This window comes from Liolophura sinensis, chromosome 1 (assembly GCF_032854445.1).
Source record: "Liolophura sinensis isolate JHLJ2023 chromosome 1, CUHK_Ljap_v2, whole genome shotgun sequence".
Classification (NCBI taxonomy): domain Eukaryota; kingdom Metazoa; phylum Mollusca; class Polyplacophora; order Chitonida; family Chitonidae; genus Liolophura; species Liolophura sinensis.
In genome coordinates this window covers 12,846,001-12,990,179 of record NC_088295.1, presented here as the reverse complement: position 1 = coordinate 12,990,179, position 144,179 = coordinate 12,846,001, and the positions used below count along the sequence as shown (strand labels likewise).

Below are 144,179 nucleotides of genomic sequence, written 5' to 3'. Positions count from 1 at the left end.
CGGCTGGTTCCATAGCTGTATTCGCGAAATTCCTATTCATACAGTTCCAGCCACATTTATGTTAATGGAATATAGCATATCTGTGTTCAAAGTATCACTAGAACCTCGCTTAAGCAAAACTCTGCATTTTCCCGTGTGTAGCAGAAATATTGATGGAATTGTCACTTGTATAATTATATTCAGAAAGCTAAAAGACTTATGATTGAAAGAATATTTTACTTAAGTTATCTTACTTTTGTATTAGTGAACGTCTCACAGTGAAAAGCAGTTTAAGTTCAGGGAAGGATTGTCTCCTCTTGACTAGTGTAATTTTTTCTCTCGGCAACTAGGTTAATCACAGAGATAAAACAGTAAACTGATATATAAGAATATATGGAAAGGTTAAGTTGTTACAGGGGTATGCACCCTTACAGAACAAAGAGGTGAAAATAAGCATCTCTGTTTATGGACACATGAGCAGACGACAGGCCTGGAGGCTATGACCGAAATCTCGAATCAACGGAATCCATCGAGAGTTATGTCCCATGTCAGTGCTATTTGTAATTCGGGTTCATCTTTTAAGCATTTACACTGGCCGGGCCCACAAATGCCTGACTGATATTCGCCAATACTATCTCATTAAATCGTTATAAAATGTGTGACAATATCTTACTGAACAAAGAAAATAAATGTTAAGAAGCACTGTGTGTATGAGAATACAGACATCCTTTTAAATATCATCTCAATGCCTTGACAACAGCATACATGTTTAACTTTGATGAAGTAACACGTCCCCAGAAAATATATCATAGGTGTGACATCAGTATGAAGAAGTGAGCAGAAGAGTGACGTTCCAGTCAAACAGGCAGCCAAGTCGCAAGATCTAAGACTAAAATTTGTAAAAGATATTTTCATTCTCTTCTGAGAAAAACAGACCTAAGCCAAAGAAACGATCGTGAATAAAGTGTAGACTGTGATAATAAGTGGGATTATTTCATGGTCTTTTGAATTGCATGGGCTTCGAGAACATGAGAGTTATCTACCCTTGAAAAAGTCCATCCCAAGCATTTATTTACCAATTTAGCATATAAAACGTAGGTCATCTGTAATCATAGTGATGTCTTTCGGATGTCGTGTAGTCACGCGATTGTGGAAAACCATCTTCTAAAGCTTGTAAACGTGCATTCAACCAGGCCCATCTGAATAAAGCTGTCAGGCCATTAGCAGAGTTCTAGGGTCAATGCCTATGGGGTTGCTCCTACCCACTGCTAATATCCTTTACACTTGCGGTAAGCAAGTTTGCATTGAGCTGCTTCTCCCCACTCCATTAAGTTCAGTTTCTGACTTTTTCCACGTATTTTGCTAAAAGAAAAAGAAACATGTTTTTTCCTCGTGTGTCTGTCGCGCAACGCCATAATTTGTAACCAAACACTCCAATAGCTTCGGATCGAAGGACCAGTTTGAAGTATTTCCTTAAATTATGACCACTCAGAACAAATATCACTAATGTTTTTTTTATAGCTGTCATTAAGGCCTTTCAATCAGAACATTGAACTAAAATGCGTAATAATACCATGAAGCGGCACGTACACATATCAGAAAGAACGTTGGCGATTTCCTGTTTCTGGCACATGAGGTGAGGATTGAATCCCGGCTGTAGACACGGAATTTTAAGATGGACATTCCTTCTTGCGCCTTGATGGCAGTAAGCAATGCACGTGGGACCATTAGTGCACTCTTTCGTTCGTTTATTTGTCATGAAATTGACGCTCTCTTACAAGTGAAGGTTTCTAGAATTTGCGGTTAAAAAAAAAAGGTTGTTTGAAATTTGAAATAATACATTTAGAGCCAATATTAAATCAAAAGTTTCGTTTCCGATTAAACATGTTTGATACTTTACCAAACTTGTGCCTGTTTCATTGGCTGGTATCACTAATACACGCCTTTACGTTTCAGGACAATGTGCTTTACGTTTAAAAACACAGAATAATCATTGACTGGTTATTTAATATGTACATACACTAATTTTATGGATTGTGTACAACGTTTCCTTCAAATTATGTAACTGTAGAAACAATTTTCTTGTGATAGCCGAGAGAAGAATTATTACAGGTACCAACCCATAAGTATTTTTTATTCGAGAAGGTTACACTAGAGACATTCACGTATAATACGTGTATTTGTCGGAGGAAATTGTGATGTAGTTCCCGGGAACATTGTTGTACGACTACAATAGTGATAAAGTTCACCAGTTCGAGGAGAAGAAATTTTTTACAATGAACAACACATGGTATTACTGTCGTTGTGCTGACACAAACCTTATTCGATTTTAACACATCCTTTGTGGCGTCGAGGGTATATGACACAAATTTCCCAGTTTTGTTGATAAATTAAACTCTTTCTATTAAATGAAAGTGAACGATATGTCAGGTTATAATAGTTTGATATTTTCGTTCTTATACTAGTTATAGTAAATGCTGATTAAGGTATGACGTCAATATGCTGTATGTCTTGCGGATGCTTTTGGCTGTAAATTAACAGACAAAAACTACCCGCAGTATATTCTTTAATACGCTTCACAAGTAGGTCTTTTTGATGCATCTGCTATAGTCTAAATAAGATACACTTAATTAGGCATCATACAGATCGGTGATCAATGGCTTGCAAATTTAGCCAACACAGTATGGCCTAGGTGAATTGGTATGGGCTAACTGTGAATTCTGGAAGACATTTATAAAGAAAGTCAACCTTTTTTTCTTAGACGATGGTTTGCTTGACATTACAAAGGGACAAAATGGGAAGAGCAGATGACGGTAAATCCCGCGTTTCTGACTGGGTCAACACGTCAGCCTCATCGATATAGGTTCCGGGAGTTGCCCTCAGCATTGCCCTAGGGGATCTAGCGTAGTTATGGATATTCGCCACATTCATGGTCCGGAGCAATCCGACGTTCCGAAGACGGCCAACCCATTACCGAGGTTCCCAAAAGAATCGATCAGGTCAACATCAAAGAATGCCGCCAATTTTAACGTGATTGCTCGCTAAATTGTGATCATATTTCCTTTTCTGACCCTGAGGAGCTTAAACAAACTGTATTAGACCTAAGAATCTCGGCCTCAAACGGATAACAATTTGACAGTGGAATTTCAATTTAGTGAACTCCAATAAGGGTAAGGAGGTCCTTGTTAACACAACCTATGGCCCAGTACTAATACAACCCCAAACCCTCGGCTTTCTCTCCGCCCACAATAACTGCGACACAAACATATTTATCTAGAAAATCATTTCATTTTGTTCAAAAATCTCTGTTCAAAATAAACCTTGTACATGTAGGATCCTAATCATGAACTGGGCAACAGAAACAAATCTACAAAAAATTCTTTTTTATATATATAAGACGTGATATACTGTAAATACAGGCTGTAAATGATTACCAGTATCGAAATTGCCGGTAGGCTTAATTGAAATGTTTGTCGCACGTTATGCGTGGTTGTCTCCCCTCTGTGTTGTTTTATGTGTATCTCGAAGCGAAATATACCACTTGTAGATGATGACATATAGGGAACATTGTCCTCTGTAGAACTCCACCACTGTGTTGAATTTCTTTACAGGGCTATTTGACAATTTAGGTATTTACGTATCCGTCGACCCCTGTCTTCTCACTGACCTGTAACTTGTGAGAGCCCACAAAATTTCATGGCCAGAGTCGCGCACACCAAATGAATATTATTTTTCACACAGGCTTTACTGAACCTTTCTTCTCCTTATACAAGAAAATAAATTAAAAACTATTTAGAATGACAAAGTAAATTTCGCCTTGAATGTACTTGATCGAGAAAACGAGCTACGATCGTCATCTTTTGATGATACGTACGAAACAGGAAATTGTAATTAAAGATCATAGTGTTTCTTGGAGGCCATAACATGTGAATGTATATTAATTAGGTCAGTTTTATCATATCTGATGATAATATATTACACCCAAGACGGAGACGTTGCTGTTGAATGAATATCTTTTGTTTTTGAATAATAAAGACGTTCAGTCTGTCTTTGGCCATACCCTTGTCCTTATTGACGAGCTGTTTCTGCGGCTACACTTTGGATATTGATTTATGACAACACTGGCTCTGCGCTCTTTCGATTTGTTTAATAGATCCGAAATTACAAAATCTGTATTATTCTTGAAGGACCTAGCCATGCTCGCCATTGTATAAAATTTAGACGAAGTTTCTTCCCTGTGGAGGCCAAATTCCGGCGAGAAGAGAACGTGAGGGGAGAGCGGGGAGGGAGGTAACCGATGAGTAGTGATTAATAGCAGATAGCCTGTAGGAGAAGATCTAATCTTTTCTCACGTCTATAACTGATAGTGACCTGCTACAACTCGGCCGCTCCCTTGGGGTAGTGCTTAGCTGGGGATCGATGACTCTTGTGAATAAACGGGGGCTGCTGCCCAGAGTTTCTGCACATTACCAGGTGACTTAGGGCAGATGCCCTGCCTTCCATTCAGTCCAGCACGTCTCCATGGGCTAATGACGAGATGAACACAGAAGGGCTCCAAAGCGCCAATATTGCATCTCCCATCCCACTTCAGGTACAAGCTTTATACGTTTTCTTACATGACGCTATCTCCAAAATCACCATCCTGTGTGTAGCACAAATATTTTGGCGGAAACTATGTTCTGTGTTAATTTCACAGACAATCATGTTTGAGTTTGCACAAGGATACAGTTTCTGCAATTCCAATACACACGAAAGTGCAAATCTTAGATACTCACAATGATCCCACGACGCTGCTTTATCTCCCTGAGGCTCGAATCCCAGTCCCAAGGTAATTCCCTGCGTCACGGAGGTACCGTTATTAGGGATTCCGCTCTAGACTCTTGTATGGCATCTTTCATCTTGCCCGCAGTGCCATCTTTAAAGTACCCACCGACCCCGTCAGTAATTCTGCAAACAATGCATGTCCTAATGTAGAAGGGTCTTGATATAATGTTATAAGATCCGTCTTGTTCGGAACAATGTACCAGAGAGTGCCTTCATGCCGATATCACTAAGCAGTACAAACACACCACCTTGAACACCATTTCTGAGAACTCCATATAGGAGTAAAATTGTGTATCATTTCTACTGTGTAATTCTGACGTATCCTTGCCGTGATTACTCAAATCGGCTATATTATTCACCAGTGTCAATAGTACCTACGTACTATTGAGGCTATATTCTCTATATTTTCTGCCGATAGAATTCAGCAATGATAACTGCTGTCCTATTTTTGCTGTCTATTTGAATTTACCATCGAGTGCCATTCAACTGCGTCCAGCTGCCCTGTAAGTCACTCAGTATGCCTGTCGGTCAGTTGTTCGTTCGGTCCGTCTGTCAATCAAATTTTTGACATCTTGTATTCAGACATGGACATCCTACATTTTGAAGAACATCTTCAGTCTACATATTGTATGGATACTGGTGCACCAGAATTTTTTCTGTAAATATGGACGACGTTTGTTGGCAATAAAATATATTATTATTATTATTATTATTATTATTATTATTATTATTATTATTATTCTTATTCTTATTATTATTATTATTCTTAATATTATTATTATTTGGCATAGGCACTTTGCTTATCGTGTGGCCTGAGTGAATGACAAGCATTATGTATACCTGCAAATAAATGCACTATAAAAGCAATTATAGTGTAAAGGGAAACAAACTATTACAACACGCGAAAAGGGTGCATTCCTGATGTGTACCAAGCATTACACTGAATCATTTAAAGATTTCCTTCAATATTTTACCCTTTTTGTGTAGTCAATGCGGGTTGTCTTCGATATTTCACCCAGTTTCCTCAAGCCCTGGTATACCGCTGGTACACTGCATGGCATCTCTCAATACTGTAATGAGCCTTGTATAATTCTATCTGGTTCCCTGGTACTGAGGCCTAGATGTGACATCTTTGCTTTCCACGAAACACTCAGCAGCTAGTACTTCCTGGTTCGGTTTAATTCCTAGAAGGCATTGTGAACCTTTTCGATTGTTCTTGAAGTAGATAACGGTGTTATATAGTGCTATCAGCCCATGTTATAAATGTAGAGTATTACGATTGTGCATATGTCGGTGAGCATACAACTGGTACTATAATACATCTTATACACAAAACCCATTATTGATTTATCATCAAATTTGTTTGTATAACTATACAGGAAAAATTACATTTTTTAGTTTGGCAACAAACATATGTTTCTTCTTTTTCTTTTAGTCAGCTGTACACCCAGACTTCGAATGTGTTGATCGTCATGGTGCGCAGTGGACTTCTGACCGGATTCACCAGTGGCACAATCTGACGACATAAGTATGTCCAGATTTCGGCAACATAGTTTTGACTGATCACACAGTGCATACGTACGTTAGACATGGTCGTCTACAGCCTACCTTTCAAAACCAATGAAAACGAGTGTCTGATCACATGCTTATCTTTCAAAGCCAGTGAAAATTACACGGTTGCTAACAGCTAGTAGACTACGTACACAGGCCAAATCATTAAAATCCCATGATGAGTCTAGACAAGTGATTTGTCTAAAATTCTGGTTAATGTTTCTTTTTACAAAGTGTGACATATTTGTCATGGTTACTTCAGTAACAACAAATCGTGTAGAAATCTTGCAGAAGGCTTAGTACATTTCAGAGAACACAATGGTCAGGATAAATAGTCTGGGCATCAAATATGGCAGTGTTGTTCGCATCCTGATAGTATTTCTCTTCACTTTACTTCTGTTATTTATTGAATTATTTCATATAAAAGATGACATTACAAGGACTAGGATAAAATGTAAGTATTATTTTATTAAATTACAATATATGAATACAATTACGATTACATGGTATGTGGTTGTGCCTCAAGATCGCGTATGTACTGTATGGCTCATGGCATTATCCCGGCTATCCCATCTGTGTCTCGCGATCGACGTTAATCTCGGTCTGTACATGTGATATGTTTTATAATCTTAGTGCTGGTTTTGTTTGCCACGCGCTGGGTGTTGATCCTGGTCCTGGTGATATCATCGATCATTTTTCTCCAGCTTTGCCACTGGTTGAGAAGTGCACATTACAACCCTTCTTCGCCTTTAAAGGCTGCATTACAGGGATTTGTTAGCACTGATAAAAACTGAACGAACTTGATGGCCACGGTCCATCATTTGTCGACTGGGAGAAGAGCTGTTGAATTGTGTTGAATGAGGAAAGCGGCGATTGCTGGTGGAGGGTAGCCGAGAAGGTCATCTGAAGGATGATGCAGGACAGGCTTTGCTGGCAGTCCTGCCGACTTGATCGGCCATCCTGATGGATGACACCACTCAACATCAGCGTTCAAACCACTATCAAGACGATTGTAGCATTTTTAACGTTGATAATTATGGCTATTGCCGCTCGCTCCATCTTAAAAAATAATCACCGACTCCATGTTTTGGAAAACAGACTATCTGAAAATAGAGTTTGTTAACCACTGGTTTTACAGTGGCGCTGCTTTTTACTTACGCTCTGAAAAGTTTCCGATTACCCTTGATCATTGGCAAACAAAAGCTCTTTAGACATTTAACAATCATGTGCTTCTTTGTAATCTCCGCCGCGCGGGGTCGGCCAGTTGACAGCTGTAATAGTATTCACCTAATAATCTTGGCTAATATCACAATGTGAAAGGAAAGGTTACCTTTGATGAGAGTCCAGTAAAACCATCAAAAGGCCTGTCAACAACACTGACAAGGATGACTTTTCTTTGACGGCTGATAGCGCATTGGAGTTCAGAATGCTGCCCGCTCATTCTATGCACGTCCTTTCCTGGACAGTGGTTAATTATGCTCTATATCGCGATGTCCAGGGGCATCGACTATAATATAAACGAAATATAAGTGAAGCAGCCAAATCATATGATGTCATTTAAAACTAATGTTTTGCTTACGAAGCGTGTTTTTTTGGGGAGGGTGGGGGGGTATGCGATCGATTACTTGATTGGGTCTTAATCTTATTAACACAGATGATTGCGTGTCTAATTTACAGAGATTTATGTGGAATACAGGGGATCGTACGATTAATTTTTTTTGTGTAGCCTGAAAGATAAATGAATAAGAGATTAGGTCTCAGAAACGATTTAATTATGATGTGATCAATACGAATTGGTTGCTTGTAGCCTGACTGATTGAATTATTGAGTGATAGATAAGGGTATTAAACATCCAGAATACTTCTATCCTCGATTTGGTCAAATATTCCAAAGATGTAGTTCTGGTAATGCAGCCACATCCTGAGAAACACATCAGCTACGTTGTCTCAAGGTGAAATGTTTTACCGGAATCCCAGAGGAGTGGAAATCCACTAACCAGTCATGCACACTGTTGTGAAAGTAGCGCACAAAATCAGAAAGGGCCTCTCCGCTGTTTAGTTGTAGCTAATGCATAATGAATGAGTATGTTTACAGGACTAACCTTTGTATTTAGCTCTCAAAAAAAAGGAATTATTTTTTTTAAAGATTTTTGAATTATTCTTTCATTAGAGGTCAGATTCACGACGCCCTCTTAATGTTACGAGAGCGCAACTGCTATGGCGAGATAATGGTGGCTCTGCTAGTTGCCATGGTAGTTACGTGCTCGTAAACGGATACTGAACAAAGTAGAATTACTTTAAAACACTGTTCAGGTGAGATGTGATTTCTTAGATGCACACATAGTTTTGGTAAACTATAGGTGTTTGCCTAGTGTATGCGCGACGTTTCTCGAATCCAACCCAACTCCACAGTGTATTAATTAGTTCAACGAAACACCCCTAAAACAAAGACTCTATTGACTATGATTGCATAGTGATATAATTCTCACGTTTGAGTGACTTGTTTCAAAGACTGATTGTGTTGAGGACAACAGACCGATCGTTTTGTCAACTTATGGTTTGATTGCATGACTGATTGTCTCACTGATGTTAGATGACAGCTTACTTCAGAGTATTTGACTCAGTGTGGTGAATACCAAGAGACAATTGACCGACCTTCTGAGCCCAATGAGAGTCCCAACAAGCATTCTCCTAGACATATCCAATAACGCCAGACAATGGTGTCGTCCACCGGAGATGCTTGTGCTGACAAAAAGAGAGTACGTGCTGTGGTAATAGGACTAAGTCCCTAACACTAGCAGGCCCGCTGGTAAGTAACCCGCCAGTTTAACGGCCATCGCTGTAATGACGAAGCATATTAAACTGAGCCCACCAAGTCTCTCCACAAACCAGCGGTGAATTATACATAACGTGGGCCAGTTAGCTGCAGCTCACCGTAATCAAGCGCTCCTCAACCGACAGAATTTTCGCGTGAGAACACACACGGTAATTTGATAACTGTCAAGGGAAAGGGATCCTGTTCTCGGATTGGCACTGCCTATCCAACTTCACAAAAGAGATACATTTTGGCAAAAAAAAGTCAGAGATGTCTCGCTTGCTGAGTCTGTTGTAGGACGCCTGTCCTCGATGAATCCCCAATGTTTCTACAGAATGCCGACAATGGGGAAGAAACAGGGAAACTTGGACAAACCTTCAGTAACAAAGCGAGTCGATTTACCACAGACATTCTCCTTTGCTGGCACCATGCCAGACAGTTTTGTGTACTACATTAATGAAGGCTTGATTGGAGAGTCACAAAACCTACGTACCATTAAACAAATGCACAAGCGCTCATGTTTGCCACACTACCCCACACGCAATATATTTGTTATCGATGATTGTAATTCTGCTTTTTATCCATTTCTAAAGATGAACAGAGCAGCCCATGAAGACCTGTTTACGTTTATAAATGCATCTCTGTGTGCACAAAAACAACTCTTCCTTTAAACCTTTCTAGTCTCTTATAATCAAAGGAATTATCACAGGTTACTGGAGTATAAAGTCCACAGGCGTATGGATATTGTTAAACATCCCAATCAAACTTATATACACCCACAATTTTTATTTGTACGTCACTTCGTATTTGGCAGACATTCATTCGCAAACAGCATTTACAGAGATAGCATCACGTTATCAGCGCTATATTGTGTACACCTTGCCACCAACGTATCGATCTAACGGGACAGCAACTTCAAGCTAGCGGGCGCCAGCACCGCATTAAACACTCTTTCATTTTATGACGAGTAAGGGTTAAAATTAATGGAAACCAGGTAAAACTATGAAAACTTTTGACAGTTAGCAACCTGCTGACTCCAATCTCCAGCAGTACCTTCCATCGTTAAAGTAGTGTCAGATTATCATAATGGTTTTGAAGACACTGTTTAGTTGCTTAACTAATAACATGTTAGTGGAAATTAAATAGTAAATTGTTATCGCAATTTAAAAGCCTTGATAATGAATTACTCAGATTTTCTTTGCCGTTTTATTAGGTTGCCAACCAGTCCTCGACAGTTAGATATTATAAACTGGACTCGTTTGTGAAAGAGTTAGTCATGATCAGCAGCTCCGGCATTTAGGTATAAAACAATGAAACGTCACAGCAAATCCCTGCAGATGTTTTCCTAGATGAGCCCGATGTGACATACATACTATATAAAATATCTGTTCTGCAGATATCTCCTCTATGAACAAACACCTTTCTCATACCTGTACACGCATGCTCGTCTGGCCACTGCTTTCCGGATATTCAGCGTCATTGTTTCACGTTTAAAACATAAATAAAGCCACGTTGTGCAGCTTGGCCATTCCATGAGCCCAGTCCGGTTGCGTGGACATTGGCAAACTCGAGATATTTTGGCATGCTGCGAGTTGCTTTACGTTCTAGAGTGATCTACTTGACGTTATGAGACAACTCTGTAAATTCGTGTATACCCTCTGGCTCACCCATGTCCAGAACTTTGGATCGCAATTCACAGTATTTCACATTTTCCCGGTACGTCCACTCACATTTTACTGAATAGGGTATCATATCTCACGTAACAGCGGTTCGGGTCCAATAACCATATTTAACGGAATTCCACAAATCCTCGGCAAGTTAAGCTCATACCCAACCGCATTTTACTGAATTCCGCATTCCGAATTCCTCTGGTCGCCAGCCTTACCACGCTTCACCGAGTCTTTTCCCATGTAATCGCCACATTTGACTAGATTGACTGTTATTCAGTTATGGGTGTACTGCGTTAGCTCACAGACCGTCATCGTAATAAACGATACAGGTTAAGCACAAATTGCTTTAGGCAGAAAAGGTATCCAGTTTGGCATATTCGCTCGATAAGCTCACCAAACATTTCACTCTCTTCTGTAACCTCTGGATAAAGTCCACCCAACCACATTTCATTCCCTTCTGTGTAACCTCTGGATAAATCCCACCCAACCACATTTCACTCTCCTTTATGTAACCGCTAGATAAGCCCACTCAACCACATTTCACTCTCTTCTTTGAAACCAAACATTTCCGTCTCTTGTATGGGTGCTTTGAAAGATTTAAAAGAGTGAACTATTAAACAAACAATTTGTTGTGTAGATACGTATGACTTAAAAGATATCAACTGCATTCTACGATCATCATGTGGATCAATGGTATTGGGCTTTGCGTGCTGGTTGCCATAGTGAAAGAACTGTCTTGATAACTGAGAATGAAACATGTAGTGTGTAAGTGGACGTAAGTGATGGTACTCGTTCATGTCCATGAGCAAATATACAATGTACGTGTCAGCCGTTAGATTATTTCATTGCTTAGGTGTAACTTCTAGCATACAAATATATGTTCATATACCAGTACATTATATAGAGAAAATTTCATATACTTACACTTTTCTGTTAAACGCAAAGAAAACACGAGCTTGAAGTATAAGTCGGATTAACTACAACTAAAACGCTGCCTATAAAAAATTACAATTTATATTTTTAGAATCTTTTTTTTAAGAATCATTGAATTCTACTGTGACCTTTTCAGGCCATATTTGGAAAGTGGTGTAATCATGCTGGTATTTGCTTCTTAACACACAATGACCGGTAGATTCCATCATTCAAAGTGCATATACCTATACATGAATGCATTTGCCGAAATGAACTATTTGATTCAAAAATAGCTGTGGCGTCACTGAAACCATCTGGGTCACTATCGACAACAGCGGGATCTAACGTTTTAAAACCATTTTACTCTATTGGTGAAATTCTAAGAAAATAATCGAACGTGAACAGTGTTTAAGGGTGTTTCAACCGATACATACTTCATTTAGTGTCTTTTTTGTCTTTAAAATAAAATACCGTTTTCGTACTTGTCTCCTATGGTTATTTGCTTGATTTAATAGACTAGATGGTTTCAATAAAGCAATTCTCCAACAACTGGTAGATTGTATATTCCTATCATAGAATATTCCCTTAAATCAAAGATTCCAGTATAATAAAACAGCTCTGTGAGAATACAGCCTGTACTGTAATCTGGCCTGGTTTTTCCCGCTTTACCTAAAGGTGGGCACACAAACCTTTTAGATTGCAGTATAACTTGCGTTTGTAAATCTCAAACACACTTTCACTATTGTGATCGCGATTTGCTACACACAGGCTAGCTTACTACCATTCCATGTGCAAAGGCGGACCTCATCAACTCCAACCCCCACCAACCAGCTAGAACTCTACATCAAGTACAACCATGTCTAGTTTTCAACAAATCATTATATTCATTTCTAAAAACTGGTATTACGGCACAGAGAATCAGTTTCCTATTTATTTACTTATCTAATTGGTGTTTTATGCCGTACTCAAGAATATTTCACTTACACGACGGCGGCCAGCATTATGGTGGGAGAAAACCGTGCAGAGCCTGGGGGAAATCCACTACCATCCGTAGGTTGCTGACAGACCTTCTCACGTACCGCCGGAGAGGAAGCCAACATATCAGTGTTTTATGTGGTGGTCTACGAATTGAGTGTTTGTCAGTGTGATTGATTTCGCCAAAAAGTATCGTGCATTATAAATATACGCGAGGTTACATTGTCTTGTTTCAAAGAAGCGTTTAGATGCTGGTGTTTGATGGAAGGAAACAGGATCACTGGTATATATTTAAGTGTATTTCATTCATAAGAAAAGAGCTGAAATCTATGTGAAGTGAGTATGTGAGAGAGTAAACCTACTACGGTTCTGATCATGTGTATAAGAATAAGACCAACTCGTTGATACTTTCGTTCCGGACACTTGGGGATTGTGTATCAGACGAGCAATATCAGAACACAATTCTGTTTCTTGACTGACACACAGTTCGGATGTTATCATGACTATTGACGAAGTAAATGACGCTTTGACTTATGTTGAGTTGAAAATAATGGTGGGTATGTTAAGACGATGAGGTAATAATTTTACATATACATACTTTCAAGGGATGCATTTTGAAAACCTATATATCAGATGATGGAAGCCTGAAACACTTACCTTATACTAATGTAGTAAGAACTGCGTGAAACAAGAAGCAATCACCCCACAGATGGAGTCAGAATATATTCTTGTTCATCGAATCTTAATATCAAATGGTTATTTCTCAAACAGACTATGATTTCTATTTAATTTCATCATTTCTACCCGGCTTAAGCCTGATAACAGTGAAGCCTGCTAAACGGAGTCATGTTCCAATTCTGAACACTCCAGAGATCTCCAGCTCTGAAAGTAAATTAGGTATCTTAAATTCGTCATAATCTCCAGTAAATCACATCGGGCCAAAGTATGGGTAACCAGGGATATAACTTGGACTGGGGCTTCAGTTCTTGCCCCAAGTCTGCTATCTTCTCCTCTCTTTTGACACCCCGTCCCTACAGAGTTGTATTAGGACGGAAAATCAAACAGAAATTGGGCTATTCCCAGTTGACACTCGACCCTAAGCACCAGCAGCAGATCTATTAATTTGATGGTTGGTCAAAGTAATGAGAAAGGCCTACTCAAGTCGGATGGCGTATCTGCTCTGTTATCGAGCTCTGTCCAAAGGGACGGAATGGTTTATACCAAGCTAACTGATCAACATACATATACTCTCCCATGTGATAGGCCTTCTTACAATCGGTTGCCCAAAAGGAAAGAAGTTAACCCAGACATCTTGTGGGATGCCAAGGCCAATGACGTTGTCTTTGTATAGTTATTATATAGTCTATATTTGTCCACCTTATATATACAATATATATACTAAAATTCTTCAATGGTCAAACCATTATTATAATGTGTTATGACGAACCCGATTTGTAACAACTGGTCAAAGAAAATTACAATATCACTAAATGGGGAAATTATTCCGATACAGCCACCTAATTGGTTTTAGGGGCACATGAATAAAACAAAACAACACAGGGATTTATCTAACAATAACACAATGAAGTGGGTACAAATATATTTATACATACAATCTCCCAGCACGCATCAATTTGTATGTGTACTGACCCAAAAGCCTCTCACCAATGCGGTTGGTGTGTTCAAGTCCAGCTCATGCTGGCTTCCTCTCCGGCCGTACGTGGGAAGGTCTGACAGCAACCTGCGGATGGTCGTGGATTTCTCCCGTGCTCTGCCCGGTTTCCTCCCACATTAATACTGGTCGCCGAAATATTGTGAAATATTCTTGAGTTCGGCGTAAAACACCAATCAAATTAATAAATAAATAAATCAAGTAGTATGGACACCCTATAGTGTGATGTCAACTTCCATCTCAGACGGTAGAGTTATTTTCAGTCTTCCTGAAGGTATTATCACATGGTAAATACTCTTTTACACGGTGTAAAACACCTACCAAATAAATAAACAAATAGCACCTGATAAATCCGTCACGTAACTCCGCTTAAGTCACACATCTGTCCTACATGCAGAATCTGCAGTACTTTGGCCGTCACTGCACAACAGGACTGTTCTAACATTGGCCTGGAAAAGCTGGAATTCGCACTTCTGCTCACTTCTGAAACTGGAATTCGCACTTCTGTTCACTTCTGAAGCTGGAATTCGCACTTCTGTTCACTTCTGAAGCTGGAATTCGCACTTCTGTTCACTTCTGAAGTTGGAATCTCAGGAAGGATATACAGTTATCGTCACAATATGCAAATTCGCCTCATGTATGCTGTTACATGTGACAAATTAAACACGCATGTTTTGACAAAATTACAAAACATGTAAAAACTCAACAAGCATGAATTTGGTAATATGACACAAATAGACCTGACGCACTAAAATTTAAAGTATCACATGTGACAATATCCGACAAATTCACATTAGATGTTTGTACTGCATGGATTATTTTGAAATACAAATGTATGTATGCTTGGCTTCATGTCATACTTAACATTTTTATGTGATATGAAGACGAGGAGCCATTCACAGTGGGTGATACATGTATATGCTGTGTCTTCTTGTAGTAGGTCGAGAGTAAGATGCCAAAGCGCTGCCGACACTGGACCCGAAGACACCGGACATGACACCCCACCCAGGCACTTTACATTGACACAGGACAAACCGGTCCCGTTTCCTTGATCAAACCTCTCTGTACTGAGCACTTTTTAAAGTTTTCGGTATGACCCGATCCAGGTTTGATCCCAGTTCTCGTGGCGGGCGCTCTAATCACTAAGCCATTGCGTGTATTGTGTCGTCAGCTCATAAAGGCCAAGATTCGCAGTGGACATCTGCACCGGTATACAAGGTTGTGCACTCTCCAGATTCAAACAATACTTCATCAAAATGTTAAAGGAATAAAATTTTCTTTCAGTAAAACAATCTTGAGGTATAAAACTTTTCACTACTAATCACTGGCAATAAAATCTACTTTCTTTGAATGTTAAACTTGCAGTTTATTTTTAGAGATAACCTTGGGATAAAGAACTTTTCGCAGTTAATCCTCAGCAAAAAGCTCTCCTTTTTACTGGTTTTAACATAGAGATGTAGCAAACCTGCAATGAAGAGCTTTTCACTGTTAATGCTCGGTAATAAACTTCACTTCTTCAGAAGGTTGAACGTTGAAATTTACTTATAGGAAGCAAACTAAGGCTGAAAAATTGTTCACTGCCAATCCCAGGCAGTAAACTCTACATCACCAGAGGGTTAAATAGAATTTTACTTGCAGGAAAGCAAACCGGGATTGTAAATCTATTCGTTACTGATCCTCATGAGTAAACGTTTCGTAACCACAACAATATAAAGATGTTCTACAAGGCAAGCAAACCTGGATGACTACAGTTATAGCATACAGAGAAAATGAGAGTGACAACAATAATACAGTATCAGCTTGGATGTATTGGCTGGGTTGGGGCTGTGTCTGGTATTCCTTAGACACCTGTTTTTCAGCCCCCGGCAATACCATGTAAAAGGGCGACACCGCATCGGGATAAGGACTAAAGCAAAATGCATTAGCGAATAAATCGATAGGCTGTAACATCTCCTCGGTAGAGAGAAAAAACACAACAGTCGCTTCCCTAACCTCAAAAATTGCCAAGGATAATGATTGCTTTTCTTCACGATAAAACATTTGTGTCCCATCGTTTTTTCTTGGTTGAGATAATCACAGCGGTGTACAAACTACTTCTGTAAAGGTCAAACTGCATTTTTGTGAGAGAAGCGAATTAAAACTAGAATACTCTGTAATGCTGATGGGTACAGCTTGCATTATTCATGCGACGTTTCGCTCTGAATATGTAGTTGATTTATTATTATTAATAATATATTCAGGTAATAAGATCACTTCCAATGTGTTATTCGGTTTATGTCAGTCTATCAGTTTGACATTTACCAAGGACATTTATTTCAGTTGTTTGGTACATAGGTTATACATGTGTGTTAGAACTATACATGTTTCCTGCATTTGCCGTGTGTTAACAAAGCGAGGTTAACGGAAAGGCGTGTTCCCCGGTAGTCCTTATATATTACTAAGCCACACAAGTAGCATCGAAAAAGATCTGAACATCTAACTAGTTGGTTGTAAAACAAAAGTATATAGAGTGTGTTCTGTTGACTGGCATTAAGGCTGGATGTTTTCTCAGAGATAGTGATAATGGGTTACTTCAATTACACAAATTTGGAAATTTTACCACTTGCCATCTCGATTAACAAAAGTTTCTCGCTATAGAGAGCAGGCGGATGCGGTTCCCAGAAAAGTACGGAAAAAGCCGGACTGCCGAATAAAGTGGCCACACAGTAGTCTTTAAGGTCCATCTGTCTTTATTGTGGACGAAGAATGAAGACATGACAGAGGCTTAGACTGACGATTATATTCGCCCATTTTAGTGCTTGTACAGCTTGTCAGTCTTATTTAGCCGATTTTAGGATTGCTTTGATAGAGGTGATCGCTGTAGTGATTATATAGCTAATCGATGTTGGGTGATATTGAATTATTTTTTACAAAGTTAGGGGCCGGAGCCCGGGGGAGTTGAGTAAAGTGACCACTGTCAATCGCCAACACAAACTAGATTTGGGAGTCGAGGAGTGTCAAACACAGAGAGTGCTCATTACAACATCTTTTAAACTGACGTCCCTCGGGGATGCTTCAACACAACTCCTATAACTTATTTATCACTGCCGAAAATCACTTTCTCATCCAAGCTGTGTCAGAATTACTCAAATATTTTATCGTTACTCGGCTTCTTGTGTCAGCCAGCTCTTTTTAATGATTTATCGCGGAAACCATTGGCTGTAGCTATGCCGGCCTAACTTCGACTGGCGGTTAGGGACGTCTGCACAGTAGTGAGTAACCGACGGGGTTTCCTCTGGGGAAGGCTGGTCACTGATGACAATGGGGTGAGCACATTCCCACTGACGGCCAGTCATTATTGATGTCACTGACCCAGATAATTGATCAGGTGTCTAGCGTCATACACGCACTGCTCCACAACAACGTAGACGGCGCCGTGGGAATGACGCCAGGCCGCTATTTTCCTAACGGGTTCTCTTTTCTTATCATGAGAATTTTTGCAGAATCCATTCTCTGGTTTCTAACAGTAAGCTGTTTGGATGGGTTTTTTTTAGAGTAGAATGTGTTCCTCGTGACAATTTATTTGTTTTGCGACCTTTCTAGAGACACTTAATGATTACCAGAGAACTTAGCGTGGTCAAGTGGTTAAGGCACTTGCCTTTCAATCACACGCGACATAGGTTCAGTTCCATCCTAGAAAGGCAATTCTCTCAAGTCCCTTCTATAATAGTTGTTTTCGGGACATTTATGTCCTTTCGTGGTCGACGGCACTCCCTTGTGTGGTCGACGGCACTTGCCTGTGTGGTCGACGTTACTCCCTTGTGTGGTCGACGTCACCCGTTTGTGTGGTCGACGGCACCCGCTTGTGTGGCCTTACATGAACTTCGCTGGAGATTACTTGTCCACAAATATCATATGTCACATGTGTGTGAAGTAACTCCTAAATGGAAGGTGGATGATCCAGGGCTCTCCGGTTTTCTCCACCCACAAAACTGTTGTCCATCGTATAGGTGACAGTTATTGAGTAAGCATCAATCAAGTATATAAACGAATGAATGATAATTTCCATACAAATATAGCTTATTCTCAAGTCTAATGAGTTTGGAGTTAAACACCAATCCTTTGCCAAACAATGTTTTTGCCAAACCTAACGTGAGAGCGACTAACCAACCAAATAAGTAGATAAATAAATGCTGGTTTTTATAAGAATATAACACATGCCCATCACTGTTAGTGTAATGGTATTTTTCGCAACGTGCTATGCAAAGAAAGACACAAATAAACAATTCAGTAAGTAATGAATTTTTTTGAAGCCATCTGAATATGTTGTAACGTCACCACACATGAGTGACTACCGCTAAAATCCAATGTTTTTCCAATGGAATCACCTTGGATTCATCTCCACCGAGCTATTTTTGACCTCTTCGAACTTTCACTTTATATCCCAGTCGACGGACTGTAGTGCTCCAACTGTGATAAGTGTGTCACAACATAACACTGAGATGTTGTTCACATGTCCACGTCCTAAAACACAACAGTAGACATTTATTTTACCAATTACATTTCAAATTTAGACATGAATCAAAATGGTCTCCTGGATTTGTGGGAAGAGAGGCGTTTTTCTCTCGAAATGTCGCCAGTTAAGTGACCTCAAAGTCGTTATGATTGTGGTTGTGATTTTCCTGTCCGGTCTGAATCTTCTGATATGAATACATCATTATAAGTTATCTACGTTACGCAATGACAGTAATACAGTGATTGACGATGCTGAAGTCAGATGAGCGTCAATGGTTAGTCAGATGGCCCATTTCAACCCTGCGAGACGGATTCAACAGGGGGAATGCAGAAAATGCGGGGGGAGGGGATAAATCAAGGCTTTATTAAGAAACATGGGCTTACAGGGAATCGCAATCGGCTTGCAGACGGAAGGTCAGTTGATGAGGAAAGCTGGACAGAGATCGACCAAACACTTCTACAAGATTTAGAGGAGTCTCAATCGAACGGCAGTGAACTTTGCCTGTCGAAGCCTCACTCACCCGTTAATGACTGTGTTTTTATTACTTTCACGGCCACGGAATGGAACAGTGTCTCAGGCTGGGCAAGGAGGTTCTGGGTGGTCCCGCCAAGACGCAGTCTCCGTCCACCTCATTTGTAACAATCAGTTTCTCCAATAAAAATCGCATTTGCAGTGCGTGGTTACAATCCGGCCGGTGGATAGAATAGATTGCTGGCGTGTGCCGGGGTCGGTCCTTTGTCCAATTGCTGACAACGAAAAGCCTAGCTGATTGTCAGCTAAACCTGCTTGTTATGGGCAAGCAGTCGCAGAAGGCCAAACATACCACTAATCCCAAATTAGTCACGGCCGAATTGCAGTTTACAGAGTATATCCACACCACGTTTGGCTATGGGAACTCTTTATAATTAAATCATTACAATTGTCAGATCTCAGACAAAGTTGTGTTTTGGTCATCCATTACATCATTTTACTGTAGTCTGGTTTATAACTAAAACCATCAATTAGGCGCGTTTTGAGTTATACAGCCAGCAGTCATTTTCTCATATACAATATACCAGATGCATTATTCATGCAAAGACAGGAAACATCAGATGGATTGCAAACAACAGCCTTTTAAGCAGTGAATTCTAATTTTACCGATATTTTGTGAAATTGACTGCCTATCCAATGAACTCGACATGCGATTTAAGGTCTTGCCAGAAACGTAGTTATATGTAGGCTGGATGTTGGAGCTTTCAAAGTCTGTAAGGCTGTAAGTTTAGTATAAACACTTCCCATGCTAAGTAGGGCGGCAGTATTAGTGGGACGTTACATAGATTTTCTTTCGGTAAACAAATAATTTTCTAATGGCTCCTTTCCGAATACCAGTCTGGTGGGCGTGGAATGGGCAGTGGTAAATCAGAAACTCCCCCTCATGTCAGATAAATTGGAAGGTGATCTGGTGTTTGTGGTCGCCCTAGACCTGGGAAGCCATATTCATTTACCGAAATATAACACTTGCATAACCAAACTGTCTCCGGAAATTTCGGACATGAATATATCTTAAAAACATTAATTTTGGATCAGACCGTGGATCGCAAGGATGCGATTCTATCCACGGAGGAGGACTGATGTAAAATGTCGGCTGGTGTTACAGAAAATACAGATTAATACAAGACGACTGGTAAATTCAACTTGACATTTCATCGATGTTTTCACGATCGTCCTGGCTCCTTTATCAGCCTGTGTCCTTTTATGTCATCTCAAGAGTTGGTATTTCATAGCGTTAATGGTGGCCGGGGCTGGGGGCCATAGAAGCCAGCGTGTTCATCACTCAGTGCATTACTGCGTCCCTGCTGAGTCTGATGTACTGCCACTGCACGTAATTGGGGATTAGTCAACAATCTAGACAGTATTGTGAGACGGTGTATCGACTGTCACACAAACAGACGCACGGCTCACCCTCTTTCCAAATCTAATTATCTTCGTTTTGCTGATGATCACGGTATGAAAGCCGGCAGTGCGATAGACTTCAGGCACTGTTCTGCCCTATACTGGGCCCTGGCTGTCACAGTGTAAACTGACAATGCACGAGAAAAGTGCCAGATCGCATAATGGGGTACAAACACTATATTGTAATTTTGTACGAATTCTACATGGCGAGTAACAGTCTGACTTTGCGCCAATCGGGTTATTCCGTTCTGGCCTCATATGCCGTGTTCTTCCTCTACCACCTGGCTTTAGAGTGTTACTACAGTATACTACTACTCCTCCTATTTCGATTCATAGACGCAAAAATCACATGTTATGCACACGGAACATGGCTACTTTGTAACATATAATGAAGACACCAAGCTTTACATACAACCTGGATCCTGTCTAAATATCCAAATGTTTAATGCTAGTTTTTCTTGCTGTATCTATTCAATGCTTCAGGATTCTACATTTTTATCATGAGGTAAACGTAATGATTGAATATAATTCACACAGGTCAGCTATCCAATGCTGCTTCTTACATACATCTACTCCCAATATGACTGTGCTCTGTGAGTTAACATGATTGACTAACTGGACTGGAATTCAGCTTGCGATCAAGTGGTGCTCATCTGCCAGTATACTGAGGCATCATTTACAAGTTTGACAGGACCGAAATCCCGCCAGATATTAGATTGGGATTCCATTGTGAGTGAAATGCCTCCTATCTAACAGTACTACACGAGAGTGTATAACATCACTGGATTACAGTCCTGTCTGAAATGACCACTACCAGGCACTACACCACTGTAAGAGTACCTGAATGTTGGACATCTGTTGGAATTGCGCCTTGTTTGACTTGACCCAAACGTGTAAGCTGGTCTGCACCGAACTTTCAGGAAATACTCTGTAAGAGTACCTGAATTGTCGACAGCGCTGGAATTCCGCCTTGCATGACATGACACCCACCCCTGTCCCATCAGAAGGTACTTGAACAGCGCTGGAATTCCGCCTTGCAGGCCATGACCCCCACCCCTGTCCCATCAGAAGGTACTTGAACAGCGCTGGAATTCCGCCTTGCATGACATGACCCCACCCCTGTCCCATCAGAAGGTACTTGAACAGCGCTGGAATTCCGCCTTGCATGACATGACACCCACCCCTGTCCCATCAGAAGGTACTTGAACAGCACTGGAATTCCGCCTTGCATGACATGACTCCACCCCTGTCCCATCAGAAGGTACTTGAACAGCGCTAGAATTCCGCCTTGCATGACATGACCCCACCCCTGTCCCATCAGAAGGTACTTGAACAGCGCTGGAATTCCGCCTTGCATGACATGACACCCACCCCTGTCCCATCAGAAGGTACTTGAACAGCGCTGGAATTCCGCCTTGCATGACATGACACCCACCCCTGTCCCATCAGAAGGTACTTGAACAGCGCTGGAATTCCGCCTTGCATGACATGACACCCACCCCTGTCCCATCAGAAGGTACTTGAACAGCGCTGGAATTCCGCCTTGCATGACATGACTCCACCCCTGTCCCATCAGAAGGTACTTGAACAGCACTGGAATTCCGCCTTCCATGACATGACACCCACCCCTCTCCTGTCAGAAGGTACTTGAACAGCGCTGGAATTCCGTTCCGCCTTGCATGCCATGACCCCCACCCCTCTCCCATCAGAAAGTACTTGGACAGCACTGGAATTCCGCCTTGCATGACATGACCCCACCCCTGTCCCATCAGAAAGTACATGGGCAGCGCTGGAATTTCGCCTTGTGCGACACAGACCCAATCAGACAGACTTGGTAAGCGAACGTGTAAGCTGGACTGCACCGGACTTCAAGGTAGTACTCTATAAGAGTACATGTACCTCAATGTTGAACACTTGTTGGAATTGCGCCTTGTGTGGCATGATCCCAACCAAACACTACTCGGTCAGCGAAAGTGTAAGCTGGACTGCACCGGACTTCAAGGTAGTACTCTATAAGAGTACATGTACCTCAATGTTGAACACTTGTTGGAATTGCGCCTTGTGTGGCATGATCCCAACCAAACACTACTCGGTCAGCGAAAGTGTAAGCTGAACTGTACTGGACTTCAAGGCAGTACTCTATAACAGTACATGTACCTCAATGATGAACACTTGTTAGAATTGCGCCTTGTGTGGCATCATCCCAACTACTCGGTCAGCGAACGTGTAAGCTGAACTGCACTGGACTTCAAGGCAGTACTCTATAAGAGTACACGTACCTCAATGTTGAACACTTGTTGGAATTGCGCCTTGTGTGGCGATGTGAATTTCTACACGTGTTCTGAAAGGGCCCCATCAAGTAGTACGTACATTGTAAACGAACTACATCTTGTGTAAGATGACCCCTAGGAAGCAATACTTTGTGAGCGCTGAATGTTGGACTGCTTTAGAACTACATCGTATCTCGCTGTGGTCTTCAAATTAATTGGAATCGACCATAATAGTAGCATATATATCAGACACTATTTCCAGTTGTGAAAAAGAATCGAACGCGTATGCCATACAGTAAGCAAGCATTCTGTTCACTTACATCACTTATATAGGCCACGCTTGATTGTTTACGATGTAAAATTCTGACATAATTATAGAATTTGATGGTATCATCATAAACACAGGGTTGGACCTTCTCTATAATACTGACCAAATATGTTTCTAAATAATAATTGTTAAAAATTTTCATAGGAAAAAAATAGTACTTTTGCCCACAACAAGCACTAATAGGTCCAACATGCTTAGAAAAATTCAGTTATCGTCGAGACAGTAATTAATACCTTTAATCCAAATTAATAAGAAAAATACTGCGTTGAAAGAAGGCGGCCAAATGATGTTTACATCACTAGATGGCTTCGCATGCTATATACCAATATTAAGCTTTGCTCAGTTGTATTTTCCGGCTTATTGGTAATATGGACACGTGGTTTTCCGCTGAACGTAAGTAATCAGTGCTGATAATCACTGGAAGAGCTGGACTGGCCAGGGCTATTCAGGCTAGGTTACAAGCCATCCCTCTAATCTGGAGGACAGGGCTGTTTTATTACCAAGTCAACGCATGCGTGCATACGAGGAACGCTTTGGCTAGCTGGCAAGCATGTGAATTTGACAAGGACGGTAAAGGCGAACCCATGTTGGATGGCTGCCTATGGTTCGGGAGTTGAGAAAGGTAGTGACGAGATGGCTGACCAGTCTGGGCAGGATGTGGCGTTGTAGCTTCAAATATATGTGTGTTTGTCCATGTAAGACGGCCAGCAATTAACTCGCCTATTCGCTTAACTCGATGGGGTTGTACAGACGTGATAAGAGTACGTATGAGTGCGACAGTTGTTAACGGCCAGCAATATGATTCCCGACTGCTTTGAGGGTTATTGCCCCTGCTCTTGTACAGTGGAAAGCCCAAGCCTGTTTGCTTGTCAAGCTCCCCAATATTGATTTTAGCAGATAGGAGGAGAGAGTTTAAACTACAAACCATTCATGTATGGTCAGCCATTCCCCATCTAAGAAGATACAGGATATTCAGCTTGTATAGAATAAGAGCCCCGCTTAGATTGGGGACCCGTGCTTACCAGCGACCGGAGAAGCCGGCCATGAAGATGGGCGGCTAATGGAATCTTTGCTTTGGCCGTGCTGTGATCATTCGTGACGGAATTCTACCTACCGCCAATATCTCGGGCGATGGTTTAGGGGCTAAACATCTAGCCTATTTCACCTTCTCTGATACACCTTCTTAATTTCCCTTGTGTGTATGTGTGAGGATTTTACCAGTCGAGGAGACGGTGTGGCGGGTTTGAGGCACGTGGCTAGTCTTGGGCTATCAGGGACTAATGTCCCGGTGTTTCTTTAGGGAGCTCTCATGCTGCGGACTCCCGGCGGAAGCCCGTATCCCAGCCCCAGGCCTATGTCGCTGCTGAGGTGTGTACAATGGACTGTTGTGGCAAGAAACGAATCCTGATGGTGATGACCAGTGCCTGTTCCTGTGCCGCCTTTGGACTTCTATGTATCGCCGTGGCCACAGATTACTGGCTGTATACAAAGGAAAAGGTATCGGAGCGGACATACAACAGATCTGCGGAGTATCTGCGAATGTATTCGGGACTGTGGAGAACATGCGTGGAGGCGGGTAAGTGGTATTTTGTGTAATTATCACCTCTTACACTGATTAACTCTCGTCTTCATTCACTGCTATTGATTACCATAAGGGTTCACATTTGTCCACAGCTTTGATCAATGACAATTATACACAAAGACTTAGGATGGAAAAAGAAGGGATGTACCGGTGAAGCATAAGGGTCCTGGCCTGGGGATGCAGACCTAACCCTCGTTCTGACCCACAGACACCCTGCAGCCGGCATGGCGGCTTACATTTTTTACAGGTTTATTACAAAACTACGCAACGAATGGTTATTAATTGCTGCTCAAGCTTACGACTCTTGAGCCAATGAAATCTTCCTATTTGTGTAAGCAGTCTCCCTAATGACTCATCGTTTCCTTGACTCTTTAGCTACTGGATTTAACGGGTGGCTGTAGCCATGGAAACCAACCCAATGTTCCCGTTCTCTGAAAACCAGTGGATACCGTTCACTGGCTCATTCATTCCACTCAATAGCCAGCTCCGCCCAGTCACCTATTGTAATGCCTGTTTTCTCAAATTCCTGTAAAAGGGATTCTTAACCTTGATCATGGGAAGCTGGCCAGTGTCAGGTCTGGAATCGACTAGCCTTTAATCAGCAGATCCAATCACGAAGCATGGAAGAGAAAGCTTTCACCACAAACCTGTTTATTCTTGTAAATTTATCATTATCTCATCGCTGCGATATGAAGTTTCTCTCTCACTCATTCCACAGGCTTATGGATTCATTTCGTTCTATACTTCCGAAAGGTTTCATTCCAGCGCAAGGGAAAGAGATTACCTCTGCAGATGGGTCAAGAGAAAAATCGAAGGCTGGTTTAGCTGCGGCACGGCGACAGGCTTATTTAGGGGAAATACTGTCCTTATTACATAAACATTGGCATATAGCGGTAATAGCCATGCCTAATGTATGTAGTGATAGCCTGGCGACTGTATTGTCCGCTTCAAATGGCCAGCATTCTAATACATAATGATCGCTTTTAATCTGATGAATGCAGCTCGGAATTAACCACTGACCTCATACAGCGCGGCAATAATGTGTAAATAGTCCTACCACTTAATAAAGTCCCCATAATTAACTTGACAATATCAAAAGTCAAAAGCATCGTTCGTTTCTTCGTCTGCCTACTCTGGATATCTCATGACCTGCAGGAATATGCTGATGACTGCACAGAGTGCTACAATGTTCAAAAATAAATATACCGTGACGAGAATACATGGACACATGTAATTTTGTGTGTGCGGACGCTTACGGTCCAATTGCCAATGTGAAACGTGTAATTTTATATATGGAGAGAGTTAAGGCAGTGGTCGACTCATATACATGCGTGTCTTTGGATTTCTGAAAGTCCCCAACAACGTTCAAAGAGTTTATACAGCAAACGTAAAACGAGTACTACAACTTGCGTCAATTAAGCATCCAGTGTGCCTTTACCTTCCGTTCGAATTTCCAGGTATCACATGTCAAGGACCTGTCTGGAGGTCACATACGATAGAAAGGATTATAAAACGGCATGGGTCTACCCTAAATATCGTGAAAGTGAGTCTTACATATGTAGTTGTCCGTAGAACTAACTGTAAACTGAACAATTTGCTAAATCGGTTATATAAGAAATAGTGCCTGTATCAAGCCGTGGCACTGATACCCTGCAGTGTGGTATGTGTTAGAACACGGTTCTCAGGTGTGTATAATAAAATAAATGACTTTCAGCTTCAGTAGGTTGCTAATGCATAAATATATTGGTGTTAAGTGAAAGTGTCGATCGTTTTTCAAGTTCACGATTCCCTATTTTAAAACACATTGCACTGCACACAATTTTCTATAGCAAAGTATAGGAGAGTCAGCATTTTAACCAACCGAGGGCCATCAGCACAATAGGTAACTGTACAGATTAACTGCTGATTAAATGATGTCCTGCTATATTTAAGACATGCACTCCAACAGGTTGAATCTGTGATACAGATCCATAGACTTATCTGATGTGTAGCACTAAGTCAGCTTTGAATTTTATACCCCACCTGCCTGAACGTGATCCCCAGACCCCACTTCCATGAACCCATATCCCACACTCCACCTGATTTCACTCTGAACTGCATATACCTCACTTATTTGAACGTGAGTCCCAGACCCCACTTCCATGAACCTATATCCCACACCCCAACTGATTTCACACTGAACTGCATATACCCCACCTGCTTAAACGTGAGCCTCAGACCCCAATTCTATAAACCTATACCCCACGTTCCACCTGATTTCACTGGGAACTGCTTGCTTTACCTGTCTGAACGTGAGTCCCAGGCTCCCACTTCTATGAACTTATACCCCATGGTCCACCCGATTTCGCCCTGAACTGCATACCTCACCTGCCTCAAAGAAAGCCTCTGTTTATTGTTGAAAAGAATAGTCTCAGTTTAGTTTCCACAGTCCGTATGGAGTGTGGACAAGTGTGATATCTTTCAACCGAGCGTATATATACAATAGTGTTGCCGATGTCATTTTACCTGATAGCAGTCATTGCCATTTCGGTTGGTGAAGGCTTTTTTTCAAATAGCGGGCTGTCCAGACCTTCAAGCATTTTTTTCTAAAAATATCTTTTGTTCCATGTTATTCTCATCATCATTCATTTAAATCCAGCCACATCTCTAGGGCAGAATGACCACAACAGCTTTCCTATAATTGGAATTTGTTGAGTACTTCATAGATAGACGCACTTAACAGGTGAGCCCCGACTTTCCGAGTAAAGGTTTCATCTGTCTGGTTTAGAGTAAGCTCCACTGATAGTCGCCTATTGTTTTTTTTACTAGGACGGTCACGACAAAATGCTTTCAATCTGCTTAGTTTTTGCCAATGCATGTAGAATGGCAGCAAGAAAGCTAGCTTAATTTAGCCATGCTTAGACTTTCCGTCCCAGTCGGTAACGCAAACAACCGATCATGAGATGTACAGGAAATGACGCTGCTCTGTGAGGATCTTCACTAAAGAGGTCTTCACCAAAGGACTTCCAGTTAAGTCTAGACCACTTGATCAATGACGAGTTATGTCCAGTGATGTAACATATCGAGTGGTCCGTGTTATATGTTATTAGGTAAGTGAATGCCTAAAACCAGCTAGAGAGCATCACCTGCCATAGTTTGCTGAACATATTTACCTCCAGTTAACATATATATATATGGAACAGTTTTTCGGCTTAGAGGACATACCCACTGTTCGAACCAATATATTTGCTCTGCATGGTGAATTTTATGTTCCTTGCGATTCAATAAAATCTGTGTGTCCCTGATCGAGTTGATATTTCGCCGACTGTATCGACACACCAGCCTCTCCGTTGTTATAAATAATATTCCCACTACTATTAACTTTGTTGGCTGATTCCATCTTGAGCAAAGCTACAAAAGACTATTAAGGAAAAGAATGGTTTATATGTAAGGCTTTGACAAGTTAAGTGCTGGCTGGTAGAGTGCGTCCCGTCTATTTGTGTTGATAGGCAGCCACGGTCGTCACTAGAAAATGAAACTGCCAATCTAAGCCGTCAATGTAGGCAAGAATTGGAGGATTTCTAGATATGGACTTTCTTCGTTGATATATACAATTGAATTAAAAGGTCATTGGTATACAGATATGTCTGCAAATATATTGCAGTACTAAGGAACTCCATTGACCCCCTCATACCTTGATGGTTGAGACACTTTCCCTGAGACTGAGCAAAAACAGAACAGTAAATAATCATGAAACAATAACGCCTGGCCCGAGAACCTAAATGGTCATCTAAGTATATACAACCTACTAGTGGCCAAAGCAGCATTTAGTTGGGATTCAGTCAAAATGAAATGAGTGGTCAAGTGGACTTACAAAGTGATGTGCCCTCTTAACTATATACCGTAAGACAATGTTTTATCAAGAATTTTGGGTTAAATAACTACAGCTTATACCTCTTGGGGTTTGCTTTGAAAGAAATTGTTCCCAACGTCAAAATTTTCCGTTCTGTTCTAGTAACAATGGTAAGGAAGACAGTCTTCAACCGACATCTGGATAAGGATTTGTCTGAACAATAGATTTGCACCCTGCAATTCAGTTTCATTAATCGTGTTTTCTTGATTGTCTTGGACCATAATGTACATTTGCTTCACTGAAAAGATCTCACATGATGTACGCGGATTGAGATGATTAACTCATCTTCAACATGTGTATTATTCAAGTCGGATTTATAAATTAGAAGATATCGATGCAATTATAGTCATCACATCATCATCATTGTGTATATCAGTTTATTTTTTTTGTTTTTTTTAAAGGTCAGTCTCAAGAACTTGTCACCTATAAGACGGTGGTCAAATTTATGGGTAGAGTCCGACCTTCGGCAAGTTAGTGTAGAACTTTATCACTCATTACGTACAGATATGCAGTGCACATTGGATGAAAAAAGTAGTCTTCTTCAACTGTTTTCTAGGGCCCACAAACAGTGAGAGCTGGGAATCTAAATATCCCCTGAACAACATTGACGTTCCGTTAGCAACATCAAAGTTCAGTATGTAAATGCTTCTTTGTTAAATGCGTTACATTGTACACTGAAAACCCCTGAACACTGACCGTTTTAAGCAGTTAATGGATGATACTTCTTCATGCTTTATATATCCTCAGTATGCCTTAAGATTTCTTCCGATAGGGATGAAACATCCAAAAAGATTTTATATGGAGAATCCATCTCTTCCTACAGAACATTCCTAAAGCCTGGCTTCTGAATATATTATCGTGTGTTACATACCATATTTAAACCATTAGATTTGCTCTTTGATATGTTTAAATGGTTTAGTGGAATAAACTGGTGGATGTAAATGTGACAGTTTGACTATGGTGAGCCTTCTGTGCATCATGAAAGAAGCGTTGACCTTGCTTTATTGGTCTTCCACCTACCCTTCCTCACCTCTGGTATACAAGCTCCCGTGTACTCCCGTCAGTACAGTGTTCAATAGTCATGTTTTGACATTCATATCAATCACTTAAATGTTGTCTAAAATATTTTGGCTATTAGAAACACAATCAAGAAAATTGGTTACTATATCACGACCTTTTTGTCATTTCAGTATATTACTTTGCTCATCTTCTTCGAAAGCAATCACCCAGTTTTGGCGTATTAATACATTATGTACCAAGAAAGGACATCCTCAAACACCGGAGCCTTATGTGTTACTTGATATAAAAATAAAATTAGCCCCCACCAGTATCGTTGATACTTCACCAGTTAAGGAAAGGGAATTTGCAACGATTACGTGTTCTTACGTAATCGTTGTCCTTCATTACGTGTATGACCTTCAGACCTACATTCGTAACTAATGTGCTATTTAATGTACCGGTGCTTATTACGTTAAAAGTGACCTATCGAAGGTAATTGTAAAGTTCTTGACGCGTTGCTTAAATATTGCTCTCGTCTTCTCTGCTTCAGGGCTAATACTCCCTATCCTTGCATCTCATTTGGAACTGGTTGGGTCTATACTGACAGTGATATGTATATGTTTGCTCTACAGGCACCTGTTCTACTGGCCTGTTGACACAGATCAAACACCAGTTACATGCTGATGGGTTTTGTGGTATTCCCCATTTCACTGTCAGTGAACTATGTAATAAGAGATAAAGCACTGTGTCAGCTTGTACATCACAAAAGATTAGTGTGTGTAAACATCGGGAGATGTAACTTACAATGATCTGTTCTCATCGCACATTCATTAGCACGAACGTGTTGTGTGTTGTCAACAATGAGCGTGTCATACGGATGTGGAATTCTGTATGGCGTGATTTGTAAATGAAATTAGGATCAGTTCCACGCATTGTTTTTGGATGTTGTACAATGCGTGGTGGTACAGAACGTGTATGTTACTACTATCTGAACATTTACGTGAATAGTGAGAATAAAGTACTAACTGAGACAAGAGCCGTTTTTCACCGGATACGTGTGACCATTTGGCAACAGTCACAATGTCGTCGCTGCTCTGGTTTTACTATCTGCACTGTATTATTTTGTCTTTTATTATGGAGTATGAAAACGAGTTATCTATAACACAAATGACATCAAGCCTTGTTTGCTGCCTGACTAAATTGGCGGTAGTCTCTGCTCACATTGTAATGACTAGTGGAACTATATAATTTTTATCTCCAAGAAATGTCTTGTCAAAAATACCGGACATTTCAGAAGCTTTGTGAGAATAATTGAGTAATACCAAAAACAGTGGTGACAGTTTAGTACCACTATAGTTATAAGATCTGGCCCACCTTAGTTACATTAACCCGATACTATGTTGTCCGCTCTGCGCATAAGTTTCCTGTTGCGCATAAGTGTTCGGCAAAATAGACTTTTAACAAAAGACTTTTAAGATTATCCCACTTTACGTCTTCAGACCTCGTTTCACGCGCTCCACAATTTGCTAGTAAAATGATAGAGTCATGCTCACTAAAATGTTTAAATACTGCAGATTTCTGCCCAATTATGGAAGAACTCCCACACAGAGACATGGCTAAACCCCTATAATCAGCACAGTCGGCTATATTAAGCTCCAGTTTTTCAAGTATTGTCTATAGTTAGCTTATTTCTGTGTCTATAAATATCATTCAGTGACGTAGTCCGTACGTCAGAGAGAATACAGCCCAATTTAAATAAGGTTTATCTCATTAGTACCCTGGCGCAGAGTCCGCCTGAGTCTCACAGGAAAGATAAAAGCTGAATAATTGATAAGGGCGGTAGGAATTGACCAGGAGTCAACATTGCGGGCACGATGAGGGATAACGGTGGCTGGTTATGATGTGGACCAGGTGGTATCGCTAGAACCGACTAAGTCTCTGCTACATCCTATGGCCCCGCGTTCTACTACTCACAGATTTCACACCAGTTTATAGTAAGCCGCGTCTTCACAGGGTTATCTACCTTTGAAATGGCTCCTCTGACATTTGTCGCGTGTCAAAACGGCCGATAAATGAAAGTGGTGATGTAACTACATAGATGTTAGATACATTAACACCTTTTCCTACAATGCGTTCAACAGACAAAAAATCTAAGAAGGGGAGAAAACTTACCACTGATTAATTTCCTACCTTACGCAATACATGATTAATTATCAAGCTCGAGCTGGGAAAGTATAGAATTTTCCTCTCTTTATCACAATTTGCACATGTGAAGTATGACACTAGTCAGAGCATAACTAATCATATTTTATTTTGGAAAGAGGAAGAAAAGAATATTTTCGAGTCTAATGTCTAACCACATACATTACAGCAGAACTGTATAATAGATATATGGAGAGGATAAACTTATGAAGGCAACTACCAATTAAACCCTCCCTCTTCAGAGGTACATGTGGTGAGGTTTGGTGTCACATTCACAGGGCGTTAGACCGTTGTTCTGTTAGCTCGGTCAGTCAGCACTGGTCCCATACACGAGTCGTCATTAGCAGATGGCCAATCTGTGATGAAGTAAGACATGTAATACATGCTCGTGACTAAATTGCCCTTCATTATTCACGTTCTATTCCCAATCAATTCGTCTGGGTCACGGGTTCCATGAACGTCTGGGGTTGTTCATTTATGTCTGCTTCCCATGAAGATAGTTTTCTGTGAATGGCGATCGCTTTTCCCCGAACTCTTGTAGCCCTACCTTAAAGACATTCACCCAGAAGCACGGACGAACTCTAAACAGTCCAGACGTGCCTCTTATCGCCTTCCTGCTTCTAAAAACATGAACTAGCTAAACCCTCTTGTCCAGTAACAAAAGCGCTATGAGCCAATGACTTGTACAGCTCTCAGCTACCATATTTGTGTGGAAATCTTCCAGGGGCCCTTTCTGTGTCATCGACCCAATCTGAGATAATCTTTCCTAATTATTCCGATTCCGGCGTTTGCCAACAGCGGCGTATCCGGGACTTGACGATTACACCAGAACACCAATAGTCAGTCTTTGTAAGACTACTTTGTAGAGTGGCTCTCACCTCGGTCTATGATATGAATTGCTCACTCGGTTATAAGTGAGAGTTTTAAGCTCGGAAGTAAGCTCTGATTTAGATTAGCACTTCCAAATACCCAAAACTAAATAAACATTCATCAAGATGCATTCGAAGCATATTCAGGATACACAGCATGTAGTCTGTGGTCAGTTAAGCCACATTCATAAACTCAGTGTCTCATGGGACACAATAACTGGAGTGTGATCCGTAAGCGGAAATTTAGGGTGACTTCGGATACCAATCGCTTATTTATTTGACTCATGATTAAATCTGAACTCTTTTTTATGCGATAGCGATCAGTTTTATGTGTGGAGAAAACCGGAATGTACGAGGTAAACCGCCGACCTAGCATCCATTCCCACCTGTGACATACAGAATGCACTCCGCGAACGATGAAAGCAAGGGAATCTAGAAATTCCCGGTTAAAGGCTGGTATTGAATGCGCACATTGAATGCCAGTGGGTCGGAGTTGAGCACCACACGACAGAGCTGCCCCTTCAAACAGTATACGGTGTTTTCAGTAACTGCGTAGTCAGTACTAGGCTTAATATCTATCAAACCGCATCTTGTTAACACAAATTGCATATATCGCATGTAAGATGTGACGATTCGCACACTGTTTCTTCACATGATGGGCCACCACTTTTGTATTTCTTACCGGATATCTGATTCCACCGAAAGGTCAAATAGGAACAAAACGCTCAAATGATATCCTCGCTAGTCGCCATTTGACCACGGACACAGTATAGCGCGGATACGTTGAACGGTTGCCTAATCGATAGCCAGACCTGTGATTGGTTCTTCTAAGATTGGCTGAACGACTGTTGACTATAATGGACGACATCCGTCAACAACCAGCCGACGGCTGGGGGTATGGCACACAGTTAATACCACACACCACCATCCTAATAGTCCTCGCTTACTCTTTTTTTGTCACCCAACGGCCACTTGTTGCCAGGTTCTATGTGAGTTGATTTAAACAGAGCTATGTCCTTTGTCTGATATTGCCGCAGAGACTTCTCCAAAATGTCCCCAAGTTCTCGCAGTTCTGAATCATAACCAGAGTTAAGGGGCATGCCGCCCGCATTGACAGCGTATGGATGGTTTTGACAGGTAATTTCGATTAACATCATATATAGACAGTATCCTTTTCGGGACATCTGGGCAGATCTTGAAGCGCCTAATCAAGCCGTTGGGTTAATTCTGTAGTGTTTTTGGTGTGTAACTCTTGGTTGTGAGGGCAAAGTAATTGTTCAGCGGACCAGAGGCCAAGGATGCGTTTGCGCACAATCAACCAGGGGTAATTGGAAATAACATTGTCTTGCCTGTCTCCCTATGACATCGATGCACACATGTCGATGGCATTTTCATTAGTCACTACCAGGACAGCTCAAAATGAGATAGTGACTGTGTGATCCGAGTTTCTAGCCATGATATCACGGGTTAATGAGCGGATAACATGATGCATCGCCGACGTTTTATTAGTTTTAATAGCTGGTGACGTCGTGACAAAACCGTCTCATACTACAGTTGCGACATTAGCATGCATGCCCACATAACTCGTGAAGAAACTATACTTGTATGGATTTACGGATATCAAATTTATGCTTGCTTCGTTTAAATGAAATAATTCTGAGCACACCATTAAACACCATTCACTAAAACGCTCTGTAAAAACGAGTGTGCATCGTGCACAAAGTGCAAAGCACTGGTACACTTGTCACTGTGGATTCACTACATATAAAATCTGAATATTGCTTGCACACAAACTTATGTTGACGCACATTTTTGTCACAATAATGTGTACCTCTGTGCTGTGAGTATTTATTTTTTGATTTGATCGGCTTACACTGGGAGTATAATTCTTGTGATTAAATATTGACTGAGTAGCCAGAAGGTTGGCCAAGTGATACTGGTACATGTAGGTACAAAATTGGCGCTTTGGACATATGAAGAGTTGCAGTCAGTGATGCACGTTTTTGACTAAGGATAACTGAAAAGAAACATGGTGCACATTCTGGACATAGAGTAAATTTATGCGCCAAGAACAGTCCTTGCATCTTTTCTGCATTATTTCATACAGAAGATAACAACATTGATAGTAAAACTACAGCAGAGACGACAACGTGCATGACAAGTGCTGAACCGATGAAATTTGATGAAATCCTGCATCTTGTCAAATTACCTCAATTAAGGATTTTTCCTAACTGTTCATGTAAATGATTAAATAGTGGTAACCTACAAGGAAAATAGAACTATGGCTTTTGTTAACTACAATTTATTAGACGCCATTGCATGATCTAGAATGACTCAAAAACTGCGTTGTCATCACGTTTAATAACAGTAACATGAAAACACTGCACCAGAATACATGCAGCTCCAACATGCAGTGGGAGCCTGTTCATTGCTTCCCTTTGTATCCCGTCTCAATTTCTTACTTTATATACGATTGGTATAAGAGCCTGTTACGACACCAAGATTCAGTTAATTATACCTTTCAGAAAGCTGGTGTTGAATTCCCACATAAATACTACCGACAATACACCTTTTTAATCTGTAGTGACCAGTAATATTTTATGCAAAGCCATCGTCTTTTAAAAATACTGTAAGTTTTCAATAGTTTATTTAAGTAGCCAGTATACTTCTTTTTATATAATTATTTTGTTTTCAATTCTGTATCCAAGAATATGTTACTTTGAAGAATTGGGTAGAAAAGACCGAAGTAATTACCACTCCTCACCCGGCAGACCTGTTATACTTAAAATTGAGTCAAGTTAGTATGACTGTGATTAGGAAGAGTCGAATAAGTAAGAGTCTGATTAGTAAAGGTCTGATTAGTTAGAGTTGAAGTAATAATAGTCCGATTTGCGAGAAGCGAATCAGTAAGACTATATTTAGTAATAATCGGTTTTAGTTTTAGATTTAGTAATACTCTAATTACTTAGAGTCGGATTAGTAATAGTCGCATTGATAAGAGTCAAATTAGTAAGAGTATGACTGGTAAGAATCAAATTAGTAAAGATCGAATTAGTAAGAGTCTGATAAGTAGGAGTCTCATAAGTAAGTGTCTGAGAAATAGTAAGGGTGGGATTAGTAAAAGTCGAATTAATTTAGTAATAGCCGCATTTTTAACAGTCGAATTAGTAAGAGTGACTAGTAAGAGTTTGAATAGTAATAGTCTGATTGATTAGAGTCGAATTATTAAGATTCGAAATCTGGCCCATAATCCCGCTACAACGGACCACTCGGCTGTTGTCAATCGGCACTAAGCAAAGCACACATTACAAGTGGAAGCCATACTGAGATGCAGAAGTATTTCAATATTTGTTCATTTCGTTACAAATTTCTTTGAACTTAAAGGTTTATTCGTTTCTAATAGATAAATGTATTGTAGAAACACTGATCTTTTATCACATGAGCAATTGTACCATTCTGATAACGTAACTGATGTTACACACCCACACAATGAAGTGCATATTGTCCAGATTATTTCGTTCTCAGGGTAAACGTTACCAACCACAGTAATTTAAATTCCTGGGATTTCTCAAAAATTTAACCCTAAGCCCTTTACATAACGTATCAATAACGGTTATCTGGTACATTGTCTAATATGTCAAATTTGAAGCTGCAGAGCATTCTAGTTGGACTGAGCTAACCAAAAAATCCAATACCTGCATTTCCTGGAACCGTCAAATTACCATAAGAAATTGAGAGAAGATTGGAAAGTGCCGGCGTTGATAAAGCTCAAATAAACTGGCCGATACATGTTTGATTGACTCTAGACTGTGTTCGTGGCGGATGGAAGATGGGGAGTGCCCCTAGTTGTCTCTCTGGCATCGCCATTCATCAACCACTGGCCTTTTAGTGATGGACACTGCTAGGGTTATAGCCACACTCTAATCTCATTTTGCATACAGCAAGAACACTTTTGCCTTCTAGGAAGTTTTGGTCGACTTTGGCCCTCAGCGTGGTTCCGTTCATGAGGAAACGGGGTCGTTCCTATACGAGTACTTTTACCTTTCTTCTTGTCTCATGGCCAAAACTGTCGAACAGTTCTTTGTTTACCCTGACACTAGTGAATAGAGAGGATTCCACGGCTAGCTTTGAACAGATAGTGGATATTTGTTGTTAATGATTCTTTAGGAAATTTACCTTAAGCGGAGTATTAGAACGCTGGCAGACCATGTAATATTATGGGCACCGCAAGGTATGCAACTGTGAAATAATGCAGTGTAGTTTATGTTCAATTTATGATATCCGTTCTATCCATTCCATAACAGATGAAAAATATGTGATTTGGAAACACCATCTTGGTAAGGCCTATGCCTATTATCTATTACTGAGTGAACAGAGCGGCTGGCATTACATTTCGATAAGACTTAATCCCTGGGCTGCAGATCCCGTTAAACAAGTCTCATACCAACACTGTTGTAAAATATGATGATTCATGTACAAGCAGCATAAGAATAAGCGGTTTTGTTGTATTTCAGGCGTCAGTTGCTCCATATATAAACGTGACGTACAGCTCAATTTTTTATTTTATTTTATCAAGTACACAACTCTGAGATAATATCATTTTGTAAGATTATCTTATGCTCTTACTAGAGGCAATCTATTGGCAACTTCTCGCGAACAGCTAATATCAATGACAGCCTTTTAGCGTGTCATCTGGAAAGTGTGTGATGTTATTATGACTATATTTAACACACATTCTTTTTTTTTTCAACCCGAGACTTCAAGGAATACATTACCAAATTCGCAGCACGTATTGATGCCTGACTCTTGTAGTAGTTGGTTCTAAAGCCAGATTGGTTGCATCTTATGTTCAGTGCTAGATTAACCAATAACCAATAGACTGAAGCGATAAAAAATATTCCGCCGTTTTCTGTTGTATTTCCACACAACATTTGCTAAGTGATAACACAAAATGATCTTGGGTCAGCATATTGTAGACAAGGTCATATCGACTCTGCTACTTGGTTCGAAATAAGGTGCACGATATGTAACCTGGTCCCAAATATTACATAAATGTTACTCTGCAGGTAGCTATCCTCGTTAAACATTTACTACGTTAATTATTTAATGACGGCTTGTGTAAACCCTCTTTAAACGGTGATATTTATAGTGCCAGTATTAACTTATATATTTATTTATTTACTGGAGTTTTACACCATTCTCAAGAATATTTCAATTCTACGACACCGGGAGGAAAATGGACAGAGCCCTGAGAAAAACCATGATCACCCGCAGGTGGCTGACAGACCTTCTCACGTGCCACAGGAGAGGAAGCCAACATACTTGTATAAGCTGGTCTTGGACTCGCAGCACGATCAATCTGGTGAGAAACTCCTGGGTCGTTGTGTTGTTATAGAAGGTTAAGTACTAGACCAAGGGTGTCCCCTGATATCATTTAGTATTCGGCCAAAATGCAAAATCATTACCCATTAACCATTAAGACTATGGTTGAATGTTGTAAATTTTGTGAGTTCTTTTGTCATTTGAATAGGGGCACGCCACTGGCAAGAATATATAGACCTTTAAACACCAAAATTTATGAAAGCATCTCCCTCCCTCCTTTGTCACCATATTTTTGTATATCACCAGCTATTTGATACTTTGCTAAATGAGTTCCAGTAGATTTTATGGTGTTTAAATGTTCTCGTACGTCCCTGACATTGGCAACTTGATTACTACATGTATGTACAATGTAGACATCCCAAGAATTTGTGATATTTCCATAGACTTTGCCTGGTGACTTCCAAAACGAAAAAAGGAAAATAACTGAGCATCATGTTTGAGGAAAGCATCTTGCCTCAGTGGGAACAGCCTTCCAGAATTCCATGGTAATAGTGTGATATGGACGTCTTAATGACAAGAGATAAACAAGACATCAGTAATATAATTTGATGTGGCATAATTTACCCCTTTCTCGTATTGAAATCACCATATTGCGGCGCCTTAGTCAGTAAATCCCACACAAAACTGACCAACACCAAACTAATTCGTGTGCTAAACAAAGGCTCCTATAGGGCGGACCTGTTACTTCATGAATTCTCTGAATTCTGTTCAATCGATAGATTGCTAAGCTCGGCTGTATCAGATGCTTAAATGCTAATACGTAAAACAAAAGTCTGTGCCTTACCCTTTACGTAGTGACACAATGCTGAGCTATTCTCTGGCGGAATTTACATTTTTCGGGGATGTGAATGTTGCGCTGCTCTGCGCTGTAGACTGAAATGATACCACCCCGTGTCCAACATTTGGTCCTGTTAATCGATAAAGGCGGACCATTACCACACTGGCTAACCGGGCTCACAATGGTGGCAGAGACCCTGCCAAACCGCGCTATACAAATTGCACTGACCCTTAGATATTTGCCAGTCTGTTTGCACTCCACAGCTTGTCCGCAAAACACCGTTATAATGGTCAGCCATGTCTTTGCACTTCCTGTAGACGTATCAGCCAATCCCGGCAGTTTCCAGTCAAATGGCGTGACCCACTCTAAATCCAGTTCTCCTTCTTCCAAACCATTCCAACGTTGACCACGAATATCATATCATAGCGTGTCTTGACGCAATGCATTTTCAAAAAAATGTGTCAATTCATTGGTGTTTTGGGTTTTTTAACTACTTCGGTATAAATAGAAACCTTTAAATATCAATCTCAAATAAATTACCTTCTACTGAGTTTTTGTTTGTTGGTCAGCTCAGTATTATGTTTGGCTGAATTCAGTTTTGGGTACTTAGGAAATTGCGAAAATGACGTTTTGTTATATTTGCCCGCTTTAGCAATTGTCCATGCCAAGAATGTGGAGAAATACGAAGGTTTGCGAAAAGGTTCCCAAGACGCTGGTAAAGCCGTCAGCCCTGGGGTAGCCCGGCAAGACAATGATAGTTAAGGTGACCGAAATGTGCCAGCAGCTGTTGTTTATCGATGTTCGGTCACATTCCCGGCTCTGTACAGTTTCCCTGCAGACATGCTGACAGATGCAGCAATCAGTTGATCTCAGTCAAAGACATCTTCTTTCAAAACTCTTTCGCTGTTGATGGTCCTGCTTTATTTAAATGTGGCATGCACGGTCGATTACGGAGCGCGGAAACAGCGTCTTGTTTAAGCTGAGGTTACGTTGTAAGCTGTAATGTTTCTTCTCTATTTCTCTCCACTACATTTGGCGAGTAAGCTTTCCAGCCGAATTGTATTAAAGCGGCACCGTTAAAATGATCGACCGTTGTCCGAGAGCAGATATATTAAGAACCTAATTTGATTTTGCTGGCTGTGTATGAGTTTATGTGTGTGAGTCTCTCTCTGTGTGCTTGTCTTCACGAGCAGTTGTTTGATAGGAGAAGAGGTCGCCGGCAGCTATCGATCGGAGCGTCATCAAGTTTTGTGGTTACCATTCTACTGGGAACTATCGGCCACATTTACCGGCTTCTTTGTATCATTTGTGTGCCGGATGAGTTGTGGACGAGTGTTGTGCAAAGTTATTACTAGTCGTTTGACTTTCATCGCCTGGACACTACACAGATTACTTGAGTTCGCCATAAACAAACCTAATAAAAACTAGGGGGCACAGAATGTGAGTCATGATAATTATTGGATGTCTGTGACAATATCTGTTTTAAATGATGAAAAAATAGAAGTTTATAGCTGTGAGGGGATAATGGCGGTAAATCCAAGTTTGTTTTGAACCACACTGCGACCTGTATGAATCATGGTCAAACGAACCTACATTCGGACGGACTGTTCGCTACAGAATCAAGTGAAATGCAGTCATGTGTTAATTTACGGAAATATACGGCTTAACGATTGTAAGCGTTAGGTATTTTGCATGGAAGACTAACAGTGAATATGGCATGTGGCAAGTAATGTAAGGGAGGGAAAAAGTACACCGGATTCTGATGACAAGTTTATTTTCATGAAGGTCTATTTCAGCGTCTGACCGTCACAGAAATCAACCGAACAACCCTTAATGGAATAACAGAATGACTGCAATGGTTACGTTCACCACAACACAGCTGCATGGCTACGAGTGGTTTACACACTACAACTACATTGATTTTTACATCCATACATATGTTATGATATCTAGGATAGAGTTTCGGCTTTGAGTGTTCTGAATGTGACAGGATGACAGTGCTTTTACCATCCCACCTAAATCACCATATTGCAACTGTATGTAACGAACAACTGAAATTATAGAAGCAATGATGTCAAAAGGAGAAATAATACCTTCGAAGTCAAACAATGCTTGAAAACACAACACAATTAACTACTTCAAGCTAATTGCCAACACCTCAACACGTCAGATGCCCAAATGTTCTACTATAAACAAAACACATGGACTTAACTGACTGTACTTGGATTAGTCCCTATAAACCAAGAAATCAACGCTCACCAAACATTTCACCTTTACTTTGCAGTAATGATATTTCCACAAATAAACAGAAATATCACTGCATGTGACTGCATAACAAACTATACAGCCGTACAACAAACTTTATGCTAGGAACAAGTTTATCCTAACTGTGTAGACTTACTCATAACATAATATAGCAGCCATTGTAACGGGACGACGGCATCAGGAACGAATGCAGAAACGTCGTTCAAAACACTGAAGTGTTTGTCTGCAGAGTAAAAATACAAATCTCTGTCTATAGTCCAGCTTTAATTATACACAGTATTTATGAAACTCCAATACGACTTGAAAACGACTTACTCTACTACGAATGATCTGCATGGCTTGTGGCGGTATGCTCACGGAGGTTACTACAGCGCGCAATCACACAAAATCTCTGATACATGTCATTAATGTTTCCTACTCCAAACTAAATCTCCCGCCTGACAAACTATCTGCACGACCACTGACTTGACTACTGCTTAAGGTTGAACAAACATTCACACTATACACTGCGAACGGAGAAGATCAGGTGCTTGCAGCTACAGAGCTTATTATCACTAAATTTGCCGTAGGATTATCGCAGAGTTGTAAACAACTTCTGAACAAAATACTACAAACATTACACAACTCTGGTGTGATGATGTTGCATAAAATTGGATCTTTACCTGCTTTTGCCACATAGTTTTTATTAGCGTTCGCTCATAAACAATGTCAAAAGTAGACTCGGAGAGATATCCATAACGAATCGTCATATGAGCTTCTGAGGACATGCCTAAAACATGGCAAATAACACGTTCGTTAACCTGTTTTCAGCATACAGAACCAAGGTTCTCTGTTGCCGTGAGCATTTTCAATTAGAACGTGGTTTGATGGTTCGATTATTTGTGTGTTTGGTATGTGTGTTTCCATTAAGTCCATCAATATGCTTTATTGTATTAGCTGAAGAACGAAGAGTTCACACTCTAAGTGAGGATTATAGATTTGCAAACTATGCCGTGACATTAGTTTATTAAGGTCTGAGGGATTTAGTGTAATTGACAAATATTTCCTAGTCGGGTATTCGAAGTACTGTTACAGTTTCGAGCTTAATGCCTAAATTTTATGGCTGTAAACAGATCAGACATTCCCGATACACTATAAGCATAGTTAGCAAGGTTAAGAACACTTATGTGGCTTTCTGACTACATTAGGGTTTCGACCTACCATAATGCTGGCCGCCGTCGTATAAGTGAAAAATTCTAGAGTGCGTAAAACACCAATCAAATAAATAAATAAATTCTAACTACATTAGTGTGGTTTCCTGGCCAGATTTGTGTAAATGTCTTGCAAGAGACTAGCCAGTGCCACAGTTACCTTTGTACATTCAGTAACAAAAAATTTCTATTAAAAGCATTTCTGTATTTTAGCCGATGTTGGCATTGTAACCTTCTAAAAATCAACTCAGTTATGACGACACCATGACAGCCAAGCCCGCAAACAGTGACTTGCAATTGCATTTATATGTTTATAAAGAGTTGACAGAGGTGATCTATTTGTTCAGTTGAACACAAATGCATTTATAATTCGGCATCCTATGATTCCTTGAGTGAATATTCTGTATACGTCGATGTGTTTTTTTCTTTGTTGTATTTAATAAATATCTGTTTTAAAAATTTCTAAAATAATTTAATATACGAATCTATGAAACAGCAAGCTGGACGTAACAGAAGGTGCACTGATGTCTACACAAGGTGCACTGATGCCTACACAAGGTGCATTGATGTCTACATTGATGTCACTATGAGTCACTTGTTAAACCTTGCAACCGTAATATAACATAGAGATCCATGAAATCGTGACATTTATTTATTTCATTGATTTTTTGTGTCATAGTCAAGAGTATTTATCTCAGACGACGGCGGCCAGCATTATAAGGTTGGGGAACTGACGATCGGCCGCAGGTTGCAGGCAGACTAACATCACGAAATAAACACCTAAAGCATTTATCCAGGAAATATCAATAAAAGCATACACATCTTGCTACTCGTATGAATTTGTACTTTAGGGAGGATTTAATGTCCTGCTAAATGAAGACATATTTACCAAACAGGTTTTGTGTTTTTCATTCTTTGTGATATTCATATATACATTTTCTAAGGTAAACTTATTTATCTCAGCCTCCGGCAGTCCATCAAGAATAAACTCTGGCTTCAAGACGCCTTTTAAATTGCTTTGTTCCGTTTTCCCGACAAGTTCATTCTGGCTAGTGTGTCCTTTACCTTGGCTCAATGGGACCATTGACATGTTGTGAGTGTGGGAGACAAGTTTGTCTACAGCTTGTCAGCTTCTGGCTGTCAGGTAGAAGATGTGGGGGTGGTAGACGGGTGGGTGGAAAAACTCGAGTGCTCAGCTCTCCACATAAAGGTCAATCAGTTTATGAAAGCGGTTTAGCGGGTTAGCGGAACCCAAGGTGTGTTGGAAAGGAAGAAGAGTGCAGTTCACCCAGCTAGGCAGGGTCAGCCGAGTGATGCCCCTAATGCCCCTCAGCGAGCGGCTTGGGCCCACAATCTAGATTCATTCACAGACTGAATCATTTACGAGTGATTGCGGCTTTTCTGAGGAAAACCCGCTTGACCAAGTGAGCACATTTGGAAGAGTGAAAGTCTATTGAACAATCAAGCTTTATCAGTCTGCTAGCCGGCCACGTAAGACGAGCCGTTCAGCTCAATTTGATATGATCCATCATTAGTCCTCTTCTAGTGTCATACAAAATGGAACCCGTAATTATCATGCTTAACACGACGGCCCATGGCTAGCAACACGACGGCCCATGGCCAGCATCGTATTCTGTAACAAACATGTTAAGTTACATAAAGGGCGCACTGCCACTATCAATGGTATCATCTCTGTCAGATATCTTGGCGGATGATCTGGCTATAAGTTTGATACATAGCAACAAAATTGGTAAGCTTTGGATGATATATCGAATATGTACATGCTGTTGACGTGATATGATGGAGAAGACGAAGCTACAGTGACGGTAACATATGGAGAAGACGGTAAGGTACGATGTGGGCGGCTTTCTCTCTCTCCAAAAGCAGTTAATGAGTACAGGACCACGGAGTTTGATTGGAGCATTGCTCCATTGCTTTTGGTAATTAAAACTAATGTCGGATGAGCTAGTGAAGATTTGTATGGAACAAATATTAACAGTGCGTGTTGACATGCGCAGCGGGCAGTATTGGACTGGGACTGATTTTGGTGGCTCCAAGCTGCAACACTCGGTCACATTTCGTGTTTACTGGAGAATGTGCATTGCAAAGCAGTGCTTAAAATCAGGGATGTGTATGTGTGCGCGCGAAGGTCACCGAACTGAATTGCTCTACTCTCCCAGGTCTCTTTACGCTACCGAATTCTAATTATGAAAGGTCGCCAGCTGACAGAAAGTCCACCTCTGTGAAATCGAACAAGTCGGCATTGTGAGATGTAATTAGCATAGCAACACTGGAAGCGGCATATTGCAGACAACAGCGCCCCTCAACCGGAAACGTTATTTTCGCTGAAAACGACTTCATTTGCAACAACCATATCGCCAGTTAATTCAAAAACAGCTTAATGAGAAGATCACAATCCGATCTGTCTACTACGGGTACGAAGACAGCCTTTGGATAGTAAGATAGTGACAAAAGTGGATGGGGTATTCTCACTTAAAAAGAAAAAGTCTGCCCTGTACAGACTGACGTATTTCGTATATGAACCAATGATGTCATGCTGCAGGACAATAATCAATCACTCAATCAAGCAACCCTCTAATCTGTCAACCAGCTATTAATTTATATGTATTTATCAACGTAGTTTCTTTGAATGTAACAGTAGATATTCATGCACCCATCCTTTGCTGCCCATCAACTAATCCTGTATCAGTATTGTTTTTATGTGTTACAGTTGATATGTTTCTTTCGTGTTATGAGTCTTGTGGTTTTCTCTGTTTTAGCCCGCGACAGACGCCAGCCCACATGTACCTATATCAATTACTTCACAAAGAACGTGGATAGAGATGAACGAAAACCCACTGAAGCGATTTTATGTGAGTAGAGGATAAGGATAAAAATATTAGTTGAGTCGCTAAGACACGCTGCTGGTTAATTAATCCCGATGGCGGGTCTGTAGCTCAGTCATAGCCTAGATAATCCTCATATAAATTGTTTTAGAAATAGAAAGAATCTTCCCACAACTGGATGACTTATTCATCTGTGTATGGTGGAAGAGATAGGAAAAGGGCCATCTGAGAGGAGGGTCAGCAGTCAAGAGCGACCTCTATTGGCCCGCAGAGCACTCTCTTCGTTCTGCTCGGTCGCATGTCGTTAGAAACCTCATTACAAAACGCCATTACATATAGGCCTAGATCATTTTAAAAATCGTTGCTAGGAGTATCGTGTGCCAGCATCAGTCTGACTGGCTATATCGAGATTTAAAAAGCTATGCTACTTTCGTGATTTCTGTTATACCTTTGTTCATCAAAGAGATACAATGTTTCCATCCATGCCTTAACAAGTGTCTTGAAGCATTTCCTTTTATTAGCTTTTATGTTTTAAATGTATATCAAGATTCACGTTTATGTTTGCTGCATGTTAGTGCACGTATGCAATGCACTTTAGTGCATGGCAAATCAAGAACTGATTTTTTCTTCCACATCGTCTTGACCTTTATTACATAGCGTCAAGGTCAAGAGAATTAACTTTAGTTTATCATTTGTACACGATCGATACTGGGAACTTCCTGACGGCCTTATTCTAACCAAACATTGGAATTAAGTTGCGGGTCTCCATGACGACCAATCATTTCTACGTTGCTAAGTCTAATCGCATAAAATGTCATGGTTTCTTCCACTGCGTTCGTCCACTATCTGTGGTTTAAATTGGACAATATTGTGATGACTGCACTTCAAAATATTTATCCACGTTGTGTAATATTGATTTGGTGGGATATATAGAGCCGAATGAGTTAGCATGGTACCAATTTGACATTCTTACTGGCTTCTGTATGGCTTACATCGCCGGTAATAATTTGCTCTCATCCGCTGTCAACGTAGGCATTTCACATACTAATTATTGTGATAATGACTGAAAAAATAAAAAGTAACCACTTTGATGGTATTGTTTTAGCATCTATTTGTTGTCTGTTCCCAGATTCCATGAGGCGATCCACGTTCTTCCCACTCTCCAGTCTCCTCATCCTTCTCATTGGTGGAATCATCTGCTTTGTGGGACATTGTCACACACAGAAGAAAGTGTTGACATTTGTATCAGGAATATTTTTCGTTTTAGCGGGTAAGTAGGAGAAACATTTTGCCTCTTTCTGAAGGCAACGACCAAATTTTTCGACAAGCGATACTTTTTCTTTAAGTAAATACAATCGGTGTAAAGAAAAGGATTCCAAAATTAACACCAACGGGAAGTATTCATATCTAACAATTAAGTTTGGATATCGATTAATTATTATTCGACAAATCGCGATGTTTCAATATCAGTTCATGATTTATCAATAACTTATTTATTTGATTCAGTCACAATTATGAAATACATAACAACTAGCACAGAGGGTATGACATAATGGCTGTATAAATATCCCTTCACAGCAAAAGGCATAATTATATGGTAGAGTAGCAGTCATGATATAAAATACTGGGCCAATTGTATTAAAATAATGCATACGTAGGAAGGTCTGGCAGAAACCTGCGGATAGTTGTCGATTCCCCCGGTCTCTAAGGTTTTTTCTCCCACCATAAGTGAACTATTCTTGAGCATGGCGTAAAATCCCAATCAAGTAAATATAACTCAAATATTAAAAGTACGCATCACAGTAAATATAATATCAAATCTGCAAAACACCAATGTAGTTTTAAGTTAAGTTTCCAATAAATATTAATTATATTAATTATTAATAATAAATAAATATAGCTAAGATTTAAATAGCGATTTGACCCGCTTCGGTGGCCTAATGGTTAGAGCGTCCGCCTAGAAATCGGGAGACCCCTGGGATCAAATCCGACTCAGGACATACCAAAGACTTTAATAATAAAGGTGTTCGATGCTTCCTCTCTTGGCGCTCAGCACTGAGAGGTTAGAGGTTAGAACAAGGAAACAGACCCGGTGTCAGTATGTCGGTTGTCATGCCATGTATGATACTTCGGCATGATGCTTCAATGGCGGTAGCCCTGCCACAAGAAAACATATCACATGTACACGTACCTAATGACTCTTCGTTGTCATGTGACAGAAAAGTTTGACGTTGAAGTCCTGGCATGCATATCTACATACATTACATTTCTAAATGCACCTACTAATCTTTGTGCTTATAAAACGTCGCTTAAAACTAACTATGGTTAACAAAATAATTTATGCTTAATGTTTCTACAATGAAATAAAAGTTAAAAAAAAAAGTTTAGAAAGAATAATAAAATAAAATAAATTGCTTCTATAGAGAGTACATGAGTACGGTGTACAACACCAATCAAATAATTATAGAAATATAGATACTGCTATGCTTCTGTAGACCTGTAAAAATACAATGGTTGATCTCTTGTATTGATGTGCGTTTTCTTGCTTGGTCAAATGAAACAAGTATTTATTTATTTATTTATTTATTTGATTGGTGTTTTACGCCGTACTGAAGGATGTTTCACTTACACGACGGCGGCCAGCATTACGGTGGGAGGAAACCTTCCCACTTACGGACTGAGCGGAAGCCAGCATGAGCTGGACTTGAACCCACAGCGACCGCATTGGTAAGAGGCTGCTGGGTCATTACGCTGCGCTAGCGTGCTAACCAACTTGAGCCACAAGTAACCCATAGGGATACCTATAAGACAAAAGAATGTATGTGACTGAAGAAAAGTTGAAAAGACAAATAAATCAGTGATTGGCAGATTTTGAGGTAAATTGAAGAGATGTGCTGTGTTTTTTGAATCTGTTAGGATTATGGTGCGGCTAGGCAGATTTTGCAGCACTTAGGAGTGGTCTAAGATAAGAGACATAATTATTACCTTATATCACATTACCATATGAAAAATGGCGATAAATGATCTAATATTACATAATGGGAGGGGCTTTCGTATTTAAAACATGTTTACACAGTAAAGTATATCTATATCCCCGGAATTATTTACAGACAAAATCAATCCTATTTATCGGCATTTTGTGTTTGTGGTTGAATTTCATAAAACAGGTGCTGCGTCTAAAAGGTATACTTTGAAACAGAGTTGTTCTTTCGCTCATATAAATATGCTGAATACGTAAACATTCACTGACTGAATATGAAACAGCTCTCTGTCTACTGACACGGACCTGGTTATTACAATGTAAAAAAATACACGAAAGGTGTATTTTATACTGATGAAATCAGATAGGTGATTATCACTAACTGTGCCATGCAGAATGTCACACTGTCCATGTTTTGTTTGAACTCATGTGGCATAACGTTTTTGGCTATTACTAAATATTTCAGTTTCACTATTATGCCAAAAGAAATTTTCATGCAGTTTTAACTGAGCAAGAAGAAGCAAGCATCGCTGAGTTGCATTCAGTACTGCGTGGCACATATTATCGAGTCTTGTAAAGGATTAAAACATTCCTTCAAGAAAGGGTAAAGGAGTTTTGTGCAATCTCATTATCTCTTTCCAAATTTAAATTAATTGGAACCTTTGCCAATCGGTGTGAAATTGAATTATGAAGCGTCAGAAAAAGGGTAGAAGTTCCATTGAAATTCTGCAAAATACGTGTTAAAGCTGTGCTTTTTTCTCCTCCTGCAGCTCCCATGATACTTTCCTAGAGCTAATATGTATCGATATAGGAGGTATACGTCATCTTATGTTGAGAGCCTGGCATAATCAAACACTTGTCCTAAAATTGACAGCTACACTAATGTAATTACATCCGCCAACGTTTGAAAATAAGATAACAGCGTATATGAATCTCGAATAGCTCAGAGTTAGGAGTTACATTGTCCGTATGGTATTGCTGTATTGCTCATATGGTTAGTCCAACTTTATAGGTCTTTAAAACCTTAATCTTTACTTTTAAGGTGATAAATATAGCTCGAGTTCATTCCGCGTATTTAATTCTTTTGATAAAATAGATTTGTTTTAGACGTGCATTTCATGAGGTCCGTACGAAAATTGTGGGTCGGTAAAGAAAAAACTGAATGTGTGTATATATTAAATATGGATTTAGCGCCATGCTCATAGCAATAACTCCGAACTAACAAGAGCTGGATTGGAACTCGCGACCTCACTGCGGACAGAGCGAGGCTTTAGACGAATGAATCACGGACCAGAAATAAAATATATCACGAGACATATGTTTGACCTATAGTTTAATAAAAGAAATGATACTATACTGACTTTCACATTTAAACGAAGACGGAAAGAGAAGAAATAACTATTACGTTATCAAACTAGACCGAAAGGTTTTATGCTGATAAATGCCTGACTATAGCATTCGCTGCATTTGTATAAATAACATAAATTCATCGAAAGCCTGAAATTAAAATGAGATGGTAGCATAACAGCTTTTAATGCAGTTAAGTGACTAGAGAGCGGGTTACATTTGATGAGAATATATGAAACTTGGTGGTTTAGGTGGTAGGAGTGTGTATTTCTAAACCTAAAGTGTCACTGTTACTATGTTGTGTTGCGGATATTGCTGTAGCCTGATCATCCGGCATTTAAAGATAGACGGTACACAACAAGCGGTTGAATATAACTTTCAACGATAACATTAATGTTTCTCTCTTCATTTTGTAGGTCTATGTACCTTGGTTGGGATTATACTATACATAGGAAGTATTACCGGCGAGGTAGGAAACAAACCCCGTCAGTCGCTTGGAGACCCCATCTTCGTCTACAGCTATGGCTCTTCGTTTATGATGGCCGTGGGGTCGTTTGCTCTTACAGAGTTGTCCGGGGTGCTGTGTGTATACTTATTCATATCAAGACACAAACACGAAAAAAGAAAGATTCAGCAACGAGTTCACATGGTTGACTCTAATGAACGACCCGCGCCCGCATATGGACGTTATAGAAGATCACGTTCTCAATCACGCGATAGATCGCAATCTCGATCACGTGACCCATCAATGACAAGATCTGAAAGTTACTTTACATATACACCAATGTCGGACACATCTCGTGAGATGTCAAATTACACGTTCCCTCGAGACTCTTCCAGAAACACCATATCAACGACAGCCGAGACGCATATACCAAAGGATCATTCTATACACTCTGTGGACACACTACGACGGACAACTCCAGTCTAGCTAGGAAAATCCAATAAGCTTTGGTTGAATTAAGGGATAACTTTCCCCCTGAAATAAATGTGAGGGGCCGCTAGCAGGGGAGTTGTTCCTGAAGAAATAACTCGGGTTTTGCGGGACTGAGGACAGTGACACACGCGCGCCTTTTCTGGTCCACTCCGGGACAAGAAGCTATTGCAATATTGGCCGACTGAGTGTGTGAAAAAAAATGGCCGATTTATAGATGGGATGGAATGGAAGGGGTTATGCGATGTGAAACTGGGGTTTATAGCAGGCTAGAGCTAGCTGAGATCGTCTGTGCTGTGGGGAAGGTCTATCTGGCGGCTATAGGCACGTCGGAGGGCAGCCATCGCCTCCAGTGTTCCGGCTCTGGTGAAATATTCATGAAGTGAGGCGAACAAGTGGATGGCTTCCAGAAGAAGTGAACTCGGCACTTCGCTGAGCGGCGCAAGCAGAAATGTTTAGGGTGCACACCAAGCCTTGAGGTTAGGAGAAGCCCAACTCTTAGCCATAGGGCATCTTTTGTAGGTTACCATTGTTTTACGGTTATCATGATTTGTTGACTATAAACGAGATTCCACTGTAATATATTTAGCAGTTTTCTACACGTGTCCCTGAGTAATAACGGGTGTGTGTGTGATCATTATATACAACAAAGGCACAAAATGTTTCATGGTTCCATGTAGAGATGATCCTCATGATATTAGACAGCAACATAATTTAATACCGTGACAACAGGCAAAGGCACATCGAGTATCCGATGATATCAGTGACAAGATACCAGAGTACCATAACTCAGTTTAACACACTGAGTAGCAGGATATAAGCGACACACTGAATACCGGTGATGCCAGCGATACTCTTCGTACGATGTCATCACTGACACATTAAGTACCATGTTATATAATACAGTGAGTATCATGGTATCATTCGCACTCTGAGTACCATGGTATTATTCACACTGAGTATCATGATATCAGCGACACATTGAGTACCGTGACATGAGTGACATATTGAGTACCATGGTATTATTCACACTGAGTATCATGATATCAGCGACACATTGAGTACCGTGACATGAGTGACATATTGAGTACCATGGTATTATTCACACTGAGTATCATGATATCAGCGACACATTGAGTACCGTGACATGAGTGACATATTGAGTACCATGGTATTATTCACACTGAGTATCATGATATCAGCGACACACTGAGTACCGTGACATGAGTGACATATTGAGTACCATGGTATTATTCACACTGAGTATCATGATATCAGCGACACATTGAGTACCGTGACATGAGTGACATATTGAGTACCAAGTTATCCAAAAGCGACACACAGTCAAGCTTCTGTCGCCATCAAACTCAGACTTCAAACATACAGAAGCGCCTTAGATTCAGTTTTATTGTTAGCTGTTTTAGAGTTGCAATTTTGCCATCAACTGTTTGGTAACACCGGAAATACGGGAACAATTCCCTGTGTTTGACTATTTGAGACATTTGCTATCCTGAGCTTTGTCGGGCTTCGTGGAAGTAAGGCCAGCACTGTGGGAGGGAGCGTCAATGTAACCGTGATCGGATTTTAGAGTGAGAGTTCTGTCATGAAAAATTAAATAATGTCTCTTTGGCTGGGGAGTATCGATTCTATCAGCAGTTTTTATTATCATTTGGAGAAGATGGTGAATCTTAGTGTGGTTAGAACATGGGTTTATCTGTAACTGACTGGCTTTATTTTGAAGTCCCGATTTGTTATACGCTTTATCTGTGCCCTTGTTCACGTCATTACTGTGTTGTATGGATTACAATAACAAACCATTTGAGTAATTTTTGTCCAGCCTTACCGTTCTCTTATCTCATAATTAGATTCAGGCCCTCGGGTCACCAGAAACTGTATTAATTGAACTGTTTCTCGGCAGCCCTGGGGAATTTGTGCATTAGAAAAAGGAACGAAAGATTATCGAGTATATACTGTGTCTGGCGACCAGTCACGATAAAAAGTATTCTCTGGAGGAAAAACGTTTTTGGCCTTCGGGCATGAAGGTATAGAGTTTTTCACACCGACTAAAAGTGGGTATGTTCCTAAGGATATCAGTGGTCTGAAGTTATGGGAGCTGTAACTCTGATATACTCTGTGAATACATTATAGTTTAATACTTAAACTCTAAACCTACTGGAATCATAATGGAGTAGATGAAATACTCCCTCAAGGATATCCTTTAACAAATAAGGAAAAAAGAAACTTGCTTCCCATAATTGCCAAACCCATTTTCATTCTCACTTGCATTACTGGCACCAGTGGTCAATATCTATTCGACTCAGTTTGTTGATATTTTTAACGTGAAATTAACGACACAACTGTCCAAATATGAACGAAAAAGGATGAATTCCCTTATACATCTAGGAGTAACAGCACGAAAAGAAAAATCATAAAACAGGAACAAACTGGAAAATGGTGATGATATTTTCTTTTGTCTTGACCCTTGGATGGGACGATGAGGGACGTATAACCAGAAATGGGAATAAATCATTCTACTTATAAAATGAAGTTTACAACCAGCAAAAACTGTTCAATAAAATATTTTGTTTACGTTTAAAAAATTGTCCAAGTGAGCTGTAAGCATTTAAAATATTGAATTCTACGGTGGCCTTTTGGGGCTAACATAAGTCCAAGTGACAGTATGCATGGCTTGTTTTTGCAACTTTAAGATTGCATATTTGAAGCACGCATGTGAGAAACGTAGTGCACACCATACACGGTCCGTGGAACAAACAGAACCATTTAAATGGAACATAAATATGGCAGTGCTTTCAAGTCTCTCACTTCACCAAATTTCGGCTGTTGAATGCAAAAACAAACATCAAAAAAAAAAGATGTCAAATATTTCTTATTCTCATTCTATAATGCAGACTATGTACGGATGGAATCACACGAGTATATGTTGCCCAACCAAAATTTCTGTCTGTCAGTCACAAGCGTGTATATTAATTTTAGGGAGCAACATGTGCAGAAATTGCCCAGGTTGAGGTTACACATTCTTCATGATCTTTAAATATACATGTAGTTGATAAACGTGTGGTAACTCTTACATTTGAGTTAAACCCCGTCATAATTCAACGGTAAAATCTAAAATGTTAATATATTAACCAACAAACATTTAGGTATTTAATGTGGCGTTCTGTTTCCAAAAAGTGACGAGAAGACGAAATGTTTACAAACCCTCTACTGAAGTAAAATCCATCTTAGATAAATTTCGTACGAATCAATCCAAAACCCTTTAACTTTTAACCGTAATAGTGCTGATCAAAGCTTTTGTTCGGAAATTCGTGAAGAACAGTTAGCGCAAACAATTCAGAAATCCTAAATATCAATAGTAATCATTGAGTTACAAGGGCAAATGATGTAGACAATATTCAGAAGCCGAAATCCCAAGGGATTATTAGAGTATCAGGGGGAGCACTTCAATTCCACCTCGTCTGAGCAAATGTCAGAAATCAACGCTCAGGTATTCGTCAAAACCAAACTACACCACACCAATAACACTGTATTGCAAGGACATAAATTAAAATTAGAATATTTTTCTAAAAAACTGGAAACCTTATATGCAACGGCAACTGAGATACGTTATGCATTGTACCTGTTCATGTAAAATACTGTGGCATTAGTTATACTCAAACTTAGATCATTCCACTTGATTAATTTGAGTTGAAAGTGACAAGAGAAATGTCCTGGAAGTTCCAGACGACTAGTATCACTTTAACATTTAAAAACAGAGTAAATACAGTAAATCTGTTAACAACTGGCAGATGTTGTGATTTAATACCGGCAATGTCTAAATCCCATGTTTACATAAGTCCCTTATACAATTTTAGGCAGAGGCAGCTGATCAAGAAGTCTTGGTGCGCATTTTCATGTAACAATAATTTATGACTGAACGAAATGACATCGTCTCTTTTACGACATTGTCTGTTTAAAATGTCATTGTCGACGGTGGGAAAACGTACATGCTGATTTTCTTGAATCCACCATTCTTCTCGGGCTCTTCTTTCTGCCTGTGGGAACAAATGCCTGTTTAGTTCAAAATCTACACTAATTTGGTTTTATTGTAGGCCTACAAGAAAAAATGGATGAGAAATTGATTACATGACTTAAGTGTTAGAAAGGACTTGACTCCTACTTCCTGAACCGTGACACTCAGATTAACGCCTAACATTTAATGAGAAAAAAGCAGCCGCGCATAAAAACATTTCCAACTGAAAAAAAAAAAAAAATTGAGACCTCAAAATGAATGAACTGCAACTGTCTCCAGTGTAATATGCTATTCTATATCCTCATTGCTAGAAATGAACATACTTTAATTTGTTACTTTCTGTTTACACAAGGAGAAAACAAATGGATTTTCAGCGGGAATCACTCTTTTCTGGCTTTAAGTTTCAAATGGAGATTTTGAAGCTTGAGATGGCCATATCATCTGAGAGCAGCGCCCGAACCAATGAGGCAGTGTTAACTGTTATTACACGCCGGGGTATGGAGAGTGGGTTGTTCATCACTGGAGTTCATCCCCTGTGCAGGTTGATAGATTACACCCTTGTGACTGTATCCTGCACAGAATGGGGGCTAGAAGTCGAACCAGCTTTCTTACCGACAACCTCGAAATGATGACCCACAAGTAACCCCCACAGACCACTACAGACGCTGACTAGTAGTGCGTGGGGAGAACATCACAAACAGTGTTAAGGTCTGAAGCGAATCTATGAAAGCCTGTGGAATCGTTTATGGTAACATCATCGGGGATTCCTATTGTTATTTATGATTCTTATCACTACTGGCAGATGAGTGTTCGTGAAATTGTAAGAATACATGGGCCAGGTACTCATGAAATCCAGAGAAAGGACCTGGTATGGTAAGGCGGGGGAATCGGCCCCAGTGCAAGAAACTATACACCTCAAGAAGCGACACTGACTATAGCTGTGACTGTTAGCTGCTCAAAAACTCGCAAGGCTATTTCTTTTTTCAGTTATACTTTAATTCCTTTTCCTGGCAAGAATGCATTGACGCAATGTATTGGTCATAAAATCGAAAAATTGGTAGCCTGCTCAAGTCATACTGAAATATCTTTTTTTTGCATTCACTGTGGAATGGGGAAAATCACTGCATCACAAATGTAACTTTCTGAAGAATTCTTGAGCACGCAGTTATGCACCAATCAATTAAATACATATGTAACAAATGTTCAGCCTTATACTTCCACTACGCATAACATGGTAATCTTAACCATAGCTAGAGGACCACGTGCTCTCAACCAGGATTCACGTATGATTTCGCTGTAGTTGTCACACATTACGTAATATCATGGCTTAACAATTATCCAATTTAATTCATGATAACACTTATTTAATGCAGTGCAGCCTATATCTTTACTCACACAAAAGGTATGCTGAGAAGAAAAATACCTACACGAGGCATCGTGCTGGGATTTTGACATTTGCGCTTTCTTATTGTACTTCTCTCGGGCCGATTCTCCGCCTTACCGTACCAAGTCCTCGGCAATGAGGTGCTCGATTTAGTAGTTATTTCATTTATTCATTTTGTTTATTTGCTGAATTGGCTTCTAACTCCGTATTAAAGATTGCACCTACATGCCAGTGGTCAAGTTGCTGGGTGGATAAAACCGGACAGCCCTCGGAGGAACCTCCACGCTTCGCCCGATACCTTTCCATCCTCCAAACTATATCACTAGGCTTGAGGCTTGTATGGTGTCAACAGTTACATATAGCTATTTGCTTGATCTGTTTGTGGTGAACGGATGATTATAAAAACTTGAAGACCTTACTCTTCAAACTCAAGTGTTTCAGCCTTTTCCGAAGAGCCTTCGATGTACGCCCGTGATATTACATGTGATTCCCATGTAGGCACCTGTTCGGAAGAAACCGATTTTACTTGCATTGCGTTATTAAGTAAAAGCAAGGAAACCATTTCAAGGAAAAGATTTAATTTGATCATTGCCGGGATACGGTACCACTTACTATAAAAATTATCGACAAAACAGAGGAAACCAAATGCTAGCACCTTCTGAATCATGAAATATAAACAGATAGGATGTCTATGTAATTCGACATAGGTTGGTACGTAGGATAAATTTTGTAATAGAAGAATCATTTCTTAAATTACACACAACGATACAATGGCCTCAAAGGTTTTACTGTTGTCAGATATGAACTTTCATAATGCTTCTATTTACCAGGTGGCATTGGAAATGACCCTTTGCATTTATTGATATAACTTTATTTTATTACCATTGCACAAGCATGTAAGTGGGAAGGTCTCTCAGCAACATGCGGATGGGAGTGTGTTTCCCCCGGGCTCTGCCCGGTTTCCTCCCACCGTAATGCTGGCCGCCGTCGTATAAGTGAAATATTCTTGAGTACGGCGTAAAACACCAATCAAATAAATAAATAAATAAATTACACAAGCATCGATCCATTAAAATCTGTATCCAGTAATGTTTGAAGCCATTTTGTACCACTGCCAGAAGGAAAATGTTATGCTCAGATGTTGTTGAAACCCTGAGCACGGGTTGACCTTGGCACGAGCTCCAAACGGCTACATTTTGGTGGTGATTCGAATCTGCATTCTTCATCCTTGTGAGATACGAACTAAAAGCAGATTATTGTTCCGTTGTCACCCTTGAGGGATTTGTTGATCTGGATATGGAGGTAAGGTATATACTCCCTTGCAGTCGACTTTTATGTATATATTTCTTGTGTGACGCCATAACTTTTCACCTATGCAATGGCAGCCATTTTTATATATGGAGGAATGCTAGTGTCACTGAGAAACTTATTTCTTAAAAACAACTGTAACTAATCGACTTTGATGGAGAACCCATTAATTTGTGTACGATTCGTTATATATTCTTTTGTTAGTTGTTTGTCCCTATTAACCGTGAAAAGCTGCGATCATCTAACCAAATGGAAGCTATTTTTGTATGTCTTGTTTGTTGATGCCTGTTTCTTGTTTACTGACAACTGTTTTCTTTATTAACGTGTATTTCTGCTCATTAAACGCGTTTTTATTTTTTATCAAGACTATTATTGCTGACGTGTATATTTTGTTAGCTGAAACGTATTTATTGTTTGCTGACTCATGTCTTGTTTGTTGGCACGTGTTTCTTGCTTGAGGGCGCGACTTTTGTTTATTGTTTGCTCACGTGTATATTTGACGCGTGATTTTTGTTTGATGACGTGCATGTTTTGTTTAAGAGCTTGTCATCCCCCCCTTGGTTTTGTTTGACGACATTACCTAGTATTTTAGGGTTTACTCCGCGCCCGACTGAAGCCTTGATTTCACACAATGAGAATGTGGCATGTCAGTTCAGTGGCAAAGTGCTCCGTTTTTCACATTTTTGTATCCATTTAGCGCCAAGGCACGGTGCGGGTTTTCCCTGGACCATCCATTGACTTCTGGATACGGCAATTATGTCAGGATAATAAATGGGAGGCGTCGCTCAATTGGACTCGCGAGAAGACACAAAATAAACCATTTACTTTTCTTCAACGCCAGAGATTCCACACGAAGTCCGTTGAAAATCAATTATGCCAGTAAAGAACAGTGACTGAGTGTTTTGGTAACTGGACTGCATTTGTTCCAAAGAGAGGGGCAGAAAGTGGCACATGAATGTATTACAATTGTTTGGACTCCGTAACTACCAAATCGTAGAGTGACAGTATCAGCCCTAGATAGCTCATTGTCTCGTGTTGTTTTTCTGGCAAGATTGTGGTAAAGTGCATACAAAAGAAGATTAACGCTTACAGACACAAACACAAACCAAGACATTAAGAAAACAGTAATCAGTATAACTTTTATAAAAACTTTCTGATGAATACAAACTTCTTGCATTTGATTCAGCTGAATATACATGCACCTTTGACTGAAATGAAGAAAGACCATACGTTAAGAAAATAAATGCATGGTAATTTTCAACCCAGCAGCTATTTAATCTGATAGACATTAAGAATTCAACTCCTCGGGATGTGCAAACTGTATCATTCCAAACTGTCAGTCCGCTAATGAACTTTTGTCTCTCTACTATAGCAGACATTGCAGCACATACAAATTGCGAACTCCTCTGGGAAATTAAAAAACTGTCACTGGCATACCTAAGGCGGAGAATTCCGTTTGAATTTCATTAACAAGAAAACTTGAAAACCCGAAACCGTATACAAGACCAATTTTAACACTGTATGGAAGATAAAACTGCGTAGAATTTTTAGACCGCGTCTTTAGGGAAACAGTTTGGAAAAGACAGTATTAATCTTGTCTCAAAATCTTTAGTGTTGTTAGCAAATTCTGAATTATTTTACGTTCGGTTGGGTGAAGTCACATTTCCTTCTCAAAACCAAAGTTAACTTGTCCTACCAGAATATCTTTTACCTAAATACTCATCCATTACAAGGTTATATCACTCATTTATCTTCCATTTTTAACCAGTCTGCGCTTCAAATATTTTAAATCAACTGGATTGGATATATATTGGATACATTCCTATAACGAAACACAACAACCTCATTAAAGCAGAACATTATGGCTTCAACATGCGGAGCAATGCAATCATTACAAGATACAAGAACAATATGGTGATTACACTAACCCAGAGCAATGCAATCATTACGAGATACAAGAACAATATGGTGATTACACTAACCCAGAGCAATGCAATCATTACAAGATACAAGAACAATATGGTGATTACACTAACCCAGAGCAATGCAATCATTACGAGATACAAGAACAATATGGTGATTACACTAACCCAGAGCAATGCAATCATTACGAGATACAAGAACAATATGGTGATTACACTAACCCAGAGCAATGCAATCATTACAAGATACAAGAACAATATGGTGATTACACTAACCCAGAGCAATGCAGTCATTACGAGATACAAGAACAATATGGTGATAACAGCATCCCGGAACAATACAAGAATTGCGAATTACTAGAAGAATAAGGGTTATTACATCAGCTTAGAACAATACAAACATTACGAAATGCAAGAACAAATATGATGACTACAGCATCTCAGACCAGAACAATCATTACGAGATACAATAATAATCCCAGAATAATGCAAACATTACAAGATACAAGAAAAATATGGTGACTGGAGCATCTTAGAACAGTTCAATCATTACGAGATACAAAAACGATCCCAGAACACTACAAACATTACGAGATTCAAGACCAATATGGTGACTACATCACCTCAGAACAATCATTACGAGATACATGTACAAAAACGATCCCTAAAAAATACAAACATTACCAGTTACAACAACAATATGGTGACTATAATATCCTAGAGCAATACAATCATTACGAAATACAAGAACAATATAGTGACTAAGCATCTCAAAACAGTACAATCATTACGAGATACAATAATAATATAGTGACTACAGCATCCCGGAATAGTACAAGAATTACTAGATACAAGGAAGAGTATGGTGACTACAACATTTCAAAACAATACGGACATTACGAGATACAAGAATACAGGGATCAAATCCGGGTCGGGTCATACCAAAGACTTTAAAAAATTGTATTTGCTGTTGCATTGCCTGACGTTCAGCATTGTGAACTTAAAGCAAGGACACATGACTTGTTGACCCTGTGTCATTATCATGTGACAGGATAGAATGTCATGTCTGGTGTCTCCGGCATGATACTTCAGTGGAGGCAGCACTTTAAAAACGTGATAATAGCTTTGTGATTATATATCAGAACAGTACGATCATTACGACATCCAAGAGGAATATTGACAGATTAAAAAAAACATAACAGAACAGTCTAACAACGACAGTATAGCTATAGGATCCCAGAGCGATGAGACCAGACTAGAATTCCACAAGTATCCTACAGTTTAGCACGTCACTGAATCTGACGAGCATCAAGGTACCTACGAACAGTCTAAATATCTACCAATCAAATACAGACTGCAGCATCCAGAACATCACAAGAAGCTGGGACCAGTCTAATATTACAGCATATGGAACAACATGATGACCACAATGCCCTCAAAACAGTCTAATATTACAGCATCCTGAACAACGCGATGATTACAACACTCTCAGACCAATCTAACATTACAGCATTAAACAACATTAAAATTACAACACATCGGGGCAATCTAATATTACAGCATCCAGAATAAGATTAAAATTACAACACCCTCAGAATAGTCTAATATTACAACATCCACAACACCTGACAATTGCAACACCATCAGGCCAAACTAACATTACAGATTCCGGAACAACATGACGATTACAACACCCTTGAACCAATCGAATATTACAGCATCCGGAACAACATTAAATTATAACACCCTCAGACCAATCTAATATTACAGCATCTGGAACAACACGACGATTACAGCACCCTCAGAACAGTCTAATATTACAGCATCCAGAACATCCTGGCGATTACAACACCCTCGGAACAGTCTAATATTACAGCACCCAGAACATCCTGACGAATACAAAACCCTCGGAACAGTCTAATATTATAGCATCCAGAACCAACACGACGATAACAACACTTTCAGATCAGTCTAGTCCACAATAACGTGACGACTTCAACACTTTCATACAGCATCCACAGCAACCTGAAATTTTCAACACCTGTGACCAATATAATATTACTGCGTTTTGAAAATCTGAGCATTACAGCTCTTTACCAAAAATCTAATATTACAGGGTGTAGAAAATCTAACCATTACAGCTCCACACAATCAATCTAATATTACAGCATCAGGTACAACCTGACGATTACAAATAATGGTGTTTTGATGAAATACATTTAAATTTGTGGCGATTAAAAATGGCATCTTGATCTGCTAGCTTAATTTGTGCTTTGAAAATGATCCAGCTGCTGTGAAGACAAGTCCTAAATTCTAAAACAATATAAGTTTTTCATAATGAGTCATGAGAAGCAATGACTTGTTTATCCCTAAATTAAAGTGTCCGCGAAATAAGTTATAAACACAGTTCACGAAAATACTAGCATTTACAGGAGGGAATTCCCGTCATTGCAATTAAGCGTTACTTGGAACTAGTCATTTTAATGCGCAAAAATAGTATAACATTAAAAACATTACTGTTTTTTCCACCCGTATTATTTTCTACCAGCAGTGTTCACACGAGTATTATTTTCTACCAGCAGTGTCCACACGAGTATTATTTTCTACCGGCAGTGTTTACACGAGTATTATTTTCTGCCAGCAGTGTTCACACAAGTATTATTTCTGCCACCTGTGTTCACATGAATACTATTTACTACTAGCAGTGTTCATAAGATTATTATTTTCTACCAGTGGTGTTTCCACGTGTATTATTTCTGCCAGCAGTGTTCACACGAGTACTATTTTATGTCAGCGGCGTTTACAAGAGTTTGGGTAAAGTTGCAGGTCACATCTCTTAGAACCCAGAAAACATAACTTCCAGGAGGCCGTAAAAGTTTTATTTCGTGACTGGCAATCTGTGGTAATATAACCAGTGGGGATAGGCCGTTGATTAAGAGGTAATCCCCAGGAGAGAGGCTTAACGAGGGACCCGATCTGCTTTTTCTAAATCTGGCTTTGCTATGTCTTGTGGAGGCAATGAAGAATCAGTGCCTCAGCTACATGTAGCTCTTAGCACGGCTGAGATAGACATTGTGTGGGCATTTTTTCTGTACGACTGTGGCGTCAGCGATAGGTGCATGAGCTAAAAGTACTTTGAAGTTCACCTTTACGAGAAATGTCATCAGCCATTTGACATCTAGCCTGACTACACACGCTCCCAGAATGAAACGTCCTAACCTATCTCATCAATACACACATTATTAGAGCTGATTTATAACATGTATGGGTGTTGGTTAATAATAATAAATACAGCCTCATTCGTGAATATATGAAAGAAAGTAAACAATGTAAAAACAGGAGTAATGACTGCACAGGGCATAGTGTCCGTGGTAAAGTGTTCACTATACGTGACATTGTGTAAACTCAATGTCGAATAGCGTACAATGTACATGTAAATGTGTATACTGTACGTGGCACAGTATATACTGTGAGTGGGATAGGATATATTGTGGGTGGCATTGTGCATGCTGAACGTGGCACAATGTATACTGTATATATATAAAGCTTGTCAAGATCACACTCACAGGTTAAAATTAACTTCACAAATTACCAGTCTGTTCAAAGCAATACACAATTCTTTGTTTGCCCTTCGTGCATAATGCTGTGTGGCTGCTAGATAGGGTGTTTTCTTGCACAGATCCACATGAAATTTACTATCTAAACACGGGCGACCGTTTCGGTGTCCTAATGGTTAGAGCGTCCGCCTAGAGGCCGGGAGACCTGAGATCAAACCGGGGTCGGGTCATCTAAGACTTTATAACTGGTACGATGATGTGGTAACCCACATCAAGTCGACAGATGCACACCGATTACTAGCCTTTCACTGTCGCAGATCTATACTTATGGCACCAATTCCAAGTATACCAGTATATAAAATTTCCGCCATGGTCATTAATAAGGTAATACTAACCTCAGAGTGCTGAGAAAAAGAGGCAAATGCAAGCCTCAAATCACCTATAGTATTGACAACTTAGTACGTTTTAAGTCTTCCGCGCAAAATCAAGTGCAGAAGAAATTTAAACTAGATGGCCATGTGATGTTCAAACGTTACTTAATGAATGAATGAATCAATCAGTTAATCAGTGAATGATTTTGTTTTTTTACTGGATCATTAGTATTTCAGCAATATCGTGGCGAGTGAAACGTGAGCTGCAGTTAACCAGTTTATATTGAGGCCACTAGTATAACTGAAGCTGATTGCATGAATCAGGCGAATAGTTGTCTATAGATTTACTTCAATGCACATTACACACGATCCATTCATGACACCCTAGTAAAGCACAATTTCTCACTAATCATATATGGTTTCACTAATCAACGTTTTCAGCACCAGTGGCTGGTTGCCGCCGCCGGTGGTCATGCACGAGAAGATTTTCCTCACTTTCCCAGTCGTCTACTCAAACTGCCGGTAAAGTATATAGCCTAGTCTTAGTCGGGATCAAGATCGCTATTTCCCAAATCGCGGAGGTAAAAAAAAAAACCAGCAAAGCTTTACATTTTAGATTTCTCCAAATACGATTAAGCTCGGTGTTCTCGTCATGTTTGCTCGTGGAACACAGCCAGTTGTCAGATTCTGACTATAATCCATAATTTATCGCGTTCAAGGAGGTTTGATAACCTATAAAGCTTCATATCCGATATAATCTACTATACATCATAACTTGTCCTTCACCGCAATGGTTCTGGCAAAACAGCCATCATGTCCAAGCTACGTGGCTGGAAATTCATCAGTCACGGGAATTCGCCGTATATCACATTGGGGTCAGCATAACGGTGTTGAACAACATGACGAGAGCGAGATAATTCACAGTACAATTCCACCCAAATGCACTCCCACATCAAGGACAGATGCACGCCAACATGCACCTATAAACATCACAAATAAACAGGGGATCGGGGAAAAAATGGGGTGAAGTTACTCTCCAAAAAATAGTCTTTTACATTTAACAGAAAGTCTGTTGTCTGAGTGATATTAGAATGTGTTCTCTTTTCCAGCAGACTACTCTGCTATTGTAGAAAAATATAGTCTGCCATTACAGGAGACTACACTCTGCTACAGCAGCTGACCCCACTCTGCCATTGCAGCAGATTACACTCTGTCACTGCAGCAGACTATACTCTACCATTGCAGCTGACTACACTCTGCCTTTGCAGCAGACTATACTCTACCATTGCAGCTGACTACACTCTGCCTTTGCAGCAGACTATACTCTACCATTGCAGCAGACTACACTTTGCCATTGCAGCAGACTATACTTTGCCATTACAGCAGACTATGCTTTGCCATTACAGCAGACTATACTTTGTCATTGCAGCAGACTATACTCTGCCATTACAGCTGACTATACTTTGCCATTACAGCAGGCTATACTTTGCCAGTACAGCAGACTATACTTTGCCATTGCAGCTGACTACACTCTGCCATTGCAGCAGACTATACTTTGCCATTACAGCAGACTACACTTTGCCACTGCAGCAGACTATACTTTGCGATTGCTGCACACTGAACTTCGCCATTTCAGCAGACTACACTTTGCCATTGTATGTGACTATACTTTGCCATTGCAGCAGACTACACTCACACATACATACAGCACACCTATTCTATTTAATTCAAAATAAAGACTGCAATAGAGCAAAAGAATATTGTGCTGAATATGCAACAGTATTTTGTTATAAATGTAACAGAATACATTATAGCATCACTTTACAAAAATCTATAAAATTGGAAGTTTTATTAAAACACCTATCACTTGAGAATTTCTCTGATGTCCTACAATCATTTCAAGGAGGTAAAGCGCAAGCGTTTGAATCCTTGACCACGGTGTTCGTGTTCTGTGATGGAACATTTACGTCACAAGTTTACGACTAACAAGTCCCATTACTAGATCTGTATATCAAGAAGCGTGTTGCTGTGAAGCATGCTCTGATCCATTCGTCGATTTCGCTCATAAATTTGACAGCCACCAAAGAAAAATAGTTAAGTAAAATATTCCCGATTATGGTGTGAATTATTAACACAAAATCTGATGCAATGGCACTATAATCTGCTGTGTAATAAGGGGATACATTCTAGCATCACCCAGGCAACAGCCTTTCGGCTAAGTTTAAAAGATAATTGTTTGATACGTAATATGATATACATAAAGGTATCAACAGGAATGCTCACTGATATGTTCAATCAGTGACTGCATTGATGACGGCTAAACAAAATGACATATATATTGTATATGAAGGCTTCCTGTTCTGTTTATCCAGGTGTCGGCTGTAAATAATGTGATTGCCTTTATTACAGGTAATGGCACTATAACACAAATCCTGTGGTTTTTGAGGCTCACTAACAATATGACCTTTTCAGAAGCTGGCTGACGATATATCATGCTCTGCCAGGTGTTGCAAGTTTTGCCCGGAGCACTTATGCACTGTCGTTTTCCGTCCAAGGTTGCGAAACAAGGGAGAAAACTCTTATGATAACATTCGGTTTACATAAGGACTCCAGCAAAGACGAGGGTTGATAACTTTAATTGAAAACCAGGGAAAGATCCAAATGTGATTTAAAACTGGCGTCCAGTCACATTGTTGAATTCGGATTATAATTTTTTTTCAATATTATTTGTTAATGGAATAAAGATGGTCCTTACTAATATAACATGAATCGCAAACTGGATTTGTGCTTGATCGATACATAGGAGAAAACATATGTTTTCTTCTGGATTTGCTGGGTAACTATGAGAGCGATGGCCTTTTGCTTTTTCTTGACTTTGAAAAGGCTTTTGACTCTATTGAATATTCTTTCTTGTCTTAAGTTCTTCAATGTTTTAAATTTGGAAAAATAAACATATCAAAGTGGATAAATCTATTTTTTATTGGGTACGTTCAGCTGTGCCTTAGATTAAGGTATGTCTACAAAGTGGTTCTCAAATTCCCGGGGGCTAAAACAGGGTTGCCCTTTGTCCCCATATTTATTTATTGTCTGTACTGAATTAATATACATTAAATTAAGGAATATGTAGACTGTGAAGGGTATTGACGTTTATGGAAAAGAGGTGAAGAGCATGTATTTTGCCCATGACTCGACTCTATGACACTGACAACTTTGCGTCAGTTAATGAGGCACTGGATTTTTATTTAAGCATTGAGCTATTACGCGGATTAAACATTAATTTAGAAATGATTAAACTTCTTAAGAAGAATCAAGCAAAGCTGTTTTTATAAACAATATGTACAATATATGGGTGATGGACTCAACAACTGTTCTGGGTTGAAAGAAATACAGGCGGAAGTTGTTCTATTATATGATCAAATTGTTTGGAACAATAAACTCATTTTGAAAGGAGGGAAGACGTACTCTGACTAGAAGCTGGGAATGTGTATATCTGAGATTTGTTTGATGAAACTGGCACTTTTAATCCGTTGAATTTACTTGGTCAGCAATCTGCTATCCCAGTAACATACGACGGCTATAAAATTTGGAAAAGTGCGGAAGCTGCTGTTCTGCAAAATGTCTCAGGTCACACTTTTGTTGCGGTAAAAGGCCAAACTTAAATTTTGATATGATGTACATCCGAGACGTTAGAATGGATAGAGATAAAATAACAACTAATTTGATGTATAGAAAGCAAATTTTTTTTCAAATGTTAATTTTTGTGTATTACATGCAAAGTATTATATATATGTATGTCACATTATGAAAAAGAGTGTCTATTTCTCGTGTTTCACATCGCATATTCATAATGAAATATCAACTTTTTGTGGAGATATCAAAAAGAGTAAATTTGATAACTTTAAGGCATTATAGGTTCAGTTATAGCATTCCATTCTAAATCTAACTCTACATGAATATTATCCATAAAGATACAGGCCATCATCCATCTGAAAATATTGTTCATCATGACAAATCAAAAAAATAATAATAATAATGTTAGTGTTTCGGTACAATTGTATTATTGTAACATTGTATCTATTATGGATAGATAACCCGTCCACCCACGTAATGTAAGGATGAGCTGTACATTCGTGGTAAACGGACAATAAATGCCCAGTGGTATGTCCTGGGCTAACTGAAACTACTTGTGTACATACACAAAACACAAAACTACTGGCATGCATACACAAAACTACTTGTGTGCATACACAAAACACAAAACTACTTGTATATATAAGAGTATAATGGGGTTTTTTTCTCTGAGCTGAAGTATTTCATGTTAAAGTATTTATATCCTTATTTCCTCGTAATGAATAACCTGAGGCAACTTCAATGCGCTTTAACTTAAAAAAAAGTTTAATTAAGAGACGTTAAAATTCGAAAAAGTCATTTTTCCTTCTATATTGTTAACAAATAACAAAGCGAATTCTATTTAATAAACGGTTGGATAATTCACAAATACTTACATATGAGGATCTGAAATCAAGGGTTTTTTTCTCTGTTAACCTTTTCATACCACATTATAGACAAAATACATCATAATATAAGCTTACAACATAAAGCACTGCATACGAGTAAATCGTTATCATAAATGAATATCATTATCACTCAGCTAACTTCGTAATCCTATGTAATCCTACACTGTGGGATTTATACACAAAGCATGTAAAACTTTGGACTTTGTTCTAATTGTAGGCCTATCAGTGGAAGAGAGTAACAATTGAGGGTTAGATATATCGTGAGTGTCCATGTAAAACGAAATGAATTTCCGAGTACAGCATTTAAGGTGTGTCTCTCACGTAAAGCTCGCAACGTATAGAAGCCAGGACTACATCCCTATACACTCTCAACTCCCAGGCTACATACAGGTATAGACACCATTCATACCTGTCTGAGATGACTGAGTTGCATGCAAAGGTAAAACATAAACATGTCTTTTGTACACAATATCGTGTGAAGACGAAAGCCAAACACCATGAGCCTGTAGCATTAAAACACCAGCATATGTATAAAGATTTACTGTGTACTGACTGATATAACGGACCTGGTACGGTAAGGCGGGAGAATCGACCCCAGAGAAGTACGATGAAAAAGTGCAAATTTCAAAATCCCAGCACAATTCTGTAAATTTCGGAATCAGAAGTATGAAACTTGGTAAAAGCACTCATGTAAGTTATAATGCCATAAAAAAAATGGTTGCTCAGTAATAAACCTCCAAAAATGGACTCTCAGTCAAAAACACAAATTTTTCGTTCAAACGAGGCACTGTGTTGTTAATTTATGGTATGAAGATCAACATTAACCAGAAAAATATCTTTACTGAAACCTACATGTGTGTATTTCTACGTGCTGTCAAAGTTTCGTTTTTGTTAACGTTTGTCTTCATATATAAATCATAACCTTTATAATGCTATGAGTTTTGTCACATTTTAGCAAGTTTAAAATCTGTATTTTTGCCTTGGCCTACCAGACGTCCTCCACAGTTCAGTGCACTCACAAAGTCGCTGCGGTGAAAAGGTTGTATATCATGGAAGACTTCGGATCTTTGTGGCTTTTTCTTTGCTTCGAAAAAATATTTTTGTGTGAGTAAAGATAAAGGCCGTCTTGCATTAAATAAGTGTTATCATGAATTAGAATGAATAAGCTTTGGTGTTATGTAACATCTCGCTTCTACAGCAACATCATACGTGAATCCTGGTTGAGAGCACATGTGATCCACTAGATATCATTAACATTAACATGCTATGTGTAGAAAAAGTATAAGGCTGAAAGTTACATTTGTTATGTATTTATTTCATTGATGGGTGCATAACTGCGTGCTCAAGACGTTTTCAGAAAGTTACATTTGCAGTGCAGTGATTTTCATAACAATACAGTGTCTAATGCGAAAAAAAAATATTTCAATGTGACTGGTGCCGGGACGATTTTTCAATTTTATGACCTATACATCGCTTCAGTGCATGTTTGGAGCTTTATAAGCCATATGCTTGCCATATAATAGGAAAACACGAGTGAAAAAGATCTGAAAAAAGATGTAGCCTTACGAGTGTGTCAGCAGCCGTCAGTCAAAGGTATAGTCAATTTCGCTACTCGGGGTCCACAGTTTCTTGCACTGGGGCCGATTCCCCACCTTGCCATACCAGGTTCTTTTGAATAAATATATCTTATGTATGTAATATGTATTTGTAATATCTAGAAAAATATCTGTTTAATTTTTATACCTGTTATCTCCGTGTAATAAACATCTGTTATAGATTGTACATTTTGTGCGTATATTTAGCAGGTTGATTGCATTTTAGGGTGAAATGCCTCGAGTCCATCGTGATCCCATTTGTTTCATTTCCTTCTGACTGTATGTCGGGGTGGTGTTAAGTACAACTGTCACTTCCTCCATACTAAGTAAATTATTTGTTCTAATCCCTGTTATTCAGAGAGAAACTAAGGTCAGTTTCAAGAAGCACAATGTTCGCTGCTGACGCCTTTATCTGATTTACTAACTGTATGTAATATCCGGGCCATACAGTTCCGTGCTAGCTGCCAATGTTCTGAATTACCCGCCTTGTATTGGAAAGTTATCTGTTCAGAGTGACATGTCCTTACCAGTATACAGATCAATCCCTGTGTCACTGACCGCGGGGTAAAGCCGACTGTGTATTTAGACCATCCACTGACTGTGAAAACTATATATATATATATATATATATATATATATATATATATATATATATATATATATATAGGGACGAACGTCTAGCTGTACATACCTGTATTTTTGCTATTTTAGTATCATGAAAACTGGGAGGCATAAATGAACAGGCTGTCGTGTACCAATCGTGATCTGTAATGACCGAGTGGACGAGCAGTTAGTCTGCTAGTGCAATACAATGACCCAGGAGCATTAATGTTGTGGATTCAAGGCCACTGCATTTAAGTGAAAAAAAACACATCATAGGTGAGCTATTAAAACCACTAATACGCTACCCAGTTAATTACGTACGGATAAGTTACCCACAGGTGTATTTTTTCAAATACATGAAGTGACAACATTCAGTCGAGACATTAGCATCATAAGTTTTCTCTACTTGCATCAGGTGCAAAGAGCGCAATTTTAGACATCTAACGCACAGTGTGCCATTTGGGTAGCATGCAAGTTAAGACTTATTTTAAACTGTTTTGTGCCAAAGTTATGCCTGTTCTGATGTATTCATTAAAACCGTGGGGCTTTCAAATGTTCAAAATACTGGAACGAGTTAAATTTTTGGCTTGTAAAAGATGGCTAAAAATTGGAAATAGTACGACACTGGGCGCGTGTCGTCGGTACCCAGTATTCTGTTTAACAGCGATTCGCTGTATCAAACATTGGTTTAAGATAATGAGCATGTCAAACAGCAACAGTTTGTGAAGTCGTATGAATTTAAACATACTGCTTCTTCACCACATTATCCTCAGAGTGATGGAATGGCCAAGAGATTTGTGCAGACAGTGTCACCGTGCATCTAGTCCGGAACTGCTGAGCAGACTGTGTCTCATCATGTAACTTCTCGTGAACGTGTGATTCGTAAGCCGGAGAAGAGATTCAACTTCTCAGTGTCAGTTGTGTGACTGTTAGTTACAATTAAAGTTATTTATGATCACAAAGTTTATAGATACAGTGGACTGTAATCCTTTTTCTTTAAGTTTAAAACGATCACGCATATATGTGTTGATTTTGAGTTATCCAGTATGCAGCGACTGCATTTATTTCAAAGACTTTCATGAACATTTTAGTGTATATGCGAACTCGTTTGTCTTTTAGACCCCTTTATAGTTCATTTGATGTTTAATAAAAGTAAACATACTTTAATCGTAAAGAGGGGAGATGTAATGATAAAGGTAAAATACAGTTGTTTACATACAGATTTTCCAGCTCGTGACTTGGTCACTTGCATTACAAGATAGAAATCTTACAATAATGTTGAGGAATCTTGATAGTGAAGGCAAACATACATGGGCTACAGAAATAAAACGATTGCCTGGGATATGTGTATATAAAGGTCAATCATGGAATAGGTGATCAAACAAAAAAACATTCTATCATTAATTAAGCAACGTTTGTTTGACTACTTTCAACGACTTTATCTTGCAGTACACAGTATAATATGTATAGCATGTATGAAGCTGGTTTGAATACAAAATGCTATGTTAAGGTAATTAGAAACCGTAAATATCGACATGTTTTGACACGATTACGTGGTGTTTCAGCTGGCTTAAATGTGGAACTGGCAGGTTTTTAGAAATCACACGGGAACAAAGAAAGTGTAATCTTTGTTTATACTGTATTGAATGAAGATCATTTCCATTTAAGCCAGTACCATTTAGTTATGAAATATCCAGTGTGCAAAAACTTACGCCAGGAACATTTACCATCTAAAATTATTCTAAACTGAACAGTACATCGTTTTATACTGTTGATGGCAAGTAACTCTCCGAATGTACTACTATAGGCCTGTCTAAATTTTGCCCTGTGGCACTGGAACGACGGTGCAATGTGTCATAAGACAACAAAAATGGAGCTCAAGTGAGTAATTCTTGATAGCAGTTATACAACCAACCTACATGCATTTTATATGTGTATGTTCCATGTACCTGTTATTGTATGTACAGATGCGCAGGTATGCGGGCCTATGGCCTTATATACTGTCAATAAAGTTTGCTACTTACTTAAATAAGCACCTAAACATATAGACATGTACTTTTTAATCCGTTAAATTGTGTACCGTCACATTTAGATGGAGCGGTTTATTGAATATGATACATGAAAACAGTCACATGATCTTCTCCTGTATACGATTTCCAGGGTTATGCGTGGTTAGGCATATTTTTTATAAACTCAGTTTCTCCTTTACTGTGACAAGCATTGTGACCATTTTCATAGCTTATGAAGAGATTATAAATATCATTTGCAATCACCTCAGCATATATTTTCAGCGGTCGATTAAGTGAGTAAGAAAACCGCACCTTATATGCCTATCAATCAGCCAAGAATGTTGTCGTGTAAGCTCTGTGGGAATGCTCTGGGCCGTCCAGTATAAGCATGTGGATTCACATTCCGGTTTTATTTAATAATCTAGTTTCTTAAGAAGTGAATGGAAAGGAACGGGGGAAAACTGCCTATATAGGAACTCCTTTTAAACTACACAAAGACGGCCAGTAAGAAGGGCTGAAAACGAAGCTATTACAGTGGGGCCATGTTCGCAGTAAGCACGGCCATGTTCGCAGTCCGATAAGCACGACTGGTCTCGGCTGACCCCAGGATAGTGCCGGGCGGGCAAAGTTTCTGACGGTCGTAGGGACCCGTCACAGCTACAACCCAGAAGCCTAAATCGTCCGAGTATTCGACAGTGTGTGACAATTTCTACGTCTTACAGCGGTCCTCCATTTGTGACCTAGATGGTCTTGCACTACTTCGTGTTTCAACTACCAGGAAGGCGGGTAATATCACAATTACGGGCTGTGTTTATGTGCCGTGTATACCTGGGGGATATGGCGACGTAAACACGCAGTTGGCTTGACAGGGACGATTCCTCTGACGTGTGTGGACACAGTGACAGCAGCATGTCGAGGGGACAGTACGCCGCACTCGTCCTCGCCTTCCTCTTCTGTATTTCAGGGATTGCACTGATCGCTATCAGCATTGGGACAGATAACTGGTATCATGTGATGACTGCCCAGGGAGATGCCACACCCAGCTACCATTTCGGCTTATGGCGCAGATGTTACGACAACACTATACCTGCAGGTAAGCCGTGCTACCGTATGTAATAGTTTAACCTTATTAGGTGTATGTCAGTCAATAATAATCTGTATGCCTGAGCACATTGGAGAAGACACGTTCACAAATGTAAGGAAATATGTTTGTAAGCTGACGCGCAAAGGAATTACAGGCATAGTTGTTATATTGGATTATAGTAAATTTACGTAACACCACCCAACGTGACATTCGAATGATCCCAAAAGATTTATGAATTGATTATAAAAACGATAAGCTGTATACAGCTTTATATATAAGGTTTAATAAGTATGACCATACATGTCACATAAGGAATGGCAGACTTTCATAGTACATACATATATTATATTACAATATTACATCACAATGTTATATTGTAATAGGCATGCATGTTCGTAGTCATATCTATACACAGGTGAGTAAAGTTAATAAAGTCAATTCGCATTCGTTAATGCACCACAATGCGGACGTACTAGTATATACATGCACGTACTATTATGTCATCCATTAATTCACAACATGCCTAAATGACACACCACGCATGCATGGAATGTCTAGGGTAAACTATTCAGTAGATAAATACACATGAATAGTTAGCCAAACAGACCAAGTCTAGACAGGCTCAGTGTACGTCTTAACTACAAGTGCTTCATTGAAATGTTTGTATGCACATACCTTATGTGTATAATAAGGGAAGTACTACTATATGCATGAAGGCTTCGGTATAAACATATGCAGTGAATAAGATGCAGCTATTTTCCATGTATGGAAATGATTTTACGCGTGGACATATACCCTTCAACTTGGAAAACATGTTATGTATGTATAATTTAGACCTAAATGCTTAACACATGTATTAATGTGTACATTTTAACTTTGCCGTTTACACATTTACCGTTACAATGTATATATTTTATTTTTGCTCGGCAGTCACGTTACCTGACTTGTCTGTACGGAAACATATAGGAAATGTCCCATATAACAGGTGCTCAACTGCATTAAACATACATATTGCCATGAACGTCTGTAATATGAGGATATTTTTTCACATTAATTGATGAAGCTTTTTCACACTTTGCCGCGATGTTTAGATGTAAAATTTGACCTGAAGGCGTGAAGCTGTCATGCGAAACATTTTGCTTTATGACATCATTTTTGAGTGGGTTTCCAGTAAATGGTCAGAGTTATCGTTCTTGTTCATTATAGCGTGAACGTTTTGTCTTAGACAGGATTAATAACTAATATACTACACACGTGTATACAAACTTACTTCAACGCTAGAACTAAACAATTAGAAATTTTCAAAGAACTGCCTTGTTATAATAAAGGTCAGATAGTTCCGAATAATGCAATTGTTCCACAACAAATCAAACAATGGTACTGCATACACCATTTTGGCATGTTATACGTTGGCAATAAGATAACTATCATGGACTGTCTTTGAGTATATTTGATCCTTCTGACAAAGCATGGGGGATGAGTTGGGAACTTTTAGTGCCAAACTTATTAAATATTATTTTTTTCGGCAAATCGTCATTGGTGATTTAATTTACGATAAACATTGAAAACATGAGCGGGTAACAACAGGAATTCACTGCATCGTTTGACCAGTAAATGGCCAATCCCCATTTACAAAATCATTCCCTCGTATTAATCCAGACATAAGCAGATATGGCTTTATATCCACACCCATACATATAGTCCCTCACCCCACCCCCAAGCCAGCTCTGCTCCACAAAAGGAAAATGAAAAAAAATTATGATAAAAAGAAAACAGAAAATATTCTGTTTATCATGTAGCATTCTACACCAAGTCAATAATCAAGTATAATGCATAACAATTTGTTTTTAAATTTTCCTGGCAGTTTTATAACATTGAATGTTTGCTGAATCGTCGCTTTGTCGTAGTCCTTTCCAGGCTTTTCATGCCAGCCGTTTCATTTCCCCCAAATATTCATGCTGAATAACACTGTGTTGTACAGGCCGCATACCGAGTACGCAGTGATAATATCAACACCGGCCAATCTGCAGACAAACCAGCTTGTTGACACGGTCTTATTCACCGCTTTCCGATAAGTAATCCAGCCAAATCGCTTCTTTTGAATCAACAAGTAAAATCAATCAGCTGATTAACAGTCCATCGACCTCTCTGCCAGACAGGAACACTTGGGCTGAGCTGTAAATACGGTCCGAAATTTCTTATCCAGATATTGTATGTAATGTGTGTAATAATGCTTCGGCTTAAGTGCTGCGTAAACCACTCTTCTGGTATGACACAAAACCGCGTGGGCGGTGATCTATAAGTGCACTTACCCGAATGAACTTGTCACAGCAAATACGGCAAGATTCCTGCAAACTCTTGATTACCTGACTTCATAAAACGGTTTTTTTTTTCAAGATACCAGTATTCTATAATTTTGCCTTCACACTACACTCTCGGTTTTGCTTTAATCGCGTTAAACTGTTTTGTGCTTCGGTATGCAATTTGCCGTGTACATTTGTAGCAGATCTGCCCCATGGGAAAACTATTTCAGGAGCGACACACGCTTTAGCGGAAACACCACGCAGTTATCTCCAGGAGCTAAAAGCAATAATTAAGAATGGTACACTACGATTTATCGCAAAACCTTAAGGTGAAACATTATTTTATCTAAAACACAACACTGAGCTTTTTGTCATATGCTCCCATAGCTACATTATACAGCGGTTGTGTTATAAAGGACAGCCATCGCTACCTGAAGGGAAGTGAACCCTGTATTTCTTCCCTGTTTGTGTCACAACTTTGCGGTTAAACAGGATCTTTTTTGTGCGTGCGGATGTCTGGGAAATTGACAGTGTTGAGATGAGCAAGGAAGCCACGGCTGGGTAGAGTCATCTCCACGACGCTGACAAATAAATATCACATACAAGACACATTTCCAGGCGAGTTAACCAGCCGGAAACTGTTTATACATCGACAGCCTTATACACTGTGGCTGCAGCCTTCAGCTTTACGTATCGTTGTTCTGCAGGATCAGTCTGAAATGGCCTCTTTATAGCTGGGCCGGCATCGGCAGTACACCAGCACTTTGCTGTAGTAGTTAACTGTCATTTGCCTGGTGGCGTGTTTAGGTTATTTGTAAGATTATACACAACAATCTCTCACAGCTTGTTTATACATAGTTCGCAGTGTCATCAAATGGTTCCACCACTACAGGAATAATCAAAGCTAACAGCCTGAACGCTTGTTTAATCTCAAACATATCTGGTTTATCCGATTGAATTAATTTATGGAAACATATACTAAACTTTATACGATGCAGTCTTGTCCTGCTCCATTTTTTTCTTTATTTGATGGATGTTGGCGCCATTCCCAAGAATTATACTTATACTTATATAGATGACTCATCGATGACGGCTTGGTGGAGGAAACGGGAGTTCGCTGGTTAAACCCTGGACCTGGAGCAAGATATTAACGAACTTTCCTAAGTGTTACGTACAGATGTGCGCACCATATATTAGTACACAACTCTCACGGCCACGTGCGCATGGTGGACCGATTATTATCGTAATGCCAGGACTTACGAACAACGCATACGTAGCTCTCTACGTTCGCTTTACAGGGTTCACTTCCCTTCAGGTAGCGCTGGCTGTCCTTTATAACACAACCGCTGTATAATGTAGCTATGGGAGCATATGACAAAAAGCTCATTGTTGTGTTTTAGATAAAATAACGTTTCACCTTAAGGTTTTGTGATAAATCGTAGTGTACCATTCTTAATTATAGCTTTTAGCTCCTGGAGATAACTGCAAATTGCATACCGATGCACAAAACAGTTTAACGCAATTAAAGCAAAACCGAGAGTGTACTGTGAAGATTACGTCACTGCAACCGCTAACAAATTTTTAACAAAAATCTTTAACAACGCCATTGTCACTGGGGTCACGATGATGAGACAGGGAGTGGTTTCAGAAAGAAAAAAACGAACCAAAATAAAAAAAAACAATTCGTCTCAACCTTTGTTTCTAAAAATACTTTTTACAGATGCATTTTCTTTAGCTAAAGTATGTGTAACATGAATGTAGCCAAAACCTGAAAGAGTTCTGATGATGAGTGCTGATTAAATGGTTCCGCTCGAGGACACAAGTGGTGAGGCTAGGTGACACATTATTCTCTCTCCAGTATCCTGCTTTCGGAAATGTTTACAAAGATATATCCCCAAAACGTATGTCTACATCACGGATTATTGTCTGTTTAAAAGCCATGTTGCAGATACAACAATAGTGATAGCCCAAAGGAACGGCGGCTGCCAAAACGGGGGGATTCCTCCTCAGCGCATAACATTCACGTTCGTGTTAGTGTGTTTGAAAGACCACGTGTGCTATGCCAGGACTTATACCAGTTACTTTGATAATTTTCTATGTATATACATATTAGTGTCTTAGATAAATGTATAAATAGTTATCATAGTGCATGTTTGTATTGGCATGTGTATTAATGTATGCATACAAATTAGTCTCACTCGGGAGGCCTGAGAAAGGCCTGTAAGTCACCGACGATAATGCGATCAGGTTTGGATCTTAATATTCGACAATCGAAACAAGCGTGCGGTTAAGCTTAACCGCGATAATACTTTAATATATATGTATCATTAAAAGGTATATACAAATACTTTAGAATGAATGAATGAATGCCTCGAACTTAACGTCATACTTTACAATTTTTCAGTTATATGACAACGAGAAGTCATTAGGTGCTGCAGCTACTGAAGTATCACACCGAAGACACAAGGCATGACACCCCACTCAGTCACATTATACTAACACCGGGCCAACCAGCTCTGTTTTCTTACTCTAACCTCTCAGTGCAATTTTTAAAGCCTGTGTTATGAACCGACAAGGCCTTGACCTCGTGACGGGCGCTCTTACCAATAGACCACCGAAGCGGCCCAGATACTTTAGATATTGAGTGCGCTATTTAATATACGCAGTATAAACGTCCACGAAATGTAAGATCCATAACTGATTATGTAATTCAACTTATAAATAGTTCTGGTAAATCTGAAGAGCAAGGGCTGGTTTCACTAACTTATGCGTGTGTATACCTAACACTAAAGCTTATTTATGCATCAAGGGCACTATGTGAAACCAGCCCAGGAGATCCCATTACCTGCATGCACTGACCATGATGACATTATACTGTCACTTAACTTAATTTATATGTTGGCTCTTAGTGCAAATGGGCCCAAGAACATATTTGCCCTTATCAGAAGTAAATTAAAAGTCTCCTAATGTAGTTCTGATATGAGCAGATATGTTCCTAGTGTACTTCTGGTGATGTCTATACTTTGTGTAAATCCTTTATAACACAACCGCTGTATAATGTAGCTATGGGAGCATATGACAAAAAGCTCATTGTTGTGTTTTAGATAAAATAACGTTTCACCTTAAGGTTTTGTGATAAATCGTAGTGTACCATTCTTAATTATAGCTTTTAGCTCCTGGAGATAACTGCAAATTGCATACCGATGCACAAAACAGTTTAACGCAATTAAAGCAAAACCGAGAGTGTACTGTGAAGATTACGTCACTGCAACCGCTAACAAATTTTTAACAAAAATCTTTAACAACGCCATTGTCACTGGGGTCACGATGATGAGACAGGGAGTGGTTTCAGAAAGAAAAAAACGAACCAAAATAAAAAAAAACAATTCGTCTCAACCTTTGTTTCTAAAAATACTTTTTACAGATGCATTTTCTTTAGCTAAAGTATGTGTAACATGAATGTAGCCAAAACCTGAAAGAGTTCTGATGATGAGTGCTGATTAAATGGTTCCGCTCGAGGACACAAGTGGTGAGGCTAGGTGACACATTATTCTCTCTCCAGTATCCTGCTTTCGGAAATGTTTACAAAGATATATCCCCAAAACGTATGTCTACATCACGGATTATTGTCTGTTTAAAAGCCATGTTGCAGATACAACAATAGTGATAGCCCAAAGGAACGGCGGCTGCCAAAACGGGGGGATTCCTCCTCAGCGCATAACATTCACGTTCGTGTTAGTGTGTTTGAAAGACCACGTGTGCTATGCCAGGACTTATACCAGTTACTTTGATAATTTTCTATGTATATACATATTAGTGTCTTAGATAAATGTATAAATAGTTATCATAGTGCATGTTTGTATTGGCATGTGTATTAATGTATGCATACAAATTAGTCTCACTCGGGAGGCCTGAGAAAGGCCTGTAAGTCACCGACGATAATGCGATCAGGTTTGGATCTTAATATTCGACAATCGAAACAAGCGTGCGGTTAAGCTTAACCGCGATAATACTTTAATATATATGTATCATTAAAAGGTATATACAAATACTTTAGAATGAATGAATGAATGCCTCGAACTTAACGTCATACTTTACAATTTTTCAGTTATATGACAACGAGAAGTCATTAGGTGCTGCAGCTACTGAAGTATCACACCGAAGACACAAGGCATGACACCCCACTCAGTCACATTATACTAACACCGGGCCAACCAGCTCTGTTTTCTTACTCTAACCTCTCAGTGCAATTTTTAAAGCCTGTGTTATGAACCGACAAGGCCTTGACCTCGTGACGGGCGCTCTTACCAATAGACCACCGAAGCGGCCCAGATACTTTAGATATTGAGTGCGCTATTTAATATACGCAGTATAAACGTCCACGAAATGTAAGATCCATAACTGATTATGTAATTCAACTTATAAATAGTTCTGGTAAATCTGAAGAGCAAGGGCTGGTTTCACTAACTTATGCGTGTGTATACCTAACACTAAAGCTTATTTATGCATCAAGGGCACTATGTGAAACCAGCCCAGGAGATCCCATTACCTGCATGCACTGACCATGATGACATTATACTGTCACTTAACTTAATTTATATGTTGGCTCTTAGTGCAAATGGGCCCAAGAACATATTTGCCCTTATCAGAAGTAAATTAAAAGTCTCCTAATGTAGTTCTGATATGAGCAGATATGTTCCTAGTGTACTTCTGGTGATGTCTATACTTTGTGTAAATCGCAGTGAATTTACACAACGCTAAACATTGGTATTCTATTTGGCGAGCGAGTCGTAGCTCAGTGGTAATGTGCAGCTACGAAACATGTGCGGTATGGGTTCAATTCATGACTTGAAAAAGAGTTTCCAGAATCTATACCGCTCTGACTGTTCACGAGGCCTCGAGCGATTATGCTCATTGTACAGTTGGCACGTGCACAGTCTTATAGGAATATAGCATGCAAGTCTGTGTGTACGGCACAGGAAAAAAGGTTCGTCCGTAATTTGCCAAAGGTCGGTCGTACTCTGGGTAGTTTGGTTTCCTCCACTGACATAACTGACCATCTAATAAGTAAAAATGCTTTATGTGTGGCGTTTAAACAGCAGCCAAGTAAACGGTAATTAAATAATATGTTATATGCATACTTCAGAGAGAGACACAAGGAATGTGCATGCATTATAACTCGTAGAAATGTTATCACATTATAACTCGTGGCAATGTGCATGCATTATAACTCGTAGAAATGTGATCACATTATAACTCGTGGCAGTGTGCATGCATTATAACTCGTAGAAATGTGATCACATTTTAACTCGTGTTATCACATTATAAATCGTAGCAATGTAACCTAAGCAATAACCAAATTTACCAGATGTTGTATGTACTGTATCTTTATACTTACAGAAATTCCTAAGGAAGATCTGGTGGGCCTAAGCAACAACTGCCTACATCTAGAACTTGTGAAGGCGCAAGAATGGCTGTTGGCACCATCAGAACAGTTACGCATGCGTAAGATATTCGCCGATTTTTATTCCATTATGCCTAAATCTGTCTTTGCGTAGAAATAAGTATAATACAAACAAAAATCATAATGAAAAAATTAATGTAAGATATTTTACCATTTCGACAATAACATACAGGTTTGAAAATATACTGAACCAGGACATTTTTATCTCACGGCATTACTTTGACTGTTAAAAGTAGAAACTTAGCTTGTAAACTTTAAAGGATACGTGAAAAGACATTATAAAACGAAGATTGTGGTTTTAAGGAACATGAAGAAAAGTATGTCAAAAAATTGGGGAATATATTTTGTGGTATATTTTAAATTTCCCAAATAGCCTCTCCAGTTTATGCATATTTTCCGTCGGTGGTCGGCACTGTTGGGAATTGACTGGCAATGCGAGAGCAATTCGGGATCTCCTCCAAACAAAGTTATTTTGACAGCTATCACCGTTTACGTCTCCACGGCATTCTATTTAATTTCCGGACTCACCGCTTGGCCTTAAGACATTTTTTAACAAGAAAGCTGATAAACTCTTTTGTGCATTTATATGTTAGGGTACATCAAAGGCTACATATTAAGAAACAAAACAAAAAAAATTTAGTGTTTCATGCATCCTTTAAATTATTAACATTCACCACTTATAATGACTTGACATTCTCGAAATTCACAGGTGACGCGGCCAGCAGCTGAGTGTTACATTCTTTTCTGTAGCACACAGATATGGTATATTATGTTTGTGTTAGAGACTTGTCCCGCTCACACGTGGGACTGATCTCTACCAGCTGTGTGTTACATTCTTTTTTCTAAGACAGAAATCTTGTGTGTTATGTTTGTGTCTCAGATTTGCTCCGCTCATACTTGAGACTGATCTGTAGAAGCTGTGTGTTACATTCTTCTGTCTAACACAGAGATCTGGTTAATAATGTTTGCTTTACAGACTTGCTCCGCGCACAAATGAGACTGATCTGTGCCAACTGTGGGTTACATGTTTGTGATACAACATGTTACGCTCATACGTGGGACTGATCTGTACAAGCTGTGTGTTACATGTTTGTGTTGTAGACGTGCTCCGTTCACAAGTGGGACTGATCTGTATTAGCTTTGTATTACATGTTTGTGTTGCAGACTTGCTCCGCTCACACGTGGGACTGGTCTGTACCAGCTGTGTGTTGCATGTTTGTGTTACGGACTTGCTCCGCTCACAAGTGGGACTGATCTCTATTAGCTGTGTGTTACATGTTTGTGTTACAGACTTGCTCCGTTCCCACGTGGGACTCATCTGTACCAGCTGTGTGTTACAATTCTCCACCCTCATCATTCTCATCCTGGGACTCTGGCCGTCAGGGTCATGTGGTTGTAAATCTTTTCGACAGTCTGTAGTATACCTGGGCACAGGATTACTCAGTCTACTCTCAAGTAAATACAGTCATATCATTCATTTCTGTTTTTAATTATGTAGGCCCTATGACGTAAAGTTTATTTCTCATCTTATCAGATGCTACACATTTCTATAAATAGTCTCTCATCTTGATTTATTTGCCGCTGCTTTATGAAAGAATTCATTTCATTTTTATCGCCTATCATGTACGAGTAAGGTATAGCTTGAAGAATAAGCTGGTTGTTGTAGTCATCTTGTAACCGTCCTCTGGTGATCCGTAACATATTTTCCTCTGTGTTACTTTGAAGTTGGATGGTCGTGGTTTACACAGTAATATTTGCTTTTCCGTAGCCTATTGTATACGGGCGTTTATGTTTGTATCATGCATATTTGTATGACAATGTTTCACTGGATATGGGACCCATTGGCGCAATATATTTTTCACCTAACCGATATCATCTTATCGATTCTTCATTCTTTGTTTCAGCCATTGCGGGAATGGCAGGTGGGATCTGTTTCATAGCTCTCCGAGATCTGGAGGAGGAGTCACGTGACACATACAGGAAGTCCGACTTGCGCTATTATGATTGGTCATTTGTGTTGTCATGGGTTTCCACGGGTCTTTGCCTGTGTCAAAGTGCAATTTTCTTATTCCTGTACCGCTTTGCTTATGACAAAAGTGACTATTATTACTATTCAGACAAGCAATACCGGCTGTGAACATGTTGGAGGCGCAATTCTCAGTGATGTTTCAATTCTATGCGTGGGATCGTGGGTTTCCCCCGGGATTTGCTCCCAAAAATAATGCTGGCCGCCTTTGTGTGAGTGAAATATTCTTGAGTACGGCGTAAAACACCAGTTAAATAAGTAAATAAATCAATAAATTCTATGAAATTAAAATTCATTTACGCTCCCTAGAAATGTCGTATAGTGTCATCATCTAGAATGGCATTTTAGTTCAACATCTGACATGTGGTACCTCGCTCAGGCTGCTATCAGGTGACGCAGCATGTCGGTGCGCCTGGAGAACTGAGCCGGGTTTACCTTCAAACTGTACAGTGTTACCAGTCATTTATCATCAAGATTCTCTGACATTTGCTCACTGTCTCATGATATGTATTTTTGTTTTCAATTGACTGTGTCCGTATTACGAAAACTGATTCATCAATAGCCATACAATATCAAAAATGTTGTTGAGAGCTGAAACGGCAAAATTACTTAACATAGGCTAGGCCTACTACAGGCCTGTGCGTGGTGCATGAGCATATGCATGTACATAGGTGGTATTTTGACATCGATGAATCTCGAATATATATACATATATAGTTTCATGATTTATTCTTTTTTTATTTTATTTTTTCATCGCACAACATTAGTGTTAATATATAAATGGTTTTAAAAACTGTGGTTCAGGTTGGGCTGTGTTGTTATGTTGGAAGGGAGGTAACTCTCATATAACTTGAATCGTATGTCAATAAATGCCCAGCGCCATGTTCAGGGCTACCTGAAAAACAAAAAATAAAAAAGTGATGTCGAGTACTTGGCTATCTTCCTCCGATACTGTGTTTATTATGATGTTCGGTAAAGTAGGCCTACAGTTTGTTTTTTTCAAATACATAGTATTCTATAAATTTTGGCAACCAGTGGATTTTGTGCTAAATTTGTAAATAAAATCAGTGGAAAATATATTTGAGTCTGTGTGACTGTAATTGGTAACGGTGTACACGCAATAAGACTAATGACGAGAAATCACGTCGTCCAAGAAGTTAACAAATGTAGGTAGACAACTGGTGAATTTCATGGCGTTTAATGGCTTAGAATATTTCCTAAAACTGTGCATGCAGCCAAGCAATATCAGTTTGAGTATACTGGGATGCAGAAAGGCCTATAAATTCAGACTGGCAAGGACATCACGATTTGTTTGAAACACCGCCAATATGTGAAGTCAGACCCCAGTCATTCATTCAGACAGACTGATATGACCATACATCCTTACACTCTTAGCTAAAATGCTGCGACTATAGAAGTGTTTCGAGCAATGAAACAGCCCTTAATGAGGGTGTCAAAAAGGGGTAAAAGTAAACCTGCTGTATATGGGCTAACTACATGGATGCTTACCATGAGGAATTCAAGATCACTTGCCGGTAAATCTGAACTGTAATATTCATATACATATACTTTACCTACGGCTTTAATTCAAAAGGTTTGTTAGGTATATACCTGAGACAGGGAGGTAGTTTCGGTTTTCCAAACATGAACCGGCGTAGCCTATATATAGGTCAATAAAGCTCGTTACGACCTTACTGTTACACAAATCAGAGTAAATGTCAACATCTTCGAACCTTCGGCTGTCAATACTAAACATAACGTAGGCTAAAATATGGACAGAAGAACCTTATATATGGGATACACATGTGATACACTATGTATGATCTGATCATTTTTGTTTCTTGCTAATAACATTTAACGTCTACAGTGTGCTTATGTGTCATTCTCCAAAAAAAAACCCATTCCATCAACTGCAAACTTATTGAGTATATCACGGAGAAACCAAGGAAGAGCGGAATCGAGTATCTCAAAACTGGGTATTGGAGTTTCAAATTATACGCAGTGAGGACAAAAGAATCTTTCGCTTTCACCATGCATCATTTTCTTCGTTGAGCCATGTAATTTACACCCTGTAACAGATTCGAGACAGCGGAAATGTGTGCACTTCTCTCGTACGAATCAGCGACAAGCTATAGAAGCCGGATGAGGACATCTCTCCTCGCGGCCTGTGGCAAGAGAACGGTATACAACTTGAGCGTTGTTTCTAACCTACTGAACGAAGAATCAGGTTTCGTACAAGAGGGTATACGACGCTATATACATCGCCTACTATTCATTCAAAATCACATCATTAATGGATCAAGCAAAGTATTTGAAAATAAACTACCACCACAAACACATCAGCGTAACCCGCATCAAATCAGAACAACAAACCACTAGCAAGTTTCCAAAAAGAACAGCCAGCTTTAGTAATTCTCTCTTTTCCACAAACTGTGCAGGGGAAGAACCACATTCAATTAGAGCAATCAAGAATTTACCAAGAATTTAAAATAACTCGAGAAAAACGTTTTATCCGCCAGTGCCACCAGTATGGTGTAATTTTGGTAACCGAAGTTCAAATATAATCTTCTGAAGGGTAAGAAATTGATGTAGTTCCCTCAGTAACAATTTATTTAATATAATTCCATCACTTATTCTCTCCATTGTTTGTTTAGAGGACTGCATTGACGTTAGTTATACCAAAGATTCTAGTTCATGTTCTTTTTCTCTGATTTTTTCATCTGCATCCTCTGATATCATGATATTATCTCAGATTTTATCTTCATGATATATATATATATATATATATATATATATATATATATATATATATATATATATATATATATATATATATATATATATATATATATATATATATATATTACTGTAGTTCTCGATGAGACAAGCCGAGTAATTTACGTGCCAGCGCGGCACAATGACCAATGCAGGCGACCCATGCATTTAGTTCATGTAATGCGAAATCCCGCTTTTTCCCAGCGTGAATTTAATTCAAAATGATAGGACCGACACGTAAACACGAGCCTATCCGATAACCTGCAAATCTCGCTCTAAAGTGTGATTTCGACTTGAAGAACAATGACTGTTACGCCGTCAGACCGATGCGGCCGCTGTGAGTTCAATTCCAGCCCATGCTGGCGTCCTTTCCGTTTCCTCCCTCAATAATGCTGAATGCCGCCGGATAATGTTGAAATATTCGGGAGTACGGCGTAAATAAATAATTAAATAAATAAATAAAAACATACACGCAAACACGTATACTTTGCTTGTGCGCAATTTTATCGCTGCATGTTCACTGATACCATAATGCTGGCCGCCGTTGTATATAAAATATTATGGAGTAAGGCGCAACTCTCCACAAAAAATAATTAAATACACCGAACACTCTAGATTAAAGCTCGCACAGCTTTTTGACCACGTTGCTGAAAACTTTCTCACTGGGAACAGTAACATTTGGCAACGTACATATATACGTGATTTACAAGATTTGCGCCGTAATCCAAACTTTGTTATGTGAGTTAACTCATGCCTACATGCAGTAACACCATAGGTATAGTGAAATCCCATTTAAAAGTGATGTGGCACATGTGAGGCATAACTACATCTTATGTTATACAAAGACACATGCAAGATGACAAAATTATTACCTATGTCTACCACACGCTGGTTTCATTTAAACTCTACATATATGCAATACAGTATCAATTATCCGCGTGCATGAAGCGATCAGTAGCGCCTACATGCGCTACATGATCACGCCCTATACAGTGTTCCTATACCGTCTGAAAGCCTAAAGGCCTGGGCCCAGTTGTTCGAAAGTGTATTAGCTAATACTGGTATTAAGTCATATTTTTTATTTAAAAATTTAGCCAAACTCAGCACCGTATGCAATTTTCTAAAGTCAAAGTATAACAGCAACAGCTTTGGTTCATGTTTAATATACTGGTGCACATTTTTTCAGGCTAGGTACAAAATGAAGGAATGGCTTAAAGTTCAATATAGGAAGAAAGTATAGCGCAGCAACAATTTTAGTTCATAGTTAATATACTGGTACACATTTTTTTCAGGCTGGGTCAAAATTGAAGGAATGCTTAAAGTTAGATCTAGTCGTAAGTCTTAAAACAGTTTTGAACAACCGGGCCCGGTGCACGTGATGTCACGTGCATGGATATGCTATACCGCTGTGCGTGGATAAATAGACTCTAATTTTCACCAAATGTGCATAAGTCTAAACATGCAAGTCATCAAAGTAAACTTCAGAACTAGTTTGAATAAATAATCCATCCTATAAATAACACATGTATAGCTTTTACTTTGACGAGGTCAAAGCGGCCTTTTCATTGTGCACGTCTTTTGTAGATGTACAGAGGACAAATTATGCGGACATTTTCCAAATACATATGGATGAGTATAAAGATATTAATGGGGTTTTGTCACCATCGTGTCCGGGTATATAGTGCCATTTTGTTCGTTCGGAATCTCCGAACAATAAGCAAACATTAGAGTCTCAGTCAGCAGGTCAAAGACCTGGAGTCATCCGCTATACATCATTCCCTTCCTCGTTAATGTAAAAAATGTTAAGTGGGTGAGGACATTAATGCATTAACCTTTTTTTCATTTTTATCTGCTGTCATTGTCTGGAGAAATTGGGGCCTATTCCAAAAACGCGTATTTAGCAATCTAACGTCGAAACTTTAAAATGTAATATAATACCCTGGCTGTGGTGGATGTTGTGTGTGGTGGATTTGTATGTATGAAGAAACATTTATTACACTTTTCACATTTTCACTCATAACATCAACAAAATAAACGTTGTGGTCACGTTTGAAATGTTGGCCAAGCTCCAAACACGTCATTGTGGAATGGACATGTACGTATGTGTTTCGGTTGCCCATTACCGTGACCTCCAATTGCTGTACCAGAATGTGTCATTATTTATTTTCTGTCTGAATTCAAGTTTGGACGGTGTGTGTTAAAAAGTATAATTGTTTATTTTATCTGATTTAACAGTACAAGTCAAAGTGGCATTTGCGAGGAAAAGTAGGTCGCTTGGATTGACAATATATAGGAAATCCTGTGAGAACTTGTGATAAAGGTGTAGGCCTACCAATCATTTGAGACTTACGTGTAGAGACTTTTTCACAATCACTGTTCGTCATTTTATATCGTGGACGATGTCATTACCAGTCGTTAGATTTTATTGTCAATATTGTTTCTTACATGCGAATACAATTTAATGTTTTATCTTTCATCGTTTTACCACGACCACAGTTTTAGTGAATACAGTTTATATTGTCAACAAACCGACTTGCGTTCATCAGTGCAGTGAAATACATGAATAGCCCTAAGCTCAAAATACAATATCTCTTCTTTTTATTCAAAAATTTTCCCGCGCAAGCCTAAATATCCCCTCTCCTCATCTTTTCCATTGCATTCATCTTAATGTATTACGTATTAACGTAACATCCGGGACATAAATATAGCGTGGGACTCTGAGTATGCGTTCAGGCAATTAACCTATAAAATCATGGTGATCCATGGGGAGTTCTGTGTGGACAAACCACTTCGCCAAGGCAATAAGAATATTCAATGCGCTTAATACTTTCTTTGTAAGGGTAACTTTCTTGCCAATTAACAGTTTTTTTTGACCGTAGAGACATAATATTAATGGTGTTTATAACGGTTTTTCCACAAATGAGAACCTACAAATACTCCACGACAAAAGTAAATTATTCATCAGTGGGAAACTTATGAGTGAGAAAAATACTTCAGCATCAAACCGTACATGGTGGAATATTAAATAAAGGACACATATCCAAGTTCACTAAATTTGAGAAATCCATGATTTCCTCCTTTTTGCTTGGCAAAGCTTACGTTCTCTCCTTTAAGCTTTACTTAATCGACTATCACTTCGGTTTGTTTCTTAAAATTTGAATAAATCATGCATATTAACCGGTATAAGAGAAAATCGGAGAAGTTTTGTCAAAAAACTTCATACACGCCATCGAATTACTATAATTCCAGACATTAAAAACGTTCATTTGTACATTAGATTGTACAATAATTAAGTGTCGAGTTACCTGCTATGATGTCTTGATCGTTGATGTAGCAGTATGTTTGGTTGCATTCCAGAAGGTCCTTAACATATATCATCGTTTCAGTAAAGATAATCGCTTTTACCAGTATAACCACATTGTCGAATATGCTATAATATAACGTCGCGCATTATTCTGTTCATAGAAAACACCTGGGCAATTTCTCAGGTAAGTCAATGACGGCGTTACCTCCCCTTGACAGGTGAGTTGTGAAATCACCCGGATGTCGCCCTCAGGCCCTCTAACGTCACGCACGTGTGTCTGTGTCAACTGGCAGAACGAGACGAGAAGCGATATACGTCATTCTCGGAACTGCTCTACAAACATCATTTCGCGCCGAGTCGCCAACGTCGTGCGTAGATCTGTCGTGGCATATTATAGTTAACTTCATTTTAACCATTTTTCAGTCTGTTGGCGGTGAGTTACGATACGGATTGTGTGTAGCAGTGATCGTCTCTTCGACTGGTGCCCCCCGCGGTGATTAGCCGTTGTGAGTCCCCATCGCACACTGCGTGGTGAAGATGCCGGGCTGGACCATCTTACTGCTCGGTTGCTTGACTGTGGTAATATCCCTGTCTTCAGGCCAGTCAGCTGTAACTACAGGTAAGATTATCTGTAATATAGACTTGATACACACGGTTGTAATTTTTGCAGCGATTCAGGTTGTACACAATTGCAAATAATAATCAGGTAATTCGAATTGGAAAAGAAAGTAACAAGTGTTTGTAGACCTATGCTATATACATTTATCTGTGTCTGAAGTATGGTTACTGCTTATGATAATTAAGTTTTGCTGTGTTTCTGAAGGCCTAATTACGTATCTTTACACGGTCGACGGCTTACGTTGGCGCCTCAAATAATGTGCCTGAGAGGTCAAGTAGAAGCTATAGTACTGTTACTAGGCTATAACTGGATGGGTAATAGTTTAATTGCTCTTACAGTGTGTCCCGTTGAATAAGTGAAATATGTAAGTGAGTATTGCATAAAACACCTGTCATATTTTAATTTGTCAATTTTAGTGGTTTTTATTTTTGTTTTTTTATCGTTTGTCTCTGCCAGTATTTATGATTATTGCTGTATTTTCCTCCTGTTGAATGAGAGATGACAGATCAACACAGATGTATACATAATGAGAAACTAATGAAACACACAGCTACAGCTGGATTAAGACATGGCATCAGTTTAGGTGCATTACTACATGATTGCTTGACTGAATGCTTCCGTTTCCCATAGCAATATTTTAAAAAATTGGTGAATGTGACAGAAGAGAACTTTCATTATCAGTATCATTATTTCATTATCAGTATCATTATTTCATTATCAGTATCATTATTTCAGCTATATTTTATGATAATCTCAGTTATCGTAAATTGTCACAATTATTGGTAAAAAAAAAAAAACATAATGAGCAACGATGCAGAGGGTAAGATTGTGTGTAGATAATGATTGAAAGCAGGAACTATTTCTGATTAGATTACCTACATATTTTCATCACATATACCATATGTACTTAAGCTCAGTAGTCTTACATTTGAGTCATCAGTTTGCGCAATGATTCTTTTGTGCCATATAGAGAGTACATTAATACCTGGTCTATATAACTGCCTTTGTCACAGCAGTTACAGGCACTGTTGGTATACACTTGTGGCAGATGACCTAGCTGTTGTAATACTGGTATATGCCTATAAGGCCACACCTATCTTAACCATGCCTATTCAAAATCATTGAGGTCTGGCAAATTCACAACAAAATACATCTCAGTAAGACTGGCTCTTAGTTTGTTGGTTAGTTGCCTACCTTTTTAGCTAAATATTTGGGATATTTATAATAGTATTGGTTGTGATGGATCTGTGTCATTAATTGTGTCTACCCTTCTCCACTTCAAGTTGGTCTATGAATTTATCTTAGCTGCATGTTAAAGATTTTGTTGGCCAGCTTTACAAATAACAGTTTAGAAGATGAAGACCCTTGAAATGGGTTTGAACAGGTTGAACTTCACTGGAGTAGATTTCATCTACAATTTATATCTGGACCTGAATATGTTTAAGTTAATTATTGAATGTACGAAGTCGTTATTCAATGTCGTTTTGAATTTCTGTTTTATACGTTTGATAAGGCTGATATTGTTACATGGAATCAGGATTTTAAGGTCATTATGACAACTTCCCAGTAAGCTGCATGTTTTCACTTCCATGATCCTTCACCTCTTTTCTTAGACGACTGACTGAATTGCTCATAGTTCATGCTCATGTCAACCAAACATGTTTAGAATAAAGTGACCCAGGCGGGTTGCCTCTAGATATCATACATCACTGGTGTGTAACAGTAGCATCCAGGATTAAGGCAACATATACCGGTCTCGATAGCACAGTTGGTAGAGTGACCGCTTCGGGAGGTGTTAGATCCACGGTCAATCCTGGGTTGGGTCAAACCTAAGACATTAAAAGAGGAAGTTATAACTTCCTCGCTTGGCATTCAGTGTTGAAGGGATAGTGCAACGCTTGGTTGACCCACATCAGTATAATGGCTCAGGCGGGGTGGCTTTCTTGCCTTGGGTAAGTCGTCTCAACATTAGATAAAAGAGCAGTGGAGATCTGTCCTGCAACAAAGGAGGCATATTACATGCACTCTGAGGACTCCTTTGTCATCATATGACTGAAACATTGTTAAGTAAGATGATAAAGCCCAAGCCCTCACTCACTCACTCACTGTATCAGTGAACTGTGTAAGGTGATATATTCATATGTCCATATTTTTTCTCATTTGCATTTTTATAGAAGATATCACATTCATGTAAACATTGAGAAAAAACTGTGAAGTAAACCACTAGCATGACTAGGGATAAACACAGAAACCTTATTGGAAAGTAAGCATAAAGTTACTTGAAGTACTTGTATAGTATCACTACATCTTTTGTCACAAAATACTGCTTAACAAATTTTTTAGCTTTGTTTTCAACAAAATCTGTTCGATGAGGGTGGAGTTGTCTAATTTGTGTGTCAGGCAGGTAGAGTCAGTTACTCAGGTGTGTCATTGAGAGATAACATCAGCTTAAATAGACTCTACTCAAGACTACATCAGTCCCTAGCTCATTAGCAGTCAACTGTGCAGCTCTGGTGATGATTAATCAATGGCTTAAGAAGATTAACAAGGCAGTATGGAAAATACCTATACATCTAGCTCATTCTCATTGTGGAAAATGCAGAATCAAAATCTGCTAATTAATATACTGACTGATTAATTGATTCATTGTTCTAGATATAGAAAAAGTGAGGTATATGTACCGGTATTGTTGGGCCAATCAACCGTCGCATATGTATGCTTGCCTTGTAAATTGCTAGACACTCAGAACCTGTTCCCATAATGTTACCATAGAAAAAGTGCAGCTATTTTTGTTCTGTTTCGTATTCTCGCAACTTCCTCATCTCCATGCACTGTCTGAATGTTGTAGATAATGAGCCATAATTATGATGTCTTCATATCTAGAAATACTTATATTTATATTTTTATATTCTCTCATTTTTGAAATACTATTTCAGTAGGCCTCATTCGTATAGCTGTATCAATCTATGTATATTAATGTCATTATTTTGCTAATAAAAAAACAAAATATACTGGAACGTAACAAAGAAGTATGTCATTAAGTATGCCATAACCCGTTTGAAGGTCCTGCTTTCAAATTTCATTGGTAGATAGAGCACAGCAACTTTTAATTGAGCCTAAGAGCACGCGGAATCCAAATAGATCACTAAATTTTTTTTAAATGACTTTTGTAAAATCCCTGTCTCTATATGCTGACGAAACCTTAAGTATGAACCGGGGCCCTGTTTCACAAAACACGGGTAGCGCTACAATCACATAACTACCATGGTGACGCAATACCTACAGTACTGATCGCCATGGAAGCTACTTGCACTTAACGCTACATGCGCTTTTTAAAACGGGGCCCCTCTAGCTTTCTCAACAGACTGTTGCAGACCTGATAGAAAGCACCATAGGCTCTGTCTAGCAGTACACCACACTGTTATAATTTTACTGCATTCTATGAAAATATATGAAATACAATCTTGGTAAGCAGAAAAGAGAGAACTGAACTAAATTAAGTGTTTAAAGCTAGTATCTTGAATGATCAGCTTGGTGTTATCAGCTCAGCTGCCATGTTTCTCCCTGGTTGTATCCATGCACATTGTCACACAGAAATGTTCCAAGAATGCAATGTTTATCTCCTTATAACATATCCTGTAATGTTAAAGTCTTTCATAAAGATAAATTTAACTAAGCACAGTGCCAATAATGTGCTGATATTTAGCGATAGTGACACAGTGCATGATCTGTATTGTTAATTGATCTGTCATTTAACTTAACTATTTAAAGTTAATGAGTATCTGAGGGAAGCAGATATCAGCCAAAGCTATGTCAAGCCACCCCTCTCTTTCCCAATGCTGACTTTAGAATACCAGTATAAAATATATTTATATATGTACTATAAATAGTCTCCATGTTGCTTTAATCTTTTTAATGCTTTCACCTAAATGTAAACCTAAACTTTATAACCAAAGAACTCGTCAGAGTATGACTTTTTACATATAAATTTTATCTAAGATGTCATTGATTTTTCTTATGATGCGGAATTGGTAGTACATGTAAATAGTTTACAGGCTTTAACTCTATGTCCTATAGTGATATGGACATGTACTGTACACATGTTTGAAATTTGTGTAGTGTGTTCTGCATCAGTCTGTACTATATTCTCTATCATGCTCAATATGACCTTAACCTGTACAACTGGCACATGCCGTCTATAATGCATTCACTTCTGTGATCCTGTCTTTTATCACTCTTTATTTGTAAATGTTATGAAACTGTCCCGGTTAAATTTTTTCATCACTGAAATATTACATAATACATTTCTGACTGTCAACAGCTTGGCTATAGCTTCTGGTATATATTTTAGGTACTTGTGTTTTATATGATATCCCATGTGATGATCCTGCTGCCAGACAAGGATTATTAACTCCTGTTTGTCTGTGCATGCAGTAGTACTGCAGAATTGGGTTTATGTAGTCTATAATATTTTGCCTGTTTAGAGTGTACTAACCCTATGACAAAGTAAACAGCCACATTGGAGCGTGCAGTGCAAGCCAGCACTTTAGCTGTTAAACCTGATATTCCGTTTATTACCCAAACAAATACGCAGCAGGCAGATAGTGTTTTGTCAGTGATGTTGCGAATGTGATTACCGTCTACATAATTGCTAATCATATGAAATCTGGCCTCACAAACCGCAGCCAAGACAACCTGACTTTTGTTCGGAGAAATTAGTTGCCTAATAAATGTTGATTATATCTTTGTAGCCATTTTGATGACTCAGTTGCTATAGCCATTGTAGGGACTCGGGGCCTTAGGCTACTCTGATTACAGGGTAGATTTTAAAAGCTTATTGCATAGCAATGTTTAATGAATAAACAGCACCAGTAATGCAAATTTTACAGATCATTTTGAAGGGAATAAATCTAAACTGATTGACTCAGAACAGACTGTAATAGCTCCCTTGCATTGTTTAACATGTTCTTGACTCCATGTATGAAAATTGACAGTCATAAATCATTACTAAAGGCATGTATTAATGCTTTAATTGACAAAACTACTTTACAATGCACAGTCACTGGTACAGCATGCACGTACATGTAAATGTGTATGGGGGTATGTATGACTGGGGGCAGTCTAGTCTGCTGCTGGGCTGGTCAGGTATTTATAATGGCTGTAGTTTTGCACCATGTTTCCACTAGTCTGCTATTGCACCTGTACGCTCAGATTGACCTGTACATATACATGTAGTTGTCATTAGTCTAGGGTGGCACTGTTTTGATTAACAGTGCAAGTCTCCTTGCCAATAGCTCCTGGCCTAGTTGAAGAATGTCACAGAACTATTTTGGTATAATCATTATGGGGTCAAGACATTCGTGATCTGAATGATGATAATTACAAATACATACATGTTGTATTCATGAAACATTTCTTATAAATACTTTCTCTAGTGAACATGTACATGTACTCATGCATATACTCCATCAGCTGCAGTATGTCTGAAAATCCTTTATATGCTTATAGTTTACTTGTACAAGTACTTGAAGTCTCATTATGTTTTGTCTTTAATTATGTGTATATATATATATATATATATATATATATATATATATATATAGTCCATATTTATGATGTGGTAGGTCTGATATCTGTGTTATTCTTCCCAGCAAAGCCTTTAGAAATATCTTTCTATACTCTTCCATTATAAACTAACCACCGGCCCGGATAGCACAGTTGGTAGAGCGTCCGCTTCGGGAGTGGTAGATCCAGGATCAATCCTTGATCGAGTCACACCTAAGACTTTAAAAGAGGAAGTTGTAACTTCCTCACTTGGCGTTGAGCATGAAGGGGATAGTGCAACGACTGGTTGACCCGTATCAGTATAGTGGCTCGGGCGGGGCGGCTTTCTTGCCTTCGGTAAGTCGTCTCAGTGAAGCGGCACTAAATAAAAGAGCAGTGGAAATCCGTCCTGCAACAAGGAGGCACATTACACGTACATGCACCCTAAGGATTCCTTCGTCGTCATAAGACTGAAAAATTGTTAAGTACCACGTTAAACCCCAAGCACTCACTCACTCACTCACTATAAACTAACCTGGAACTTTGTCTTTTTGAATGTGCTGCCCTCAACTATATGTATCAAGGCTCTATGCTATGTTTCCTGTCATCCTGAAGTAACTCTGACTTCATATCACATAGTTAGACCATAATGTGACAATTAACCCAAGTATTCCTGGCACATTGACAGCACACAAAACTGCTATAACTGCCTTTTCCATTCTAGTTGGCAACCTGTGAATTGTCATGAGTTTCCCTCGGGCTCTGACAGGTTTCCTCCCACCATAATAATGCTGGCTACCATTGTATAAGTGAAATGTTCTTAAGTACAGCATAAAACACCAATCAAACAAGTAAATAAATAAATAAATTCTAGTTGACCACACCATAGGCATAGCCTGGTAAAAAGATGAACTGATGGACTGTTCAGATTGAAACAAAGGTGTAAACCATTGACAATTTGTGTGTTTTAATATTGTTTTAATAATGATCAAAGGAACTATAAGCAGCTTTTGTGAAAAAAAATGATCTTAATTTTGGTGAGAGAAGCCTGTGGAGCTCTCCCAAGCAACTGAATCATAGGTGACGTGACTTAATTATTGTGCATAATGAGGTGAATCACATTACTGAATCACATTACAAATTACTTAAAGATCACAGGAACTTGTTTTCACTGTGTACTCCTTTATTGCTTTGACGCTTTGATGACAGTGCAGGCAATGGGACCAAATTCCAGGTGAGTGAAGCTGGGAACATCCCCAACTGATTTCAGAGCAAATAATGGAGCAGTATTTTTATTTCATATATTGTACCTTTACAGTTGTTCTTCAGCCAACGTAACAGAACTCAGCATGGGTTGTTATAAGGCTGAGTATGTGGTAAACCAAGAAAATGACCCTTATAATCACCCTATATCCTTTATGCACCACCAGTTTTCTGTGTTTACATTTGTTTATGCTGTACAGTGTACATACAAAGTACTAAGTGGTACGTAGTACATGTATGTGTGTGGTAAAATACTGTATATCGTGTTGACTTTAGAGTGATTCTACACAGAGAGAGTGTGAACACTGTTAATATCACTTGATGACAGAAGTACGTGTAAAACTTAGTGCAAATGATAACAAACAACTTTGTTTGGATGTGGTACATTTATCAAAGGCATGTCTTCCTTTGTAGCTGTGAGTGATAAACAATAATATGTATGGACATGTATGAACGACTGAAGAAAAAGTCAGTAGTTCTGAGCTTGTCCAGGTGAAGAGAGATGTCATGTCCATCATCAGGTAAAAACAGGGAGATAAAACCAGTCTGGCCACTTTGAACAAGCTTACTGGGAATGTATAAAAAGTTGTTTCTACAAAAATATTTTTTTTATATTTATTTATATCAATCAGGCAATATTTTAGCTATACTATATGATGCATATATCATTTTATGTCTTACCCAACATCATGTATGTAATTTCTTCAGGGGCATGATATAGAAGTGAGGGATACATGAGAAGATGAGGAAATATATGGATTACATTCTTCTTTTAGTAGTTTAAAAGCTCTTTACTGCACCAAAATGTGCATTTTTCAACTATTTAAGGTTCAACTATTTCTATTAAACTATAGACATCTGACCTTGTCAGCTCCAGACAGGCTTATGTACGTTTTATAGGAGGAAGTTGGGTATGGGCTGTTCGGTCTACATTTGTAATTTTGTATAGATTGTCTGCCTGTATTCATCCTTTTGTACATATATACACACTCTACAATGATTACGAATGTTCCTGTACTAGAATGTGTATATTGTGTGAGCAGTAAAGCATTGAGAGTCGAATGAAAGGTTGAACCTAAAATGAAAGAAGGTGTTTAGCATCTGTGTGAAGATATAAACCAAAAAAGACCATATCTATAATGTGTACGTGTGTACAGTAGGTTCATTTTTCAGCTACCTTATATATATGTATATATATATATGGGATCTATTCCTACAAAGTGACGTTACCTCCCTGCTGGTTCTTTTAAGTTAAATGAAATTAATCATGTGCAGAAATTGATCCATACACCAAAGGTGAAAAATAACAGAATCATTACAGGGATTTATTTACCATAATGTATCATATGATATAATAAATATGTTCATTAAGACTTGTTCAGAAAAAGTGTTGTTCACATTGCAGCTGTATAATTATTGGCCGTGGCATGATAACGCAGGCTCAGTGTTTGTCAGATGTAGGCCTATCTGGCATAGGGCACTGGAGTACTGCAGTCACTCATATACCTTACCTCTGTCCTATAGGTGAAAACTTTTTAAGCAAGGTATTAAACATATGTCTAATAAAATAAATAATGTGAATGGATTTTACCATGCTGTACATGTAATTGCCTGTATTATAGAGTGACATACTGTATGTTTTGTTTTCCACCCCTTTAGCCAGTGATGGCACTGGAGGAGCCACCACAGAGCCTAATGTTCTTACAGAAGCATCAGCGAGGACATCAGACAATAGCTCTGTCACCAGCCACTCTAATACTTCAACAAATGAACCTGGCCAAAACACCAGTTCCAGTACAAGCATGACCATGCCTGTGAGTGAACCAACAATTGCTGTTACCAGCTCACCAGGCAATGACTCCTCTGGCAAGTCCCTTGCATGGACACAGGATAACACCACTGTGGTAGCCCCCATCACCTTACCTGCTCAAACCATCAGCGGCAATTCCACCACGAAAGACAATCAAACAGAATTAGAAAGCAACTCAACTTATGTCAGTTACAATTTATCTACTACAGCCATCATGGATTCTAATATTCCAGGAAATACTTCAGTGACATCAACAGCACCTCCAGGAACCACAGAAAATGGAACAGCAGGAATGAATTTGTCTGGGACAACAGTTGCTCGAGCAGATACAACCACAGAAAATAGTACAACAGGAATAAATGTAACGTTGGCCAATGTTCCTGGAGCAGATAAAACAACAGGTTCAATGGAGATAAATGTGACTGGGACAACATTTGCTCGAGCAGATACAACCACAGAAAATAGTACAACAGGAATAAATGTAACGTTGGCAAATGTTCCTGGAGCAGATAAAACAACAGGTTCAATGGAAATAAATGTGACTGGGACAACATTTGCTCAAGCAGATACAACCACAGAAAATAGTACAACAGGAATAGATGTGAGCACTATGCCTGTCACCACCCTTGATACATCCACAGAAAATGGAACTACACAAATTGCAGGGATGAATGTAACAAGTGCACCAGAACATGGGATGAATGGAACTACAACACCTGAAATAAATGTAACCACAGGAACCGTGATAGATACCACCCCAGCTAATGAAACCACTGGGAATGAAACCACAGCAGAACCACCATCACACGGAACAACTAATGCAACAGCAGTCACTGATGAAACTTCAGAGGTTGGAACCAATATGTCTTCAACAACTGTGGTGGTCCCAATTACATCTTCTGAGCTAAACACATCAACAGTTACACCTTCAGTGTCACCTGGAAATGAAAGCACCTCCACAACACCACGGGACAAGAATGACACCCTTGTGATTACCACAGTGATGCCTGATACCGTCAGTAATCAAACAGGTAATCCTGACAGCAGCGTGAAACCAAATGAGACATCAAGTACAACTCATCGAGTTACTACTGTACCAAACCATACATCATCAAGTAATGGTAGTAAGGAGGAAGTAAATGATACAGCCACCACACCAGTCATGATGTCCACCAGCATAGGGTCAGACGGCCAGTCTACGTCCAGTACCCCACTCGCTAGCACTACTACCAACACAACAGGAGCACAACTACATCACCCCAAAGGCATCTCGGAGGGCGGAAAGGTGGCCCTAGGCATACTGATACCTCTGGCTCTCATCCTATTCTTGGCCTTAGGGGTGTTTTTCTGGTGGAGAAGGTAAAGTGTACAAACCATATAACCATATAAATTCTTGCTTATGACAATAACAGAAAACTTTTGTCCATTTGCTCTAACAGACCACTACAATAATTGTAACTGGACCATGTTTGCTTTATTGTGTACACATAGCATAGATAAGACAAGGCAAGTATTTAACACTGCACACTTGGTTTACCGGAACGATTTTAACCCCGCATTAACAGCTGGGAATTGTGACGTGGTAAGATTATCAATGAAGAAAGCTCAAATCGATAATGATAATAGTCAAAAATAAAGATACACCCATTGCCCGCAATATTATGATGGGAAAAATGCGAACAAGTTATTTTTGGACTTAACATGGCCCATTCATTGAACAAGAGGTCTGAGTGCAAGACAACATCAGTATCTTGGGATGTTGTATCTGTAGCAAACTTGCGCTTGTTTTCATGGAGTTATTTAATACAGCATTAAACTAACATTTACAGGAAAAAGTATTCTGGCAGTCTGAAGTTCCTAACCCTGGATGGTATGGGGACGGGATTTCAATACTCATACCAGAACGCCAGTTTTGTGGAGCCAGATGATGACAGGGATCCTGAGGTAAGAAAAAGGAATCTGTCTGAAAGAGAAATCTCTTCTGCTTTATCTGGTATATAAGGTTGATTAATTTGATATCTTTCCAATTCAACTTCACTTCATTATCAACATACATGTATGAGTTAACTTTTGCTGTTTAACTTTTGCAAAGTTCAGGCTACTTAAGGAATTGTTCATTTGCTTTGTTTTATTTGTACATGTAGCTGCTCTGTGGAAACTGTTTAACTGGGTAGCAAGCATTATTAGCTATTAGTCCTTAATATAAACTGAATGCTCCATTTATAATAATGAAACCCATACTGGCTATGCCATCATCTTTAGGAAGATAATTGTCCCTTGGTCAAAAATATGGCAAGTTCAAATTCAGCTCCATCTGAAATGGCTGCATTTTTACACCAAGGATTTTATTTGAGTGCTAAGTTCGTCTTGTTTGATAATTAACCCACAAAACTGATAGCTCTCTGGTACATAAGCAAAATATTCTTTGGTGAAAACATCAATGAAAATAAATACTTCATCAGTAAAGCTGTGATGGACGAAGCTTGCTAATGTTGCATTTTTCCTGTTGCTTTGTGTTTCAGACTACCAATATTTTGAAGAGATAGCAGCGCATTGATTGTTGAAGAAATACAAGTGGCCACTCAGTTAAACATGGTTGTAAATTGTTATGTTATAATTAAAAGTGCCATTGGTTGATATCTCTCTCGTCATCTTGACAAGGCCATTCTTCAGTTATCTCTGCTGTGATTTGGTGTGGAGAGTGACGTGTACTCAGCACCTGGCCTTTAGTACACTCTGATACACGCACTGATAAACACGGCGTGTCGAAAGTTGAATCTCAATTAGGCCATGAGACTCTTGTTCAGTAAGGTCAATTGTTATGTGTCTAATATTTTTGAACATACTCTGATTTGGTGAGTTTGAAGGACAGGAAAATTGGATTGATTAGACTAGCTGTATACCACGGTATAGTCATGCAGTTCATATAGCTGGCAGCAGGAGGATGGCAGCAAGAAGCTGAGTCCTGAATTAGATGGCACATTTCGCATGATGTCTATAATTATCATAACATCCCACTTTGATTAACGAAGCCTGTTGTCTCAAGGCAGTCTTCTGTCTAAATTCTGTATTACAAGGTGTCATGGTCCATTGAATCCCCACATATTAGCAACCACTCAAATAAATTCTTCCAAGTGCTTCTGATTCTGTTCATAATAAAGACATCATATGCATCTTTACCAGAACACCCACAGACTTCATAATATAGCCAATATTCCAAAAGACAAATGACCTCCACTTCACAGGTAATCTGCGTCCTCATCCAGATGTCTGTCCTACCTCGCTAGGAAACTGATCAGCTAACAACTCACCTGCTCACAGTAACATCCATCTCATCTGTAAAATACATCTCCTGACCTCTCCATGCCTTCGAGTCTCTGCAAAATAACAAGCCATCTGTTCTGCAATCCATCTCGATTGTAAACAAGCCTCTTCCATTGCAGGCATTCAACAACCTCTTTTTAATGACTTGCCCACCTTACTACATGTATAAACAAATCTTCTTGTTTATGGCAAGCCTACCTTGTTAAACAAATTCACCTTAATGCTAAAACAAACCCACTTCCTTTCAGACCTTAAGTGTTAAACAAAATCCTTTTTGCTAGACTAACTCTTGTTCTTTCCACTAATGCAACCCCCTTTCTTCACTAGAAACATCCTGTAAAGAGAACCCTTTTGCTGTCAACATGATCATGCATTCTCTACTCTGGACAACCCACCTCCTCCCAAGACAACCCACCTCCACTCTAGACAACCCACTTCCTCCCAAGACAACCCACCTCCTCCGAATACAACCCACCTCGTCTCAATACAACCCACCTCCTCCCAAGACAACCCACTTCCTTACATGTGATATTTCATGCAATATGCCTGCTTCATGTCTCCACAAGATCAGAACCCGAGATCAGGTGTATTGGTTAAGATATGCAATGTGTAACGTAGCCTATAGTAGATGTGTGAGATTGAATCTCCTCCAGGGACCCTTACTTATACAGTGTATGTGTACAGCTGTTAGCTTTTGTGTATGTACATACAGGCATATTACAGTGTACATTTGCAAACTATTAATGAGGGCAGTGTATACAAACGACAAAATCTGCGAGCAATAAATGTTTTTTCTTCACTGTTTTGATCATATACATGTACCTATACACATGGAGTATTGACCAAATGAAATGTTTGTACATTTTATAGTACATCTCATAAGCATCTGATGAAACAGAACAGATCTGAACAGTAATCCTGTTGGTGTTTGTATCCTGTATGGGGAATGCTTGCCAGAATGTCACCTGTCTTTTAGGTCACTCTTGGCATTATGTTCATATACTTAGTGTGTGAGATCATGTAGAATATATTACCTTTTTCTGACAGTCTGTAAGTTCATTTTGTTTTTAGACCAGTTGGAGAGTTTTCATGTTGGCATGCCCGCATTTTCATTTCAGGTCAGATTTTGTATATAATGTATGAAACTGTGGCCATTCAGGGTACTAGAGACTGACCTGCACATATAACATGAATCACACAGCTTAACTAGTGGTTGTTCAGAGTATTTAAGTAATTGTCAGATTTATGTAACGGAATGGTTGTTTATGATACAACATTAAGTACATAAGGTATAAAATGATCTTGTACATGTTCTAAATAGTTGTTTAGGTTTTACATGACTTTACTACATAAGCTGGATGATTGTTAGGGCACTAATTACTGACATACATAATCTGGATGGTTGTTAGGCACTAGTAACTGACTGACATAAAGTGGATGGTTGTTAGGGCACTGGTAACTAACATACATAATGGATGGTCATTAGGGCAATAGTAACTGACATACATAAGCTGGATGGTTGTTAGGGCTCTAGTAACTGATGTACACAAACTGGATGGTTGTTAGGGCACTAGTAACTGACATACATAAGCTGGACGGTCGTTAGTGCAATAGTAACTGAGATTTACATATTCTGGATGGTTGTTAGGGCTCAAGTAAATGACATACATGATCTGGATGGTTGTTAGGGTACTAGTAACTGACATACATAACTGAATGGTGGATAGGTCACTATACTAAATAAGATATATGTAAACTGGATGGCTGTTAGGGCACCAATAACTAACATATACATGAACTGAATAGTTGTCCAGGCCACTACTAACTGATCTGTTCATATATTCATGCAGTTGTTTTTCAGGATATATATACATTAAAATTGTTTCATGTATCTTTGATGAATTGGTATTATATTTACATGCAATTAAAAAAATTGGTGCAAAAATGTTATATCTTACTACTGTTAATTGCAAGGTGCCAATTGTTTCTTTCCTTTGCCCAAAAATTATTCTCTCAATATGGTCAGATCTATGTTAAATGTCTGTCTGTAAACTACATGTAGACTGTTTTTGTGGCTCTTGATCCTAATTTGTTACGCAACTGTTGACATTTGATATTTGAACCAGGTGAGTGTAACCGTGGTTGTAGGTGTAAATAGCATATATGAAAACATAACAAAGGTAAAGTAAATATTTATGTTCTTGTATCTAACCAAAGATTGATATTCAGTCTATTATTTTTTTTTTTTTGTAATAATGTATAATTTACTGCAGTGGTCAACTAAGGAAATATGCCATATATTTTCCTAAATGTTTTATATGTGAACTTTGTCTGTTTTATTGTGAAATACATGTACGTTTTTATACAGAGTAGAAGGTAACTATGTTATGCTTACATAAATGTAAGGAGCTGCACTTCTAAGCAGAATCCGCTGCAAAGTGTAGAGTGTATAGGCTGAGGTGTAAAGTGTGCACATGTTCAGATAGAAATTGTTAGAAAATTTATGATGAATAGAAATGTTTTGTTTACCCATTATCAGAAATGAGATATGTCTTCACGGTTAATAAGGGATAGCTCCAAAATAAATCCCATATTAAATTATTTCTGTATCATTGACGTGAAATGCTGTAGGTGACAAACAATCTTGTGTTATGAAAGGACCACTTACTGTGTTTTACCTTGGTCTGATGGAGGTTCGAGGGAGGATAGAGATCTTGTAGATTAACTGTTCTAACTGCTAGTGACATAGTGTAATGAAATTTATTAGAAGTGTGTATGATATGTTCATGGCTCACACTAGATCTGAAGGAAAGCAAAAAATATTTTTTAATCACACAAAGGTGCAAAATATTTCTGTTTAACAAATTGTCATATTGTTGGTGAAATGTTTATGTGCATTATTCATTCAATATGAATGGCAAACTTATAAAAGAGGTCCAGTGTTATTCACCATCAGTGTTATTCACCTCAGAGAGAATAAAAACTTGATAAATTGAGCAGATATGTTGCATGGAATTATGCTGAAGAATTTGAATGACAACAATCAAGATTCTAACTATTCATTAGCCACAACAAATTCCCCCTGAAAATATCCAGCAAAACTGGCTAGAACATGGTTAGCATGTTCTCTTGATGGCCAGAAAAAGTTTGAAATAATAACCATATTAAATATTGTTATGATAAAATGCAGATTGGTGATCATAATTGCAAATTGTTGTGTGGAGGTGGTGATCATTATGAATATGATGGCCAACTGTGACATATTTATGTCAATAAAGGCAAAGAGCACGATGAAGATAGAGATATTTTACCGTAAGAAGAAAAGGGAAGTTATTATGTGGACATGTGAAAGTTACACAGTGAGGATAACTGAGCTGTCATAACGCGTGAAAGCGACATGTACAGTGAGGATAACTGAGCTGTCACAACGCGTGAAAGCGACATGTACAGTGAGGATAACTGAGCTGCCATAACGCGTGAAAGCGACATGTACAGTGAGGATAACTGAGCTGTCATAACGCGTGAAAGCGACGTACAGTGAGGATAACTGAGCTGCCATAACCCGTTAAAGCGACATGTACAGTGAGGATAACTGAGCTGTCATAACGCGTGAAAGCGACATGTACACTGAGGATAACTGGGCAGTTGTAACACACGAAAGCAGTGTAGTGAGGAACACACAGCTGTGATTACAAATGAAAGTTGCTGAAGTCCTGACCACAGAACAGTGTTACATGGAAGCGGTACACTTAAGCTGTACTTTTACCATAATGGCAATTGAAGCAGTGGTAAATTGGCACAGTGCGTGACATTAGGCTAGTGGTAACTACAACGATTTTGTAAGGAGAAAGTGTGCACAATCTCTAAAAACAAGACGCATAAACTGATATTTCAAGAGCAATGAATTTGTGAAATGCACATAAGTGGCTAAGATCACATTTTTGTTCAGCTATGTTAAACTATGACTGTTATAAACATATACGTACATTTTCATTAGTGTTCCATTTAATCATCACATTTGACTGGTTATAATGTGATTTTATGGAATGCCATATCAATTGTGCCCAATTTCTCATTATTGTTACCAGTAATCAGACATTTATCATGTATTCATATCTTTTTTCCATGCCAGTAAATGTGTTAACACTCGATAGTGTGTTTCTCTTTTATTATTGAATCACTCTTATTCCATTTCAACCGGGTGGATTTTAAACGCTAACGTATCTGCAATGGTGATTTGGAGACCATTAATAAACCAGTTCCATGTTGTAAGTTTCTGAATTTTGGAAATCCCAATAAACTAAATATATCGAATTCGGTTTTAATCAAACGCTGGGTGTTTTCCTTGGTTTATTCCGATTTTATAGGCTGATCTTCCTGATTGGACAGGTGACATCCAGTCGCTCCTAGGTGTTACTTATAAACGTAGTAGATCAACAGACTATTCCACCCCCAGCCCAGCCTTTTATTATACCATCTTTACCAAAGTGTGTACACTGTAGCATGAAGAAAAGTGTCAGCACCGTACCAACCTTCATTTCTGAATGGTATGTTCTTTTAGACTTAATAAGGCTTGCTATTAATTGACGGATTGATCCCATCCATTTGGTATGGTAAACCCTTGTCATGATGTCTTGTTGAGATGGCTTTTTGCCCAGGTGCTTTCATCTGTTCGCCCCTCGAGTGCTCGTTTAAATTTTCATTTCTGCACATCTGAGTTGACGGCCAGTTCAAGTGCTTTCACCCATTTGTGCGTTCGTACACATTCCCCCGCACGATGTGTCTTGGCTCAAAATTTTTTCTCCGCACGATATCCCATTTAAAACGCCTTGACATCAGATCTGGTACACGAAGCCTTTGTCATGAAACCTTTTTTGGATCATTTTCTGTATCAAAATCGTTTTGGTACAGTTTTGAAAAGGCGCCTCCGTGACCTACTGGTTAGCGTGCTAGTGCAGTATAATGGCACAGGATTGGCATAATTTCACGAAATCTTTGATAAAAAAAAAACTTTAACATTTGCCTCTGCAAATCATACAGTAAGTTCAAGTTATAAACCCTTTTGTCCACTGGCAGCAGAATTATTTCTTGTTCTGTATTTTTATGGGAGTTTGAAAGTAATGCAATATGGGTATTTAGCATTATAAAATCAAGTACTTGCTGGGGCTTTTTCCACAAAAAAAAAACTCTTTTAAAGGATTTTCGAAGTCCTGAAAACAAAATTCAAGTACATGTACTTTCAAGGATTCTAATGATTTGCCAAAACACAGACATGTCACGTACCGGAAAGGTGGTGAAATGTTCAACCATGCACTATATAATTATGCTTTAAATGCGAATCGTATATCGATACTTAAACTACGCTTTGAATGTTTCATACATTTATAGTCTCCGAAAATCTTAAGGGACATAACTCTTAATGGACTAACAATGGGCACACTGCAATAATAAATTCTGCGATTTCCACTTGGCACACTGCGACAGAAACATATTCATTCACAGTAGAATATGTACTATGCCTCAAACACTAAAAGTTTTCTCATTTTGTTCTTTTTGCATACCTTTATTTCTTCTTAAAATCACACCCTTGCCTTAAAACAATGAAGTCCAAGGCAGTAATGAAAACAGTTTTGTCAGGTACATGGTGCAGTGAGTCAGTTTAGCACCGCGAACCACAAACCTCGCTATCGTCACTTGATATAATAGTGTAGAGTGTCGCGTTAAACACCTGGCATTAAGATAAATACTTCATGTAGTTGTTCAAATGTAATTTAAAAAATTATAACACGAAGACAAATTAACGAAACATAACTCCATCAAGTCAAGGGTGACAGTTACAATAAGTTATCTTTTTATTACGGTACGAGTATTCGCGCCAAATGGGAAATTATGATTGTGTTTATAATGATATCCGGTTGACTGGCAACATCAAACATTTTTTGTTAAAAATATAAAACATAAAATAACTCAATAATATGTTCTTCTACAATAAAAAGAACCACAAACAACACAGACTATGGGAAGATGACCACCCTAGATTGATATTGTTATGGAGAATGGTCAGTTTTTAAAAATACCACTGTGGTCACATTCACAACAGCAAGATCCAACTCAACCCATCAAAATAACAGGCTCACATTGATGCCTACTATGAGAGATCTAGCACGCTACACCACACACTGACACTATAGCCATTTGCACTTAATACAAGACTGCACTCACTGCATTCTTGCTGAGATCAAGAAATATTTAACTTTACATAATTACCTAGAACAGCTCAGGTTGGCACATCTACATGTACTGTACAGATGTGATTATCAATGACTGGTTTACATCAAGACATCATAAATACAAGCTAGTATACAGACGACATGTTATATATATATATATATGTGTGTGTGTGTGTGTGTGTGTTCCCCATTTAACATTATAGCAACCTGGGTGAATAACTGTAGTGATCAGAAAACAGATACAGCACAAACACACGTAACTACAGTACGGAATAACACTCTACATGATTCTAACTGTGGACAAAGTTTTAAAACCGAACTACTGCAGAGAAGTCACCTTGAGTTAAACCATTAAATAGCAAATACTATTACACAAGGCGATCAACAGAATCTGCAGGCCAGCAACCACCATACAATTACAACAAAAACAAAATATTTTCAAGTTCCCTGAATCTTGCAATGTACACTCCGTCAGAAAATGTAGTAATTCAGGCCCTCGTCCAAAGGACAAGTTCACCTACACTTGCACCTGAGCAAGTAAACTATCTTCCTAAACTAACCACTGCATGTCCCACCTATAGCTCCAGCAAGCACATTTGTAAATACATACTTATAAATACGCCCACTCAGTCTCTATTTAAATATTTTTAGATTTGACGTTATATTTACAAAGTGTATCTGTACAAATTTATACGAATTATTTTACAACATCAAAATTTGTGCAAATAGTTGTACATATCTGGACCTAAAATTTACATATGTCATCAAAAACGAACATTGTGCTTGAAATTCTCTTGCGGCAGACAAATTACATACATTTCTTATGTATTACTGTTCATTAACATAATTATTAACTATGGTATACACATCAGAAAAATCCACTTGTTTTTAACGTTGAACAACAAGAATTTACAGTTACTGCTCCCTTCAGTATAAATCTACAAAAAATGTGTATCTTGAATCTTCTTCAAAGATCAGACATAACATCTGACTTACAATAAGTAACATTACATTATCAATGTAGCAACAGGAATCCAATCTACACGCATGTCATACTACACAACACGCAGTGAATAGAGCTCCTCCGCCAAATTACCTCCCTTGAGGTCGCTCTCTTACGCAAATTGTGCATTTTAGAGAGCGCTTTACCAGGGTTAGCACCGCAAAACCTCGCTCTTCTAAAAAAAAATAAACAAACAATAGATAGAAAGAAGAAGAAAAGCTACACAAAGTATTTAACTCTCTTTTGTATGTTTCACATGATCATACGGAAACAAAATATTTCTGTTGTTTCCACAATGTCTGACCATTTTTCACTCCGAAACTCATGTCATCACCCATTCCTGACGATTAAGCGGAAAGGACTCGGCATCACATAAAGAATATTTTTACGTCACATCAGGCAAAATGGTAAGTAAACTCGAGTCAAGTCGAGTTCTATGCATTAATTTTCAAATCATGGTTTGACTATTATATGGTGCTTCCTTTATGCAAATTAAAAATTCAGGCTTGTTTCTCTTTTAATTTAAATACCACTTTATACTCACAATGGGCACAGTAAGAGTATGTTAAAGTGATAGTTTTGGAGACGGTTTCAAGTCACTGGACTGAAAGACCCAGTGAATTCCGCAGACAATTTGTCTCTTCCTCGCCTGTAGATGAAAAGTTGTGAACATCTCACGCTTTAAATTACGAGGTTTTGTAAAATTGAGACCTTTTTGGCTACACTCAATCTGTGTTTTAGAGAAGAGTACGTTTTTTTCGCACTCAACAGCTGATGTTTTGGGTTTTACTGCCATGAAATCCGCCAGTCACTATAATATAACTGTTACCATATCGACATAACCAAAGGTCTGCATGCTTCGCACGTTAGAAACTACAGAGAGAATTTGGGTTATGTCACAGCTGTTATCGTGAGACAAGGGAGGTAACATAAAGCTGTGATTGGCAACTCATGTTACAGGACCCCGCCCCCACCCCCACACATTTTGCGGTATTGGGAGAGGGGGAGGGAGAGAGAGGCAGACAGAGAATGTAGATTAAGCTCAAAATTCCATTTGGAATCTTCAACACCCTAAAGTACAGACTACAAAACAGACCTCTTGGGGAAATAAATAATTATTATAGTACTAACTACTATTCTGAGAAAATAGAACAGAAACATGCGGTATGAAAGTTTTAAGACCTGGAGATATGTGATAACTCCTGGAAAATACAAACACACATGAAAAATGTGAACAAGAGAATAACCATCCCTAAACAGATAGGAAAGGAGATTTGCATAAAACTGTCAATCTTAGACACATGTCATCTACTGAACGGCTTACAATGTACTGAAGACAAGACAAGACAAGTTTATCGTTCAATACACACTGTAAAAGTAAAACTGTATGCTAAAACATATTTTAACCTCAAAATGCCTTTATCAAATTACAGGTACCAAAGTGATAAAAGCATGGGGCGAGTTAAGCTGTTATCCAGTTAACTACATAACTACCAAAACTGGTTTTATAAACCCAAAATAATGTAATAATACACTCAAGTGACAAGTTTTTGTTTATAATTTCACATTTAAACAACTGCAAATATTATGTCAGATAAACATGTGCTGATTGTTGATGCTGTAAGTGTTTCTGCCATATTCCAGCAGTCAATATTAATTAAAAACATTTGTTAACTACCAATACTTACAACAATAGTAAGAATTTATGAAGTCACAATTTAAAATACAACTGAAATAACAGCCTTCGGTAAAAATTTAATTAAAAAAAAAAAAACAACACGATTTTAACCTCTTGTTAAAAAACATAACCAAACCATAACAACTCGTAGAAAGAGCTCTCAAAAATTTGCAGTGTATGTAAATAACTGAAAAAGTAACAAATTAAAACACTCCATTCAAAATGGTAAAACACTGACAACAGATAAAGGAAACTTAACACCAACAAAATCAAAACTTGGAAGAGAACTACAAATTAAGAGATGATCCAAGCAAGATGTGTAGTACAAATTAGGTCATACTGTGCACTTGTTATGATAAAACACCGAAAAACACTGAAACAACCAAACTGTGTAATAGGAACATGGACACATACCAAGACGGAACAGTAAAGAGACTACACTACTCTTTGAGATTAACAGACACCACATAAACTTGATTCTATTTTAAAAAAGTCCGGGTAGATCAAAATATAATTACAAGTACTTCAATTTTTGCAACATTGTGCCATCAACAACTTGTAAATACATCACATGTCTACACTTAAATTTAACTAATTGGAAAGGGTAAAGATTTGTCCAAATTAAATGCTGAGTGAAAAGATATAAAGGTACAAATTTTCCACAAATTCCTGGACACTGGACATATATCAGACAAAATATCAAACATTGGAAATGAAGAGTTTTGGCAGTCCGATACAATGAGTCTGAAATGTGGTGTGAAATGAGTGGCTGGCACCAGGGTACTGTAATCTCCACTTACTGGAGGCCATCAAACATGAAGAAAAGTGGACCAAACATGTATCAAACATGATATCAATCAAACAATGTGATCACACACCCCAACAACACCTGATAGCCATTTTGATTTGAGAGGTTCTATGAAAATCCTTGGCAAGTTAATGTGACATTTATGAACAGCATGCAAATAAAGCGTGATCTTGATGACATGAACCAATGCTGCCTTACATAGAGCTCTGTGGTAGAGGTATACACATATATGCCGATGGAAATTTATGGCATCAAAAAACGACTCAAATGTGAAATATGTTAAATTCAAATTCTTTTCCAAAACAAATGTGCCCAGGTATTTTCTGGATTGACAAATCTGGTCCATTGCTGCAAAGGATTGTTACCAGTATTGACATCGATGAGTAGTGTGGCAGTGATATATACAGTACAATAAGGATGTCATATGAGCCATATTTGTGGAATCCAGACAGCAACTTTACCCACCCTAAATCCTAATGTCAAACAAAATCCAATGGAATCAAATCGCCAATTGGAAATTAACCTAAAACTTTCTCAAATTCATTTCATTCATTTTTTGTAGAGGTATTTATGGCAAAAATGTATTTTCAGCAGTGTTTGCAATGCTCTCGATAATCACTGTGCTCAAATGGATCGCTGTGTTTAAGCTGTGAATGGTATTATTGCTGACCTCAGACAACCAAATCCAATAGGTCTTGGAGTCTCGGCTTACTGAAATGGCACAAAATGAACTTGCGACTGTTTTAGGTACTTCCCAAAATGATTCTCTGTTACTGTAAGACATTTCACAAATCTATGGCTGGTCCTGCGAGAGGCATACTGGTTAGTACTGGATAGGTCAGTGGGACACCCACCGCTGGTAAGGGCCAGTCACCATTGGCTGTGAATCTATCCATCGCACTATTATAGAGTCTGTCGTCATCGTATTTGCCTGATCAACAGGAGCCTCCAACATGTACTTATACTTAGCTGCTGACGTAGATGCAAAGTCCACTTCTTCAGCTTTCTTTTTCTTCTTCTTAGGACCGGGTTTAGATGGTGTTTCCACGGTTCCACCTTCCTTCATTCGCTCTAGGCGCTTCACTCGCATCATTTCTGCTTTGCGTTCATTTTCATACCAACCGTGATGCCGTAGGTTCATGTTTTTGTGCTGGTAAAACACCATACTAATCCTAGTGGGGTTTTTGCGATTGGGTCTGCGTAAAGCTGTGGTAGCGTGAAGCTCTCGTTTGGCAACCTCAAAGTAAACTGAACCATGTGTCAGGGCAACAGCTACCCCTCCAATATGAGGGTCCAGGAAACTGTCCTCGTTATACTCCATCTCTGCGGAGAGGAAATTAGTGTCCCTCATACAGCCATCCACACAGTCAGGTCTGGAGTCACTCCCAAAGTTGAAGTTCACCTCATGTCTCATGGGCTGAGTTGGGTGAGAAAGGGGAGGTTTAGCACCTTCAGGAGCAGGCATCCCATTTAGCGGAGCAGCAGGATATTCCTGTTTGACACTCGGCCATGGCCACTGTTGCTGACTTGTGGAGCTGGTCTCATTAGTCACATGGCTATCCATGGCTTTACTACGAATTGACACTGCTTCTGACAACAGATGTAATGGCGACTGAGGATGGTTCATGTACTGATGACTCTCCATGAGAGGTCTCTTGCTAGGAGAAGGACCATCGGGTCCTGGACCAAACCCAGGCTCTGACTGGAAACAGTCCTTCGGGCTTTGCTGAGGGTTTGGGGGAAATGGAGCTGCATGATCTCGCCCGGGAATCCCAGCTGGTGGCAACATCCCAGCTGGTGGCAACATCCCGTTCATTCTGTGGTTTAAGTCTTGTCCTGAAGGCTGACCACATGTGTTGGTGTTATGGACAGGGTACGTACTATCATGATAAGGTGTATGAGGAGACTGGCTTACAGGGACTGGTGCCTGAGCTGCCATACCCTGGGAGTGACTGGTCACTTGACCATCATTCTGCTGTAATGCCTGCTGCTGTTGTGATGGCTGTGGTTGTTGCTGCCGCTGTTGTAAATGGGGAGAAGCTTCATGATTGGACTGTGGAACAGGCTGTGGAGGAAAAGTACCAAACTTTTCAAAGTAGCTACAGAAAGCTTGGTAAAGATGATGGCCTTGCTGGGGAACCCCTGTTCCTGGCTGGGGTTTTTCATTTGATGTCAATGGATTTGGCAGCATTTGTGAACCTGGTTTACCTGAGTTATTTTGAAAGGCACCGTGCATCGCATTTCGTTCCCGCATCTTCTTCTGAAGTCGCTGATGACGCTGAAATTGTAGCTCTTGCATTGTTTGGTATTGCAACTGTCTCTCACACAGAGATGCACCAGTGTCTTTTGGACTTTGTGAAGGATATTGTGCGCTATTTTCTGCCTTCTGTAGGTCTTTCTTGGAGGGACTATCTTTCTTTCCTTTGCCACGTTTCTTGGGAGTAAGTGGATAGGCCCTAATCCTGGCTTCCATTGGGTAGTTGTGAAGCACTTCAAGAGAGCCAGTTCTTACTTTCTCATAGAGGCCTTCCTCTGATCCAAACTCATCAGTACTGTCCAGGATATACAGCGGTAGGACATGCAGCTGTTCATCATCAGGCTTCTCAAACCCTCGATGTTTTGTCAAGGTTACCACCTAAAATAAAGTAAGTGCACATGAAACACCAATACTTCTGACGCAATTCATGAACACTACAAGTCTTTAGAAGAAATGATCATTCAACATGAAAATTCAATATTTACAGGATATTACATCAAATATACATCAATACACTTGAACTTGTCAAATATATTCAATCACTTATTTTCTCTTGTAACAACTTGTACTAGAAGATTGACAAAAGACAATGTTATAACATTACGGTCACACTTCATCACTAAAGCATGTCGCAAGTAACTGACCAATGATTTATTTGGGAAATGTACGCATTAAATCATCATGTTTATATTTCTTCTATTTTCACCACATAAAGACTACATGAAATGCGAATTATAAGAAGAAAAATTTGGTGGTTTGTAGATCTGCTCTTTAACTCACCACTGTACATCCATTGTTCATGTTATGGAGATCTTTATGGGCATGAGCACAGAAGTCCATACATGTTGTCACACCACTGAAGGGACGGCCTGGCTCATTTCCAAGCCGACATTCATGACCCTGCTCTTCAAAGGCTATCTAAAGATCACAAAACACAACAAAGAGGATGACTTTCTACATCAGTCATAAATACACCACTGTTCCTTGTCATATTCCACAGGATGGGTGCCGCAAAGACAGCTTTTTGGAGATAAACAATATCTGCAGAATGCAGGGAATGTCTGACAATAGGGGAGTTTCAAGTTGGAACTTTTTTGTCATCAAAGGTAAAAACAGTTCTGTCATGTCAACGATGAAAAATGTTAGGCATCCTTTGTTGACATTAATTTACTGATCACCTGTCTCAGCCTTTTCCAGAGGCACAAAAGACACCTCTTTCCTTTAGGAACTTCTCAAGTTCACATTCAGATTCTCAATCCACTCTATTATTCCTCCAATCTAAAAGACTTTTTATGACAATTTCTTCAGACGCCCATGTTATAGTGAATCTGATCAAAAATAGTTTTGACAGGTCACATGATACAGCTGGGCCTTTTCTAACTTCAATGATATAATAGTTGGAACTCGAAACTCCCCCATTAAAAACAGTACTTCTTAAATAATTTTGATTTCATCAACACAAAGAACTATGAAACAGAAATTTAACACAAATATTTTCTTTTGTGTCATTAATTTCAGGACATCGTAAAATTAATAAAATATCCAGTTAGAACAGCTTACACAAATTTTGTAGACACTTCAAAGTTTTCAGATCATGCATGCAAGACATAAATTGCTGCTGGTTTATTACCTGATTGTTGTAGGACTCCGGAGCACTTTGTTTATACAGAGGCCCAACATGCGTGGCCAACTGCTGGAAATGTGCCTCAAGTTCCTCCTCCTGGACAATAAAACAGCCTCATCAGCACAATCTTATCCCTACACTAAGTATCCATCAGAAGAGTTACCCCCGTTCCTTATTAAAAGTTGGCAAAGAAAAATAATTAATATATACTATAATTATTGCATACAAGTAAGTACTTTTTTCAAGAAATTATCTTTAAATGAGGTACATATCATCTGAATGGGAATCTCATGGAGATTCTAAATATGCTTTTCATATTTTTTTTTTACATCTTTCTTACAGTGAATAAAATGCAGGACTCACTGAGGTTCTATGGTGGACATTTTGGACAAAGATTCACGGTGACGTTCTTAAGACTCTTTTCTAAGCAGACTGTTATATTTCTACACTGAATACACATACAGATGTAGTACTCTTAACTCTTCTTCAGCTCGGTAAACATGGTCTAAAATATCCACTGTGGCATTTCAAACTTCATTTGCATTTTATTCAGTGTAAAGCAGAATGCAAAATACATCATGAAGATTATACTTGGAATGGTTTTTATACTGAGTATACTTTGTTTAAACATGGTCTTTTACAACAAAAACTAACAACCACAGAAAATATTGAAGTAAAATGAGTTTGCCATTAATGCTGAGAAGAATTTCCAAAAAAGAAAGGGGTATTTATGTACAAACCTTTGATGTGTCCTTGAGTTTGAACTTTCTGGCTTCCCTACTTCTTGCAAATTTACACCCATTAAAATACATGCTCCATGAACACCCAAAGCTAAAAGATGCTCCTCTCTGTTGGAGATCCCAGCCTTGACAGGCACAAGTTTTCCTGAGGAAGAACAGCCCAGTAAATACATATCCTTTGCTGTTGGATGAAATCCTGATTCCGCTGTATTTCTTTTACAGTTTGTCTTTCAAACCAATGGTCAAAGTTAATTGAATCAGCCCAAAGCCATATTAACCTTTACAAACAAAATAATTAAGCTGTGACCTACATGTAGAACTTATTTGGCTGGGCTTGGGGTTATCTTCAGTACATTTAAATTGCTATCACTTTTATGATATTAATTTCCAAGATGTAACACTGAAGTGAGGCATTAAAACTTATACATAAAATTACTTACGCCTCATTGGTTCCACATCGCCGGTCTGTCTCAAAGCCATTGGTAGTGACAGTGCTGACCACATAGTTGTACATCTCATCAGCCATCTGTGCAGGCAGTCCCTCCCAGGCCACAATTGCCACAACAATGAATGCTGTAGGGCAGACATGACCCGCTCTGTGCTTCACTATACACATTACCTTCTCCTCCGGACCTGAGCGACGTAAAATCTGCAACACACAGTCATCACAAATTAGTACGATGATTACCTTTAAACTTTGGGGGGGGGGGGGGGGGGGAGCCTCCGTGGCTCAGTTGGTTAGCGCGCTAGTGCAGCGTAATGACCCAGGAGTCTCTCACCAATGCGGTCGCTGTGAGTTCAAGTCCAGCTCACATTGGCTTCCTCTCCAGCCATAAGTGGGAAGGTCTGCTAGCAACCTGTGGATGGTTGTGGATTTCCCCCGAGCTCTGCCCGGTTTCCATCCACCAGAATGCTGGCCGCCTTCATATAAGTGAAATATTCTTGAGTACGGCATAAAACACCAATCAAATAAATAAATAAATTTAAACTTTGGATGTAAGATTTTAATTATTTGTTGCATCATGACTCTATGAAGGTCTGATATTTCTTTTTCTATTGAAAATGTTTACAGTGTTAATATAGCCAAATGCCTGTGCAATATTTATGCGATACTGATATCATGACAAATTCATGGAGTTTTCCTCTTGTGAAATAATATACTTCTAGACAACCTTGAGAACAAATTACTCACTTAACTCAGGTGCCCTGAGAACACCTTACACTCTTCACTAATGAAGATTCCTGAGGACAACTTACCCACTTACATGTAGTTATTGGAGAATTCTGAGAACAACTTATCCACTTACATGGTGAGAGAGTTCTGAGAAAAGCTTACCCACTTAGCTATTGGACAGCCCTGAGAGCTTTTCCCTTCCTTCCCAGTATACTTTACTTTTTCTATTCTGATTGCACTTCCCCTGAATTTAAACCTACAAAAAAAGATCAGCAGATGTCAACCACCAATACATTCATTAATCCATTCAGAGGAACCAAGATAACAGTCTATGTAAGAATGAAAATGATGTATATATTCAGACATTTCCTCGGGCCATTAAATGCTGGCCTTTATTGTGTAATTCTTTCAGCCTTGGTGTAAATCCTTATATACATGTACACATTTTGGCACTTTATAAAATTCATCTGATGAATTCAGTAAATGATTATGTTTAACAATTATTTCTAGTATCTACCACCTGAATAGCTTGATTCATCAATGTAAATCATGTTCTGAATAAAAGCCTTAGTTATCTATGAGAATGTCTTCAGAACTGGCAACTTACCTTTCTTCCATAATATGCCTGATTGCAACAATGGACGAAGCTGCCCCTAAATGAGTGTAAAATGGACCCTCACTCGCCTCATTATACTGATCTGTAAAACAACCATGAACACGTTAGACTTTGATGTGAGGCAATATTACAATTGTGACAAGACAACATTACAACATATAATGAAACACAGTCATGGGAATACCACCCCATGTATAAAAGTTTCAGTGAATATGGCTCTGTACCTTTGCAGTGTTACAAATCAAAAAAAGACCTGAAAAAATAGATCAAATGACATCTGCGCTAACACACACTAATAAAAACAGGGAACCCACCAATGAAATTCATGTGTGCAGGTTCACTGAAGCTGGATCACCAGTTTTGGAGAATTATTGCCAAATGTTAATTTTGACCCGAGACAATAGGTCAGCCTTTATTTGTGACCACTGCAACCTAATATCTACTGCGGGACTCATCCATAAATCCATGACAGAAATTTCATTGAATTTGGCTTGGTTGTTTTCAAGATATAATGCTAGCTTTACTGAGCCACATATCAATTTTCACAACAAAAATGTTGTCCAAGTTCAGAAAAATAAGGCCCAAGAAAATTAATTTTCAAAAGGGGCAAAAAAACAATTTCAACAAATGTCATAAAGATACATACACCAGTTCACCACGCACAAATGAACCTACACGTACATCACCATGACAATGCTATTCATCTGAATATGGCCACTGGGTAAAAACAAAACCTCAGAGCACTCTCTGGTGCACTACTTAATGTGATATTGAAGTTTAGTTCACATCACAGCTTATGCAATCTGCATAACTCACAAAATACCGAATGTCATAGCAAAATTGGAATGTCATAACATCAACAGTTCATACCCAGGTATATTTGTCCTGTACTACCAACTTTACAAGATATAATCAACAACGTGATATTATGACCGCTCACTTTCAGGTTGGTTTCAGTTGATATTTCAAGTTTTATTCTCATTTAAATGCTATACTTTAGATCAACATTGCATATCCCATATTCAACAAATAATGTTCGGAGCTTTGCAGTTTAATTCATCAAACTGATCATCATACGTCACGACAATCTCACAAACAAACGGATTGCATTTAAAAAATCTGCTTTCTGGAGCTCTTAAATCGTCTGCCACGTGACTGCTGTCCTCTACGGTGGGATGTGTGACAGATATAAAAAGTAACTCAGCACTGTAACACTAAAAGCCTATAAAAATAATAGGGCATGTCTGTATAAATGATGTCCCTGATGTTAAAAGGTAAATTATCCGACTGATGCGGCGCTTTCGGTTTCAGTTTTTTTGTACAACGTTCGATACGGCTTACGTTGATATCAATAGCAGTTTACCTCCTGGTTTTCATTCATGCAATTAACAAAATATACATTTACACCAAATAATACTAGCAAAAGAAATCATTAACACAGATATCTCAGAAAACCCTGATTATCTAGTCCGGCATTGCGGTCAGAACTGTGTGTTTGTCAAGCCTTCACGTGCTCGGTATTGTACAGATGCTTTAAAATGGCAGCCATCTTTGTGGTTAGCCTGTGTGCATTGCCCATTGTATGCCCTTACCAACCAAGGGCCTCTGCCCAGCCTATGATGCCTCTAACAACAGACACCCAGTGGGCAATACACAAACTTACCTCAAAGATGGCTGCCACTGCAAACGATCCATTCATACTGGAACCGCAATCATTAGGTCGAAAGACACCGAATAAGTCCTTCCCACGTGAAGAGCATTATACACATTCAACCTCTTCTGCCTATGCGACATGTTAAAGAGTAAAGAGACTGCTTTACCTGTCCCTAAGGTCGACAATGCCGAACACTCATTTTGACAACCGCACGGCGCCATCATTGTATGTGTTCGCTACCTTGGAAACAGTTAAGTTTTTCCACTCGCTCAATTCTTTCCTTCCTTAAGATGGAATACTTTTATGGAATAATAAATTCTGCCTACTGTCAACAAACCATTATATATTTGTTTGTTTTAAGCAGGAACAATTTCTATCCGTTTTGACCGCTATTTTCTACCCGCTGACACGTGTTATATTCCCACCGATGAACATTTCCCGCCACAGAATTATCGATTTCACTGTCCTCCAGATGAAGGCCCTCCCTGAGTCATGCCATGTACCTCCACGATGAACACGCACAGTACCATCAGTCACCGAACGCCACACAACCTTACAGGTAGTCTCCTAATGCACTTATACCGTTTTATAATGGTAATATCTAATAAATAACTACAAATATGTTAACGGACAAATGAACCGGCTTTGCTAAAAAATGATCAATATTTGTTGCGTTCTACGGATTTCCGCATGGCTATATCTTCACATGTGGCGTGAAAGTTATTTACTAAAACAGACGTGTACACTAGTACTTCGTATCCCATGACGTTTTAAGTTTCTAAGTTTGTTTTGATCAGATTTTGAAATCAACCTCACGTCAAGTCAAAGTTAAACTTAGTGCTGTACCGATACAACAGGAGATTATACGATTACGACGCGTCAGTCTGGCATTCGGTCTTTTTTTTTGGCGGGGGGGGGGGGGGGGACTTTTCCTAAAATAAAAAATAAAAAAATAAAAAATTGACGGTCATTTTCCAGAATGCTGGTTTTTGTTATAGATCCCGTACAAGAACTCATCCAAGGTCACTTTACTAGATCTCAAATAAACTTCCCTGGCGATCCATCACATGCCAATAATCTGTTTCACTCTAGACCTAAATGGAAGTGTTATACTATTTTATATACAAACTTATTAAAATGGATAAGAAGTCCCAAATCGTGTTTACACAAATGCGAAACAATTGCCATTTTCATCCAACTTCGGTTTTACGTATTAATTTGATCTTATCATTTTATCTACAGCATGAATCTTAAAACCTTCTCAGTTAATAAAAATAACTTGTACACTTGTATTGCTATTTTAACTTACCCATACAGATGTATAAGTCATCTAAATTTCACAATTATTTCATTGACAAGCAGTTCACTCTGACTCTGTACTACAAAAAATGTTCACTTATACAGCAACAGCCATGGTCAAAATATGTAATTTGAACTAACTTCTCAATTATGAGGTTATATTTTTGCACTACCTAAAAAATAAGCGAGTGTTAACTTGTGGTAGCAATTATTATGAAGGCCATTATAATAATCGACCTTTAAGCTTTTCCTGGTCACATCCTGACAGTTGAGATTCCCATTTTCTTTATATCTTGCAACAGCTTGTTACAAAAATGTACAGGTATGGTAAAATGGTCAGGTGTTCATCCAATCATGTTCATGCTCCATTACTTGTCAACTTTGTTGTTTCCATGCATCCTCTTACACATGTAACTGTTCCTCAGTAGTCTCCCTTTCCACATCAATCTGATCTCAAGCAGGCTGCAAATTCCTTCCAGTGTCAACGCATGCATATGTATATAATTGCCAAGGCTGTCATAGTTTTTTGTCCTGCCTTCACTTGATAATGTCTGTATTAATTAATAGTTTTACTTCTTCCAAACTGTGAAAAGAAAAGGGTTCTGATAGCATTTTTTCCTGCCCTTACTCATCCACATTTTAGTATACCTGGATACACTGTCACCTACAACAGAGGACAGGGAAAACTACTCTCAATACTTGTCAAAGCCCTCACCAATGTCTCTGGAAGCTTTATCCACCTGATCTTGGCCAGCTATATCAGCCATAATGAGTCCTGGCATATGTCACAGGACAATGCTCTTGAAATGTTCAGGTGGTTGATGGCTTGTAATGGTTATATCCAGTGTTGGAGTGAGGTAAAGTATCAAGGATTAAAATGCTACTCCAATATTTTGAAACCTTCTTGGATGTGCATGTATTTGTGCCAAAAGATAAAGACTTAAATACATTTTACAAAGTGTTTATAATGGAATAAACTAAACCATGATTTACACATTTGCCACAGCTTTGTTAACTCATGTATGTATGTATATATGTATGCTAGGGTTTTTACATAGTACTTAACAATGATTCAATCATATTACGATGAGAAGTCACCAGATGTGCATGACCACACGACACCCACCCTGTATATCTTCGGCTCAGTTGATTTCATCTGTACACAAGGCTTTACAGAAACTCTCTATTATGATGTCCATGCATGATGAGTAGGAGGCATAAACATACAGGTTAATAGGTATACAGTTATGATGACAATTAAGGATTTATAAATAATATGCTTTGGTCATCTCCATATAATTGACAGATAAATGTAAAACTAATGCAGCAAGGGTCCATCATGATTTTAAACTGACCAAGGTGATGATCAAGGCATTGAACATGATAACTATTGCGTGTTACAAAACAGAAAAAAACAGAGCAGAATAAAAAGCCAAACAAGACCTGAAGTATCCTATATTTCTTTCAATATTTTAAAGAAAATTATTTCCTGAAATAACCCAAGCTTGAAGTTCAAAGTTTACGGTAGTAACCCATGATAAGGTGGGAGGATCCAATGATATGTACCTGAAGAAGCAAGTTAACCAAAATTTCCAAACAACATCATAACCTCTAGGATGGCATTCTTGAGAAATTAAAAACAAATACTGTTTAAGCAGAATAAAGCTTTCACAATATTGTGGTTACAAAAAATAGCATGAGGAAAACATCAGATAAGTTTTAATGAGTGAGTGAGTGAGTGCTTGGGGTTTAACATCGTACTCAACAATTTTTCAGTCATATGACGACGAAGGAATCCTTAGGGTGCATGTATGTGTAATGTGCCTCCTTGTAGCAGGACGGATTTCCACCGCTCTTTTATTTAGTGCTGTTTCACTGAGACGACTTACCAAAGGCAAGTAAGCCACCCCGCCCGAGCCATTATACTGATACGGGTCAACCAGTCGTTGCACTATCCCCCTCATGCTGAATGCCAAGCGAGGAAGTTACAACTTCCTCTTTTATAGTCTTAGGTGTGACCGATCAAGGATTGATCCTGGATCTACCAGTCCTGAAGCGTACGCTCTACCAACTGTGCTATCCGTGCCGGTAATAAGTTTTAATGAAAGTTACATGGTATTGAATGGCATCGTATGCGAGGAGACAACAGAGAATGTATAGTTAAGTAAAGCTCAAGGCATGTGAAATGGGTCCATTGCTCTTCTTCTATTGTTCTTTTCATGCAACTAATGACCAATTGTCTTCTAGTAAAATCCACTGGTCTTTTCAACCCACAAAGGGCCTATCAGTTATGCTGTCTGTAATTGAGGACACATCTCCACATCAACATGACAGGACTTTAAAGTGCATTACACCAGAACGTCATATTATCACATACTGTAGGATTGTAGACTTTTCCCCAAAATTTTTTTTGCAACCAAGTAGTTACGATTTCTATTTGTTTGGTTAGAGTGAGCATAAAAATTTTTATTATTTGTGCCACTTCCGTATGTGGCAACAGATCAAGGTAACATATCGTAACACATGTTTTGGTCCTTACATTGTATAGTTGTATCTCAACAGTGTAAGTATGGCAAGGACACATAACATACATGAACAATCTGTCAACCTTTTTTTTGATCTTTTCAGGATCATATCCAAATGTTCATTGCATATAGCAAACGTAATTAACAGCTCATTCCACAATTAACAGATAACTTCACAAGACCATGAAAAAATTTGTATAATAAATTTGTTGACATTCATGCAATTAGGAAGATCAACTACTGGGCAGTAACCCAAGAAGTCAAACAGTGCTACAAATAATTTTCAAAGGTAGTGCGGCGATCCCTACTTTTCCAAGAGAAGGAGTACTAGGGAAACTTACTGCAGTACACATTTTTTGAAAATACTCACCACATTCACTGTTTTGTGTTCTCGGCAATAAACCTGGAAAGTGTGAAGCTGACTGCGTGAAGGGGGTTGAGAAAATCAAAAGACATACATGTGCATACATGCATAGGCCTACATAGATATACCGGTACAGTGATTCTTGAAGTTACATACAGGACTACAAGTATATATATGTACATGTCGATTGCCCAGAATTATGACTTAGCATGACATTCTATAATAAGTTAATTATTTCAGCTCTTCCTCAGGAGGAATGAATCCAAATGACGCTCATAGGCCTACATAACTAACTCACTGACAACTTTACCTTTTCATGCTGATTTTATAACAGGGCTTGCTATATTATTTCATTCTATGGTAACTTGCCTAATGCACCTGTTAATTTTTTTTTTTTTTTTTTTTTTTACGTGTCATTTCTGTATACATGAACAATTGCCGTTTTGGGATCAAAATATGATACGCTTGTAATGCTGAATCCAAAATGGAGGCCTACGTGTACATTAGAAGACAAAAATGTATTATTTCTGCTTTATTTATTGGCAGTACAAATCTAAAGTGTTCCTGAAGACTGGCTGCTCTAGTGATCGTTTTATTTCACTGCATTAGCTTCTCTCCTCAGAAATCATCGCTACATGTACACGTTGGAAACTGGACCCTCAATGACACTTTAACACAAACAACTGTCGATCGGTGTAGGATGAAAACCATACATTGACAGCGATGATGATTTGATGCAGTGCAGTAGCAGAACTTGCTGTATAGTAACCCAAATGACCATTTTTTTAAGCCCTTCCTACATCTTCTGCACGTCAAACACTCGAGACTGTCATAAATAAAAATATCACATTAGTCATTCTCCACGACTGCGGATACTGGTGCATCACCCTTTGCTGTAACCTTCCGTTTCTGAAAACTAACACGTCTCGGAGAGCGTCGGCACGTAAACTACTTAAGAGATCTACCTTTAATTTTGACAGGACTGTCAGAGCTCTGTTTTAATTTTTGAAGCGTATCATCTAATATTTAAGCACCTTTATGCCTGCACGTCCCTTATCTGTAGTACTGGGGTCAATGTCAAATGGCATACCCGCCATCTGATAACTTCCACATTGTTTATTTTCACCATTTTGGTGACCAACAACGCGCTCCATTGCCATAAGGTAGGCCTAAATACTATCAGCGGCTGTTAAATACATGAACGCAGTCTACCTTTCATGGTGTTAATCTTTTCGCTACATATGCTATCATAGGCAATCAACGTACCAACTGGTATATGACATTTACCGTCACGATCCTCAAAATAGCTCAAGCTCATTCGATAACCTTTCGTGACATGAAAATAAACGAAAAATATATGAAAGCACAGCTCCAAACATAATTCATAATTAAAATTTCTATTCAATGCATAATCATAACATATAAGTCCCAACACAGCAACGAGGAAAATATCACAAAAGGAAGCTAATAATATGACCATAACACACAGGCAACACGTCGTACTTGGGTGAAACCACTTCTGGCAATTTCTTCACATTGTTTCATGCCTCTATAAAGGGACTCCGGCGATTCTCGCCAATAGACCCATAGAAAGATATCATAATGAATGGAGGATTTACAGATGCAATTAATGTGCACTTCTGATTTCAACATATCTCTTTAAACATACCATAACATCATCCCAAGCTTTATGATACCACTGTTTTGCAGTACACAGTAAAAGCACTATTTGAGCAAAACTCAAGTTCTTTCTTGTATGTGTTAACCATTACTTCTTCAGGTTCTTCAGTATCCATCAAAAACCAATACCCCTGGTTAAACTGATCCTAAGTTACTTCACAATATTATCTACATACTTAAGAAGTTACTATCCAAGTTTTCACATGGGCCATAATACTTACAATCTGGCCCCAAGCAGTTGCAGGCTGGTATTTCAATCTTTGCGTTTGACTTCAGACGATCAAGTCGATCTTGTTCCTCACATTTAAACTCCACATCCTTGAGGTCACAGGCAGCACTTGTTTTAAAAGAGAAGGGATCATCTGTGAGAAAACCAGTCTGATGACAGAGTTCTCTCCCTTCAGTCCCTGAACTCTCTACTGGACTGATGTGGTTGCTAACACATAACCCCCCATTATGCTCTAGCTTCACCCGGACAGTAGACTCCCCTGAGACTGAGGAGGGCACAGCAGCTTTATCACAGCCTTCAGACAGCACTTTATGAGCAGAACATAAGTAGGAGTCCTGTTTGCCCACCTTGTGACAGGTGTCGCAGCACATGGCTGACTTGTCCAAAGGAGAGGCCTGCTGCTCATGGTCAGAGACAAGCCTATCATGGAGGCCATATGGACTTTGACCCTTCACAGGAACAGGACTTTGTGTAGAATGGTTAGCACTTGTATTGTCTCTCAAATCACTGTTATTGCTGTTTGTTTCAGCACTCAATTGATGGGATGAGGAATGGTGTAAATCTAGTGTTTGAGGTGTCTTGTGTGAAGACCACTGGCCAGCACCAGAATTAGAGTCTTCACCTTGACCTGATTGTTGTACAGACTGACCATCTGTCTGATCACTCTTTATCCAGTCTCCTGCATGCTGCTCATTGCCTACTGGAGGCACACTTTCCTCTGAGATGCCCTTTAGCTGATCTTGTAACTTAGACAAGACACTGTTATATGTGTGCACATTGTAACCAACATTGCGGGAGCCTTCTGCTTCAGGATTTGGAATGTTACAGTAAGAATGCTGCAAAGTACCTTTGGACTCGGAGGAATCTTTCTGTAAAAAGGCAAATCCAGCTATAGAAGGCAAAGTATTTTCTGCACAAGTCCTTTCCACTGGATTTGGTTGAGGTTTATCTATGACCAAACTGTTCTGCAGTGATGGGTTGGAGCCAGCTGCTATTTGTTTCCCTGCCTCTTTCAAAAGCTTTAACTTTTTCTTCTTCTTCTTTTTCTTGATTTCACTCACCACACTGTCATGTTTTTCCATGCTCTCATTGCCCTTTTTTAAACAAGAATATGGTGAGTTCAACCCTGATTTGTTTGAAGCCTCAATAAAACTGGCCATGATTTTAGAATATATAGGATACTTTTTCAAGCATGGGGTCCAATTTTGTTTGTGCTTTTACTAAGTTTTCATCTTTGTCTTGCTCTGGCTTTGTTGGTAATGATGTTTCAATCTTCTTCCTTTTCTTTATTTTCACTTTATCGGATGACTCCTTTTTTACAGGCTGGGAACCTGTTTTATTGCTCATCAATTTGTTGCTGTCCTGTATTTTAGAAGACCAATGGTCACTGGGTAGGGAAAAGCGTTTTTGTATATCTGCCAATATTTCTTGCTCTCTTTCACGGCTCAACATGTCTGGATTTTTCCTTTGGCTTTCCTGAATGCTAGGTTTTTTAGTCTGCAGAGTTGGGGCTGATGACTTTGCAAAGGCCACGCCATTTTGTGGATAAGCTGGTGGGGGTCTTGATGGAATCATGACTGAACCTGACACAGATGAGGGTTTTGACATTTTCATCCGGCTGGACTCCATGCTGTTAGAATCATATCCATTTATAAAGCTGGTTCTACCCGTATTGTGAGAGTTGGATGGCTGGCCCTTGTGTGCAGACAGGTGAAAAGTGGCCTGTCTCTGCAGAGCACACAGGGACTGATTTGTAGGATTAGCAGTGGGCAGCAGTTGATGGGATCCGTATATACCATCATGCCTTGATCCTGGAATTGCTGAACGCTTTTCGTCTTTATGACCCAGAACCCCAACAGACTATAACAGAAGAAACAAACAGCATGTTAAAGCTAAACTCAATGATATGTGAACATGTGTTGTTCCAGCAATATACAATACAACAAACATATGCGCTATTTAATATGTGGAAGACAATGAGTTCTTAACTCTGTATCTGTGCATTCAAGTTCATGTGCTCATATCACATCTAGGTAAAGCCTTAACAGCCAGCCATCACAAGGTCTAAATTGTTTACTCATACATATGCCGGTGGCTGTCCTATAGACCACTGACACACAATCCACAAGAAGCCCGTTGTTAAGGAGACCAGTACAATGTATTATATAAAAGGCCAAAGAAGAAGAAAGCAAAGAAGCACTGGTTCATTAATTCATTAAAATACAAAGTCTTTATAATTTGTGTATCAATCTCAGAAGCACTTAAATTTGGCAATTGTACAGACATGGAAGCATTTGGCAGCAAATGTTGCTAAATTATTATAACATTAAGAACACATATGAGAGCAATTTCAGAAAGAAAGAAATATCAGTCCATTTAATACCGCTATCTTTATACAGTATTTTCGAAAATAAATTGATTGGGTTACAATTGTGACTAGCTGATATATCACAAACATCTTTGGACACACATGTAGTAGTGAGTGACTAAATGAACATCACCTACATGTACACATGTCTACTACATATGATCAATAAGAGTTGGAAATCAATATTGATATACGCTGAGGTGTATAAAAGATACATTTCATGTACAAAAATGTAAAATTCACAAAATGAGACTTCAGTTCACAAGTAATTATAGTCTCTAATTTAATGAACATCAGTGGACATCAGTGAGTGGGATAACCTATAAAAAATAATACGTAACAATACCTGTTCATCAATGCCTTGTCAAAGACTTGAAAGCATGGAAGTGATGAATGCATCCCTCGTTAACATAAGAGCTGGCAATGATACCAAGATGGAGTATGATTACTACATGTGAGGATAACATCAGCTCCATCATGTTGGTGCAACCTGCAATACGGCTCACTAACTACGGAGAACGTAGTGCATAATAAACTTCAAGGCTCAGCACCTAACAAAGACATTGTGTGGCTGAGGCCACTGTGCTTGTGCTTAGCAGCGATTGAACTGAGGCAGTGGGCAGGCTACATGGTTATTGATCACTGATCTGCCCTGGGGTGGAGAGGCTGGCAGTCTGCAGCCCTACATCTGTGTCATATACAACAGCCTTGTCACCAGCCTGGCCAAATCCAGGCTGACTAGGTCAGTGTGCAGGCAACGCTCAGAACTGGGTTACTATCGTCTAATTGATCATAGCTTTTGACGAGCAACAACACTGCTAGGATCAGCAGCTCTGCATGTCCCTATGCTCATGGCATCAATATACTATTATGACCCAAAAACAAAAATTCAGCCATGTACATGTATCCAGTACTCCAGTATTCACTAGTGTATATGAACCCAGGATTTGAACCTGACAATAATCAATAACGTTCCTTACACTTTTCCAAGTATACTGAATTTGCAATGTGTCAATGACTGTAATGATCACTGTAATTGTGTATGTTGAGTGACAGAGAAAGATAACCCATACTCAAAATATATTTTTAACCTAACTTCTGTAATTTATGGAGGATATATTATCCTGCCCATGTTGATCCAATGTATTCAAGCTAACAAATGTTGCCAAGTCCTGGTAAGTGATTCAATGAATGGAAACTGTAAATTCATCATTAGAGATTTCCAGATCTGGGAAAATCTAAACCTAGAAAGGTGCCTCACTCTCTCGAACAAGATTTCCTCAGCTATGCTGGATGACAACAAGATCAGATATCTTATTTTTTACTATTCTGACTTTGGTATGCTATCCAAGTGAACACTTAGGAAACTTACCAACATTTGCAAAGTATAAAATGAATACATGAAGAACACAAGTAAATGGGTACTTCTTCACGGAAATGATGGCTCTTCGTGTTTCACAGAAGTCATAAGTTGCGTCGTTGGTAGAATGCAGTGACCTAGATTGTCGGCGCAGAAATGAAGGGGATTCCCAGTCCCTGCTAGATGTGGGTCAGTAGGGCAGGAACAAGAAACGAGCGCTACACCATACATCGCGCAAACATTTTCCTAACACATCAACTACAAAATTTGATCCTTCAGGAGTTTTTTACAAACTCCGTGTCACACAGGAAGACAAAAGAGCTTCACCATTTCTCTGAACAGTCTTTCAATCACCTACAGTACAGACTCACCTGGGGCCTTCATGGAAGGTCCCAGGTTTCCATGAAGTCCTGTTCTCTTCAACATTTCATAAAAAGGCTTTCATGGAAATCATATAAACTGATAATTGATTGTGATCAGATTAAAATTCTGCCTGAAGACAGTGGGAGTATCAAATGGTTGTCAAAACTCCCTATCATCCCCGTTTTAAGCAATTTTGACTGGTAGCAGTCACTGTGTGCTTTCAACCACCTAAAGTGAATCATATGGCAATGTTCAGGCACTTATTTGAGGCACCATCAGTTACTGTAGCATTCACTATTTTTACTTTGTATACAATAACATAGGTCTACAGCTTGTTTATTCACAAACATACATCCCAGAAGTTGATCCATAAACAAGATGTTATGTCGCTTCATGGGTGAAATGGTGAAATTTCCATAAAACTATAAAAGTAGCCAATAACTTCAATTTATCTTTTTCAGCCAATTAAATTTTTGTTTTAGACTTTTAATGGCTATGAACGGTTGTACTGCAGAATAAATTCAGATCCTAAAAGGAAAGTTCACATGTTTCATGTACTGCATGTCTACACTCCAATCCTAAAAGGATCCTTCCATCTGAGATTTATACAGTGGTCCATGTTTGGTTAATCTGGTGAGGGATAATTGAACTATAAGTAGTACTATGGGTAGCTGATATTAGCTTCCATAAGTAAATGGAACATACACTAATTAAGAAATACACTATTATTATTACATGCGCAAAGTATATGAACACTTTTAAATCTAGTTTCAAAATCGCTCGAAGGTAAGTTTTCTTGGTATATTCCAAATGCCACCATTTTATGTTAATTTAAAGAGACTATTCCCAAGATTTTTTTCAGCAAAGAAAAGATAACTGCAAGTCAAATTTTTACCACAACTTTTGTAAACTATAAATATTACAGGCACAAGTCTGACATTTACTGAAAGGCAAAAATTGAGCTTTTCTTGGTAAATACAGAAAACATGATCTGATTTGATTAATTAGCAAATATGGATTTTTCTCTCAAAAATTTCTGGTATAGCCTCTTTAAGCCTTAAAGTCAGCCAAATGAGCAACTCGCTTGACTCAACAGTTTGACATATTTCACATCAGACCTGTAATTCTAATTTTAATCTCAACTTAACAATTTATAACTGAAAACTTATTTAACTCTTAAGAGCACATTTAAGTATGCATTCAAGACCGGATACATGTACACATTTGAGCAAAATACACCTTTTACAAAAAATCAACCTCAATGATAAATGCAAAACAAACGTCCTTAAAATACAGATCCTGACACTCTTCGCTTAGTACGATGTGCATAAAGACACATGTAAATGTTCTTAAGATGTAGATACATGCAGGTATAAATGCATGTTGATGTCATGGTTGAAAGATTAATACCGAAATTTGATCTGCTTTGATTTCCACAGCAACAGTTGCACATTTCTGCTAAAGTAAGAATTCAAGGCTTCTCTTGAAACAAACCCATGCTACCCTAATTTTTCAAACTTTACATCTGTCTCTTCCACCAACAGTCTGAAACATTCTGAGAGAACTATGGAGAGTCTAGAAATAATGTGCACAGTTTGAGGAAGCTTGCATCTTAAAGAGGTACTACAATGTGAAGACCTGTATGCCTTAAAAGCAGAGGTAATTGATAAGGATCAAGATAGTCTGAAATACTTTCCTAAACTGTACAAAAACAGCAATATATTTAAAACCACTGTTCTTAATTTTGGAGGATAATGTGGAAACAAAACTTTTGTGTCGTTTTCAATTTTGCCTCGCATCACGCCATGCAAGAACAAATGGTGTTGCCCATCGCTAACGTATCGCAACAAATGACGTTGCACTATCAAACGTGCATGACGTTATTCCAGCATAACTGCCTTACTCAATGTCACATCTACCTGATTCATTGTCATATGATGAATATTATCAGATCACTCCAGAAAAATGTTACGGAAACTGGCGAAGAGTTTGTTTTTGAGAAGTGTTTACCTATAGGGGTTAAATAGTGCTATTCATGGTAAATATTTCTGAATCATGATGTTAGCTCTTTTCTCTTGGGTATCCTTCATATCATTTCAATATTTCTGCCTAGCTTGTTTTAGGACTGAATTCGAACTTTAAGTCACAAAGACAAATCATTTCAGTATCATTTCCATACTAACTGTATGCATAAACTCCACTGATAAAACACTGCTATAGAGGCTGAAGATTTGGTGTGTATGTACCAAGGAGTTCTGCTTGTGCCACACTCATTTGTCTGCTCAGTGATAGCATATGCATACATACAAGTGAACATAATCGTGTTGTTAGTATTACAGACACTTTATTGAAGACAGAAGTTGAACTACAATGATCTATCCAAAAATAAAAACATACATCACATAACCTTGAAAACAAGGTCCTGTTTTTCTCTCAAACGGATCAAAGGTCACACAGCAAGTGCAACCAGCGGTGACCTAGAAAGTCTGCACAAGGTAGGTACGGGGAATTCCCCATCCGGCGCGGGATCTGGGTCAGTGGGGCACACACATGATTCCAACGCAGGCGTTGTCATGTAGACGTTCACCAAAAACACAACAGCAGCTTCTACATAAATTAGTCGTCCAAGGAATTAGTTACGATTATTTATTTTTTTTTTATTTGGCATGTTGTCGACATTTATGGTGAGTTTATGTAACACAAGCAAACAGGCAGGCTTACCAAATGTTATCGAGATTCTTGTAACAGTGACATCAGCAAAGACTGGCTACTCGGAGAAGTTTTTTCATTAAGCCTAAAGCAATAACAAAACAGGAATAGTTCATGCTTTGTTTCACATGTGTATTTTTTTTTAATGATGTGAAAGCTTAAAATGATTTTTAAAGGGAAAAAAATCTTGCCCATTCATAAAAGGTATTGGTATTCTGTTTATATTCTATGCATTTCAATTTCATCTTTGAATACTTATCCTTACAAGCCACATTTGCTTACTTACTGTGAACTGATTGGATGTGCATTTCCCAGACTATCATGTGAAACTTCAAAATACTCTTCAAGTCTCTCTGGACACAAAGACACTTTTCTACAAAAGCCCTCACTAAACGCTGCCAACACATTTAACTAATACCAAAATCAATGTGCAATATGCCTTTATGACAATAAAGAAGTCCAGGACAGCCCTATCACATTATGTGATAGGTGACCTTCACTGGCCAAAATTTGATGAGTTTACCTGGCACACTCATTAGTATGTATCTTATGTATAAACTGAATATGTTAAGAGACATGTATTAACAACAGAGGTATAAAGTTGTGGGTTTAAGACCAGAACCATTGGTGATAATTCAAGCAGTTAAATAATTTAATTAATTACTGTCAGTGCATGAGATATACTGTAAAAAGAACCTTCATCATTACCTTACTGCATGAAGGTGGTTTAATAACATCATCATGAACATAAGTGCCTGATCCAAAGCATTTCTGAATCCGTCAAAAAGGGGAGGGATCAGAGGTTTGGGATGCCTCAGTTGATAAAATTTTACACCTTTTGTTTATTTGCTTATATAAACTGTCAAACTTATAGTTTTACCATTCAAAAGGGAGCCCAACCTTTTCAGCAAAGATCAACTCCTGTAAATTTAAACCAGTTATATTGTCTACAATAATTGTCAAGACAAAAAATTTACATGTAGTGCTGATCTATATGAATGAGAGCATTTTAGCTAATACATGTACATACACATATAGCTTGGAAATTGCCACATACAATCAATATAAACATGGAAGCTTTATGAATATTAAACGCCTGCATGAAAATAGGTATGGCTGATCACATTTAACCTGGTTTATCCTACAGCAATCCAGGCTGTGACCACACCTGTAACATTCCACAGTCAGTATCTGTACATGCTTCACTCCACTGTATGTAAGCGTGCATACATGCACATCAATAAGGCCTTGTTTTTACCTAGCATAGAGCTGCCATCTGTCACTCCTTACACCCTGCTCAATACCAGAAAGACCTGTGTATAGATTTACAGTTAGGGTGGCCAGTTGGGGTTTTGTGGAGGTGTGAACAACATCGGCAGAGAGTAAAATGGTTAATGCAGAACTGGCAAACACAAAATTCAGACATTCTATTGTCATATCAAAGAGAGGCTCATGAACAGCAGATTTATAAGTAGCATAACTGTTTATGGTTAAATGGTTACATAAGATTTCAAATTTTCATCATTAAATCCCTCTGAAGTAAATATAGAGGACATGTTATGGAAATCAAGTATGACGTTTAAAACTGACAAATAAATGGTGAACCATTAATGTAGATTAGTCCTGGACCTCACCGGAAGGCTTGTAAAGATTCTGAGGTATTTCCAGTAGTATTATGTATGATAGCTGTGCAATTCTATACACCCCTACATCATATCTGAGTCTCATACGAGTCAGTATTTTTACTGGTCTTGAGAAAGATTACTGGTAATTCTATATTCCTATATCCCAAACTGAGCATACACCTGATATCACATTCAAACACTTAATTACATGCGTCCATAGACATGTTTGTGTTGACGATGAAATGTCCAGAGATGATGTGTAGTCCTGGCCTGCCTGGCGACATGACTGCAGATAGCGTCTGCAGCAAGCTGCAGCTCTCTGCATCTCTCCAGGGCTTGGTGCAGCCTGCTAGCTGAAACTTCAACCTCACTTAACATGCTGGGCTGGAATAGGCCACTGAGTAATATAGATTTCCAATACTGCTGTTGGTTGTCTGAGTGTTGCCATGTGTCTGAGCTGCCTATTCAGCTGGCTTTACAAGAGGCTGCTTAAGAGCGACCAGTCTGAAAACCAGTACCCGTCATTATCAGCTCACACTCTGCACTGACTGCCTTAACCAGTATAATGCACACTGATGCCAGGATAGGTCCTTCAGAGTACACTGGTATACACAGGCCTGCATGATGCTAAATGGTCATCATTGGGACATAATTAACAGTAGAATTAAAAATTATACACTTGTTGCTAGGACTGCAAAAAAATAATCTAATTCATACAGTTGTGCACAACAAAGGTTACTCCCATCAGAGGATAAAGGAAGACAAGATACATTCAGTTTTAGTCCAAAAAAAAAAAAAAAATAAAATAGCTCAAGCTTGGTTCAGTGCAAATGTGGAATCCTAACTGAATTTTTCACGGACATGTAATTCATTCAATATTTTATCAGACACCCAAATACTGATACGACACGTGTGAAGTTCTCAAAAATCAGTAGAGAAAAAATGTTAATACAGGTCATGTACAAAAATATTTGTTTTTTTACAAGAATTTCAGATGTGTAGGACTGAAATGATGTGAACTTACATGTACATTGCGTACACTGACCTTTTTTGGTGCTCAAATGCAGATGGCAATCAACCTTGAACACACTGGCTATTACCCCAATTCTTAGAAAAACACATGTTAATTCCTCAATAAACATGATTAACTTGATTACTTCCTGTTAAACCTGAAGCCAAGAAAGTGGTGTCAATTTGTCAACATCTAACTTCCGGGTTCTTCAAAATCAAATTAACAGTACCATATTACCAAGAAAGGCACAACTGATTGCTTCACTGCCTTGCTTCAAATTGCACAAGCTGGTGAATACACAGAAAATATGGTTTTGGTAATATAGTACAGCATCAAATGGCGAGACAATTTTTGTCCTTCAGAGTGAGTTTTCAAAGAATCTGTTTGTCATGATGAGATTTTCTTTAGGAACAGAACATACCATATACAGCTCATACAAAGAGGTGAGCTTAGCAGTTGATAAGGCACGACATCCACCACATGACATCCACCACAGCACTTGTGATCTCAGATTATCACACCAAAAGAACACAAAGAATCTGCTTGATCCAAGTACATGTACGATTATTTCATCACAGAACCATTACTGCAGACATTCAGCACAACTGTTTGATGATACATTCTACATCTATGCAGACTGGCACTGCACCATCAAGGAAATCCAACCGTGTACATGTATATTTTCTGTTGTAAGCTGGACTTGTGGCTGATAACAGGTGTTTTTAAGTCATAACCCTTCTGTCTATATGGAATTTGTAACTTTGGCCATAGAATCATAGAATTTTTGGTTTGTACTTTAATTTAAGTTGTAAATCCCAGGCAAAGAAACACATACTGAATATTTTGGGTTGTGTGATTTTCTTTTATAAAGTGTGTGTGTGACATCCTGACTGTTAAGTCCAAAACAAGAAGAAGTAGGCAAATGGGTAATAGAAGCTGGAGTGTCCAGGGTAAACCACCAACTTTTGGCAAGCTATTAGTCTTATAGGCCTACAGCTAGCTAAATGTACGTATAAAACTCATAATTTCTTCCAGATGACCTTTAAATTGGCATGCTATAGCACATTTAGGTCCATAATCTTGCTTTCAAGTTAATATGCCAATTACGACTGACAGTAGTATACATGTATCTAGTGATATCCCAGCATCCTGTTTGATCTAAGGCCTAGATAAAATCACAAAAGAACAGAAAGCATTAATGCAAATTAAAGTCAACATACATGTATAATACGCTACCTATACACATGTATGTTCAATCTGTTACAATATAAAATACTATGTCTAATTTGTACACGTCTTATCCTTAAGTAGGCTTGTTATCTGCAAAAATCTTCAACAGTCAATTAATGTTTGTCGGACAAAAATCACAAATTGCTATACTCATACATACTTTTTGTTATAAACCATGATGCTGGCTACCAACTGTTCATCGATCATAATTTAGAGCATTAAGCTTGTAAGGAATTTTCTATTCTGCAACACTGTAACCATAGGTTTGCATGTGCATTCCTCCTTATTATTTCAGTATACATATACATTAGGCAAAAGCCAGCATTCATAATGTTCACTTCCAGCTTGGGTTTCCATGTAAAAGGAATTGCCATTGGCATAGTGATATCAAAAACTTATACAACCTTACAGCTAGTGGCCCCCAGAGCCAGCTTATCAGTTTTTGCTCATTGATACCCAACATAAGAAACAAACTATTTATCTTAATCACTTTTCCGTCTCCTCATATGCATGCACTTTATGCATCTTAATAATTGCTTGGATGGCAAACATCAGGGCTTCAGCCTTTTAGATCGTATGATGTCCTTAAAATGTTTATATAATAAACACCTGCAAACACATACACATGTAAGATGGTATTAAAGACCAATGAGAACAATATGAACATAATGTAAAGAATGAACACTTCTGCATGATGACAGCCACATATTGTACATATAACATAAAGCATAAAGCTGCACATCTGTTCTTTGCATACAACAATGTTAAATACTATATATCAATTTTATTTATCATAACTTACTTGGATATGTTTTCATCATTTAATGCTGCAGTGCTATGACTGACTGATGGATTGCTCACCTGATCTTATGCTAAAAAAAAGTCGACAAACATGTACACGTGAAATAGCTGCCCTATGGTTACAGATAGCATTGCTTAATCAAAGCCGACAAACAAGGTACATGTACGATGTTGCACGTATTGACCCCTTCTCGTCTTACAGAACACTGCAATAGCGGCACTCCATTCAGCGAGTCACAAGTAGGTCAGTAAACTAGGCCACAACTGGCAGATCGAATCGTAGCGCTTACATGTAGCGCACACTTGTGCTGTGCTTCACAGCGCCAGGCTGAGACATGCTAAACATAACCGTATCGTCTACAATCATGGTCTACAGTATAAACCTGCATGAGGTATTGGCAATTAGTTCAAGATGTCCATGTTCATTTGTATTTAAATGTTCTCAATTGCATTTAGTATATTTTTCTATGTGATGATTTTTTTTTCTTTCTTTCTTTTTATCTTTAGATGGCCCTCAACATTGTATGAATGATATTATACATGATACCCATAAAAATAAAATCCTTCTACTGCTGGCTTGCAATAAAGTTCACATGATTAACTAAGGCTCTTTCTTTGCAAATGTCAAACAGTTATCTCCATACTTTCCAGATTACTTTTCCCTCTTCCAAATAAGAAGATATTTCATCTGAAGTTGCTTGTAAGCTGCAACACAATTGCTTCAGTTTCTTCATCAAAAAATATTCAAGAACGTCATACAATTGTTTACTCAACTTTTATGTTACTTCAAACAGATAGATTAGTTCATCTTAGCTTTAAGTCAAAATTTCAATCATTAAACTTGGTATGTTTCTTTCTGCTCTTTTAGATAAAATTTGTTATACAATAAGTTATCCAGAATTTACATTTTTAAGCAATATTTTGACATTGTTACGTAAGAAATAACTAGTTTAAAGTGATCTAAAACTTCGACTTAAGTCTAAGGCTGCTTAGTTCATATTAATGATCCAATGTTTTAGATAGTTTGGCAAAATAATGTGTTCTTCATGTCTTTAGTAATTAGATTTTGTCAATGTCAGAGTCAAAAATTCTTCAGCCAGTTTTACAGGTTTTCCCCACAACATTCACAGGAGCATATCATTTTGGTGGAAAGCAAGAGATCTCAAGAGACCACACCGGAGAGAGCACATTCAACCAAAAAGCTATGAAAAACAATAGAAGCAGAGGAACCCTAAAATTCATTTTCTGTACCAGAATGGTATTGAACTGAAGTCTCATGTAACCTAGTCTGAGAAAAAGACAACCATTTTAGCCTCTTGGCCAAGACATGCTCCCTGATAATGTCACTGGAATCTTTTCCGGTCGTAACGCATCAGACTGAACTGACAGTTTTGGTCATGGCAAACATCCTTCAATGTGTCACTGTGTACATCATATAGACAAGACAATGTATATTTCACCACAGACAAAAGGAGATGATGATGTATTTGGCTCTAACAGCATAGCATTGAAAAAAACACCATCAACCTACAATTTTCAGTACTTTATGTTCAAAACTGTTGGCTATGCCTTGAACAAATGCCAGCCCAATAGTCCCACGAAAGCTGGTTTAACGTACGCTTTTTAGGCGAATTTGGTCTCAAGCATTTACGACATGGGAAGCCATCTTAAACCAACTGTCAACACTTTGATTATTACAATGGTGTTGTCTTAAGACGTCTTTGACGTCTTCTCATCAGGGTCCAATATATTCAGCGAATCCCAAGTCAGATTCTGGTTACAGAAAAGTACCAAACAATTTTAAGTAACATAATTCAAAGTGTCTAAACCTGAGATCTGAAAGATCTAAATTATCTAGCATGGGAAGGCTCAGACTTACCTTTTTAGTAGTGGTGGTTTGATCACAACTCGGTGAACCCGACACAGAAGGCACAGCTAATCCACCAAGGCCCCCAAATGGCCCGTTCAGTGCAGACAGGGATGAAGGGCTCCGCTCTGGACTGGGCTGAGGCAGAGCAGTTCCGAATCCCGTTCGCAGCGAGGCCTCGGGTTGTTTCCCCTGTTCCTTCTGCCATGATCTCTGCTGGGCAAGGTAACGTAGCCGATCCTGAACATCAGCGCTGCTGACCACCGAGCGCCCTTTCTCCCCCTCTGGGTACACACCTGGATTGGAGTTCGACCTCCAGAGTGGACTGGGTGGGAGGCCTACTGGGGATACACTGCTCCTGCCTCCAGGGCTCATGTGATAGGGCAGGCCCACTGGGGGCGTGGGTATACTCAGTCTGCGCCCATCATTTGTACCACACCCAAACTTTGGGGAACTGGGTGAGCTGGGGGTGACAAATTGATTAGCACTGTGTCTGAGGAAAGGGCTACAGGGTGACTGAAGTCTGTCTCCCAGCAGGTGGTTGGGACTGGGGTTAGGGCTGGGGCTACAGGCTAAGGGCATAGGTTTGCCATGGAGAAGGAATGATGGGGAGTGCTGCCTGTCTCTGTCAGCATATTGCAGTAGTGGGTTGTAGGGAGACAGGGGTAGGTGAGGTAGGGGAGGGGGTGGTAGCTGAATCCCATTTGGGTGTCCTGACATGTGCTGCTGTGGACTTGTGGCTTGCTGCATGAACTGTCCACTGCCAAACCTGGCCCATTCTTTTGCCATGGCATCACTTCAGGCCACGTCACTTCACACTGGAACATAACACAGAAAAACATTGGCTTTAAAAGCATAGTATACAGACATTAAATGAAATTGTCCTTCTACAGTCAGCACAAAGATACAATACTACAACAGGTTACTAACATTCCTACCACGATCTGCATAGATGTGTTCAATATATATAGTTCCTTTAATATGTATCAGAGAATGGTACATATTCTACATAAACCATGTCCTTTTAATTTGCAAACAATATCCTAAATGAGTATGTGTTCAACTAAAAAACAACATTTCATTCCTCAGCACATATCATGTACTTACGCCTTTTGTCGCACTACAAGAATATAAACAAGGAAGGAATTACTAAAGTACATAAATGTTTCTCTTTAAGGTACATGAAGGAAATGAAATATTAATGTTTTAAACAAAATGACATGAACCAAACTCAGTCTTACACAGTACATTAAGCATGCATGATAACATAAACATGACAAGTATCTAATACGAGCTACCTTTTTCTTCATTTCTGTTTTACCATTTACTAAGCTAAACCAGAAAAATATACTACGTCATTGATATTATGAACCAAAGCGTCACTTGAAGCACTGTGAAATTCTACCAGTGAAGTTGTGATGATCTTTCATCCCCGCACTGCCGTCTTGCGCCCATTAGTTTAAGTTAGTTGTGTTAAGCTATTTTTAGAAATGGGGACTTCCACATCGCTGACATACATGTATATTCAGGTCAGATAAAGAAACCACGTTTTTCAACACTTACATTAGCAGACATTCGAAAAAAAAATCCGTGTAACATGCTCCTCAATGAAACTGCCTTAATAAGTGTGTCTTTGCAATCTGCTGTATGCCATTTACATAACAATGAATAAATATTCTATTTCACTCACATGATGTTTACGGAGCTTACATTGTGCTAGACTTACATGAATCAGTCAATACAACACATACAATTAATGTTATATATGTAAATTGTACATCAAGTAATTGCACCTGCAGCATAACTAATCCAGAAGAGCAGCACATGGAAGACAGTCAAATTTTTGTTATTGTAAAACTACAGGGCTTATTTTTCATTAAATTTTGTCAGAATCCAGACAGATTCCCATAACTTGGTCTCAGGGGAATCCATTGGAAATCGATTTTGGATTCCTGTACATTCAAACTTTTTTTAATACCTTCTCCTAAAACCAATAAGTGATAAAAAGTATCAAAGGTTTAAATTAGTCCTATACAATATGACTGCGTTCTATAATTCTGACAGGTAATTTCCACCATTTTATACCTGCGAGAAAAAAACTGCTTCTCAGCAATAACAGCATGCACCCAGGATAACTTTTTTTTTATATGTGTCTTTACAGGAAATCAGATAGATTCATTCCAGTTTGCTTTTATATACCTGAATATTTTGGGAGTTGGATTCCCTGATCCTCATCCAAAAATGAGGCCTGCAATTTTCATGTAAGAAGATGTCATATTCATTCTGACTGTAATCTTAAATATTCCAGGAGAAGATCTGTAGGGCAATTGTTTGGTGCTCAAAATCAAAGGAAGACCATTTGATACACCTGACCTAGAAGACATTGGGAAATTCACATAACATTATGCAATGGGGACTATTCATTCAGGGTTGAGTACAAGTGGGGGGAGATGATCCTTCTAGGGTTAGGACCTGAGGGTCAAGCAGAGAGAATGAATGGTGGCTAAGACAGTGGGTCAGTGAAGGGTTGGATGACAGCTGCCCACTAATGGCACAGCCATGCATACTGTGTCTACTACTTCATAAATCCCTGATTTCACAATGTATCTGAGGTTTCAACCTTACTGTATACAGCATCCATCACTGTACTAAATTTATATGGTTTGACATGGCCTGATGTGTTTCACATAAGTGTAGCAGCAGATTCTTTGTTTGAGCATAAGATGTGCACATAGGCTATAAACCTACAGATTTCAAGTTCAAAGTGAAAGAAATGTCTTGAGTATTCCAGCTTATATATTTCTTTATTTATCTGATTGGTCTTTTACGCCATACTCAAGAATATTTTCACTTGTAGCACGGCGGCCAGTATTATGGTGGCAAGCTTATACAAGATTTCAGCATATTTGTACATAAGACACTACACCAAAAAACAAAGCCAACACATACTTTCCCATAGTGAGCTATACCAACAGAAATTCGAAAACTGACACAAACACACTGACATAAAATACCTAATCTCCCAAAACACAAGACATTTAGTTATGTTACACCTGATCCAATCTGGTGACTAGTTTATAATGATCCCCTTTGTGTCAGCGATAATCCTACCTTTTGTCTTCTAATTATTAACAGCAGGATAGTGAGCAGTTTATTCTACACCTGTGTTTGTGTGGGCATACATGTCTGCATATTGTATTAGCAAGTTCATGTGTTTATTTCACATATAGGTCTACTGTGCGAAGACAATTTTACTTTTTGAACTATAAACTTAAAGTATATGCATTATTTTTGTGTACTGCTAACAATAAAGACTTCAAAGGCATAAACCTGTATTTTAAAACACAATAAGGTCCACATATTCAGTTCTTGAGGTTTGTGATTTTCTTTGTCCTGTAGCGTGCTCGATACAAGGGGACAGTCAAACAGAGTGGGTTTTCCTAGCGTGACAATCTGCACGTAGCCGAATTCCCGAGCCGCTATGAATCTGCACACTCAAGTCTCCTTCGCATACAGCCGGTCGGATCGATCATACAAAAGCCACCTATTTCCCCCCCAACTCCACTGACAAATATTACATAACCCCTAACGAGTACACAGTCTTTCTTAATCACCCAAATAACCGTTTACACACAAGTGTACATGTGAGCTTTGTTGGGAATCTTTGTGGTTTTGGGGCCAGGCAGTGAATCTAAAAATAGCTCGGAACAGGGGGGAAAGTGAGCGAGTAGTTCTACTTTTGCCCAGTCAAAATAGGGCGTCAAAATTACCAAAACAATCGTTACTACGTACGGGTAGAAACATGAACGCCATCCTAAACCGCTTAACTGGGTCCAAAACATGTCGAGACATGGACGTGCCCACATTTCCATGTATATATGCCGCTGTTATACCTGACACGGTTGACAAGCACACCCCTACAACTGGCTTACATCGTCTTCCCAACAGAGGTCAACCATATTGAATCCAGCTCTCACAGCGTAGCCCACCTCCAGTCTCTATAGCTTCCCGTTTCTAGCTCAATTCTCCCATATTATCAGGCCATATTACACAGTGAAGACCTCTGATATTTCTAAAGGTTTCCTCGCCGTAAGTTGTCCCCGAGAAGACAGCCAATCATGAGAAACTCACCTCATTTCTATCGTCCATACACCTCTGTGCTTCCTCCTTCTTTCCATCTACTCGGTGCAAGCAGGCATACTATGCAAATGAGTGACCTAGACAGATCACGTGACTCAACCTGGGGATCTCCTCGTCGATGTATACTGGGCTATCAGACGACGCGGCGGGGCCAGTTGGAATAGCCGGCCTGTTGACATTGGGGTAAAAGCAACCCAGACAAAAGCTAGCGAGAACAACTTTCACACGGAACTGACACAATATTCACCGAATGGAAGATGTGATGTACAATTCCTGATTGCGGCGTTGCCGCCCCCCTCACCTCCTGTATATATAGCAGTAATGCGTGATTAAGTTATATGTGCGACATAATACAATTCCAATTAAGAGATCACCTGCTGAGAAAGGCGGGGAAGGTGAAGGTAGGGGACAGGAATAAATGGTTTATGTGGGGATGAAGGCAGTGTGTGTGTGTGGAGGGGGTAGGGGGAATATACATAACTTCTTAAACACATTTCGCGTTGGAAAATTCGTTGCATTCATATATATTCCTTTTCAGTTTGTGTGCTTTCTTCATTTAGTTCAATAGGTCTATCCCCACAATGAGAAGGCCTGAAAATAACCATTATGTAGTATTAGTAAATGTATATATTACTGAAGGTGTCACTCATTTTATCCATATTTATAGTAAGTTGTAAAGGCTACGTTGTTTACATTATTATTAACTGAACGCGTAACACAATTTTCCCTAAATGTATGTATGTGTGTATGATTCAGGTTTTTACGTCGTACTTAACGATTTTTAAGTCATATGACGACGATTTCCTTAAATGTAAAATAACTACGTCAATGTAAATTATTTCTTGCCCCCCCCCCCCCACTCCGCAAGAAAGTATCATTTACATCATTACATCAGAATAGTAAAACATTTACTCCAGTTTAAATTATTCTGCCATTTTCCATGTTGTTCTTTTACAAAAATATATATATATATATATACTTACAACATTGTACTATAGACGAGTTATAAGATTGTACAACAATATAACTTTGTGTGTTTTTCGTACTTACGACATGTAAGAAATTTTAAAACAGAGTACCCTCTCCTTTTCTTGGCAGACGCACGCATCTAGCTACTACACAGAGCTATCCCGTGTACAAATCACAGATACATTATATTAACATAATTTATTCCTCATTGGAGTACGTGACCACACAGCACAGTGTAAAGGAGACCGCTGCACGCAGGTAGTACATGTGGCTGTTAACGGCGTAAACTCAACTTCCAGTGGCCGTCTTGTTCTACGTTTACGCCACAGTGCCACATTTCCGTCTACACTGATC

The 144,179-nt window shown here is 38.9% G+C and overlaps 5 protein-coding genes across 6 annotated transcripts; 3 read left to right on the top strand and 2 right to left on the bottom strand.

The window, feature by feature from the left end:
- Positions 1 to 24,799: 24,799 nt before the first annotated feature.
- On the top strand, positions 24,800 to 51,582 carry LOC135461433 (voltage-dependent calcium channel gamma-5 subunit-like). The gene is made up of 4 exons (XM_064738535.1): positions 24,800 to 24,998; positions 45,362 to 45,454; positions 46,557 to 46,697; positions 50,171 to 51,582. Exons 1-4 carry the CDS (start codon positions 24,800 to 24,802, stop codon positions 50,683 to 50,685), a joined length of 948 nt encoding a protein of 315 aa, XP_064594605.1. The 3' UTR covers positions 50,686 to 51,582.
- A 20,790-nt stretch (positions 51,583 to 72,372) lies between these two features.
- LOC135461322 (uncharacterized) lies at positions 72,373 to 83,926 on the top strand. Its single transcript, XM_064738351.1, has 4 exons — positions 72,373 to 73,077; positions 80,772 to 80,876; positions 82,126 to 82,290; positions 82,740 to 83,926. Exons 1-4 carry the CDS (start codon positions 72,894 to 72,896, stop codon positions 82,970 to 82,972), a joined length of 687 nt encoding a protein of 228 aa, XP_064594421.1. The 5' UTR covers positions 72,373 to 72,893; the 3' UTR covers positions 82,973 to 83,926.
- A 5,306-nt stretch (positions 83,927 to 89,232) lies between these two features.
- LOC135479114 (mucin-2-like) lies at positions 89,233 to 105,743 on the top strand. 2 transcript variants are annotated; one of them, XR_010445828.1, is made up of 5 exons: positions 89,233 to 89,559; positions 98,026 to 99,535; positions 100,006 to 100,120; positions 100,699 to 102,909; positions 102,949 to 105,743. XR_010445828.1 is itself a non-coding variant. In XM_064758849.1 (4 exons), the coding sequence occupies exons 1-4, from the start codon at positions 89,478 to 89,480 to the stop codon at positions 100,720 to 100,722; spliced, it is 1,731 nt and encodes a 576-aa protein (XP_064614919.1). In that variant the 5' UTR covers positions 89,233 to 89,477; the 3' UTR covers positions 100,723 to 105,743. The 2 variants fall into 2 exon arrangements, 1 of the variants encoding a protein (XP_064614919.1); XM_064758849.1 differs by having other exon boundaries at positions 100,699 to 105,743.
- Positions 105,744 to 107,920: 2,177 nt separating this feature from the next.
- On the bottom strand, positions 107,921 to 126,541 carry LOC135471317 (methylcytosine dioxygenase tet3-like). The gene is made up of 8 exons (XM_064750502.1): positions 125,374 to 126,541; positions 117,622 to 117,712; positions 117,177 to 117,270; positions 116,281 to 116,489; positions 115,841 to 115,985; positions 115,107 to 115,196; positions 114,257 to 114,394; positions 107,921 to 113,854 (listed from the first exon to the last, which is right to left on the bottom strand). Exons 1-8 carry the CDS (start codon positions 126,539 to 126,541, stop codon positions 112,058 to 112,060), a joined length of 3,732 nt encoding a protein of 1,243 aa, XP_064606572.1. The 3' UTR covers positions 107,921 to 112,057.
- A 4-nt stretch (positions 126,542 to 126,545) lies between these two features.
- Positions 126,546 to 142,898, bottom strand: LOC135471327 (uncharacterized). Its single transcript, XM_064750515.1, has 3 exons — positions 142,848 to 142,898; positions 138,729 to 139,534; positions 126,546 to 127,241 (listed from the first exon to the last, which is right to left on the bottom strand). Exons 2-3 carry the CDS (start codon positions 139,503 to 139,505, stop codon positions 126,546 to 126,548), a joined length of 1,473 nt encoding a protein of 490 aa, XP_064606585.1. The 5' UTR covers positions 139,506 to 139,534; positions 142,848 to 142,898.
- Between the last annotated feature and the right edge of the window lie 1,281 nt (positions 142,899 to 144,179).

Excerpts from the sequence above, each read along its gene's own strand:
- LOC135461433 (XM_064738535.1), top strand. The coding sequence starts at position 24,800 with ATGGACTGTTGTGGCAAGAAACGAATCCTGATGGTGATGACCAGTGCC. Across the intron at positions 45,455-46,556 it reads ACCCACTGAAGCGATTTTAT|ATTCCATGAGGCGATCCACG; the intron begins GTGAGTAGAGGA and ends GTCTGTTCCCAG. Across the intron at positions 46,698-50,170 it reads AATATTTTTCGTTTTAGCGG|GTCTATGTACCTTGGTTGGG; the intron begins GTAAGTAGGAGA and ends TTCATTTTGTAG.
- LOC135461322 (XM_064738351.1), top strand. The coding sequence starts at position 72,894 with ATGTCGAGGGGACAGTACGCCGCACTCGTCCTCGCCTTCCTCTTCTGT. Across the intron at positions 80,877-82,125 it reads ATCAGAACAGTTACGCATGC|ACTTGCTCCGTTCCCACGTG; the intron begins GTAAGATATTCG and ends TTTGTGTTACAG. Across the intron at positions 82,291-82,739 it reads ATTACTCAGTCTACTCTCAA|CCATTGCGGGAATGGCAGGT; the intron begins GTAAATACAGTC and ends TCTTTGTTTCAG.
- LOC135479114 (XM_064758849.1), top strand. The coding sequence starts at position 89,478 with ATGCCGGGCTGGACCATCTTACTGCTCGGTTGCTTGACTGTGGTAATA. Across the intron at positions 99,536-100,005 it reads GTGTTTTTCTGGTGGAGAAG|GAAAAAGTATTCTGGCAGTC; the intron begins GTAAAGTGTACA and ends TAACATTTACAG. Across the intron at positions 100,121-100,698 it reads ATGATGACAGGGATCCTGAG|ACTACCAATATTTTGAAGAG; the intron begins GTAAGAAAAAGG and ends TTTGTGTTTCAG.
- LOC135471317 (XM_064750502.1), bottom strand. The coding sequence starts at position 126,541 with ATGGCCAGTTTTATTGAGGCTTCAAACAAATCAGGGTTGAACTCACCA. Across the intron at positions 117,271-117,621 it reads AGGCATATTATGGAAGAAAG|GTTTAAATTCAGGGGAAGTG; the intron begins GTAAGTTGCCAG and ends CTTTTTTTGTAG. Across the intron at positions 115,986-116,280 it reads CGATGTGGAACCAATGAGGC|GAAAACTTGTGCCTGTCAAG; the intron begins GTAAGTAATTTT and ends GTTCTTCCTCAG.
- LOC135471327 (XM_064750515.1), bottom strand. The coding sequence starts at position 139,505 with ATGGCAAAAGAATGGGCCAGGTTTGGCAGTGGACAGTTCATGCAGCAA. Across the intron at positions 127,242-138,728 it reads AAACCACCACTACTAAAAAG|TCTGTTGGGGTTCTGGGTCA; the intron begins GTAAGTCTGAGC and ends CTTCTGTTATAG.